General features: G+C 43.0%; 3 protein-coding genes across 10 annotated transcripts; 1 reads left to right on the top strand and 2 right to left on the bottom strand.

The window, feature by feature from the left end:
• Window positions 1-7,281: 7,281 nt before the first annotated feature.
• On the bottom strand, window positions 7,282-110,729 carry ZNF248 (zinc finger protein 248). Of its 8 annotated transcripts, XM_045073832.1 has the most exons (7): window positions 29,362-29,483; window positions 28,555-28,626; window positions 27,745-27,846; window positions 27,603-27,644; window positions 16,644-16,810; window positions 16,239-16,334; window positions 7,282-11,493 (listed from the first exon to the last, which is right to left on the bottom strand). In XM_045073832.1, exons 5-7 carry the CDS (start codon window positions 16,795-16,797, stop codon window positions 9,995-9,997), a joined length of 1,749 nt encoding a protein of 582 aa, XP_044929767.1. In that variant the 5' UTR covers window positions 16,798-16,810; window positions 27,603-27,644; window positions 27,745-27,846; window positions 28,555-28,626; window positions 29,362-29,483; the 3' UTR covers window positions 7,282-9,994. The 8 variants fall into 8 exon arrangements, with proteins under 8 accessions (XP_044929767.1, XP_044929769.1, XP_044929768.1 ...); XM_045073834.1 differs by lacking the exons at window positions 28,555-28,626; window positions 29,362-29,483 and adding an exon at window positions 110,701-110,729; XM_045073833.1 differs by lacking the exon at window positions 28,555-28,626 and having other exon boundaries at window positions 29,362-29,470.
• LOC123390207 (zinc finger protein 25-like) lies at window positions 28,202-51,997 on the top strand. Its single transcript, XM_045073828.1, is given in 5 exon segments — window positions 28,202-28,234; window positions 29,051-29,401; window positions 51,000-51,185; window positions 51,187-51,324; window positions 51,326-51,997. Coding segments are annotated over 5 exon segments (1,122 nt in total). The 3' UTR covers window positions 51,740-51,997.
• Window positions 65,586-112,043, bottom strand: LOC123390206 (zinc finger protein 25-like). The gene is given in 6 exon segments (XM_045073827.1): window positions 65,586-66,922; window positions 66,925-67,230; window positions 67,232-67,364; window positions 69,721-69,817; window positions 111,205-111,709; window positions 111,837-112,043. Coding segments are annotated over 6 exon segments (1,869 nt in total). The 3' UTR covers window positions 65,586-66,301.
• Between the last annotated feature and the right edge of the window lie 14,676 nt (window positions 112,044-126,719).

The raw sequence follows: 126,719 nt of genomic DNA, 5'->3' as shown, positions 1-126,719 counted from the left end.
GGGTGGTCTGCTTTCCCTGCCCACCCAGTCAGCGGCTCATCTCTCCTGGGGACACCGTCACACACACCCAGACCTATCGTTTAACGAGAGGTCGGGCACCTCACAGCCTGCCGAGCTGACACAAGCTGTCACCGCGTCCCAGGTGCCGTGCCTCGCAGGTGCGTGTCCCAGTGACCGTGTTTATTTTCTCCACAGTGAGGTCAATAAGGATGCTCTGGAGAAAAACCTTGCACAGCTGAAATGCCATTTCACGTGGAACTTACCTAAGGAAGATGGTGTCTTAGGCGATCTAGAAGATAGAGTGTGTCACCAGATCGAATCGGTAAACGCTGAGTGCAAAGCTACGATGTACAACTTCTTGGCCTACATAAAACACCTGCGTGGTCACCACGAGGCGGCGCTGGAGAGCCTGCGGCGGGCGGAGGAGCTGATTGGGCGCGAGCACCGGGAGCAAGCGGGCACCGAGAGCAAGCGGACACCCGAAGTCTGGTCACCTGGGGCAACTTCGCCTGGTCTCCTACCGCCTGGGCAGACACGCAGACGCGCAGATGTATGTGGACAAAGTAGGACAAGTGTGCAAGACGTTTCCACATCACAACTGTACCGAGTGCCCACTGGTTTCTTCTGTGACCAGAGCTGCCTGGGGCCTCTGCAGGGCAGGTCCCTGGGAACTATGGTCGTACCGCCTTGTGCGGACTCTGGTAGTTCCTGCTCGTCCTTGTTCCTAGCCATCCGTACATACTTTAGCTTTGCCAGTGTCTGGGTGGAGCAAAACCGAAGGAAGTCCTTTGCCTAGGGACCTGGAAGGCTCAGAAAGCTGGGTGCTCACCTGGCTCTTCCTTTTCCAGAGAGAACCCTTTCTGGCTGGGAGTTCCCTATGGGCACTGAGCAGCACCAGCCAGGGCAGGTGGGATCAGGGGGCAAAATGAAGCTGTCCTCCTCTTTTTGAAAAGTTATTCTCAGGGTTTTTTGGTTTTTGTTTTTTTCCCCCACTGTTGCTGAATTTTGGTAAGTGGACACCTGAGCTTTGCTAGAGCTATTTTTATTCATGAATAAGGTGCCTAACTGTGGATCTCACCTGGGGTAGGTGGGCTCCCCTACTTCACCATCTTGGTCACATCACTCTCCAACAGAATTTTGTGTTTCATTTTCAAATAACTCCTAATCAACTGCAAAACTGTCTGATTCACATCTATTGATTGATAAATGAGCTTACGTATTTTATTTTTAAATCTTACAACCACCCCATAAAGTAGTTAGCGCTGTCATTCACTTTTTAGTGAGGGAGAAACCGAGGATTTCGGTGGTTAAGTCACCTGTGTAGACCCACAAATGTGCTGAGTGGTAGAGTCTGGACCTGTATGCAGGCCAGACTGACCGAAGTCCACGCTCCTTGACAGTGTCTTACCGTCAAGACCCTGCAGCCCCAGCTCCTATTGGACAGCCTTTAACAGCTCTCCTCAGTCACAGTCACGGGCCTCACTCCCTGGCAGATGCAGCTGAAGAAGAGACCTTCTGAGATGGAGGCCCATACCAGGGAGCTCTCCTCAAAGAAAGTGACAGAGGCAATCACAGCTCATCTCCTTCTGGGTGCCAGTCCTCATCCTCTCCCATGCACCTTTCCCTCCACCTTGAAACAGCAGATGCATGGCACAGCCTATCCTCAACAGCCTTTCTCTGAGGGTAAGTCCTGGGCAGGCTCAAAACTACACATACTCATATGCCTAATTGAGAAGCATTTGGAGATTGTGAACATGGCCCACTGCAATCCAATTACAACTCTTTTTCTTTCTTTCTTTCTGACTACCAAATTCCATAGAAGCCAAAAGAACACAAACTTTCTAGTTCTCTGTCCAGAACCAGGTGTCCAAATGATAAAGGCCAGAGCCTCTCAGCTTAGGAGGCTGGAGACAACATGGAACCGCACATGTACAGAGCAAAGAGCTGTGCCTTACCTTCCTGGTGTCATCAGAGGTCCCATTCTTTACAGTTCTAGATTCAGTGCCCATTAGCCTCAATGGTCCCTCCTTCTGAGCTGCCCAAAACAATCTCTTCTCCCTGGAGGTGTTGTTTTTACAATCCCTAAGGACAGGGTTTAAAAGTGGGCTTTAATCATAGCCTGTGTCTGTACTGACATAAAACTACCACAAACAAATGTATATCACAGATACATCATTTATGAACATAGGTAAAACATTTAAGAAAAGCTAAAAACAGAGGCTAACAATTTAAAAATGTCATATCCATGATCATCAAGATTTCTCTTGGGCTGCAAAATACGTTTGCTTGGGAAAATTATATAAACATTAAAAATGGAAAAACTCTAAAAATATAATCCAAAAGAAGGCTACCTCCTCTTGGAATTAACTTTAAGTGCAAACTCTGGCATTTTTATAAAGAGCATGATGTTTTGTGACTATCTCTTTACTGAATAGTACTTAATGAAAATCTTTATTGGTAAATATATTTAACAATCTCTAAAATTTCTCCCATATGTTCACGATGATAATATAGTCCGGAGGTTTATGTGTTCAGAGAAAAAAAAAACCTAGACATAAACAAGAAATGTATAGTCTGTATGAAGGAAACTTTTGAACTTCGGTGAATAATAATTTAAAAGCTTCAAGTAATAAAGAGGAACAAATCATTTTCCTAAATAAAAAGATGAAGTATATTATGACACAATATTCCAAACAAAACCTCCACAGACTTTTGTTTTTTCACATTTTTTTTGTTCTGTTGCTAGGAAAAAAAATGTAAAATTTATGTAGAATAATAAGAGGCAAACATTTTGTGAAAGGCAGACTGAAGCTGAACCAAAGTGTCTTTAATAGCTATAATAATCTAAATATTTTAGTTCTGAGTTGTGAAAAAGAAAACATGTAAAGTCCTAATATCATGTAAGAATTTAGTGTATGATAATGGTACAATCTGCAAAAGGTAGAAAGAAATGGGCCTCCAAGGGTAACTGATGGTGTGTCTAGATGGTTAGTAAGGATAGATGTTTACTTCCTATAATGCAATGAATACATAACTGTGTGTAAGTATTCCTAACTGAAATATAAAATTTGAACTATCAAAGTTCAAAAATCACGAGTTTCAAAATTTTAATGCTGAGATGACAGGACACCAACAGCAGACAAAGCTTATTTAAAAGTCTGAATTTATGAAATCTTGACTTCAAAAAGAACCCTTCCATAGACAAATATGAGGGTGCTTCAAAATAATGAGAAAGGGAATCATATTAATGTGGAATAATACGTTATAAAGTAAAAAAAAAAACATTGTTTAGTTCTCATTGTTGCTATAAACAGAGATAAACTGTATATAGATTCTTATTACCAAGAACACATAAATCAAGAAAATATTGTGTATTTCTATGACCAACTATTATAAAATGAGCACCTCAAATAAAATGAGGCCAAGGAACCAAAGGCACTGCAGTCCTACCACTGCATACACCAGAGCTCTGACACCTGCAACCAGCCTCTCGGGAAGCGGGCGGCGGCAGGCACAGCAAAGGGCCAAGTCATTCTTCCTCTCTTGCTCTCCCTGGGGGGCCTGCCCATGTTGCTAAGAGATCTGGATGAGGCCTTTGCGCTCTGCTCCAGAGGAACCCTGTGCCCTGGTGTCCAAGAGCCCAAGACCATCTGCAGCTTATCTTTTTACAAACCCAGCCTGATGTTAAACAATCAAACTAGACACTTACAAAGTCAATAAATTATAAATAAAAATAAAACGAAGCTGAGGACATGAGCTAACACTAAGCAAGAAACTGAAGATGAGCAGTCAATAGTGTAGAACTGCTCAACATCTCTAGAAAACCAATTCAAGGACTATTAGATAAGGTTGGAAAAGCCTGTAAAAGAATAGGACTCATTATGGAAATATGTTTGGAAAACTTACATTTCCAAACTTTGGATGGATCTGAAATTCACATAGCCTTTCTGGAGTCAATTTCATAAGAAGCGAAAATGAACTTACTTTTTAATCCAGAAATTACAGTTTTAGAAAGAAATACAAAGAAGAAAACTTGAAGGAGTGCAGAAAGGTATATGCTCAAAGGCACTCCTCCACAATGTTAATTTGTAATAATAAAAATACTGGAAGTCACCTGAGTATCAATAGGTTATAGATAAAATGGTTTTGATCCATAAGAGAGAATCCTAGGCAGTCATTAAAAAATGAGCACATAAGGGCAGAAAAACCAACACAGATTAACAGAAAAAATGTTAATCACATATTGTGAAGCAAAAAGTGGGAGTTTACAGTATATAGTTACCCTAATACTGTGTGCACAGGTGTGTATATCCAAAAAGAACACGGAAACAGAAGAAGCCAAACCAAATGCCAGAGACAAAGCTATAAGCCACCTACGGAGAACAACAGGGAGCAGTATTATTATTTCATTAATTTTCCCATAGAAGTAAAATTGAAAAACACATTTCAGAGAATATAAGTCTATGACTCCTGTATAATATTAAAGTCGTTTTATTTATATTTTCTACATTATTATTTTCTCATCCTTACCTACCAAATTAACAGCATGCTGTTTCATAGGTAAAAGCTTTTTACAACCTTCAACAGTATCTACTCCTCTAAAGTTACTAAGGTTCAGGTGTGTTTTTCATCACAACCACTAATATTAGCAGTTTTAAAACTTTGGGACACATTTTATACGAATTTTTCAATGTTTCAAACTATAGTAAGGTAGAATATCTACACAAATCACTAAATCATCTGGAAAGAGAAAACTCCAAGAAGCATTAACAATAATAGTTGTTCATCCATAGGCTATTAAAAATTACATGGTTTATTTCTCTTTAGTAGCAATGACAAATACAGCTTGCAAAGCACTGGGCACAATGGCTTTAAAGTTGTCTAATTCCAGGCAACAACATATTATTTGGAAATGGCATGGATACTTTTGATTGCAATATAGAATTTTAATATTCTTTTTTTTTAGGATTTTATTTATTTATTTGAGAGACAGAGATCACAAGTAGGCAGAGAGGCAGGCAGAGAGAGAGAGAGAGGAGGAAGCAGGCTCCCTGCAGAGCAGAGAGCCCGACGTGGGGCTCAATCCTAGGACCCTGGGATCATGACCTGAGCCGAAGGCAGGGGCCTCAACCCACTGAGCCACCCAGGCGCCCCAGAATTTTAATATTCTGACAGTATTTCTTATTTGCTAAAGTCAAATGCCCTTAAGCATCCGGTCTATTAAAACTTTTCTGTAGGTGAACAAATATGGAAATATGGATTAAAATGCATGGAAAAAGGCCTAGGATACATGCTGAAGTAAAAACCAACAGTTATTTTAGGAGAGGCAACTGAGAGACAGGGGAGAAGACAATTCCTGTTACATTCTGAAGAATATTTATGCCCTCTTCCCCCAACCTTCACAGCTGGTATGGACCAACAGCACAGGAGCACCCAATCCTAGGAAGGCTAAGGAAGTCCCACTAGCTCCTGGGCGCTAGTCACAGTTGCCATGCTTCTCCAAGTTCCTTTTCTAATTTAAAGAATGTGGTTGGACACCCCACAGAGCAGGACTTCACTACTCCCCTGCCTGCTGTCCTCTCAGGATGTGAATGAACTTCTTTGGTGGGGGTGCGGAGGAGGATGGTAGACAAGAATTTTTGGTCTGTGTGTCACAGCAAGAAAGCTAAAACTAAGGCCTGCTCTTTCAGGGGGGGATAACTATTCCCACTTTGTATATAAGGAAAAGGAATCAGGGAGATCAACCATCCCAAACTATGAATTCCAGATACGGTGGAGCAAGCAAGATAGGAAGCATCACTTTTCCAACTCGCTAAGTATCTGACTGGACCTTGCTCTTGAAAAGTGATGTCTAAGAGCAGATATCAGTTCCTCGTTGTCTGAAAGAGAAGCCTGGGGATGTGCAGAGTCTGAAAGGAGGGGCGGGTGGGAAAGAGGAAGGAGATGGAGATTACGTAGTGTCCCATCACTCGGTGGCCCATGAAGGTTCCATGGAAATAACAGGAATCAGAACAGGCTAAGCCACCGACAGAAACACAGAGGTCAAAGTGGTAGGGCAAGGGCAGCTACAACTGCAGTTCCCTACTGGGGACAACAAGTAGGTTGGTTGAGGGCATCCAGGATACCCATGGGTTGAACCTTTCCAGAGGCTATGGCTCTACCTTTCCTTGCAAAGCACAGGCGGGATGTGAAGTGACAGGGCACACCAGGCTAGGCGAGGACACGTTACACACAGAAAATGTGGAAAAGACAGGTTCTAGGGGGTTACCAGGAAACACTATCTAGGCACTGGGAATGTACATCACTTAGTCATTTCAGAAAACTATACCTATGACCCAGCCATTCCTTTTCTGATTTTGCACTTGAGCACTGTTGTTTAAGTTCTGGGAGATGACCCATTCATGGGCTGTGCAATCAGTTTAGTAAATGGTAACAAGCATTTCTTTGAACATAATGTGGTACAATACAAAATAAAATATCAAAGTATTTTACAGGTAATTAGGGTGTTGTTTCAGGAAACAAAATCATAGGTATGTAAAATTGTTGGTTATATATATACATGTATTACACACGCGTGTGCACGTGCGTTCATGCACACTCTCCAGATAACCAAATGGCTCACTCCCTCCACTGTAGCCTTCCCAGTAAGGTCGTTCCATCTCCATGCTATGTAGAAGCAAACTTCTGACAACTTTTCCTATTTTCGTTTTACTTTACAGCACTTATCCCTATCATCTTCTCCCTTGCAGACATATTTTCTTGATAGGACTTCTCACAGCAACAAGGACACAAACTATCTGGTCATGGTGACTTGTGAAAAATATTCTAGGGTAAGTTCTCATTGGCCTATTTTGTAACAAATAGCCATCAATACAAATGCAGGTCCAGGAAGAGATGGTATCATCTGGGATAAATGTCAACTCTTATGTTCACAAGGATGGGCTATATCTTACAGGAAGAATGTAGAAAAGTTGCCTCGAGCAGATGAAAAGCAACAGCCACTACTCATAATATTTAAGTACCTGCTAAAAATGCCCTATCAGGTGGACAAGGAAAAGGGTAAATTAATCAAACGATGCAGGGACAACTGGCTATTTATTTGGAAAAATACAGACCCACTTATCTCACAACACGTGTAACAGGAAACACCAGAGGGATATCTGAATAATGTCACTTAACATAATGTCTGCTTCACGCATGTCAACAAAGACATACCTGGCACAGTGCTCAGTTCCAAAAGGAATTTACTTACGACACAAAAGCACAATGAAGTAGAAATACTTTACTTCCAACTAGTAGAATGTTTATTTCTAATACTGGGACTTTACATAGGAATTTACAAAAATAAAAAAAAAAAAAACACTGTGCTGCTTATTATCCATTGGCTCCACCCAGTCCTCCTCTCCACTTTCTCTGCGCCCACCTGGGTTAACCTGCAGATCGCATCTGGTGGCGTTCTCTAAAGGGAGGCACAAGCAATTCGGCGCCACGATTCTTGTAGGGACAATATCTTCCAGGAGGTGGTCTCTCCTCCATGAGAGCAGCTCTTATTGGGCTCTGGTGACACTAGTTTCCATCTTTGCCCCTTTACGACCTAGAATGCTCACAGTTTCTGGGTGATGCTAGTCTCTAGGTGCTTCAGGATCCCTTGTTTCTGACCCACACCACTGTAATACATCTACCATCACAATCCTCTTGGTTGGGGTAGATTTCTGTTTTTCATTAGAAGTGGGGCTGATACAAATAGCTATTCTTATGTTAACTTGTCAAAAGAAATCATTCTTCCCCGAAATCACTATATAGAACATGAACATTTAGAATGAAGTACTTGTCTGTACCAGCTGGAATGCCTTCAGCTGAAATAACAGACAGCCCTAAGGATAAATAAGCAATCATTATTACCATGGTAATAGAAAGTCCTAGCCGAGTACAGGTCCAGATGGAGTTGTGCAGCTCAACGACAGGTCCCCTCTGAGCCAGGCTTTTTCCATTTTGTCTGGTGGTATCTTCAGACTATTGCCCTTCAGGGCCACAAGCTATAATTTGGTATGATATGCAAACATGAAAAAGTCCAGTGTAAGAGAGACAATCTCTCCTTTTGTCTTCTCATATCACAATAGTTTATCACAGAGATCTCTCCCAGAAGTACCACAGAATATTTTCCAAACATCTCAACAAAATCATTAGAACAGCATCTCCATGATTAACTCAGGTTAATCTGGATTTACTCCTAAATCATGTGGGGTAAGAATGGAAAGAGAAACAAAACAGAGCCCAGCAAATAAGCAGCAGGCTGGTGGGTGGGCAGTGTCTCTTGGAACTGATCAGTGTGTTCCAAGGAGGTGTGGGAAAACAGGACAAAGGAGGCAGGGACAGAGCATGGCACCCTATTATTTTAAATACAAATACATAGTTCCTGGGTCACATACAAGAGATCATGCCTAAATAGATACAGTAATGAAACACCAAGAGTAGGAAAGTGGCATTCGAGTACATATTTTTACTTGTGGAGTGAACTGAGTGTTCCTGTTCATAAATGATGTTAACCTTTGCAAAATTCATGTAAATCCCACTGTTACTAACAGTACTTACAACATCATAGACTGACCCAGAGGCAACTGAAAAACCTCAGAAAAATATTATTTGGCTTCTTTGGGAAGTAATATAGTAGTAGATCAGTAACGATGGCCGTATACTAACTCTTATTTGCCGGCAACGTCAGATGGATGGTTGGTGATGTCGTAAAATAACATATACTGGCCAAACTATAAAGAGACTTAGGTAGTATTTACAATTAAGACTGATGCAGAGGTAGTTTAAAAACCTCACAAAAACAAATTTGGGGTTCTTTACTGAAGAGGCAGTTCAACAATAATGGCCATAGCCATTTATTTATGTCAGGATATGAGAGAGGGTGTACGTGGTCTGTACTTCAAATTGTTCAGATGTATTTTCATATATACACAGTGGTGTGCTGGTAAATATTTGACAACAGGTTCTCTGAGAAAATAAGAACCCCAGTTTGTACAGTTTGCCAATTTCCAGGGTGTAAACACTCCCACTACAGCAAGCTACCCACAGGACGGCACTGAGTGCAGAGGTGGGAAGAGATGGGCAGTAGCACATTAGATGGTATTTTTACCATATGACTCAGTAATAAAAGTGACCTAAAGAACAAAGAACAAAATGTTACAAAATGTAACAAAATTAGGAATTGATGAGTGCTGATAATTTATTACCTTTGTTTTTAATATAATTTAACTTTTAAATAATGACTGTTTAAGTACTGGCTCACAAAATTCCTGAAAATTTAACCATTGGCAGTTTCAAGCCAGTGTGAGCTTACTCTTAACACACCACTACATATGTGTTGAGTATGCGTGTATAAATATATTTACATATACATTATATATACATATATAATTATGGCAACTTATAAAGACACTGGTGGTATTTAGTGTGGAAGATACTAATATAGACTATAATAGTTCTTTAATTAAAAGATATTTTCTCTTCATAAGTATGTTGGACTCCAATATGCAAATCAAGCATACATCTAATTTCTGCTATATTACTATACCCACATCAGGTCTGCAAACATCAGGGACTCTTCCTAATTGTTTAATGTTGCTGTGATTCAACTTTTTTTAAACTTCAAATTCCACTTGAATATGGGTATGAATGAATACCATCCACTATATTTACAATAAAATTTGGTATCACATCTGGAACATGACACAACATAAATTCTAGACAGAGTTCTACCACATTTCTTAAGTGAAGAAATTTCCTCTCAATATAAATTTTCTGATTAAAAGTTTCAGTTTTTCTTCAGAGCTTTCACATATTCAAAATTTCAGTATGGTTTTATGCTAGTATTATTTGAAGTATGATAAGACATTGCTTTCTAGTAATGTGAGGCATTCTTTGGGCTTCATCTCATTTTTTTAAAATGGTATAATAACTTGAAAGAGCAGGTGAAGGCTTCTGGACATCAGGATGTTGAAAGAGCTTTCACTCTTGTGTGAATTCTCTGATGTTTTGTGAGTACTGACCTCTGACTGAAGGTTTTCCCACATCCATCACACTCATAGGGCTTCTCCCCTGTGTGAGTTCTCTGATGTTTAGTGAGAGCTGATTTTTCACAGAAGGTTTTCCCACACTCATTACATTTATAGGGTTTCTCCCCTGTGTGAGTTCTTTGATGTACAATGAGGTTTGATTTCACACAGAAGGACTTCCCACATTCACTACACATGAAGGGTTTCTCTCCTGTGTGTGTTCTCTGATGGACAGTTAGGGCTGACCTGTGGCAGAAGGATTTCCCACATGTATTACATTCATATGGTTTCTCCCCTGTGTGTGTTCTCTGATGTTCTGTGAGGTTTGACTTCACACAGAATGTTTTTCCACATTGCTTACATTCATAGGGTTTTTCTCCTGTATGTGTTCGCTGATGGTTGGTAAGGTGTGGTTTCTGACAAAAGGATTTCCCACACTCGGTACATTCATAGGGCTTCTCTCCTGTGTGTGTTCTTTGATGTTGAGTGAGGTTTGACTTCTCCCAGAATGTCTTCCCACATTCACCACATTCAAAGGTTTTTTCTCCTGAATGACCTCTTCGAAGTTGGGTGAGATGTGATTTCTTGTTGAAGTTATTTCCATTTTCATTGTGCTCATAAGGTTTTTTGCCCATGTGTACTATTTGATGTTTAAAGAGGGTTGACTTTTCCCAGGTTTTAGGACCTACTTTATATTCATGGGGGATCTTTCTTGCATAGGCTCCCTGATGGATAATGAAAGTTGAGTTATCACAGAAGGTTTGCCCATATTCATTGTATTCATAAGGAGCCTGTCCTGTAAGAGTTCTCTGATGTCCCAGTGTTAAATCTGTATAGAAGGACTTCCCACAAATACTGCATTCATATGGCTCCATCTCCAAATGAGTTCTCTGAGATAAACTGAGCTCTAAACTGTGGATGAAGGTTCTTCCACATGCATTATATTTACAGAGTGTCTCTCCTATCTGTATTTTCTTGTTTGTGAAAAAGGCTGCTTCTTCATGGAAGGCTTGTCCATTTTCATTATACTCAGAAGGCTCATCAAAAATTGGCTGACTGAGATTGTGGCTATGATTGAGCACATTCCTTTTTTGATTATATCTGTAAGACTTCCCTCCAGGAGGAGTTTTCTCATGCTTAATATCAAGGAGCAATTTCTCATATACATTAAGCTCATCAGGCTTCTTTCCAGAATAGCTCTTTCTACTAATAATTAAGCCTGAAATATTTTTCAAACTCATTTCACATGAGTCACATATCTTATATGGAAAATTTCTTGAAGGAATAGAATCTGTGCCCAGATTGAAAGCTTTTCTTACTCTATCACAACTATCTATATTTAATGTTTTGTTGGTAGTGAAAGCCAGTTGCCAAAAATGATCATCTTCATTGTCCTGGCTGCTCTCTATCAGGTCATCAACTTTCCAGTCTTCTAGAAATGAGAAAAATAACCACATCTTATGAATCGTAGTACACTTCTAATGGGACTGAACTCCCACAAACACCCTTTCATATAGTCGATTCCTTTGTTTTAGGCTCAGTTTCCTGGCATGAACTAAATCCAAGCATGCATTTCCTTTATCCTGCTAGTCTCCGTGGAAAGTAAATACAAGCTGCTGTGGAAACAGGGAATGGAAACTGGCAAGGGCACTTAACATTTTAAATATAAAACTTTCAAAACTGGACAAAAAAGGGTGAAAATTCAAAGCACAGGTTGCTGGGAGTAGCTGATTCAGGGACTCAGAGAATGGGGTGAGCCAGACAGAGACATTGAACACTGAATAAAGTGATGGTAGAGACTGGTGGAATGGCTTTCAGAAGATGAACTATGTTTGGAGGAGAGAGACAGTTCCATCCTAATCCCCTCATGTACAGATTCCTGGGGTAGGATTCCTGCTGGAGCACATGCTTCTACTCTGAGCAACACCAAACATTCTTGGGTTCAACCATGAAGTTCTATAGCCCAGCATATAGTTTTTCTTTTAACTTATTATATAAGAAATAATTATTTTTTTAAAAAGCTGTAAAAAGAGGGCTAGAGAAAGTGAAATAAAATTAAGACGTAGTAAGCAAGGATTGGGTATTTTCTGAGAGGTATCCGCTTAGGAAGCAGGAAACTCACAGAGTTGGAAAGTTCAACAAGGGTTTTTTTCCAATAAAAAATAAACTACCAATAGACTGAGAAACACAGTAGAGGAAGAATTTAGAGATAGCTCACAGTTCCCATCCTTATCCTCTCACATCTTGACTACTATGGTAGATTCTCACTAGTATGCATGTTGCCAGTCCCTTTTCCCCCTTCATTTGATATATCAGCATTAACAAAAATTTCTCAAAGCACCTACTTCCTCATTTTTTAAGGATCACTGCTTTACCCCAGACTCTCTATTTAGCTGTGATTCACAACAGCACAAATATCAAAAAGGAAATACAAAAATAGATGTGGGGCAGGCTATCTCTGCCAAAGGACAAGGTTCACTTTGTTTTCTCTCAGCTGCTTATGAATCTCACCATCACGTCATATGCTGATTTACTTCAATCTGCTGGCTTACTTCCCCCAGAACCATTTCATGCCTGAGACAATGTTGATCTTTAAGTCTGCTTTTATACTTAAGTTTATCTTTTATATCAAGGTTTTCTGCTTTTCTCTCTAGCCTCATCTGTATCTTTTACCTACTTGTGAGACCTGTAAGGATCATGTTTCTCTATATGATTCTAAGACCTTTGGTAAACTTTATCATACAAATTCTTGGCTGTGTTGCCACACAATGCAATAATGTTAATCACTTGTGAAAAAACTTCTATGGTAGTCCAGAGTCCACTGCTCCAAGGGCCAGAGAGTAATAATTATTACCCCCCCAAAACAAATCAAAATAAAACAAACTTTCCACCAACTGGATTCACAGTAGGTGAATCCTACAGCTGGGCCACTCCCTGAGACACAATACAAGTTGCACTCCAGCCCTTGTTCTTTCTGGAACCTGGATATCTTTCAGGAAATGCTGCTTTCTTTCGCTGACAACAAACCACAAAAATAATAATAAAAGGGGGCGCCTGGGTGGCTCAGTGGGTTAAGCCGCTGCCTTTGGCTCAGGTCATGATCCAAGGGTCCTGGGATCGAGCCCTGCATGGGCTCTCTGCTCAGCAGGGAGCCTGCTTCCTCCTCTCTCTCTGCCTGCCTCTCTGCCTGCCTGCTTGTCATCTCTCTCTGTCAAATAAATAAATAAAAATAAATAATCTTAAAAAAATAATAATAAAAGAATGACTGCCAACATCACTGCAACATCCCTCCCACTTTCAGCCTTCACTCACTATCTTTAAAAGAAGTTTACTGCCTGTAAAATTCACCATAATATAAGATTAAGTTCCTTGCTCAATGCTATACCCTTTGTCAAGACCACGGTCTAGCTTTGGCAGATGTTACTAAAATCCTGCTTCCTCTGACCTCACGAAAGAGACACAACATAAATGATTCATAAACGCAATGTGCGTATGAATTATTTCCAACCTGTACATGATGAGCGGTAATACACAAGGACAAAATGGGAATGCGGATTTTGGAAAAGTACTTCAGAATGCTTTATGAATGGGTGAGAAAAAATGATCTCTTCCAAACTTAGTTGCACAATTCATCAAAAAAGAAATTAGTAAATTATCAGAATTGGGAAAAGGAAGGGCCTTCATTGTGGGAAAACAAAATCTCATTAAAGAAAGAAACCTTAAGCAGGAGTGATATGATTAGTTCTCAGTTTTGAAGATGTAGCCACTAGTGGGTTAGGGTCACAAAATATGGGTTATTTAAGTTACAGGGAAAACAAAGTGAGCTCTAACTTAAAATAGGTGAAATAAGCCATTACTATGTACCATGTAATGTTTAAACACTTTACACATACAATATTAAGTATCTGAAAAGCAAAGTAAACATGAATGAAAGTTGTAGTAGAAGAGAAAGTATTTATATGTGAAATTTAGGATCTAAGACAGTATGGTGTTTAGTGCAAATTCTAGAGAGCAGCTAGAAAGAGACAGGAAGAATAGGAAGACCACATTTTAATAGTCAATGAAAGGAGACTTTAATTTTAATTTCATTTCTTAATAAGTAGCAACTTTGCCAGGCTAGTGAAAGATAAAGCAGATGCTTCAGGTAAGAAAATAAAAATCATTTAGGGATTAGATCCAGCCAGGAATGAGAAAACACAGAGTTCTGCTTCTGAGTGAGATCAGTGAAAAATCAGAAAACAAAGGGATGCAGGGGCTGGTTTTGAAAGGCAAACAACCCCAGGAATATGAGGACACTAGTAATAGGGGATAATGGGTTTAATGCGCTGACCCCGGAGCTGCCATTTAAGGTAGTAATAGGACAGTAGCATGTTCCTTATCGGATTCCCAGGAAACCAGGCTCTCAAGTTTTCCCCCTGGCTCGGACTGTTCCTCCTTAAGCTCCTCTCATGATGAGATTTTATGGATTTTCACACCCTGCAGAAGTGGAATTGTTCCAGAACCACTGCTCTCATGTGCAAAACCACTCTCTAGAAAAGGAGCCTGCAAACAATAACTATTGAGCAAGGGTCCTTAAACCGCGAATGTTTTTTTTTTTTTTACATTTTTAGAGGGAAACGGAAGAAGAGGAAGTAGGGAGGAGTGAGGAGGAAGAAGAAGGAAAAGGAGAACCAGGAAGGGGGGGCAGGGGAGCAGCAACAGCAGCAGCCAGCCAGGCCACATGTGACTCACCAAACCCAAAACATGTCCTGCTGTCTTTACATAAAAGCCCACCAACCTCTGATCTTGAAGTTCTCACCCAGCCTCAGGCCTTTACCACCACCCACGGCTGACGCCTCTCACAGGGCACTTCCAGCTCTGGCCTCTGCCACGTGTACCACATTCACACAGAACCAACATCTTATTCAACACAGAGACTGGGTTCTAGCAGTTCTCTCCCAGTGTCTTGTGTCCATGTTTGGGTATGTCTTAACTCCCCTATAATCTAATTTCCTCCCAATAAATGGCACCCAGTTTTTATCCAGTTGCTTGAGACTGATCAGTTGAGTCATGTTGGACTCCTGTCTCTCTTCCACACTATCAATCCAACAGCAAATCTTGTTGGCTTCATCCTCAAGATATATGTACAAACCTTCCACTCCTCAGGACTTCCAACATCACCTAAGTCATTATCCTCTCTCCTCTGGCATATGTAATAGTCTCAACGGTATTCCTTCCTCACTTGTGCCGAAGCACCACCTAACCACCAGACTGTATTTACCGCATAAATTGCTAAGTCAGATCTGATGATTTAATCTGATTTACATTTACTAAAAAAAAAAAAAAAAAAAAATACAAGTCTTTCTCATATCACTCAAAATAAAATCCATGATCCATGCTACTTCTTATGACATCACCTCCTAACACTCTCCCCAACACATACTCATCTCCAGCCGCGATGCCCCCTCGCCATTCTTCAAACATTCTAAGAACACAGCTGAGAAGTTTGGCACCTGCCTGTAACAGCTCCCAGTTTCACTGTACTAGGGTCTCAACCCTCCTGCGGACTTCATGAAACAGGTTTTCTCTGACTTCCTTACCCATTAGCACACGTCGCCATTCTCCACCCCCTCTCCACTGCTTTAACTCTCTCCATGGTGTTTACCACCACAAATACTGTATGAACACATTCACATGCATACACATCACACACACAAACACGCTTCTTGTCCCTTACTAGAATACATACTCCACGATAAAAGGGATGTTAATCTTTTAATTACCTAAAAACACAACTGGATCCCAGTGAGTGCCCAACACGTATTGAGTAGTATCTCAAGTACAGCACGAAAACAAAAGGTGTCCAAAGAGAATAGAGGGAAAGTTAACAATTCTCAAAAATAAACTAACCTAGAAAAATTACTGAAGATAAAGCCAACTGAGTTTGCTTTACAGGTATTAGTAAATCACTCTAAAATATCAAAGAACAAAGGAAAGCATTTATGAGGGAAAGTGACATGTGGAGGAATGTGATTAAGGTAATGGAGGGATGTGGGCCAACTGTCCTTTGTCACTTCCAAAGGTCTAAAATTTAAAAAAGAAATTTCTGAAGAATATTGTACAAGTGATAAACCCTAAACTGATAGCCTAAGATCTCATTCCCTTGTCTTCCATCTACCTGCGAACTCACTAACTCACCTTGGTGGCAGTGGCTTGGGAATCCTGCCTCTAATATCCAGGGCTCTTCTCCTTGCTCTATCTTGAAGACCACTTCTGGCTTAGTAATGCAATATCCTGTGAAGAAAAAAAAATACAAGATGGTGGCTAAATAGCCTGGCTTCAGGGACTCTGAAAAAATGATGGGGAAGAAAGGTACAGCCTCAGGAGCTGCCCAAGGGAGATGCCCAAATGAAGCAAGCCCTGAGGAGGTTACGGACACAGCATTCTTTATGGAGGCCAGAGAGACTGTTCATCTCAGCGCCCTGAATCTCAAGTGTCAAACAAAATTCTAGAAGCAGTACATATGTTTCAACAACCAGAAATGCATGCTACCGATAGTCACAAGGAAAAAAAAAATCTTACCAAAGGAAAAAAAAATCTTACCAACTGAGACAAAATGGCTGTAATTTTCTAGAATCACATCTCTGTATAGTATCTTCTGAGCAGGATCCAGCAGATACCACTCTTCCTGAGTGAAGTCCACACATACATCTTTGAATGACACTTGTTCCTGTAATAGTATATGCCTTTTCTGCATGAAGCCATCAGAACTATATGACATGGAAGAAATTTAAAAAAGCTAACCTCTTTAAAAGTTTGCTAAAAATTGACACATAGGATGCCTTCTTTTGTGTTATTTACTATGTAGGATAAAAGAAATATCTCATACAAACTGAGTTTCCACTAAACCCCTAGAACTGCCCCCCCGCTGCAAATACTACTGATGAAAACAAACACTGTTCCTGTTCTCAAAGTGATTATGATCTGATGAGATATATACATTAAAATTTATTAAATTATACACTGCAGGAGCTAGCAGCATTCACACAGTAGCCTGGAAACGAAACCAAGCCAAGAAAGTTAGATCTTTAATATTGTCATTTTTATGATAGAAAAAAAAAATGGACAATAAAACAGACAAAGCAGACCAAAAGGGGACCCAAATACTGGAAATAATAAACAAGAACTTCAAAATGGATTATGATTAATATATTCAATAAAACAGAGAAATATATGAACAAAGTAAGTGGGAGAAGTTCAATGGATGTATGGTATGTATACTGGTTAGAAAAGAATTACTAGAGCAGGCCTGAGACTGCCATCCTTTCAAAGGTCTGTTGCTATGAGGGTGTCCCTTGGCTGGCTTCTGGGAACTTCAATTCCCTAATAAGAATGGTTCATTGTGCCTAAACTATTTGTGTAAACAATATGGGTTATGCCTCACACATGCATTCCTTCTAAGTCCAGAAGTTTCTGTTTCAAGCAGAGAGTACCAAGGTGATCATCTCCTAACAAAAACCCTGAGCATTGAGTGTCTAGTGAGCTTCCCTGGCAGACATTTCACATTTGTTGTTAATCTCATCGCTATATTTGGAAGAAGATTCAGGTTTGCTCCTGGCTTCCTCTCAACTATGCTCCATGTACCTTTTCCCTTTGTTGATTCTACTTTATATCCTTGCACTTTAATAAGTCATAGCCATAAGAAGAACCATCTGCTGAGTCACCCTAATAAGTTACTGAGCCTGGGGATGGTCTTGGGGATCTCTGATAAATGTGTATACAGACACATACATATACATGTAAGTACACAGATAAAATGGGGATTCTAGAGCTGAGAAATACAACGCTGAAATTCAGAACTCATTAAATGAGGATGCCTAGGTGGCTCAGTCAGTTAAGAGTCTGCCTTCAGCTTAGGTTATGATCCCAGGGTCCTGGGATGGAGTGCCACATGGAGCTCCCTGTCAGTGGGGAGTCTGCTTCTCCCTTTCCCTCTGCTTGCTGCTCTACCTACTTGTGTACTCTCTCTGTCAAATAAATAAATTTTAAAGATTTTATTTATTTATTTGACAGACAGAGATCACAAGTAGGCAGAGAGGCAGGCAGAGAGAGAGAGAGAGAGGAGGAAGCAGGCTTCCTGCAGAGCAGAGAGCCCAATGTGGGGCTCGATCCCAGGACCCTGGGATCACGACCTGAGCTGAAGGCAGAGGCTTTAACCACTGAGCCACCCAGGAGCCCCTCAAATAATTTTTTTAAAAAAGAACTCATTAAATGGGTTCAAAATCCTGTTTGAGAAAACATATAAATCTAACAAAAGTATCAAAATATGTACGCATCTAACTAAAGAGTACCAAAATACATACCCCCAAACTAAGAGAACTTAAAGAAGAAATACATGAATTTATAATCATAGTTGGGAGACTTCAACATCCCTCTGTCGATACTGAGAGATCAAGAAGGAAGAAAATCAGTAAGTATACAGATGTCCTGAAGCACACTATCCATTAACATGCTCTAATTGACTGTTATAAAATACGCCATCCAAAGCAATAAAACACACATTTTATCATACTATTCTAGCTTATATGTAACATCCACCATGATAAACCATAGTCTTGGCCACAAAACAACACCTTAACAAATTTAAAACAACAGCTATCATACAAAATACATTCTCTGATTACAATGGAATTAAATAGAAATCAATAAACAAGATATAGCTGGAAAATCCCTCAAACACTTGAAAATCAAACAACACACTTATAAATAACCTGTAGTTCAAAATAAAAATACCATTTATCAAAATTTGTGGGATGAATTGAAAGCAGTACATAAAGGGAAATCCATAGCAAGTGTATATATATTAGAAAAGAAAAACTTTTTAAATCATTAACCTATTCCATCTTAGAACACTACAGAAAAAAAGCAAAAAAAGCCAAAAGCAAGCAAATATAAAGGAAATACTAGAATATATCAATGAAATTGAAAACATGGGGGAAAAAATAAATGAAACCGAGATGCCCGGGTGGCTCAGTGGGTTGAGCCTCTGCCTTCGGCTCAGGTCATGATCCCAGCGTCCTGGGATTGAATCCTCATCAGGCTCCCTTCTCCCACTCCCACTACTTGTATTCCCTCTCTTGCTGTGTCTCTCTCGGTGAAATAAATAAATAAAATCTTTTAAAAAATCAGTGAAACCAATAGCTGCTTCTTTGAAAAGATCAATAAATTAATAAAATTCCAGAAAACCTACCCAAGGGAAAAAAAAAAAAAAAACAAATTGTGAATCTCAGAAATGATAGGTCAATACCACTGATCCTAAGGATATTAATAATAAAAGAATACTATGAATAATTCTATTCCTGAAAAATTAACTTAGATGAAATGGACAAATTCCTCAAAAGATACAGCTAATAATTCATACAAGGATAAAGAGATACCTGGAACAGATCTATATCTGTTAAAAAAAAAAAAAACTGAATTACTAATCAAATCACTCCCAAAATAGAAAGTACCAAGCTCAAATGGTGTCACTGGTGAATTCTAGTAAACATTTAAGGAAAAAATACCAACTCTCCACAATCTCCTCTAGTAAATAACACTTACAAACTTGTATTATAAGGACAACATTATTACCCTGATACCAAAACTAGGTAAAGACATGAGAAACTAAAGACCAATATAACCCATTAGCATAGACACAAAAATCCTCAAGTATTGGCAAATCAAATCTGACAACATATAAAATGAATTATAAACAGTAACCAAGTGGAATTTACTCCAGGAATGGAAGGCTGGGTCAATGTTTAAAAAAAAATAAAAAGAATAAATCAATACAATCCAGAACATCAATTAGCCAAAGAAGAAAAATTACATGATCAAATCAATTGATAAAGAAAAAGCATCTGACAAAATCTACTAGCCATTCATGATCAAAGTTCTCAACAAACTAGAAATAGGGTGAACTTTCTCAGCTTGATAAAGACCATCTACAAAAAACTTACAGCTAACATCATATTTAATGTTAAGACACTGGACACATTTCCCCTAAGGGCAGGGGTAGGACAAGGATGTCTTATCTTATTACTCCTATTCAACTCTGTATGAGAAGTCCAAGCTACTGCAGTATGACCAAAACCAATCCAAACCAAACCAACCCAAAACCAGAAATAAAACATACGTGACTGGCTTTTTATCCTGTTTCATTAGTCTTTGTGTCTATTTTTGTGCCAGTACCATACAGTTTGATTCCTATAGCTTTGTAGTGTATCTTGAAATCTGGGATTGTGATCAATTTGTGAAACAAATTGAGCATTATTCTTCTTTCTTAAGATTGCTCTAGCTATTCAAATAGAACAGAACAGAGAGACCAGAAACAAACCCATAATTTGGTCAGCTAATCTTCAACAAAGGAGGCAAGAATATCCAACGGGAAATAGACAGTCTCTTCAACAAATGGCATCTGGAAAACTGGACAGTTACATGGAAAAGAATGAAACTGGACCACTTTCTTACACCATATGCAAAAAATAAAATCAAAATGGATTAAAGACCTAAATCTGAGACCTGAAACCATAAAAATCCTAGAAAAGAACACAGGTAGTAACTACCTTTACATCAGCCATAGCAACGTATTTCTAGATATGTCTCCAAAGACAAGGGAAACAAAAAATCAAACTATAGGGACTAAACCAAAACAAGAAGCTTCTACACAGCAAAGGTAACCATCGAAAACCAAAAAGACAACCTACTAAAGGGAGAAAATATTTCCAAATGATATATAAGTTAAGGATTTGATATCCAAAATATAAAATTTATGCAACTCAACACCAAAAAACAAAAACAAAAACAAAAACAAAAAACAACAACCCAAATAAGCTGATTAAAAACTGGGCAAAGGACCTGAATAAAGATTTTTCCAAATAAGACATACAGATGACAAAGAAACCCATGAAGAGTTGCTCAACATCACTAACATCAGGGAAACTCAAATCAAAACCACAATGAGGTATCACCTCACACCTGTCAGAATGGTTAGAATTAAAAAAAGAAAGAACAAGAGTTGGTGATAATGTGAAGAAAAAGGAACCTTGTGTACTGATGGTGGGGATGAAAACTGTTTCGGCCATTATGGAAAACAATGTGGAGGTTCCTCAAAAAATTAAAAATAGAACTGTCATATGTTCCAGTAATTCCATTACTGGGTATTTACCCAAAGAAAATGAAAACATTTGAAAAGATACGTTTATATTGCAGCACTATTTACAGCAGGCAAGATACGGAAGAGCCCGTCAATAGATGAATGGATAAAAAAGACATGGAATATATATCTATATCTATATATAGATATATAGGTTTATATATCTATATATATCTAAACAGATTTATCTATCTATATATATCTATAGATATAGAGATATAGATTTATTTCTATAGATATATAGATTTATAGTAAATCTATATCTCTATATCTCTAATAGAATAGTATTAGTCCAGAGAAAAGAATGAAATCTTAACATTTGCAACAACGTGGATAAATCTAGAGGATATAATACTAAATGAAATAAGAGAAAGAAAGACAAATATCCTATGATTTCAATCATGTGAAATTTAAGAAACAAAACAAAGCATAAAAGAGACAAAAAAAGAGACTCACAAATATACAGAACAAACTGGTGATTACTAGAGGGAAGGTGGGTGGAAAGAGGGCATGAGACAACGAGGGTGTATCACTGAAAAGGAAAAACAAAACTCGATCTGAAGTCATTATTATTGTCTATGTAAAAATCTCAAGTAACTTATGAAAAGAAAAAAAAAATCTATTGGAAGTAATGAGGAAATACCAAAACATCATAGGATACAAGGTCAATATAAAAAAGTCAACTATTTTCCTATATCTGAATAAAGAATTGAATTCCATATTTTCAAATGAAAAAAATACCATTTACAACACACCCCTAGAAAGGGGTACTCAAGTATAAAATCTAACACAATACATATATACAGGAAGACAAAACTGATGGAAGAAATCAAAGATCTAAATAAATGAAGAGAGAGTTCGTCTTCATCAGTAGCAAGACTCAATATGGCTAAGACGTCAATTCTTTCCAACTTAATCTATAAATTCAATGAAATCCAAATAAAACATCCCAGTTATTCTGCAGATATTGACAAGAAGATTCTGAAGTTTACATAGAAAGGCAAAAGATCTAGAAGAGCCAACACACTGGACACCTGGGTGGCTCGGGTAGTTGAGCATTTGCCTTCAGCTCAGGTCATGATCCCAGAGTCCTGGGAAGAAGTCCCGAGTCAGGCTCCTTGCTCAGAGGGGAGCCTGCTTCTCCCTCTGCTCTCTCTGCCTCTGACATCCCCTGTTTGTGCTCTTTCTCTGACAAATAAATAACATCTTTTAAAAAAGTTTAAAAAAAATAGAACAGCCAACACAATGTGGAAGAAAAATGAGAATTCACATCACCTGGTCTTGAGAATTACTATAAAGCTACTAGTAACCAAGACAGTGTGTTAGTGCTGAGAGAGACACACAGATCAACAGAACAGATTAGAAGGACCAGGAATAGATCTACCAAAATAAAGTCAAACATTTTTTTGACAAAGGCACAAAGGGAATAAAAGGAGAAAAGATAGTCTTTCAACAAATGGTGCTCGAACAACCGAACACTCAAGCAAAAGAAATGAAACTAGACACTGACCTCACACAAGTATTAACTAAAAATGAATCAGAGATCTAAATGTAAAAATGCAAGAATAAAGAATACAGGAGAGGGGCGCCTGGGTGGCTCAGTGGGTTAAGCCACTGCCTTCGGCTCGGATCATGATCCCAGGGTCCTGGGATAGAGCCCCGCATCAGGCTCTCTGCTCAGCAGGGAGTCTGCTTCCTTCTCTCTCTCTCTGCCTGCCTCTCTGCCTGCTTGTGATCTCTCTCTGTCAAATAAATAAATAAAATCTTTAAAAAAAAAAAAGAATACAGGAGAAAAATCTCTATGACACTGGATTTGGTGATGAGTTTTTAGATACAACAGAAAAAGCATACTCCACGGGAAAAAACATGCGTTGGATATTATTAAGAATAAAGTCTTCTGCTCTGGGAAAGACATTTTTAAGAAAATGAAAGGATAAGGCACAGACAGGGAGAAAATATTTGGAACACAGATATCTAATAAAGGCTTTGTGTCCAACATCACAAAAGAAGTCTTAAAGCTTCAATAATAAGCAAACAAACGACCAAATGAAAAATATGCAAAAGATTTGAACAAGGGACAACTGGGTGGCTCAGTGGGTTAAAGCCTCTGCCTTCGGCTCAGGTCACCATCCCAGGGTCCTGGGATTGAGCCCCGCATCAGACTCTCTGCTCAGCAGGGAGCCTGCTTCCTCCTCTCTCTCTCTGCCTGCCTCTATACCTCCTTGTGATTTCTGTCAAATAAATAAATAAAACTTAAAAAAAGAAAAGATTTGAACAAACATTTAACCAAAGATAAAAGGATAGCAAATAAATACACGAACAGATAGATGCTCAACATCACCTCAGTGGGGATATGCAGACAACATGACAGTTATTGGAATGGTTACATCAAAAATAATGACAGTACCAATTTCAGGTCCAGAATCAGAACAACAAGATTCTGATTCATAGTTGGTAGGAACAAAAACTGATACAGCAACTTTGTAAATATAGTTTGGCAATTTCTTGTGAAGCTAAACATACATACATACATACATAACCAACACAGCAATTTCACACCCTATGTTTTTGAAAACTTATGTTTTAAAACCTACATGGGAATACTTCTAGCATCTTAATACAAATGGTCTCAAACTGGGAGAATCAAGCATCCATGGGTTAACAACTCTGAAATCATGTATATAACTCTGAAATCATTTATGCGTATTCTGGAATTGAACTATCAAATAAATGAAATTCAGATATTAGCTGGATTCTCACTGTTAGTGCAGGAGATTACAGACAAGCAAGGAGAGAAGGTTAGAATGTTCCATCTGGTAATGATTACAACAGGAGACAACAGCAGTGTGAATACTTAGCTTACTATAGATACAGATGGTTACATACTTAACTATTTATAGACACGTGTATATACATGAGTGAGTATATACAGATTCCCTGTCAGTTAGCTGAGAGGGTCTTTGAGCAATGACTTCACAGTCACAACAGACACACCTAGTCCCCCAATCTTGGTTTCTCATACTATGCTCCAATGAAAAGAACCAGAACTAATTAGGGGGAAAAATGGCTAATTCTAGGGCAGGAAAGACAGAAGATGAACCTGGAAAATCTACTGCCACAGAGCAAGGAAGAAATATTCAAACAATAACAGGGTATGTCAATAGACACAGGAACCAACAGAAGGTGCTTTTTAAAAAATTTATTGGTTTTTGAGAAAGTAGGAAAAGGAGAGAAAGCATAAGCAGCAGGAAAGAGCACAGGGAGAGAGAGAGAGAGAATTTCTATTTATTTATTTACTTACTTGCTTATTTATTTATTTGACAGACAGAGATCACAAGTAGGCAGAGAGGCAGGCAGAGAGAGAGGGGGAAGCAGGTTCCCTGCTGAGCAGAGAGGCCAATGTGGGGCTCAATCCCAGGACCCTGGGATCACGACCTGAGCCGAAGGCAGAGGTTTTAACCCACTGAGCCACCCAGGCACCCCGAGAGAGAAAATTTCAAGCAGGCCCCACACTCAGCAAAGAGCCCAACGTGGGGCTGGATCCCAGGACCCTGAGATCATGACCTGAGCCGAAATCAAGAGTTGGACACTCAGCCACCCAGGCACCCCTAAAAGATGCTTTTACTAACCAACCTGGAACAACTTGAGCAACAAAAGGAACAAGGTATCATTGTACTAGAACCAAAATATAAAATAACTAGCCATGAATTCATGCTGATATAAATGGATTAGTAAATAGGAGAGAACAGAAAAATCTCCTATGCAGAATTCCTGATAATTTATGTGCATAATTATGTAGATACTCCAACAGGAAGGAGGTATAGTGTAAGTGGTAAGTGTAATTGCCCACTTCCTTCCAAGGAGTCCAGTATGAGGACAGAGAAAACAAAGTAATAAGTCATGTCCAGAACACTAACCCTTGATATGATAAGACCAAATCACATTTTATCTCTGTGGTCTTCCTCCAAGAAACCCATAACCTCAGTCTAATCATGAAAACAACAGCAGACAATTCCCAATTGAGGGACATTCTACAAAACACCTAACTGTACTCCTCAAAACTGCCCAGGTTATCAAAAACAAGGGAAGTCTGAGAAATTGTCACAGCCAAGGGGAGCCTAAAGAAACGACTAAGTGAAATGTGGCATTCTGAAACAGAATACCTGCACGGGGAGAAAACACCAGGGTCAACTATCGAAAGACAAATCACATCCTATAAAATAAGAGTTTGCAACCCATAAAATGGACAAGCACTAGTATCCCTAATATATAAAGAGCTAGAAACTGAAGAAGAAGAAAAACAAAAAAAGCCACAAACCTAAGAGGAAAATGGGCAAAATATATGAACAGAGGGTTCACAGAAACATAAATACCTCTTTCAGATACATGAAAAAATACTTAACCTCACTCATAGTTAAGAAACTTGCAGATATAAACATCATAAAATACCATGTTTATCTTTCCACTGCCAAAATTCCAGAAGTTGAACCACATGATCTATGGGAGAAGCTGTGGACAAAGAAGCATGGTGCGGTGTTGATGGGAGTGACACAAAATGATACCACAATCTCGAATGATTGAGTTATCAATTCTATGCACCCGTTGACCTGGCAGTGCACTTCTAGGAATTTATAGGATAGAAAAAACCTATATGTACAAGGTCATTCATTAGAACATGGTTTGTAATAGCAAAAGGTTTGAAATAGTGCATAACTAACAATAACCAGTTAATGAACTATGGAACATCCATGCTTGAATTACTGTGCAGTTACAACAAAGAAACAATCTAAACAATTTGTTAGATACAGATGTCTGGGACAGGCTTTTAAGAAGTGACAAAAAAGCAAAGGAAGAACAGAAAATCACGTATAGACTCGTTACTCAAAGTGTGGCTCCCTGAGCAGCAGAGTCAGCTTCACCTGGGAGCTTTTTAGAAATGCAAAACCCAGGACCCTCACCAGATCCACTAACTGAACATCTGCATATTAACAGGATGCCAGTGGTGTACAGCTGCATCTAAGTTCGGAAAGCCCTAAAGATGATGGATTCCCTTCTAAATAAAAGTAGGGGGCATACAAGAGTATCTTTTAACTGAAAAAAGCAGCACTGCTAGGACAAACAAGACAGACAGAGATCTACAGCAGGAAGACCATAACTCCAGTTTGTCTGGGACTGTCCCAATATAGCCAGATGTCCCATCCTAACTTTATGGAACCTCTTTCATTCTCAGTGGAAGTGTCTCAGTTGAGATGAAAAATGTCACCCTTTCTAGAGGGAACATCACTTAACCTTTAACCATGTTATTACTAATTCAAAAGTATTTTATTAAAAAAAGAGAGAGAGAGAAGACCAGTCAGAAAAAAACACAGACTGAAAAAAAGCAGTGAGCCAAGGATGGTTGAGCAACAAACCCAAGGAGAGGCAACGTCTGGGGCTAAAGGGAAAGACAACTTTGTGAGGAAGAGTAAGGGGATGTATCAGAGTTAAGGAAAGCTAGCAGGCAGGTGTCAGAGACAACAGAGACTGAGGATTATGCTGCAGGATGGTCAAGTAAGACAAAGCCAAAAACTGGATTTGACTACAATTTGGTAGCCTTTTCCTGAGCTGACTCAGGTGAATGTCAAAGAAGCAAGAATGCATTCATGAAGTTGAAATATGAATGAGAAATGCAGAAACCAAAGCCAGAAAAGCTAGCTATTCAAGCTAGAGATGTGAACAAGCAGACACAAACACTTAGGGAGAGTTATCTGGAGGACGCGTGGTCCCTCCATTCCACCAGATCTTCGAAGTCTTATTCCTGGATCAAGCAGGACCATGAGAGAGCTGTCCACTCAGACCTCATAGTTCGGTCCCCTGAAAAGCATCCGAACACTTCTAGCACAATGCTGTGTCTATCAGAAATGATTACAGGCAATTTCAGTGTTGTTATTAGAAAAATCAAAGGAAATTTTACAACTTGCACAACTCTGTGAAATTAGGAGTCCTGCTTCTCATTCTACCAACTGTTCTTTGAATTTGCTTGATATACTTGATATACTTCCCTTCAAGTAATTCTTGCCTATTTCTATCTTGTCGGTTTTATGTTTAAAATTTCATTTATTCATTTGACAGTCAGAGATCACAAGTAGGCAGAGAGGCAGGCACAGAGAGAGAGGGAAGCAGGCTCCCTGCTGAGCAGAGAGCCCGATGTGGGGCTCGATCCCAGGACCCTGGGATCATGACCTGAGCCAAAGGCAGGGTCATGAGCCACCCACTGACCCACCCAGGAGCCCCTCTATTTTTTTTTGTTTTAAAAATATGAAGCCTTTCAAATTTTAGAAAACTCATTTTCAAACAAAGTGGAAATAAACACACAAAAAGCTCACCTGGGATCTGTTCATTTTCTGCTCTTAGTGGAGGAGAGAGAGCTGAGGAAGAAGGAAGGAAGAAGGAAGTTAGAAGAGACTTGGCCTGCCTTGCAGTTCCTGGATTTACCTGCCTACACAGCGCCACATACAAGATACTTACGTGTCCATGTGTGGCTCCGATATATGTTGAGCTTAGACATGATACTTTTCACTGAGTGAATGTAAACATTTGTTTCTTATTGATTTATTACCAATTTAGGTTCTGTGACACAGAAAAATTAAAAACATGAGAAGATGAGTTTAACATTTAACAGTAACCTAAAGGAGGAAACACTATGGCTTTTTCAGAACTGATGTGGGAAAAATTAAAAATTAAAAATCTCAAGCCACGCTGTTCATCCATTTTCCTGTGAACACTATTAATCCCCTGAGGTCAGAAAATCCAAGAAACCTCTGGAAAAAAGAGATCGGGGTATTTAAGGCAAGATAAAAAATAAATGTTTAATGTTTGTTTCTTACAACTTTCAAAAGGTCTTTTAATGAGAAACTATCTTTGACGTAATTAACAGTGACAAAATGAGCCATGGCCTGGGAATTTGCAGACCTCACTTTTAACCATGGTTCTGCCACCAACAAACTGCATGATCTTGGTCAGTCACCTTCTCAGGCTCAAGTTTTTTTTTTCATTTCTCAAATAAGGCCAAAACAGATAACCTCGTGCCTGCACTACCATCCTGTACGTCTATAAGGCCAGGAGAGCAGGAACCTCTGCATCTTTCTAGATGCCATCAACAGTGGCAAATGGGGAATGGAAAATGAGGGAAGGAGCGGGTATTCAGGGAGGGGTGATGACAGAATTTCCTTCGCTATGGCTGGTGAGCCTTTCATCCCGACCATGCCCTCACAAACTCTCCAAAGGGGTGACATTTCCTGTGTAGCCTGCATGCCCACCCTCTCAGCTCCAGCTCACCTCGCTCTTCTTAAATTTGTCCCAGACCTTCCACTGTCACACAGCCTTCGATGGCTTCAGGATACTGTCATGCTTTTACATAACAAATAACAAATGAATACATAATAAATAATAACTGGGGGCCTGGGGAATGTTAGAGCGGGGAAAGGGCCTTGGTGGCTAGCTAGTACAGCCTCTCCCCTCCTCCATTGCACAAATGAGTTAACCGAGCAATGAAAGCCCTAGAGAATTGTCAAAGCTCCAGCCTCACGTTATTACATACACAACAAATACAAGAGCAGCTAACAAAATGTGAGTGCTCAGAATAATCACGGGGACTATTCGGCCAGAGCAACTCATTCCCATCAGACACCCTGCCTGGTTCTCCTACAACCGCGCCCCTCCTAGAAAGCCCGGCGCACTTAAGACACGCACACACACACACGTCACAACGCCAAGCGTGCACGCAGGTCGCACAAGCACACTCACCCCTACCCACAACCCCACCCCCTCCCAGTGGGCCCAGCGCACTCGTCACGCAAGCGCACTCCCCATCGGGGCCGCACAACCGCGCAGGCAGCTTACCACTGCAGCTGGACACCTGCAGGCCTTGCCAACCCGAGAGCCCACGTTCCCATTCCGGACCCTAGTCCCTCAGGCAGAGACGCCCCCGCTTGCCGTCCCTTCAACTCTGCAGGCGGCACAGACGCCTGGGGTCCCTCCCGTGCCCGCGGGGCTCCGACCCACAACCGGGCACCCCTGCCCTCGCCAGACCCCCCTGGCCGCACAGGGCCCGCTCGGCCCTTGCCCCCATCACCCGGGGCTCACCCTCAGCTCCCTCGCCGCGTGGACCCGGAAGCCAGGGAAGGTTTCCCACGAGGGGCTGGAGGCCAGGGAAGGACGAGCAGGGAGGAGAAGGCGGGGATGCACATGCGCAGAGGGAGGGAGCGGCTTGGTGAGGCGGCAGCGAAGAGCTGGAACTCAGCTCCTGGCAGCTAGTGCTGGGAAAGTGCCACTACCTTAAGAGGGCTATCTCACCCCTAAGTCTTAAAAAGTAACTCATCCTACCAAGCTAGCAGGGGTTTAGTGAAGATTAGAGGCGTTTACCATGTATATCTGGTGCATAATGATGATTCAGTACCTCTCTCAAGATTCTCTTCCCCGTTGTACCCCATGAGCTTTTCTTGAGAAACCAGCTGGAGAGTTTCTGCCCAGTCGGCTGAGCTGAGAGACTGCTGTCGGGAGCCAGGCTTTTGTCCTTGTCCTTCGACCAAATTTTAGACGCAAGCCAAGAGAAGGGATGCTGTGTTTGGATTTCATCTCTGTACCCGCTATCTGTGATCAGTATGTTTATTCTCGAATGAGAAAAGCAGCAAGCTAGCAATTCGGTATTAATACTAAAAACCGTTCATGTGTAAAAAAAACTGTCCGTATACCAAACTTGAAGAAAGCACGCTCTCATCTACTGCAACCTCCCATATACACTTCACGCAACTTCCCCCCAATGTTAACATTTTACAGAGCCATGGTACCGTTATCAAAACTGGGAAGCAACTCGGGCACAATTGTATTAACGAAATTACAGAGTTTGTTCAGATTCCGTCAGTTTTTCCACGAATGCCCTTTTACTGATCCAGGATTCTGTCCAGATACCATGATACATTTAATCATCATGTCTGCTCCAACCTGTAAGTTTTTTGGTCTTTCCTTGTCTTTCATGGCATTCACATGATTGAAGAATAGTGGTCAGGTATTGTGAAAAGTGCCTCTGAATTGACGTTTGTCTAATGTTTTCTCCTTATTGGACTGAGGTATATATTTTTAGGAAGAATACCCTTGGAAGGATGTGCCCTACCTGTGTATCAGGTGACACGTGATATCAACGTGATTCGTCATACTAACCTTTAGTACTTGGTTAAGGTGGTATCAGCAGGGTTTCTGCACTATATATTTAGGATTTTTCCATATCTAGTCTACACTTAAGAGTGGATTGGCTAAGACCAGTGCACACCCAGGAACAGAGGAAATTCGCTTAGCTCCTTTTCCAATTTATGGTCATATTTTAAAACCACCAGGTGTATTAGTAAATTTGAGGAGAAACTCTCTGAGGCTACCCAAGTATCCTGTTTATATTTATAGTTTTGGCCACTAATTTTCACTTTCATTGTTGGGTCTTGCCTGCAACCGCTTTTACTGTGGTGTTCTAAAAGGAGATTTTTCTGTTTTACTTATATGTTTATTGGGATCTTCTGTAAAGGAAAGATTTTCATTTTCCTCATTTATTTCATCATTTGTTTATGTCAGTACGGGCTCATGGATAATCTAATTCATTCCCTGTGGTCATTACTTAACCCTGCCTTTTTCACCCAACCCTTTGATCTGTTTTATGTTTTACAATTTTACCCTTTTCCGAATGTCAATGGCATTATATAATATGTATCTCCTGAGTTTGGCTTATTTCACTTAGCAAAATTCATTTAAGACTCATTTGTGTTAAAAAAAAAAAAAAGACTTGGGGCACCTGGGTGGCTCAGTGGGTTAAAGCCTCTGCCTTGGGCTCAGGTCATGATCCCAGGGTCCTGGGATCAAGCCACACATTGGGCTCTCTGCTCAGTGGGGAGCCTGCTTCCTCCTCTCTCTCTCTGCCTGCTTCTCTGCCTACTTGTGATCTATCTGTCAAATAAATAAATAAAAATCATTTAAAAAAAGACTCATTCATGTTGTTGGTCCTTTTCTCAGATCAGCTCCTTTCTCTCCACTCTTTTCATTTCACCCATGCTATTATTATGTACCCTATGTCACAACACTAGCAGATAAACAATCTGAACGATTGAATCTTAACCGTGTAGTAGCTCTGTTTATGGGATTTATAATTGTATCCAAGTTAGGTTTGTAACAGTTTTCAGCAATCTTGATTTGAATTTATGGAAGGTCTGACCTGAGAGTCTATGGAATAACAAAGACATTGGCACTGTGGGCCTGGGTGACAATTCCAGGTAAAATGAATTTGCCCCGCAGGTATCTTTCTCATCTATGTTAGAAAAGCACATCTTGTGAAGTAAGAAGGAGGAGTCTCTAAGTATATGTTAGTTGGAGAGAACCCTACAACTATTTGAGGTTCTTTCTTTTTTCTTTTCCTTTCTCTTTTCTTTTCTTTCTTTCTTTTTTCTTTTCTTTCTTTCTTTCTTTCTTTTTTTTTTTTTAGTAGGCTCACTGCAGGGCTGAGCTTATGACCCTGAGATCAATACCTGAGCTGAGATCGAGTCGTTTGCTTAACCAACCAAACCACCCAGGCACCTCTGGAGTGACTTTTGAGAAGAGAGTAGTTCCCAGAGAGGAGCAGATCGTAGGTTTTCACAGGCGTGTTCAGAACAAGTGAGATTTGAGAATATTGCCCTATTCAGAAGCTCCCAGGCTGCCTAATGGAGAGAAGCCTGGACCAGGGCAGCTGGGATGGAAGGAGTGAAGGATGGTTAGATGACCTGGGAAATAGAACTGCGCTGGAGGCATTCCAGGGATTTGTGGGAAAGGGCCTTAAAACTAGATGTGAGTCAGTTTTGTCTCACCAATCCCAGTTCAACCCCTACTCTTTGTTTTGTGCTCCCTCTTCCCAGATTCTGAGCTCTGCTCACACAATGAATCTGGCATTTAAAGATGTGCTGTTGAGTTCTTTACAAGACAGAAGTACAAGGAGAGTTACCTATTTTTCTTCTTGAAGGTTGAGAAGAAATGGGTGCTGAGAATGTAAGTGAATTTCCCTGTCTTTGTGTTGGGGCAGAACCCAGAGGAAACGTTGAGTTTTCCTACCCCAGTCCTGTACTGACCACATCGCCACTGGTTTAAAAAAGATAGCCATTTGAGAAACTGCAATGCTTTAGAAAAACAAAAGGTACACTCACTTGAAAGTGCCTCCATCTTTTTTTTCTTAGCTTTGGTTGCCTTCTCTAACTTGAGTAAACAAGGAAATACAGATGTAACAACTTTTGTTGTACAACCTTTGCTGAAGGTTTCCTGTTCCTTCATTTAGAATATTATAATTTGCTTAACAAATTTTTCTCATTTTTAAAATTTCTTTGAAACAGAACAGAGGGGTACAGACATTGTTTAAAAATGTCCTAGACAATAGTGTTTTTAAACCATAGAATGGGGCCTGAGAATTTTCGTTTTGAACAAGGTTGCAGGTGATCTTGAGGTCTGTAGACCAGTAGCATCGGATCAGCAGATCAATAGGGCAAAGTTGGCGTGAGCGCACACACACACATCATATAAAGTTAGATAGTTATCAAACTTGCAAATATTTCGGACTTTTAACCATGACTCCACCCACACGCCCTCCCCACCCCCCACCCCCACCCCCAAAAAACATGCATAGAGCATCCCTATTCCTTCCAGAGCCTAAAGACTTTCTGGCATCAAGAGCTGAATAAAAAACTTCTGTTTCTCTTTATATAAATGATGAACAACCTTCTTGTGGCAAACCACAAACTAAATGCCTATAATTATTCTTCAGTGGGAGCAAAAGACAGATTACCAAGCAGAACCCAGTTAATGAGAGTTTTTGGGAGAAGATATTACTAAAGCCCATGTAGAGAGCTTTCCCTTGGTCTTGGTTTGTTTTTGTTTTCCCTTTACAAAGCCTCGAATTTTTATAGAATAAATTGACTGCACGTCCTTAAAATAACTCCAAAATTGTCAGACCCTGGCAACCACTAATCTACATTCTGTCAGTATGGACTTGGATCTTCTGGATCTTTTGTAGGAGTATAGTCATACAAAATGTATATTTTATTAGTGTGTTTCCTTCACCTAGTGTAATGTTTTTAAACTTCATCATATTGGAGCATGTTACAGACTTCATTGTTTTTATTTTCTGGCTTTATTAAGGTATATTTGACAAAATTATAAGGTATTTAGTGAACATTGTGATGATTTTGATATTCATATACATTGTGAGAGGATTCCTCCCATCTAATCTAACACATCCATCACCTCACATATTTCTTTCTTTCTTTGTTTTGGGGTTTGGTTTTCTTTTTTTTTTTTTTTTTTTTTTTTTTTGGTGAGAGTATTTAAGCTCTGCAGTCAACAGATTTTAATTGTGATATCAGGCTGTAGTCAGTCACCGTGTTATACATGAGATCCTCAGACCTTCGTTTTATAGCTAAGTGTACCTTTTTACCAAGCCTTCATTTCTTTTTATCATTGAAGAATATTCCACTGTGTAGATGGACCCGAGTTCTGTTCATCCACTTACTGGTTAAGGGACATCTGGCTTGTTTCTGCTTTACTGCTGTTGTGAATAATGAGCTCTGAACATTCATGTGCAAATTTTGGTACAATACATGTCTTTGGTTCTTCTGGGTATTTACTGAGAAGTGAAAATGCTGGATCATGCATTAGTTGTAGTTTTAAATTACCGCAGGACCGCCTGTTTTTCACCATGTGCACAATTTTATATTTCCACCAGCAATGCATGAGAGTTCGTTTCCTCTCTTTATTGACAGCACTTGTTGTCTTATTATAGCCATCATAGTGGATATGAAGTAGCATGTCATTGTGGTTTTGATTTGCTTTTCCTTAATGTCTAATGAGTACCTTTTCGTGTGCTTGTTGGATATTTGTATATCTGCTTCGCAGGCATGTCCATTCAAATCCTTGGCCTGTTTTTAATTGGATTTATTGAAGAGTATTTTGGGGAATAGATTTTTATCACATATGTGATTTTCAAATATTTCTTCCTGTTCTGAGTTGTCTCTTCATTCTCTTGAAAGTATATCCTTTGATTCACAAAAGGTTTTAATTTGGTAAAGTCTTTTTTATCTCTTTTCCTTTGTTGTGTTTGCCTTTGAGGTCCTATCTAAGAATCTGTTGTCTTTCTAAGATCATGAAGATTCACTCCTGTATTTTCCTAAGAGTGTTATTGTTTCTAGCTCTCACATTTAGGTCTTTGATCTATTTTGAGTTAATTTTTGTATATGATATGAGGAAGGGGTCCATTTTCATTCATTTGCATGTGGATATTCAGTTCCAATACCATTTGTTGAAGAGACTCTTTTTTTCTCCCATTGAATGATCTCGGCACCCTTGTTGAGGGTCAGTTGACCATAGGTGTATGGATTTGTTTCTGGACTCCAACTTCTGTTCATTTGTGGATATGATAATATCCTTATGTGGATATTATCATGATTTTCCTTGTGTTTGATACTGTAGCTTTATAGCAAGTTTTTTTTTTTAAAGATTTTATTTATTTATTTGACAGAGGGAGAGAGATCACAAGAGGGCAGAGAGGCAGGCATAGAGAGAGGAGGAAGCAGGCTCCCCGCCGAGCAGAGAGCCCGATGTGGGGCTCGATCCCAGGACCCTGGGATCATGACCTGAGCTGAAGGCAGAGGCCTAAACCACTGAGCCACACAGGCGCCCCTTATAGCAAGCATGTAAGTTCTTCAGTTTGTTCTACTGAACAAATTTTCTTGACAAACTTGTCAGGATTGTTTTGGCTGCCTTTTTTTTTTTTTTAAGATTTATTTATTTATTTGAGAAAGAGTGAGAGCGAGAGAGAGCACACACAAACAGGAGGGGTAGGGAAAAGAAGAATTTCTAGCAGATCTCTTGCTGACCCCGACATGGGGCTCGATCTGACGACCCCGAAATCGCGACCTGAGCTGAAATCGAGTGCTGGATGCTTAACCAACTGAGCCACGCAGGTGGCCCTATGTTTAGAATTTAATATTGTGTTTAAGATCTATCCAAATTGGTTACTTCATTCCTTTTAATATTCTGCTATGACAGCATACATTTTAGTTGTCTGTTTCTTATGTCATTTCTGTTTATCATTATTATGAATTATTGTGCAGTGACCATCTTTTACTTTTTCTCTCCCTGTAGAAGAGCAAGCATTTCAAGTATTCTGTAGTGTACACACATGATACATATTGTTGGGTCAGAGAGCCTAAGCATTTCCAGTGTCAATTTATGCTGCCAAATTGGTCTAAGTGACCATACGACTCCCACCAGCTGTTAGGTGACAGGACAGCTTTCTTTGTCTCCTTGTTCACAGTTGATACCATTATTTCAAAATTATGGCCAGTCTGATGAATGATGAAAACCTTATTGTTTTGATTTGTATTTCTCTGATTTTGGATAAGATTGGGCCTTTCACTTTTCTTCTGTGAAATGTTGATTTACATGTTTTGTATAGTTTTACATACTTTTCTGTTAATTTTTTTCTGTATTTCTTACTGATTGATAAATATCCTTTATGAGTGTTGTATAGTAATCTTTGTTCTATTCATTGTAAATATATTCTCCAGAGTTTGTCTTATTTTTTCACTTTGTGGTATTATTGGTAATATGAAAGTTTTACATGTTGATGTGGTCAGATTTGTGAATCTTTTTTCCACAGTTTTGTTTTGTTTTTTGGTGGTTTTTTTGTTTCGTTTTGTTTTGTTTGTTTCAGTTCAGCAGGCCCCCTGCTGAGTAGAGAGCCTGATATGGGGCTCCATCTCGTGACCCCGAGATCATGACCTGAGCTGAAGGCCGAGGCTCAACCCACTGAACCACCTGGCACCCCTAAGTTTTTATTTTAATTCCAGTGAAATCAACATACAATTTCATATTAATTTTAGATATGCAATATAGTGATTCTCATTTTGTTATTTTTAATATAAGAAGGCCCATATGTAGATCTTTGTCATATTGTACTTGATTTTAACTTAAACTTTGTGGGTTTTCTTTTTTTAAAGAGTCTATTTATCTGACAGTCAGTGAGAGAGGGAACACAAGTAGGGAGAGTGCAGGAGGGAGAAGCAGGTTTCCTGCAGAGCGGGGAGGGATGCTTGTATGATCCCAGGACCACGACCCAAGCTGAAGGCAGACACTTAATGACTGAGCCATCTAGGCACCCAGTTCTTTTTTGTTGTTTTTTGTGGGTTTTTTTTTTTGTTGCTGTTTTTGTTTTTTAAGATTTTATTTATTCATTTGAGACAGAGAATACAGGGAGAGAGCCTGAGCCATTGGGGAGGCACAGGGAGAGGGAGAAGCAGGTGTGCTGGCAGCCAGATGCTGACTCTGGCTGGATCCCAGGACCTGAAGGCTGACGCTTAAGCATTTGAGGCACTAAGGTGCCCCTAACTTAAACTTTGCTTTGTCACTTAATAATGTACTATGGAATTCACTCCATAGTGCCACAAAGAGATATTCCTCAGTTCCTTTTCCAGTTGCTTAGCACTTCATGGTGTGAGTATAACATAACACATTCAACGAGTCCATTAGTAATCAATATCGGGGGTGTTTTTAGTCTTTTGCAAATAGAAATAGTGATATAACCTCTTCTTTGATCAGTGTGCCCTTGTGGTTGGTCCCCAGAAGTGGGATTTCTGGGTTAAATGGTAAATTCATGTATAATTTAGCTAACTATTGCCATATTTCACTTAATGGTGGTTAATCTTTTTTGTATTTTGAACAGGATATGAGGATGCTTTTATGCATATAACAAGTATGTGTGGTTATTCTTTTGGATTTCTGCCAGTCCAATAGGAGGGAAATAGTTCAGTATACTTTTTATTTATATTTTTCTTTTTAAAGGGTAAGCTTGATCTTCTAAGTTTAGTACCATTTGCATTTCTCTTCCTGTGAGTTTTCTCTTCACAGTTCTTGCCCATATTTAGAGGGTTATTGTTTTTTTTTTTTTTTAGAAATTCTTTATATAGGGACCCTAACCCTTTCTTTGTCATGTAAGTTGCAGACACTTAATTCTGGGTTGTCATTTTTCTTTTGATTTTGGTTTTTCTTTTATTTTGTAGAGGACTCAGTTGGTTGGTTGTTCATAATTTTATGTGGTCAGGTCTGTCAGTATTTGATTTTATTGCATCTGGATTTTTACAAGTCTGATGCTCTAGTGACTGAACTATGTGAGCTCTGCATCTGAATTTTTAGTCATGGTTAGGAAAGTTTTATTCTTTCTTAAGTTATGGGGGAACTCACCCATGTTTTCTTCTAGTACTTACATAGCTCTTACTTTTTATTATTATTATTTTTTTACATTAAAGCTTGACCAGTCCATTTGCAGTTGTCCTGATGTATAGACGAGAATGAGTTAGGAGTAGGTTAGCTAAGTTTCTTAGGCATTAATGCTGCAATCAAGGTGTTGCTTGGGACTCCTTATCTAAGGCTTGGTTGGGTTCCCATCTGTACATATGTGGCAGAATTTCTTTCTGGACAGCCGTAGGAGTCACAGTAGCTTGTTTCTTCTTTGAGGTCAGAAGAAGGGTCTCTGGTATTTTACGTTCTTTAAAAGACTCACATGAGGGATGCCTGGGTGGCTCAGTTGGTTAAGGGTCTGATTTCGGCTCAGGTCATAATCCCAGGGTCCTGAGATCAAGTCCCATGTTGGGCTCCTTGCACGGCAGGGAGCCTGCTTCCCCCTCTGCCCCTCACATGAGCTTGTGTGCTCATGCGCTCTCACTCTCTCTCTCAAATAAATAAATAAAATATTAAAATAAATAAATAAAAGACTCACATGATTAGGTCAGGCCCACCCAAGTAAATCTTCCCTTTAGGCCAAAGTATACTGATTAAAGGATCTCATTTATACTTGCAAAATCTGTTTTGCCGTAGAATGTATCACAATCACAGGGACTTAAGTCTCTTCCATTTAAGAGGAGTTTATGTCACGTTGTTGGATCCATTGGAGGTCGTCATCTTAGATTCTGCCTACCATAATTAGTGTGAGTTTATCCATCCTGTTTCCAAGGTAGCTTTGGTTATTCTTGGCCATTCAAGTTTCTATGTAAGTCTGAGAGTAAGCTTAATCAGTTTCCACAAAAAGATTATCTGCTAAGATTTTAATTCTGATTGTCTTCAATTTATAGGCCAATTTGTGGAGAAATAAGATATTTTTGTAATATTAAATTGTCCAAGCCATGAATGTAATGTATTCATTTGTTAGGTATTCTTTGTTTTTTTTTTTTCAATAATACCTTATACATTTCTGGAAAAATAGTCTTGTTTTTCCTATTAACCAATTTTTAGTGTATGACATGAACATGGATTAACTGTTTGTTTTGATAACCTGGGAATGATATGTCTCTGTTTCTTCATGCTATATTTTCCACAGTGGTCATTTCATAAATGGGTGGTATAAAACCTATGAACTGTATAAGACAGTCAAATCAGTTATGGGAAGAAAATATTTGAGTATCTCCCTATATTTATTGTAATCCATAAAAAGAAGAATGAAGAAATCCAGTACGTAGTGAAATGGATATACACATTAATGTACTGTAATTATGTAATGTGATAAATACAGCTGCATTGGCATCATTACAGTATATAAGCCTATCAGAGTTATACAATGTTACATGCCAAATATATTCATTTGAAAAAATAAAAGTGACTTAGGAAAAATAACAATAATGGAATTTAATATATAAATTGACATTGTAAGTTTACTGTTTATAAAAAAGGGTTTCCTAAAAAAAAAAATGTGGACACCCACATTTTGGACACGCTGTCCTACAGGAGTTATGTTCAGAATTATTAAATAGCATTTTCCCTGAAGACGACTGTAGCTCTTTATGTGAACATGGTCCCAGCAGTCCTTTCCTGTGTGTTCACTGACTCCTTTAACTACATTTTTTAAAAAGATTTTTATTCCTTTGACAGAGAGAGAGAACACACACACAGGGAGAGAGCGAGAAGCAGACACCCCACCGAGCAGGGTGCCTGACATGGGGCTTGATCCCAGGATCCTGAAATCATGACCAGAGCCAAAGGCAAACATTAATCCAACTGGTGCCCCTTAACTCCATATTTTAGAAGTGTACATGGTTATGCTCTTGGCCCAGGTTCATGTTATGTTATCAGTGAAACCCACCCTAATAGCAGGAATAGAACTTTTCTCCCCTCTGTAATCTCACTCTACTTTGCACCTGTTTTACTGTAGTAGGGTTTTATGCTACATGGTAGTTGGATGCTTCATGCTTGTGTCTGTCAGATTATATGCTCCTTGAGAACAGTGTCATGGTTTTATTGGTTTTCAGATTCTCAAGGTAGCAGAGTTCTTTATGGCATGTAGGCACATGATGGGATGCCGGTAACTTATCACACTGGTGAGGAATGTCTGTCATGCTTTCTCCTCCAACCAAGTACAAAGGTAGGCACGCCAGAACACATTTTCTAATTGTGAATAGTGAACTCCGTAACAGTTCTTCGACAGCTTTTCCATGTCTTCCCATTGTGATTACTTACATTTGAACACAAATGTGCTGTTTCAGGCATCCTTATCATTTGCGGATGTGACTGTGGGCTTTACCCAGGAGGAGTGGCAGCACCTGGACCCTGCTCAGAGGACCCTGTAACAGGGAGGTGATGCTGGAGAACTATAGCCACCTTGTCTCAGTGGGTAAGAATTGTTTCCCGTGTAGACTCCTAGTATGCACTTTCATTCTTGGGCCCAGTTTGGCCTCTGGGCTTGTTCCTGTGAAATGAGTGCAACACTCGGTGTTCCTCAATTTGGAGCTGCAGCAATGCCAGCCCCAGTGAGCTGGCTCTGTGATGACCAAGAGAGCAAGCTGTTGTAGAGGCTACTCCACTGAGGAAGGAAGGCACATCCTGGTTGATCTGTAAACCGAGACCAACACATGTGCAGAACACTTGTTCATAATGCATTACCCCTCTAGCCTAAGGGATGACTCTGTTCCATCTCCCAAGTAAATCTTTTGCAGTGTGGTCTTCCTTGAAAAGCTCACATCCTTTTAGCCCAAGTAATGGAAAAGGAACCAGCACAAATGCATGCAAAACGAGTATAAGAAAAAAGGGGTGAAAAGTATTGGGAAGAAAGCTAGTTGGTGATAGAATTGTCATCTGATCAAAGTGGTCATAAAGTAGGTAAATTATGTGACCAAATATTAAATCGTGAGTTTCCAAAGGGTGAACTAATTGAATTAATTATCTCTGTGATACAAGTATTTAAGAAAGATATTAATAAGGGAATAGCAAACACATGGCAGGGTGTCAAACTGAGAAAAGAGAACAGAAAATAAAATTACAGTAAAGAAAGCAAATCGGGGGCACCTGGGTGGCTCAGTAGGTTAAAGCCTCTGCCTTCGGCTCAGGTCATGATCTCAGCATCCTGGGATAGAGCCCCGCATCGGGCTCTCTGCTCAGCAGGGAGCCTGCTTCCTACTCTCTCTCTCTGCCTGGCTCTCTGCCTACTTGTGATCTCTGTCTGTCAAATAAATGAATAAAATCTTTAAAAAAAAAAAGAAAAAAAGAAAGCAAACTGGAAGAATCTCAAGGATGAATACATACTGTCAAAAATGTGTTCAGGGCCCGCCCGGGTAGCTCAGTCAATAAGAATCTGCCTTCGGCTCAAGTCATGATACCAGGGTCCTGGGATTGAGCCCTGCATTGGGCTCCCTGCTTGGTGGGAGGCCTGCTTCTCCCTCTCGCACTCCCCCTGCTTATGTTCCCTCTCTCACTGTGTGTCTCTCTCTCTCAAATGAATAAAATCTTTAAAAAAAAATTGTTCAGAAAGAAAGGATAGATGTAAGCAAGAAGAAAATGAAATAAAATTAGAAGATTACATTAAAAAGAGAGTTCACATACATACCATACATAGAATTCATTACCCAAAATAGAATAATATTTTGAGAATACATTTTGTGGGGGAAGAGATTTGTGATTGAATCTGTGTAAAAGAGCCAGTCCTTAGCAACATTAGGATATATTCTGATCAAGGGACTAGATTTCAAAAACAGTTATTTTGACAACCAGCCAATATAAGAGAAAGTCCAAATAGCCTCAGACTTTTCCATAGTAAAATCTGTAGCTCAGAGTCAGCAAGAGCAGTTTCTACAAAATCCTCAAGGTGTCACATTGAGAGTATTACACCCAGTTAAGAAGATACTCTTCAACAAAGACAGCAAGTCTTTTCTGAAGGGAAAAGAACTCTAGGATCTTTGTTCCTAGAATCCTCTATTAGAGAATGAGTATCAGGTAACCCAGGAGTGACATAAAGAAGCATGGTAAAAAAGGCTGGTAGTAGACTCTGACTTTAACTGAAGAACTAATTTTATTTTATTTTATTTTATTTTATTTTATTTTATTTTATTTTATTTTATTTTCCAAAGTCTTACTTGTTTGAGAGAGAGAGTGAACATGGTAGGGAGACAGAGAGAGAAACAAGCAGACTCTGTGTTGATCATGGATCCCGATGAGGGACTCTACCCCAACCCCGAGATCATGACCAGAGCTGAATCCAAGAGTCAGACAGTCAGCCAACTGTGCCACCCTGACAACCCCCCACAAAGAACTGATGTTAAAACAGATGTGGGACCTAGGTGACAGATTGTACGAGTTGCAAATCTAGGCAACACAGAAAGGGTATGTATCTATATAGATAAGAGGAGGCTAAAAACAAATGGAGAGGAGAGAAGGTATACAAATATGGTGAGTTCTTTTATAACGTGATGTGTGTTTTCCTAAAAAAGAATCACTGCTCCATATAAAATAGTGTACTGAAAATCACAGGGCTAACGGAAAAATGGGTTTGGGGATAAAATTCCTAAGAGCTTTGTCAGTGACACAGTGAGAAGCAGTGTTGAACTCTGTAGCTATAATTTTGTGTTTACTTCTTTCAGTTCTACTGGTTTTTGTGTTTACCAATTTTAAGAATTAGTAAGTTTATAAATACTAGGATCTTTATGTCCTCTTGAGCCTTTGACCCCCTTTATCATGATGTCTCTATTTCTGGTAGAACCTTTTTGTTCTGAAGCCTACTTTAATATTACTACTGTCAGCCCACAAATCCTAGCTAAGCCACTTACTGGCTTAGAAGAGTCACTTAATCTCTATGAGCCTTTGTTTCCTCATTGTAAATTTGGATAATAAGACCTTTGTCACAATATTTGTGAGCATCAGAAGAGGCAAGATACACATACACAGGGCCTTCCTAAAATAGGCATCTGGGAAGTTTATACTCTTTTTTTTAAAGGTTTTGTTTATTTTATTTATTTGACAGAGATCACAAGTAGGCAGAGAGGCAGGCAGAGAGAGAGGAGGAAGCAGGCTCCCTGCTGAGCAGAGAGAGCTCAATGCGGGTTTGATCCCAGGACCCTGGGATTGGGTTCAATCCCAGGACCCTGGGATTATGACCTGAGCTGAAAGCAGAGGCTTTAACCCACTGAGCCACCCAGGCACCCCTGGGAAATTTTTACTTTTAACCAGCATTTAACTAATGTTCTTCTAAAAGCTCAGGATATACATCAATGAACAAGAAAGTCAAGGACTCTCCCTTTGCTGGGCTTACATTCAGGAGGAAGGTGTAGAGATAAGGACCACAGAGGAAGAAAGGATGCAAATAAATCAATCCTATAATTTCAAGTCATGCTAAATGCTATGAAGGGTTTTAAAGACCAGAAGATGAGACCATAACGATAGAGGGTATTGGGGATAAGTAGACAGTTTCAGCCAAGTGGCCAGGGGTAGTCTCCTCAAGATTGTATCTGGAAAGGACCTAAATTATATGAAAAATCTTGACAACAAAGATCTGTGAGGAGAGCATTGCTGAGAGAGGCAGGAACGTCCTGGGTCAGGAGTACCCTGGACTCATTCAGTCAATCGCAAGATGGCTAGTGTGTTTCTGTCACGACAAGCACAGTGAGCAATGGCATGAAATAAAGCTGGAGACACCAGCATAAACTTGATCTGGAAGTTCTAGGCCATGCTGCAAAATTTGAATGTCCTTAAAAAAAAATGGGGGTCCATTGCAGTTTTTACTGTGAGAGAGACTATAATATAACCAAAGGGGGAAAAAAAAGTTTTTGGCTCTTTCCCCATGGTTACTGGCACATAGCTCCTAAAACCCTTGGAATCTCTGGCATGAAAAGAGTGTCTTTTGTATACTGAAGTACCTGGTGTCTGGGGGCCGCTAGATCACTTCAGGTGTGTTGGGGGGGTGGCCATCACCAGTGGCCAGTGACTTGATCACTCAAACCTAGGTAATGAAACCTCTCTAGGAGCCTCTGAACAACAGAGTTCAGGAAGCTTCGAGTGGTGTGCCCCAGAGACGGTGTGGGAGTTCCACATACCACACACGTCCCCAACCCTTGCCTATATATCTGTTCTCTTTGGCTGCTCCAGATTTGAAACCTTTATAATAAATTGGTCATATAGGGGGCTCCCGGGTGGCTCAGTCGTTAAGCGTCTGCCTTTGGCCCAAGTCATGGTCTAGCTCTGCATCGGGCTCTCTGCTGGGAGGGAAGCCTGCTTCTCTCTCTCCCAATCCCACTGCTTGTTTCCCTCTCTCACTTTGTCTTGCTCTCAGATAAATAAATAAAATCTTTAAAAATAAAATTAAACCAATTAGCAATATATAAGTAAATAATTTGGGGGTTTTTGAGGTGTTCTCGTGAATTACTAGTCTGAGGTGAGATGGCTAGTCATGGGAACCCACGGTTTATAGTCAGAAGCCCTGGAGGTAACAAAAGGAAAAAAAAACATAACTAGTCCCTTCAGCTTTCCTGTAATGTCTGTGTGGTGTATCTTTTTCCATCTTCTTACTTTTAATCTATTTATATTTAGAGTGGGTTTCCTATAGGTAATACATGGCTGGGTCTTTTTTAACTAATGTGAAAATCTCTCATTTTTTAATGGGAATACTTTCACCACTTAAGTGGATGCCCTATGGAATACGATATCTTCAGACTGTCACAGACTGATTTCAAATGACGTCATGCTATTTTATAAGAGGCTTGCAGTGTTATAATAATATGCTTCTGTTCCTCCTCCCGTTCTGTGTGATATTTTACTTCAAACCCCACAAGGCAGCAAGCAGCTCTTTCTGCCTACAGGCCTTCCTTGTACAGGATGTTTTCTGTTGGTATGGAAATCTGGATCGACACTTTTCTGCTCATACTTGATTCACTTCACTGTCTTCTGGGTTACATACTACCTTCTCTGATTTTTAAATCTCTGTTTTTCCATATTTAATATTCTGTTTTCTCTTGTTGCTGTCAAGATTTTCTTTTTATCTTTGGTTTTTAGCTGTTCAACTCTGTTGTTTCCAGATTTACCTTTGTTTTTTTTTAGTGTGTGTGTGTGGGGAGGGTGGGTTTCCTGGTTACTTTTCATGTTGTCTTCTCGGTTTCCTAAATAAGTGGTTTGATGTATTTCATTCTTAATGTTTTCCTGGGACTCCAGTTCCCTATGTGTGGCTGAATTTGATACTGTTCCCTAGTTCTTGGATCTGTCATGTCAGAATTTCCTCAGTGTATGTGCTCCGTTTTCAGCTTTTGGCTGCCCATCCAAGCCTGTGTCACAAAGGGTTTATTTCTTTACTCCTGTTTCTCTTCCACCATCAGCTGGGCTCATGCTGCTTCAATGAGAAATAAAGCCAGCCACCAGTTAACAGTGATAGATACAGATTTTATTCAGTAACTGTTGGAATAGGGGGTGAGAAGTTTCAGTAAAACCGAGCTCAACTCCACATACTGCTAAGACAGCTAGGGACTTACAGTCAACAGGCAGAGTGGGGGAAATCACTGGATAGAAGATTACTAAGAGAAACACCAACAGTAGGGGGGATTCTTGCTGAATGCAGATCGGGCACTATCGCATCAGGGACAGGGTTTAAGGAACTTGATCAGATATCAAGGGTGAAGGGACTGTCACTAGACTGACTTCAAAGGGTTCTTGTGGAAACTGAGCTCAGCCCGGATAGATCTGGAAGACCTAGTCAAGGCTTAGTTGAGAACAGGGCTCAGAGGACACTAACTGAGGTTTAGTCAACAGGAGAGTTCGTCTCAGAGTATCATTAAATTTGCGTTGGTAATGAAATAAATTATAGCAGCTGTACCTTTAATTGTGTAATTTCATTGTAAAATTCTAATGGACATACTACAGGAATAGAATATGAAACCCAAATGCTTGAGAGGAGTGGCAAGTGATAAGTCATGACAAAACACAGAGGTGAATCTGAACAAATGGGTGTGTAAAGCAATTATGATACAAATATGTAGGGCTAAAAAACATACACAAAGCACTAACTGTAAATAAATTAGGTGAGAGGTGATCACATTGAGTTTGATGCTTCTGTTCTTCAGAAAGGGAGATCTAAGATATTGAATTAGTCTAGATTTTAAGTTAAATATTTATGGTATGATGTGATGGATAGCCCCTTAAAGCTGAGAAACAGATGTGTATAACTTCTAAAGTTGTAAGGAAGAAAAAATGGAAAAGATAAGAAATTATTTCAAAAAGGAGGAAGAAAAGTACAATAGAATTCATAGTAAAATTGTGACAGATATAAAGTACCAGGTAAAATGTGAGAGATGACTTGATATATTTCAGGAATCACCATAAATAGCAACAGATTACATTTACCTGTTAAAGTACAAATTGTCGAATTGGATCTTTGAAATAAAATAATAACTTCCTATAGCTAAAATAAGAGGTTTTTTTTCACTTATTCTGCTAACTGCATATTTATATTTTTAAATTTTTTCTAAGATTTTATTTTATTTATTTGACAGAGAGAGATAACAGGTAGGTAGAGAGGCTGGCAGAGAGAGAGAGAGAGAAGCAGGCTCCCTGCCGAGCAGAGAGCCTGATGCGGGACTCGATCCCAGGACCCTGAGATCATGACCTGAGCTGAAGGCAGCGGCTTAACCCACTGAGCCACCCAGGCGCCCCACTATATTTTTAGCATCTTTTGCCCACTTGACATTCAGTGTTATACCTGTGTGTACACAGAAGTTACAGGATATCCTGATCCCTTCAGTGTAGGAAGAAGTAATATCACAGTCAGCATTTACAAATTATAAATTTTCCCCACTTCATTTGTTACCTCCTGTGAATCTTCTCTTGTAACTGTGTCCTTGTGTCATTTTATTTTTCTGTTCTTCCTTTCTTATTAATGTTAGATCACTATTGTTATATTTTTGTAAACTTAAAAAAATTTCTTTTTATATTCTTAGTTTGTGCTGATACCACCCAGAACACTTGGGCAGACTGTTTTCCTCTTTGTTCTGATTCTTAAATGCATTAGATTTTGACCACCGAAGCATCTAATATATCATGTTAATATCTTGAGTTGTATTTTGCCCAATACAGAATACAGCAAATTTATGTTTTTCTCATTTAATGACCCTTAATCTTTTTTACCCATTGAAAAAAAAATTTTATTTATTTAGAGCAAGCACACATGAGTTGGGGGAGGACCAGCAGAAGAGGGAAAGAAAGTCTCTCAAGCAGACTGTGCTGAGGGTTGCCTGGGTGACTCAGTCATTGGGCGTCTGCCTTCAGCTCAGATCATGACCCAGTGTCTTGGGATTGTCTTGCTGAGCAGGGAGCCTCATTTTCCCTCTCCCTCTTCCCCTGCTTGTGTTCCCTCTCTCTTTCTCTGTCAAATAAATACATAAAATCTTATAAACAAAACAAAACAAGACAAAAACTCTGTGCTAAGTGTGGAGCCCTACACAGGGCTCAATCTCACAACCCTGAGATCACAATCTGAGCTGAAATCCAGGAGTCAGACATATAACCACTGGAGCCACCCACGTGCCCCAGTTACCTTTAAATATGGCTGCATTTCCTCTGTATGGCACAGAACTGGTGCTAATCCTTCTTTTTAGGATTACTCACAGATGTGCTTTCCTGCAATATAAGTCTACATTTTATTCCTAACGTACTTGGGGATTTTTGTGAGTTAATACATGAAAAGTACATGGAACAGTGCTTGGATCATGGCAATGGTTAGTTTTCCTGTTAACTTTTCTTGTTGTTAATATCATTATCATTGGTTTTAAGCACATTTTCAAATTTAAGCTCAGCTTTCCACAGCTTTTAAAATGTTTCTTCATTCCTTTAATTTACGTTATCTACTATAGAATCTGATTCCTGGTAGTGTATGCATGTTGAATGAAGAAGCTATTCTCTGAGTTCTAATTTCTTCAAAGAGAGCATATCTTACTTTGTTATATAACATATAGTGGCTATCGGATCATTACTTAATTCATTAACTGTGCTTCTTGATGAGTGAGAGAACCTTTATATTCAGAAAATGCTATAAGGAATTAATTTCTAAATGGACATGTTGGGTTATAAACCTGTAGGTTCTTGTTCAAAATTATAGATTTGTAGAAAACTTGAACTTTATTTTGAAAAAGCACCCCACTTGTTAAGGACCATTACTTTCATAATCACTCAGGTGTATTCAGAGGAAATCAGATATAAATACTTGCCACACATCATAGATTGTAGTTGGAAAAAGAAAAAAAGATTACTGAGTATTTCAAATTTTGGCAGTTAACAGGGTATGTTTATGTTTCAAAGGAGTATTAGCCAACATTCTTATAGAATGAGATGTATAGAATGTGATTAGTTTTTAAAATTGATGCATAAGTAGGACTTGAAATGGTGGAGATGTTTGTGAATACTTATTATGAGACAATGTCATTTTCCTAAAGAGCGAAGTTCTGAGCAAGTCCAAAATGGGAATGTAAGCCAGCTGAGTTGAAAAGTCTTGCTTGAAATTGAATGATTTTTGACAAATTAATAGTCTGGCATTTCTGCAAAGAAGATATTTATTATGGACTAGTGAAGCGATCACTTGAATACCCAATATGTATGTAGTTGAGGACAAGTTCCCCCTCCACCCTAGCATTATAACTGCAATATGTTTCCTTTAATGGTGCTTGGAGACAATGGGATTTGAAGAGGTTTTTAAACAGGGTCATCATTGTTACATTGTATGTACTGAGCAAGAAGGTAATGTGAAGTATAGCTGAGAATTCCTAGGGTGAATAGATCGATCATTGAGTGTTTGGGGTCAGGTCTTCGATGGTTATACATACACATAAAACCAAGAAATGTAGAAATCTGGGTGTAAAAGAAAAAATCTTATTATTAATAATATGTCAGAGCAAGTTTATAGTGGGTAGGATATCTGACCAAATAAGCTTGAATATACCACAACTAAAAACAATGGAAGGATTTGATTGTCTTTCCGTCTTCTTCCTCATCTTTTTAATTTTAATTTTCCTGGTAGACATTTGTATTTCTCTCTCTCTCTCTCTCTCTCTTTTTTTTTTAAAGATTGTATTTATTTATTTGACAGGCAGAGATCACAAGTAGGCAGGGAGGCAGGCAGAGAGAGAGAGGAGGAAGCAGGCTCCCTGCTTAGCAGAGAGCCCAATACAGGGCTCGATCCGAGGACCCTGGGATCATGACCTGAGCCGAAGGCAGAGGCTTTAAACCACTGAGACACCCAGGCGCCCCGACATTTGTATTTTTTATAAGTAACATGAATAGAAGGTAAATTAGAAACTATATTACAGGACTCTCTTCATAGGCACAAAGAAATCAGTGCTTCCAGAAATTTAATGTGGTATTAACAGTATACTAAGATAATGTATATATAACAAAACAGAAGTAGTTTTAAAAGGGGGGAGAATGAAACTGGAAACATGTAAAGTTTAGAGAGAATTTAGGTGCACTAATGTAAGTTTGAGAGGAAAATTATGTAAAGTCTGATCCTTCTAAATGATACCAAATTGTTCCTCTATTTCTTTAGGGCACTCTTATCTACTAAGTGTCATGGCCTCTCTGGTCTCTGCATTTCCCCTTCCTAGATGAGCCTTTTTTTTTTTTAAAGTCTTTTCTTCACCATGCTTTATATTTATTTGTAATGTACATATTAAGTCTTGAAGTAAAGACTTAATTGTAAATTGCCAAATGTAGATGTGTGTGTTTCTAAGTTTTTAATCCCCTTTTCTACCCTTTCAGGTTTTGTTTTTCTAATCCAAATGGATGGGACAATATGACTGTTTCGACCACTCATTTCACAAAGTTAAGTCAGTGCTGTAGAGGGGCATTTGTTTTAAGTGTAATTTCATCATAATTAAGATACATTTCATGGCTTATGGTTTGTTGGTCTTTGTCATCTTTAGAAGTCTGCAAAGTTGATAGCCAAGCAGAAGAGACTCAAGAAACCCAGGACAGATGTTTCTGGCAAGCTCCATTTATCAACAACAAAACACTGACTGTGCACAGAGGTAATGTATTAGGAAAGATTTTTAATTTCAGCATAGACATAGTTCCTTCCATAAAAATACCGTGTTGTGGTGCCTGGGTGGCTCAGTGGGTTAAAGCCTCTCTGCCTTCGGCTCAGGTCATGATCTCAGGGTCCTGAGATCGAGCCCCACATCAGGCTCTCTGCTCAGCAGGGAGCCTGCTTTTTCCTCTCTCTCTCTGCCTACTTGTCATCTCTGTCTGTCAAATAAATAAATAAAATCTTTATTTATTTATTTATTTATTTTTAAAGATTTTATTTATTTATTTGTCAGAGAGAGAGTGAGCGGGAGCGAGCACAGGAAGATAGAGTGGAAGGCAGAGTCAGAAAGAGAAGCAGGCTCCCTGCGGAGCAAGGAGCCCAATGTGGGACTCGATCCCAGGACGCTGGGATCATGACCTGAGCCGAAGGCAGCTGCTTAACCAACTGAGCCACCCAGGCGTCCCAATAAATAAAATCATCAAAAAAAAAAAATACCTTGTAGGTGTGACTCCTGTGGTATGAATTTGAAATGTATTTCAGAATTAATTATTAATAAGATAACCTATTTAAGTAAGAAGGCTATTGGCCTCAATACAATAAGGAACAATTGTTCCTGCAGATTAACCATGAACAAACTCAAATGGGAAAGAAACCTTGTGAATTCATTCAAAATGGAAAACACCTCAGTCATAATGAAGATTTAATCCTGTATCAGAGAACTAAAAATATAGAGCAATGCTTTGTTCAAAGCAATAAGGAATACAAGGAACGTGGGAAAGCTTTCCATGAGACGGCAGTTGTCATCCCATATAACCAAGCTTACATAGGACAGAGTCCTTGTGAACATAATGAATCTGATAAAACATTCTGTAGTAATTCAACCCTCATGGTCAGTAGGATGGCACAAAGAACAGAAAATATGAGTTTAAAGAATATGCTACAACTTTTGAGAAATCATCTCTCTTGGAACAAAGAGTTCATTTAGAGGTGAAAGGTTATGAGTATATTGGAAGAGTGGATAATTTCAATGGGAGATCAGGCTTTCTTGGCACAGGAGAGAGAATATTTGAATATAACAACTTGGGAGAACCCTTTTGGGAGAAGTCAGTTCTTAATATAACTCAGAGAACATACTTAGGAGACAAAGTCTATGAATGTAATGAATGTGGAAAAACATTCTGCAAAGAGTCAAAACTCACCAAACATCAGAAAACACATACAAGAGAGAAACCCTATGAATGTAAGGAATGTGGGAAATGCTTCTCTCGCAAATCTCTCCTCACTATACATCAGTGAGGCCACACAGAAGAGAAACCTTATGAATGTAAGGAGTGTGGGAAATGCTTCTCTAGAAATTCACACCTCATAATTCATCAGAGAACTCACACAGGAGAGAAAACCCTATGAATGTAAGGAATGTAGAAGAAGCTTCTACCATAAGTTATATCTCCAGAGAATTCACACAGGGAAGAAGCCATATGAATGTAATCAATGTGGAAAAACCTTCATAAGTAACTCAGTCCTCACAGTACATCAGAAAACACACACAGGCGAGAAACCCTATGAGTGTAATCAGTGTGGGAAATTCTTCTCTAGAAAACTCCTACCTCAGAGTACATCTGAGAACTCACACAGGGGAGAAGCCCTATGAATGTAAAGAATGTGGGAAGTTCTTCTCTAGGAATTCATACCTGACAGTACACCAGAGAACTCACACAGGAGAGAAACCTTATGTGTGTAAAAAAATGTGGGAAGACCTTTTGCCATAAGTCAGACTTTACAATACATAAATTATCACACAGGGGGGAGAAATCATACCACTGCACTCAGTGTGGGAAAGCCTTCACTTGCAGCTCAGTCCTCAGATCACATCAGAGAACTCACACAGGTGAGAAGCCCGATGTATGTAATCAGTGTGGGAAGTCATTTTCTGAGAAATCAGTTCTCACAGTACATCAGAGAATACACACAGGGGAGAAACCTTGTAAGTGTAGTGCATTTGGGAAGTCCTTCTATCATAAGTCAGATCTCACTACGCATCAGAGAACACATATAAGAGAGAAACCCTGTGAATGTAATCATTGTGGGAAAACCTTCAGTTGCAACTTGAGCCTCAAAGTAAATCAGAGAAGACACAGAGAAACCCTGTATTGAGAGTGAGAAAACCAAGAAATCAGTTATCACAGGACATACAAGGTTACACACAGGGGAAGAAAATTTATAAATACAGCAGTGAGAGAAATCTTTCTCTTGTGATCCATACCTCTAAATACCACAGAAAATTCACAAAGGACGTGACCCCTATGAATGTAAAGAATGGCAAATTTTTACCCTAAGTCATCTTCCAAAGTAAACAAGAGAATACTCATAGTGGGAAATCACAATTAGATGGAGAGGCAGGCAGAGAGAGAGAGAGAGAGGGAAGCATGCTCCTCGCTGAGCAGAGAGCTTGATGCAGGACTCCATCCCAGGACCCTGAGATCATGACCCGAGCCAAAGGCAGCGGCTTAACCCACTGAGCCACCCAGGCGCCCCATATATTTCTTTTTTAATTTAAAGTGAATTTTTTTATAGGATAGTGTTACTCTTGCTTTCTTATCCTTTCTGATAATCGCTAGCTTCTATTTTAATGCTTTTATTTGGAGCAAATTCTTAGGTAAACTACCATCTTGCTATTTTTTTTAAATTGAAATACTTCTTTTTATGAGATGACTACAGATTGCAGTGCACTTTTAAGAAACGAAATATGCAAGTCCTGGGAACAGTTCACCCAGTTTTCACTAATGGTAACATTTTGCAAAACTGTTGTATAAATATCATATCCAGAAAAAATATATAATATCCAGGAGATTGACATTGATAAAATTTTGGGGCCTAAGAAAGATCTCTCCAGTTTTTCTTCTCTTCATTTGTTTGTATACATTTAGTACAGTACAACTTTGTCACTTGTGTAGGTTTTGTGTATCTGCCCCTATAGTCAAAATACTCTATAGTTCCATTATCATAAGGACCTCTACTGTTGGCCCTTTTATAACCACAGCCTCTTCATTCCTGTGTGCTCTGCCACTGTCAGTTCAAATGTTACATAGATTTGTATGTATGTCACTTTGGGATTAGTTTCTTTCCCTAGACATAACACCTTGAATATTCATCTAAGTTATTGTATCAATGGTTCATTCCTTTTAGTAGCCCAGTAGTGTTCCATTTTATTTATTTATTTATTTATTTATTTATTACAGTTTGTTTAATCATTTGTTGATAGATCTTGGGTTTTGCAGTTTGGGGCTATTACAAATAAGCTGCTATGAATGCACTGTTTTGTCTTCCCAATAAAATATAAATTCCTTCCCCAAAATAAATATAAATAATAAAAATCATCTAGTTTCTCTGCATCTTCACCATAATTTGTATTAGGACTATTTTTTTTTTTTTAACAGTTCTGATAGGGGTGGCTTAGCTTGTTGAGGGTCTCTCTTCAGCTCAGGTCATGATCCTGGGGTCCTGGAATTGAGCCCCTGCATCGGGTTTGCTTGTTCAGTGGGGAGCCTGCTTCTCCCTCTCCCTTTGCCTTTCTACCTGCTTCTTGTGTGTGTGCACATGCTCATTCTTGCTCTCTCTCCCCTGTCTGTGTCAAATAAATAAAATCTTGAAAAAACCTCTGATAAGTATGTAGTGATAGTTTGTTGTCATTTTATCTTTTTTTAATTATTTTTTAAAGATTTTTATTGTCAGAGAGCACATTAGGGGGAGTGTCAGGCTCCCCGCTGAACAGAAAGCCCAAGGCAGGACTCCATCCCAGAAACCTGGGATCATGACCTGAGCCGAAGGCAGATGGCTTAACCCACTGAGCCGCCCAGGTGTCCTGCTTGCATTCCCTAATGGTGTTTCAGATGTTTTTATTTGTTTATTTGCTGTCTTGTGTTGCTCTTTGTTGAAATACTTCTTCTTGACTTTTGCCCATTTTCTAACTGGGTTGTGGTTTTGCTGATGAGTTTTTTTTTTTTTTAGATTTTATTTATTTATTTGTCAGAGAGAGAGCGAGCGAGAGAGCGAGCACAGGCAGACAGAGTGGAAGGCAGAGTCAGAGGGAGAAGCAGGCTCCCTGCGGAGCAAGGAGCCCGATGTGGGACTCGATCCCAGGACGCTGGGATCATGACCTGAGCCGAAGGCAGCTGCTTAACCAACTGAGCCACCCAGGCGTCCCATGCTGATGAGTTTTTGAGGAGGTCCTTTGTACATTGTGGATTATAGTTCTTTGTCGGACACACGCATACCTCAGAGATATTGCAGGTTTAGTTCCAGATCATGACAATAAAGTGAATGTCACCGTTAAGCAAGTCAAATGCATTTATTGTTTCCCAGTATTCATCAAAGTTACGTTTATATCATACCATAGTCTACTAAAGTGCTCAGTAGCATTATATCTAAAGAAAAAAATAGTACACACCTTCATTTTAAAATATTTCATTCCCAAAATATGCTACCCACTGTGTCCTTCAGTTCTCAGGGAATCATACTCTTTTTGCTGGTTTGGGTCCTCAGTGTTGTTGGCTGTGGACTGGTCGGGGTGGTGGTTGCCAAAGGCTGGGTGGCCGTGGCTGACTCTAACGGCAACAAGGCACACTTTGCTGTATCAGCTGATGCTTCCTTTCACAAATAGTAGCATGTGGTGCTGCTTGATAGCATTTTACCCACAGAACTTCTTTCAAAACTGGAGTCTGTCCTTTCAAACTCACTGCTGCTTAATCAGCCACATTCTGTGATAGTCTAGGTCTGTTCTTGACATTTCAGCCATCTCCACAGCATCTTCAGAAGTAGATTCCCTTTCATTCATAAGAAGCAACTTCTTGTCTGTTCAGGTTTTATCATGAGATTATAGCAGTTCAGTCACATCCTCAGGCTCCACTTCGAATTCTGGTTCTTGTGCTGTTCCTACCACAGCTGCAGTTACTTCCTTCCCTGCGGTCTTGAACCCCTCAGAGTCCTCCCTGAGGCTTGGAATCCGTTTTTCTCTTCCAAACCCCTGTTACTGTGGATACATTGACCTCTTGGCATGAACCACATGGGAATCTGGAATAGGGAATCCTTTTCAGAAGGCTTTCAATTATTTTTCCCAGGTCTGTCAGGGAAATCACTTATGGCAGTTATAGCCTTTTATTTATTTTTTTTGAAGATTTTATTTATTTATTTGACAGATAGAGATCACAAGTAGGTAGAGAGGCAGGCAGAGAGACGAGGAGGAAGCAGGTTCCCTGATGAGCAGAGAGCCCGATGTGGGGCTTGATCCCAGGACCCTGGGATCATGACCCGAGCTGAAGGCAGAGGCTTTAACCCACTGAGCCACCCAGGTGCCCAGTTATAGCCTTTTAAAATGTATTTCTTTTTTTTTTTTTTTTTGAGAGACAGAAAGAGAGCGCAAGCAGGGGAAGGCACAGCGGGAGGGGGAGAAAGAGAATCTTCAGCAAGCTCATTCCCAGCTGAGAGCTGATGGGGAGCTTGAGATCACGATCTGAGTCAGAATCAAGAGTTGGGTGCTTAACCGACTGAGCCACCCAGACACCCCCAAAATGTATTTCTTAAAGAGTTAGACTTGAAAATCAACATTATTCCTTGATCCTTGGGCTGCAGAATGGATGTTGTGTTAGCGGACATGAAAACAAGATTAATCTCATTGTCCGTCTTCATCAGAGCTCTTGGGTGACTGGATGAATGAGCAGGAATCTTTTTATCTGGGTGATACATGTCAATAATTAATGGACTTAAAATATTCCATATACTGTGATGTCAACAGATGTGCTGTTATGCAGACTTCATTGTCCCATTGATAGGATACAGGCAGAGTAGATTGAGCAGATTTATTAAGGACCCCAAAATTTTTGGAATCATAGAAGAATATTGGTTTCAATTTAAAGTCATCAGCTGCATTAGCCCCTGCTGAGAGTCAGCCCATCTTTAAAAGCTTTGAAGCCAGGCATTGACTTCTCTCCAGCTATGAAAGTCCTAGATGGCATCACCTTCTTGTAGAAGGCTGCTTTGTCTACTTGAAAATCTGTTGGTCAGTGTAGCGCCTTCTTGAATGATCTCAGCTCCATCTCCTGGAGAGCTTGCTGCCGCTTCTCCATCAGCACCTGCCGCCTCACCTGGCACTTTGATACTTCGGAGATGGCTCCTTTTCTTAACTGTCATGAACCAACCTCTCTAAGCTTCTAAATTTTTTTTTTTTTTTTTTTTTTTTTTGCAGCTCACTGACCTTTCTCAACCTTCACAAAATTGAAGAGAGGTAGGACCTTGCTCTGGAGTAGTCTTTGGCTTAAGGGAATGTGGCTGGTTTGACCTTCTATCCAGATCACACAGACTTTCTCTGGATCAGCAATAGGGCTGTTTTGCTTGCTTAACATCTGTGTGTCCACTGAAGTAGTACTTCTGATTTTATTCCAGAACTTTCCTTTTGCATTCATGACTTGGCTGAGTGTCAGAGGAGGCCTAACTTTTGGCCTGTTTTGGTCTCTGATGTGCCCTTTTCACTCAATGAATCATTTCTAGCTTTTGATTTAATTTAAGAGACATGTTGACTTTTTGTTTAATACCTAGAGGACATTGTAGGGTACAAACTGGCCTAATTCCAGCATTGTTGTGTCTCAAGGAATAGAGAGGCTCTTGGAGAGAGAGAGATGGGGGAATGGCTGTTTGGTAGAACAGTCATCGCACAGTTATGGTGCCCCCAAATAATTAAAATGCTAACATCAGGATGACTGATTACATTGCCATAACAAAAATAATAACAGTGAAAAAGCTTGAAATGTTGTGAGACTTACCAAAGGGTGACAAAGAGACACGAAGTGAACAGATGCTTTGGGAAAAAATGGTGCCAACAGATTGGCTGGAACCCAGCATCACCACAAAAAATTTAATCTGTAACGAATGCATTATCTGTGAAGTGCAGTAAAACAAAGCACAATAAAAATATGCATGTATTTGAAAATCTTTCAAATTTGGCAGAAAACATAAATACACAGATTGAAGAAGAAAGGTAAACCACCAGAGGATAAATTAAAACAAGTCCATGCAGAAAACATAAATACACAGATTGAAGAAGAAAGGTAAACCACCAGAGGATAAATTAAAACAAGTCCATGCAGATAAATTAAAACAAGTCCATAATCAGCCTAAAAACTAATAACAGAAAAAAAAACATTGAAAGAAGTGCAAGGAAAATTATTAACTTTTAGGGAGCACCGAAACAAATGGCAAGAGATTTCTCATCTGAAACCTTGGAGGCCAGAAGTATATGGCATAAAATTGTCTAAACCATTAAATAATTGTCTACTGTGTATCTGTATTAAAAATAGCTTTTGGAAATAAAAGTAAAATATTTTCTCAGATAAAGGAATACAGTTTGTTGCTTGGTGACCTATCTTCAAACAGTGGCTAAAGGAGGTTTTTTTTTTTTTTTTTTTTTTTTCTCAAGAAAATGATAACAGAAGGAGTCTGGAAATTCAGAAGAAAAAGAAGGGAATGGGTAAAAATATTGGTAAGTATAAAACTATTTTCATAGGTTTCTTAAATTATTTCATACTGGAAGCAAAACTATAATACCACCTGACATGGTACTCCGTATATAGAGAGAGAAAATACTAAGGAAAATTATATTTTGAAGTAGGACCTGTAAAGAACATGGGTAGTAATTTTCCATATTTCATGGAGTGATAAAACATCAGTACTAGTGGACTGTGAGCAAACAGTAAGAAAATGGTTCCTCCCCCTCAAAAAATACACTGAATGTTAACTTTGCCCCGGTCATCCCTGAACAGAATCTGTACTGAGGTTTGTCCTTTAGTTTCATTCACATTCCACAGTCGCATTAGCCATTGTCCTCTCCAGTAGCACTTTATTACTGTCCCTCCTTAACTGTTCAACTCTGTCCCTCCCCTCTCCGTTTCCCGAGGTGACCTCTAAAATAAACTATCTGTGCCTAATTCTGTCTCTGCTTTGGTGCAAACCCAGTGTAGTTCTAGTGGTGCCCACAGTGTTCCCTTCAATGAGAACTTGACTTGGAATTTAAAGCTCCATCGCTTAGTAGTCACATTTTGCTGAAGGGCACCTCGCTGATAGTCTGAGGCTAGCCCTCGTCGTCCTGCACGGAGGAGGGTGAGGACGGGTACATTTGTCCTGTGTAGTTGTGGTGGCACGTGGAACAGGATGGGACAATGACAGGTTTATGAGTGACGGAGTTCCTGACTTTCTGCCGTAGAGGCCTCGAAGATACAGGTTCAAGTTAGCTGTCAACTCCGGGCACACAGTCAAGGATAGTAGACCTCCATAAAAGCATTCAGAAGACTCTTCTGTCCTGAGAAGTGAGGTTGTGTCCTGTTAAGCCCTGCCCAAGGTTTAACTTCAGGATAGCAGGAGACTGCAGCGGGGCAGGCGTTACAGACTTCTTGTGTGAAATTCAGGCATCTCCTAAAGAACGAGTGGAAAATTGGGATCTCGAATGGGGAAATTTGCAGCTGTTTACCCAAGACTCTTGAGCCCAGAGGTTCTGTTTAACTCTCCAGACTGCCAGAAGCAGCGGTTTCTGTTTAATGGAGAGAGTACCCTGCCACTTGCTGGAGACCGTGCAGATGCCTGCAAGGAGGCCAGAGCCTTTCAAGACCATACTTGGCCTTCTCGAAAACTCCCATCCCTCTCCTCATTTCCTTCCTTCATATTTAATGTAGCTGTTGATGGATTTAGTTCTGTACTTCCATTATTTATGTTTGGTCCCTCTTTTTCTGTTGACTGATCTCTTGCCCTTTTTCTGCTGAATTTGAATATGTTTTGAATCCCACTTTAATTGATCTGTTGGCATTTTAGCAATATCTCTTTGCCTTATATGTGTAGCCGCTGCTAGGGCAACTACTTCAGTATACATCTTCAACTTTTCACCTTCTAGTTGGAGGTAACCAGGTACCATTTCACATAAAATGTCAAAAACCTTGTAGCCATAAAAGTCCATTTCCCTCCTGCCTGGCATGTTCCTTTCATTATAGTTGTTACATGTGCATTATAAATCCAGATGAGGTCGTTTTTCGTTTCCAGTTGTTGTGGACTGAATGTATCCCGCCAGAATTCATTTGTTGAAACCCAGCCTCCCAGTAGGTTGGTGGTAGGAGTTGGGGTCCTTGGGAATGAATTAGTATTAGATGTGTTCTTGGGGTGGGACCCCCTACTTGCTCTACTTTTGATGGTCAGTGTTGCCACTCGCCATCTGTGGTGTCAGAATTCTGTCATCTTTGGCCTGCGAGCAGATCATAGCAGTGTCTCCTACCATTAGCCTTGGCCTACAGAGGACAGTCACTGCTAAGCTCGTTTGTTGTACCTGTGCTCCCCTAACTGGTATGCTCCCTCCCACTTTAGTGGCCTCTGGGCCCTACAGAGTTAGCATGGTCACTTTTCAGAGGACCAGCCCTGTGACCCTGCAATCCCATTCCTCTTTGTTAACTCCTGGAGCTTTGGTTTTAAAATTGTAGGATGACATCTGTTAGTAGGCTGTTCTTTCAGTGGATGTGTTCATAGGTTCATATGCAAGCTAAAATAGAAATAAAATAGTGCATTATAAATAGTGAGGGTATCTTTTCAGCGATTTGTTTAGGATATACTTCAATTGTATTTGTATATACTACAAATATTTTTTGTCTTTCTGCCTTAAATGCTTTTACTGTATATAGTGACATGGCTCATCTGATTATATCCTCAGTGTTTTCTCATGTGTAATGTCCTTTGAGGACTTCCTTGACAACCCACACCCCCATCAGTTCTCCAGCTTTCTTTCTTAGGTTTTCATAACAAGTATCTTACTACCTACCCTGCCTTCCCCAGCTAGAAGTAAACCTCGGTGAACACATGGAGTTTTCTTTTGTTCACTGCTATAAACCCCATGCCAAGAATAGTGCCTGGTACATAATAAGTGTTTAAGCATTGTTGAAGGTATGACCACATTTGAGTTCTTATTGCTCCTGGAGAATACTGCATTGCTTAAAGAGAACTGAAGTTTAAAAGAAAGAAAGAAAGAAAGAAAAAGAAAGAAAGAAAGAAAGAAAGAAAGAAAGAAAGAAAAAAAGGAAAGAAAGAAAGAAAAAACTTACTTAGAGAAACTTATAGAGTTTTTCTTACTTACTTACTGAGAGTAAGTTTCTTAGAGATACTTTGTAACCTTTTATTTATTAACAGGGGGGTAGGTATTATTCTTTTATTATTCTCCATTCTTTTCTGTTTTATAAAGTATTTTATTTTTAAAATGACCAGGCTTCCAGTACCTTGAAAAGGTTATCTGTAGCACAAAACCTTGCACCTCTCCTGGCCCTAGTGCTTCTCTGGGAATTGGACTCGTGACATTGAGGGCACATGTCCTGGAGGTTTCCAGAAATGGCAGTTCTTTAGTTTTATGGTATGAACATTTTGCCGCAAGAAGAGGTAGGGGGATGGTCTGAGATACTGGAATCACCACCCACCACCTCTGCTCTCAGTCTCTTCAGGGGAAGATTTGGTCAATATTAAAGCTCCCTTAAGGGGGATTCTGGGATGAAATGGATTGGCAGGCACCATGGGGAAAGTTGAGGCCAGTCTTGTCACAGACATGTGAGATGGGATGGTCACAGTCTTGCAAGGACTCCCCCCAGGGTATGACAAGAGTTTGAGGGGAAAGACAATTTCAAGCCAAGGGAATGATGAGATGAGATAGTGTGAGATGTTGCTCATGCTGTTGGAGCCTCTGAACGGTTATCTGTAATTAGGGAGTCCATATTCCATCAAAACGCTAATTAAGAGATATCCTTTACACAAATTTACTCATACAATAGAGCAATGCTAAAATGCAGGATTCATTTATGAGGATAAATGGGAAATCATGGCTACAATGAGAACAGTGAATCTTAACTATTCTATTTTTGTAGGTAAACTTAGTATTTTGGCAGCTAACAGAAGCCAGTCTTGGAAGTCTCCCTTTAAGTTAGCCTACCCACGACATCCAAGAATATATCAATTTTTATGGATTCTCTGAAAAAAAATTGAGAGAGTTAAACGGTTAAGTATTACTCAGAGGCTGTCTCTTATAATGTCAGTGTTCTTCTCTTAGCTTCTCCACATTAGTTAGATCTGTATTATTTTCCTCATTAGAATTTCTCAGTTTCCCTCATTTGGTCAAAATGTTTTTGACCATTGAAGCCTTTAGTCCCTTCAGTGCAGAATCACCATTTATTGTTGGCTGACCATACTGGTGGCGTGGCAACAGTTAAGCATCTGGGGATCAGACATGGATAAAGATTCTTTCTGTGCAGTGGTCAACGTAAGTGTTATTTCTAGGTATTACTCCAATGAATGGATGTATTAGCCTGCGGGGCCTTTACAACGTAAGCTGTTTTGTCCATTTGTTCCAAAGGTAGAAATAAATAGATCAAATATTTTGGTAATTTGTATCGGTGGTTTTATTCTTGTAGCATTTATTATTAAGTGTATAAATACAGGAGATGATCGTTTTCAATATGATTTTAAGACTGACATTGATTGGTACCTTTTTTAACATAAACTCGTTAGAGAACATGTAGACGTATTTCTGGTGACTTCACTTTTGGAAATGCAGTTCTTACCTTTCAGGCATACATTTTACATGACATTAGATATTTGATAATCCCAGTTTATGAGGGGAAAATTCAAGTTGTTCCTCAGGTCATTTAGTAACAATTTCATGAGAGTTTATAAGGATTTTAGAAGTATAGATCACATTATCATTATCATGAGGAATAGTCTCTTACCTGAAAATATCATGTATTGTCATGATTTTTCTGTATTTTATGTTGGGCAACTTTAAAAAGCTTGCTGGCCAGGGACAGTCTGCCTCTCTTAGAGATGGCCCAGGGCTGGTCCTGGGGTACATCTTTCAAATGCAAACCAACTAGTCCCAGCCCCAACCTCCTCCTCTTAACTCTCTCAGGGCAGCCCAGTACTTGGCTCTGACCTGTATCAACCAGACAACCCAAAATACCCCTTTGGCCCAGAGCTATAATGCGCCATGAGGGAGGGTCCCAAGCCATGTCTGAACTTCAGAGATAAAGCAAGATCTGGTCACCTGTTGAATTTCTTAAATAAAACCCTTACGGTAAAAAACTATCTGAACAATTTCCCTGTCATTGGAGTTTAGTCTTTTTAATTTCCAGCATACAGTTGTAGTTGAGCTGGGATTGCTTCTCTGTCATGGGGGTAGACTGTTGTATGTGGGTAAATCCTTTTTAGACATCAGATTAAACAGTGGTCATTGTAGTGTTATTAATGTGGCAAAACTTCTCAGGGCTTCACATGCTGCATAGCTTTTTGAGATAGAAGAGATTAGCCAGTATCTACAACAAGCTCGATTTATGGCTCTCTTTCTGTTTCAGCTATCTATTACTGCGTAACAAAAACACCCAAAACTTCCTGGCTTAAAATGATTGTTTCTTGTAGGCAGAGTGAGTGGATTCTCTGCTTCCCTTTGGCATTAGCTAAAAAGTCTTGTTTGGCCAGCTAAATTCAGCCAGTGATGGGTTAGGCCAGAAGATCTAAGGAAACTTTGCTCACGTGTCTGGAATTAAATGGGGCTTTCTCCTCATGGCTTGAGTTTCCTCCCAGCTTTGTAATTTCAGATTAGTTTAACTTTCTGCATGATGATTAGCTTCAAGAAGGAAAGTGGAAACTGCCATACTTCCTAAAGGTCTGGGACTTCTGCCATATGCTACTGAGTCAAAGCAAGTCACGAGGCCAGCGAAGATAGAAGGGGATGAGGAAAAAAAGAAAGAAAGAAAGAAAGAAAGAAAGAAAGAAAGAAAGAAAGAAAGCAATATAGCTTTTTAGAATGGAATAAGAGAAGGAATTGATGATATTGTCTTTCTTTGACCACCATACTAACCGAAGATGGGCTATACTTCTAAATCAGCACAGGAATGTAAGAAGTGATAGAAGACTTGGGAGATGGATTCAGGGATTGGTTGGCTTTCAAAAAAAGGAATGTTGAAGGACTGACTGGCTGGCTTTAAGTTGTAAAAGTTTGGTCACTGAAGTGAGGATGTAGCTGACTTTCTGACTGTACAGAACATAGTCATAGTGAATGCTACTGCCGATTGCCCTTCAGAATTGTGGAGCTTTTGGGCTGGCTGGCCCTCGTAAGCACGTGTGCTGATGAAAAAAAACCATCAGTTGATCTGGTGATCCGTTGTCCCTGATCCACTGACTCTTGTGTTTACTAATTCATGGATTAAAACTGTGGCCAAGAGGCAGGCAGTCTCTCTCCACCCTTCTAGATTTTGAAGGCCAGGAATATTTTATTCTCATCAGAGTATCTTTAAAGTCTTTTCATTAGTACAGATTTTATTTTTTTTAATTATTTTTATTAACATAATGTATTATTTGCCCCAGGGGTACAGGTCAATAAAGACTTTATTCTTAATGACAGGTTTGACAGAGTTATTAGATTTTCCTCAAAAAGCAGTGATTTTTTAATTAACATATAATGTATTATTTGTTTCAGGGCAAAAAGCAGTACTTCTTCATTTTTGATTGAAAAGCCAGGGGAAATTAGGAAACATATTTGCTCTCACAGCAGGTTGAAATAAAGAACTTCTCCAAAGGCATAGCTATAAGCAAGATGGCATGCTCATGTCAGTATTGGGTAGAGTATTGGTAACAGTATTTACTCTACTCTCTTTGAGTATTCAGAAGTTACATAGACGACAAAGCAATTACTGAGTATCACAAGCAGGTGTTCATTAGTGGTCAACAGCAGACAAATCAAGCCATGTTTATAAGTTGAGCTTCAAGAAAGTCCTCATTTGGAAAGGGCAGAAAAGTGGCAGGATTCAGATCAGAGTGGCATTTAGCAATCAGGAAGTTTAGGCAATAAAATAATTCTGCTAGTACTCTAGTAATACTCGTAATGTATGTTACCAGTAATGGAGCTGGTGGAGTTGGGTACTATAAGGTTTTTGTTACTAGATTATGCTAGTTAAGTATGACCAAGATGCTCATGGGATAGTGAGAAAATTATAAAATGATATAGGGAACACTGGCCGTTGACTTGGAAGAAAATAAGGGAGTGTTTTTTAAGTAAGGACCAATTAACAATTTGATTTAATTTAGACAATGTTTATTTTATACATGTACTGCTACATTCCATCAGAAAATGTTTCAATTTTATAAGAGTTCAACAAATAAAACACACTTATTTGAAAAAATTCAAATACTTAGGCGTTTAAAATATAAATACAACATACAAAATAAATACACTGCACAAAACCACCCAGCCACAAATTGCTGTCTGCATCATTTCTGAAATATAACATACAGAAAAGTACATCATATACATTGATTGTGGTGTTTTCAGCTCTAAGTAATAGAAAAACTTAATTTTGTAAAGTGCCAGACAGTAGCTGGGTAGGCTCTGTGAGCCATATGGTCTCTGTCAGAACTACTCAACTCTCTTGTAGTGCTGAAGGCAGCCTCAGGCAAAAGAGACAAATGAGGGGGCACCTGGGTGGCTCAGTGGGTTAAGTCACTGCTTTCGGCTCCGGTCGTGATCTCAGGGTCCTGGGATCGAGTCCTGCATCAGGCTCTCTGCTCAGCAGGGAGCATGCTTCCTCCCCTTTCTCTCGCTCTGCCTGCCTCTCTCTCTCTCTGCCTGCCTCTGTGCCTACTTGTGATCTCTCTCGGTCAAATAAATAAATACAATCTTTAAAAAAAAAAAGAGACAAATGATATTTATTAGTGTTCTAATAGTGTTCTAAAACTTTATTTATGGACACTGAAATTTGAATATAATTTCACATGTCACAAAATATTCTTTATTTGCTTCCACCCACTTAGAAATGCAAAATCACTCTTGGCTTGTAGGCTACAGAAACAGGCTTTGGGTCCCATCTGAATATCTGAGTCACTTGTGGGAAAAGGCACAACTAAGCCAAACCAAGGCACTACAGCAATAATGTGAGTGGTGAATGCTGGTAGCAAACTTTTTTTTTCTCCAAACATTATTGAAGAAATACAAATTATAATGATAATAATATCTAACATGTGCTTTTCTTGTGTCTCAGACACTATTCTAAGTGCTCTAAAAATATTAACTCATTTATACCTCAAAGCAATCCCATTATTATCACTTCTCTTTTATAGAAAAGGAAACAGGCACAGAGAGGTTAAGTGGCATGCCCCATGCTGGAATTTGAGCTGTGGCCAAAAGAGTTTGGAGTTCCCACTCTTAACCACTACAATGTTGCTTCTACTCTGAAGAAAAAGGCAGTGAAGAACATTCTTAAAACATACAAAATTCTAATGCAGATAGCTCTGCACCCCGCTAAAATATCAACAGTAAGATAGATACTACTACTTTACATAGCATTGTTTTTAGCTGTTTTTAAAAATAATTTGTCTTTTCTTATGAATAAATGTGCCCCTAATGTAAAATTCACTGACCTTTCTTAACAATTGGTTCAGTAACGTCTATATTCATTAAAAAATACAAAAAAAGGAGAAAAAGAAACGTTACAATTTTAAAAGAACATTACACTTAAAATACACATTAGAGCAACAGCAGGAGTCACTGCCCAGACATAATGTGAAGTATGTTCACATTCGTGAAAACTACTGAACCAAAGCTACATATTTCCTTATGTACAAATACGGATGGATCCACGTGCACATAAACATCCACAGCCTGTCTTGCAGTGCGCTGACTCACATTAGTTCTACATACTAAAGGATTCTTCACATGTGTGCAAGGATGTCACCTGGTTTTTTCAATGTGTTTGTCCTTTTTAAAAAGCTTAAAATGGGGACGCCTGGGTGGCTCAGTGGGTTAAAGCCTCTGCCTTCAGTTCAGGTCATGGTCCCAGGGTCCTGGGATCGAGCCATACATGGGGCTCTCTGCTCAGTGGGCAACCTGCTTCCTCCTCTCTGTCTGCCTCTCCGCCTACTTGTGATCTCTGTCTGTTAAATAAATAAAATCTTAAAAAAAAAAAAGCTTAAAATGTCTGGACATTGGTAGGTTTCTTAAAAAAAAAAAAAACAAAGAAAACTCAAAAAGCAAAGAAAACCCCTCAGAATCTAATTGCTGCAACATGACTTCTGGCGTATCTGTTAACCCCACTCAGTACAGATTCTCCTTGAATTTTTGTCAAGAAACTTGCACATATCTGGAATGCTTGCAAAGGTTCTAGCCTGGCATCGTGGATCTGCAGTTCACGGAAGCAGCATTTCTCGATACAGGCGGTCTATGCAGTTACACCTCTGAGTGCTCCAAGTGCACCTGGCGTCAGCGATTTTGGAATGCTCAGGAAGGGGACTGATAGGAGCGTCTCAGGTGAGCTTTGGCATCTACCGATGGCTGCCTTGTCAGAAAACTTCCTGATACTCATTTGTTTTTATAGGATTTCTCTCATGTGATTTCTGTGTTGTGCAATCTACTAGGACTTCTGAACGAATGGTCTCCCTCAGATTTTATAATTTGTCGGTTGTCTGGTACTTAGTTAAGTCTGACATGTTGTCAAAACCTCTCCCTTATAGATTTAAAGAATTTCTGTGTCTTTTGTTTTCTGTCAAGGCAGACTGTGACCAAAATTTTCTGAGATAGATGATATTCCTAAGTTTTTTGTCTTGTGTGAATTATCCAATTATTCTAAAGGATGAATTCCAAAAGAAGTTCCCAATACATAGTATTTTTCAGCTGTTTCCTTCTGTGTGTGTCTTCTGATGTGTGGTAAGTTTTGATTTTTGCATAAAAGTTTTCCTACACTCCTGACACTCATAGGGTTTCTCCCCTGTGTGTTTTCTCTCATGTATGATAAAATGTGACTTCTGAGAGAAGGATTTCCCACATTCCTTACATTCATAGGGTTTCTCTCCTGTGTGCATCCTTTGATGTAATCTGAGGACTGAATTCACGGAGAAAGATTTACCACATTCATGACATTCATAGGGCTTCTCCCCTGTGTGTTTTCTCTGATGTTTTGTGAGGTCTGATTTATAGTAACAGCTTTTTCCACATTTATTACATTCAAAGGGTTTCTCCCCTGTGTGAGTTCGCTGATGTACTGAGAGGGCTGACTTCTGGTAGAAGCATTTCCCACATTCCTTACATCCATAGGGTTTCTCTCCTGTGTGAGTTCTCTGATGAGTTTTGAGGTGTGAATTTCTAGAAAAGAATTTCCCACATTCCTTACATTTGTAAGGTTTCTCCCCCGTATGTGTTCTCTGATGTACTGTGAGGTGTGATTTCTGGGAAAAGGATTTCCTACATTCCTTACCTTCATACGGTTTCTCCCCTGTGTGTGTGTTTTCTGATGATGTACCATGAGGTATGCCTTAACATAGAAGAACTTCCCACATTCATTACACTCCAAGGGTTTCTCTCCTGTGTGTGTTTTCTGATGTTCTACAAGGTGTGGCTTCTGGCAGAAGGATTTCTCACACTGATTACATTCGTAGGGTTTCTCCCCTGCATGAGTCCTCAAATGTCTACTAAGAGATGATAGGTGATAGAAAGTTTTTTTACACTCTTTACATTCATAGGTTTCCTCTCTGGTGGGAGTTTTCTGTTGTACTGTGCGGTCTCCATTTCTAGAGCCAGATTCCCCGCATGCCCTGGTTTGTCCTTTTGTCCTTCGAATGAATATGCTGATGTATTACGAGGATAGACTTCTGGCAGAAGGACTTTCCACATTCGTTGCATTTATGGATTTTCTCTCTGGCTTGAGTTTGCTGGTGTTGTGTGAGTTCTCTATTCCTGGGGAGAAATTTCCAAATTCAGTAATGTCTAAGGCACACTCGCTGAGAACCAATTTCTAGAGACTTTTATGTCTATAGATACAGAATCTATAGAGTAGATTCACAGTTTCTCCACTATGAATGTTCTCTGACACCCACTGTGGTTTACCATTTGGTAGAAGGAACCTTCCCTTGCATTGTATGCACAGAGTCTCTCAAATGCCTGAGACCTATCTACAATGCCTCCCTTACTGTGTACCTCAGAAGAATTAAAAGGCAACTTCAAAGCTGGAATATCTTGGTCCTACAGAAGATCTCCATTATGGAAGAGAACTTTCCCATTTGGGCTATATGCTTCGGAATGCACTCCAGTGTTAGTTTTCTCACATTTAGTGTGAACTAGTGTGGTCCCACTTCCAGTACTCGCGTTCTTATTCCAAGGCTTCTAATCTTAAAATCAAAATCTTGGACTTGCCTTGAATTTTCAGCTCGGATTTCCTGGCATTTTGCTCCTCTGTCATGAATTTTCCAGAGATCTTCTATAAGGAAATCCAAAATTTAGTACTATATAAATCTCAATGTTATTAGTATGGTTGTAGCGTTAATTCTTAGGCTTCAGGCCAATCTCCCCAAATAAACTAACTCTCAAATGCAAATTTCTTCTAACCCACTGGTTTAGAAAAAACACATAAACATTAAAAACTATGGTACCAGACCCAGGAAGAAACGTAGTTATAAACCTAAGTACTTCTAGCACTTTACAAAAAATATGACTTTAAAAACTTGGGAGGAAAAAGTTAAGGGGTTGTGGAGAATAGGGAGCAGAGAAGAAAGGATCTTTAGAGTGCTGCTGAAGACGACTTTGGGACTCAGAATGCTGTAAGCCCATGACAGACAAGAAAGAGTAAGTCGGATGAAAAGAAAAATTAGTAGACAGCTATGTCTACTGGAATATCAGGGGAAAGATGAAACTGGATGGAAAGCTAACAGGTCTTTGTCGCTCAAAATTAATTTGCTTTGTTATTTTAGCAGACTGTAAACTTCTGCTTGCTTCCCTCTGTACCCGCACACAACAATCCGGATGCCAACGCCAACGGGATTTTCTGGGCACACCGGTTTCCCCTTGTGTGGAGGAACAGTTTCACACTTAGAGCTCTCGCTCTCAGGCTTGGTCTCCTGTTTTCATAGTTTAGTTCCCACCTCTCTGTTTTATTTACTACATGATCTCTAAAGAATTACTCAACATCATTCTGGAACCCTTACTGACCTTCATATTTATTCATCTTTAAATGCTTGACAGAAACCGAAAGATTATGAGCAGAGGCTTGGGACTGGAATTTCGTAGCATTTGTGGGGAAGACAGAAGATGCTGCTTGATGAGAACCCGGACAAGGCTAACTGGGACACTCAGGAACCAAGATCCTGTGTGTCTCTGGTCTTAGGAAAGGGGGAACCCTTGCAGGAGTTACTGTGAAGGGCACAGAGAAGACAGTGCCTGCCTCTTACTAAAATTCACATTCAGTCTCTCAACAGATACCTAGTGAACAACTACTAGAAACCAGACATTGTTCCTGGTCCTGGCAACAGCTAAGTACACAAGTCAGGAGTATAAAAAAAGCATTTACAGAAGCAGAGTGAGATCATCTTAGTAGTCTTTTGGCTTGTTTTTAGCTTTTTAAATCTTCGTGTTACAATACTCCTGAGTAAGGTGTGGTAGATTTTAGAAGGGATAATAATTAATACTTTGTGTGAAAGACAAACCACATGTAAAAGGAGGCATCAGCTCTGAAATAATGTAGTTGAGGAAAGGCATAAAGGTTTATAATTTGATATTTCAGAGTTTAAAGAGAAAAAAGGAAGTTAATAAAACCGGTGTTGAAAATAACTGAGGCATCTCATTGTTAGCAAAGGGAGGGAAGGACATTTGGAGAAAAATTTATCATCAGATTTGAGATCACAGTGTTCTAGAATTCCAGTAACTGGGAATTCTAGAAGAAAGATAAAAATCTAAGATGGGGTTGGGCAGCAATTCGATTTCATATATAGGAAAGAGAAGTCTATTTTTAAAAGTGTGGCAAAGGAGGAATTTATGTGGAAAACGAAAACTGGAGGTGTGATTTATGGTACTTGCATATGCAGATCCAAGAATCCTTGGGAGAGAGGAGGAAGCAGGCTCACCTCTGAGCAGAGAGCCCCATGCAGGGCTCGATTCCAGGACCCTGGGATCATGACCTGAGCTGAAGGCAGAGGCTTTAACCCACTTAGCCACCCAGGCACCCCACTATAGGGCATTTTAAAAGATGCCTAAAAATATTTCATAATGCAAAAGGCACCAACCATCTCATTAGCAACAGGTGCCACAGGTCCTCACTCACCCGGGTAATTCCGGTATGGAAATTCCACTTCCAATATCCACGGTTTCTTTTCCTTGTTTCAGCTTGAAGACTGCATTCGACTTATTCACATGGTAACCTATTAATGGGAAATTGTGTAATACAGATTACTTGAAATTTAAGGGATTCTGAAGGATGAGGAAATGCAGCTTTAGCAGAACAATTGAAGGTCCCACTTAGGCTTGGCAGATGTTCATCTAGTTCTGAGTAGCAATGTTAACAGAGATAAGCATATACTGAGCAATCCTTTATATTATTATCTCCTTAATAACAGGCAATAATTTTACTTAAGACAATTTTTTTTTTTAAGAGATAGAGCACAAGTGAACGGTGGTGGGGGAGAGGTGGGAAGGGCAGAGGGAGAGGGAGAATATTTTTTTTTGTTTTAAGATTTTATTTATTTACCTGACAGGGAAACAGGTCACAAGCAGGCAGAGAGGCAGGGAGAGAGAGAGGGAAGCGGGTCCCCCGCTGAGCAGAAAGACCAATGTGGGGCTCAATCCCAGGACTCTGAGATCATGACCCGAGCTGAAGACAGAGGCTCAATGCACTGAGCCACCCAGGCACCCCCAGAAAGGGAGAATCTTAAGCAGCCTCCATGCTCAGTGATGACAGGGCTTGATTTCATGACCCTGAGATCAAGACCTGCGCTGAGATTAAAAGTTGGATACTTAACTGACTGAGCCACTCAGAAAGCCCCAGGATATTTTGTTTTAGGTACTGTTTTAAGGGCTTTAAAATCACTAATTCATGTACTCTTTTGTAACAACTTTATAAGGTAGAAATTATTTTTATCCCCATTTTACAGACGAGAATACTGAGGCCTAAACCCAGGCAGTCTGGCTCCATGGTCTCTGCTTTCAGCCACTCTACTATGCTATTATAGAGGGAAGAGGAGTAATCTCCACAGAGGCCAATCATCACCTAGTGCCTTTTTCAACAGAGAAGACAATGCAAACAAAATGAATGGGCAAACAAATAAACAAGCGCACAAATTAAACAAGCACTCACAGTTTTGTGTAAAACTGATCAGACTTCTGGAACTACAACATGCATACAACATGTATGCTAGGACATGAGGTTTACAAATACCTCTGCAAGTTAAAAAAAGCCTCTTAGGGTTGAGAAGCTACAACAGGCACCCTCCCTAGCTCAATCTTTCCTACAAATTTCCCTTCTTACACACTCACCTCTACTGAACAAAAAACTCCCCACCCCCTTCTGCGCTCACTAACATCAGCAGCATTAAACCTCAGGCCACTTCTCCTCAAATTCTGCTCTGGGATAATCCAGTTCTCCGCTCCATTTTCCGTGGATAACACTCCGAGTGTTGCAATATGCTGCACGTTAATTCGTCCCATAACATGATCTAGTCCACGATTTGTCGTTTACAACAGCACATTACAACACCCCATGCTTTCTTCCACCTGGAACCAGAACACAGAAATCTTGAGCAAACGTGCTCCAGGTATTGCCATGGTTACACAGGCGGCGGGGGGTGGTGGTGGTGGTGGTGGTGGTGGTAAGGGGAAGGATTGCAGCGGGGACTCTGTGCAGACATCTGCGAAGTTCTAGATACGAGCTAAAATCGAATTGAATTTTCTGTTTAAGAAGATTTGGGACACTTCTTCGTTCATATTATGAAAGATAATATGTGTTTTTAAGCCTTTTTTTCATAGCAGAATCCTTTTGCATAAGGTTTGAAAGTTGCAAAAATCCCTCCCATCTAGGTAGAAATCTTAATTGGTTTCATAGATCGTCCTTCATCTTCTAGAAAGCTGACTGTCTTACACAGTAAAAGGGTACCTGGAGTTTTCCAAATAAGTACTTCTCAGAGACTGATATTTAATTGTGCAAGGCTGAGGTTCAAATATGCTTGGAGAAGTATGTAGGAAAAATTTCAAGCTTGAAACTCCTTCTTGAATAATAAATATAAAAGTGTTACTGGATTATTAATGTGGATGTCAAAGATAAATTTACTGTTTGATATTTTAGCAATTTGCAAAACTGATCTAAATTCTTTTTTAAACTCACCTAGGGATGCTCCCAAATTGGAACACACAAAGGAGGCTGTCAGATAAGGAAGAAATTACCAAATAGTAATTATTGCCAAGTTTCAATTCAGTAAAGCTCCAAAAGGACAGAATTCATATGAAGAATACAGGTGAGGTTTTTGGCTTTTACTTTCAGTTGCCCCTCCCCCTTTTTTCTGGCCCCATGAAGCTTGATTCTCTCTCCAATGACAGGAAGGATTCCAGAACTATTGCACACTCAGGTTTAAGGAATACATTTCCCCTTCCCCCAAATCCCTCCCTCTCTCCACCCCCGAGCAGCTATCAGGAAATGCCTGAGTGGTAACGCTGTCCTTTTTTTTCTGTGAATGGAAAGCCTTCCTGATCCTTTTTATCAGTAGGAATATCTGACAAGGCAGGGATCAGATAATTCCCATTTCTAAATCGGCTAAAATTAACAAGTCAGGAAATGACAGATGCTGGTGAGGATCTGGAGAAAGGGGAACCCTCCTACACTGTTGGTGGGAATGCAAGCTAGTGCAACCACTCTGGAAAACAGCATGGACGTTCCTCAACAAGTTGAAAATAGAACTACCCTATGACCCAGCAATTGCACTTCTGGGCATATACCCTAAAGATACAAACGTAGTGATCCGAAGGGGTATGTGCACCCAAATGTTTATAGCAGCAATGTCTACAATAGCCAAACTATGGAAAGAACTTAGATGTCCATCACAGATGAATAAATAAAGAAGATGTGGTGGGGCACCTGGGTGGCTCAGTGGGTTAAAGCGTCTGCCTTCGTCATGATCCCAACTTCCTGGAATCGAGCCCCGCATCGGACTCGATGCTCAGTGGGGAGCCTGCTTCCTCCTCTCTCTCTCTGCCTGCCTCTCTGCCTACTTGTGATCTGTCTGTCAAATAAATAAATAAAAATCTTAAAAAAAAAAAAAGAAGATGTGGCATATATGTATACAATGGAATACTATGCAGCCATCAAAAGAAATGAAATCTTGCCATTTGTGATGACGTGGATGGAACTAGAGGGTATCATGCTTAGTGAAATAAGTCATTTGGAGAAAGACAACTATCATATGATCTCCCTGATATGAGGAAGTAGAGATGCAACGTGGGGGGCTGGGGGGGGGTAGGAGAAGAATAAATGAAACGAGATGGGATCGGGAGGGAGACAAACCATAAGTGACTCTTAATCTCACAAAACAAACTGAGGGTTGCTGGGGGAAGGGGGGTTGGGAGAAGGGGGGTGGGGTTATGGACATTGGGGAGGGTATGTGCTATGGTGAGTGCTGTGAAGTGTGTAAACCTGGCGACTCACAGACCTGTAGCCCTGGGGATAAAAATACATTATATGTTTATTAAAAAAAAAAAAAAGATGGAAAAAAAAAGTAAGGGAAAGAGTGCTAGTCAAGACTTCTCTTTCAGAATTTGAAGACCAAGAACAGAGGACTTTTGCTCCTATTCTTTCATTTCTGCCTCAAATATGGACGTGATTCTTGGTGGTGCTGAGCAAGCCCACAACGATGAAGCAACAAGAATGGGATGGAAGCCAATGTGCTAAGAAATAGTACATGTAAAGATGAGGGGCGCCTGGGTAGCTCAGTCGTTAAGTGTCTGCCTTTGGCTCAGGTCATGATCCCAGCATCCTGGGAATGTGCTCTCCATTGGGCTCTCTGCTCAGTGGGAAGCCTGCTTCTCCCTCTCCTACTCCCCCTGCTTGTGTTCCCCTCTCGCTGTGTCTCTGTCAAATAGATAAATATTTTTTAAAAAGTTTAAAGATGAAAAAGGACATTTGCCCCTGATGCCAGCGTTGAGCTGGTCATTAAAAATCCATACCTGCTTTCCTATAGACTTCATATTTGAGACAAGTAATCACTCATTATCTAGCCCATTAACAGGGTATTCTATTACTACAGCTGAATACATTCACTGTGAATATAGCTATAAATCAACATCTCAGACTGGGCTATTTGACTTACAATGTTTGTGTTGGCTACTTAGATGATGCTGAAAACACCCAAGTCCACAAACAAGAAAGCATACCCACATGTGCACCCTTCTCCTACAGATCATTAATGAATAATATGAACAATATGAATAATATGGGGATATTTAAAACATTTTTCCATACGAGTCTATGTTGTAGACTTCACCGAACATTTTAAAATTTCAGTGTAAAAATCTCCCCAAGCTAAGAAGGAGCCGACTAGAGAGAAAAGGAAGCATCATGTGAGGGAGTCACAAAAAAATGGCCCAGTGTGCTGTGGGGAGTAAGGGGGCTTGCAGAGCAGGCAGGATGATTTGAGAGCAGGTGCCAGGGCAGATCATGGTAAATTGCTTACAGTTTATCTTATAGACAATGCAAAACAACAGGTCTTTTACTAGTGGAGAGATAGGCTCAGATTTCAGATAACTCATCATTTCAGTATTTTTCTGTAATGTAAATATAATACATAGCCAAGTGGATGTTTAAACAATACACAAGTATATGAAAATGGAGGATTTCCTTGCTTTCCTACCTATCCTCTCTCAGAAGAGCTCCTAGTACTATTTGGTGTATATTCTTCTGGACTTTTTCTTTTTTGTGCATACTGTACCATCTATTTTATCTATTTATTCCTTTGCTTGCATCTGTCTCTGTCTCCCTGTATCTGTTTGTATATGTGTATATATCTCTCTATATATAAATATAGAGAGATATGGATATAGGTATATAGATAAATATACAAAGATAAATATGGACATTTATCTTTTTAACAAAGATAGAAACACCAAGAAAGATAAAATGACAAACATAGGATATATTAGTAGCATACTATTTTGCCCAAGAGTATATTGTTGATATCCTTCCCTGCCAGCACATGCAGATTTATCTCATCAATTTCTTTTTAAAGATTTTATTTATTTATTTGAGAGAGACAGAGAGAGTGTGAGAGAGAGCATGAGATGGGAGAAGGTCAGAGGGAGAAGGGGAGAAGGTCAGAGGGAGAAGCAGACTCCCCATGGAGCTGTGAGCCTGATGTGGGACTCAATCCCAGGACTCCAGGATCATGACATGAGCCAAAGGAAGTTGCTTAACCAACTGGGCCACCCAGGTGCCCCTATCTTATTATCCTTAATATACATACTGTAATCTATGCCAGGGATTGGCAGCCTTCAGGCCCAGGGGCCAAATCAGCATGTCTCTGTTTTTGCAAATAAAGTGTTTATTTTTTTTTTTTTTTTATTTTATTTTATTTTATTTTTTTGCAAATAAAGTTTTATTGGAACACAGTCATGCTCATTATTTTATGGATCATCTTTTTGGCCACTTTTTTGTTTTTTTCATTAAGATTTGATTTATTTATTTGCTTTAGAGAAAGAGAGAGAGAGAGAGAGAATGCATGAGTCCACACAAGGGAGGGGCAGAGTGAGAGAGAGAATCCTAAGCAGACTCCATGCCAATCACAGACCCCGATGTGGGGCTAGATCCCACCGTCCCAAGATCATGACCTGAGTTGAAACCAAGAGTCAGAGGCTTAGCCAACTGAGCTACCCAAAGGCGCCCATCATTTTGGCTGCTTTCCTGATGTAAGAGCAGAGTCAAGTAATCATGGCAGAGATCATATAGCATGAAACCCCTAAAATATGACTATTTAGCTCTTTACAGAAAAAGTTCGCTGATTTCTGGTATAGTAGGTAGGCATTAGAAAAAATGTCATTTTTTCCATATGATAGACACTTAAGTCACCCAATTGTTTTGTCACAAATAAAATGGGAATAAATGTTTGGATACATACATCCATACCCTTATGTGTGAGGAGAATCTTCTAGAAGTTGATTTGCTGTATGAACAGATTATCGTTAAGGCTTGTTTTGTTTTGGGGAAAGAATCCTGGTAGCAGTGTGTAGGGGAGTCTGAGTAAGGAATCTTAGGACAAATGGATCAATTAGGAGGCTGTTCTTATCATCCAGGCCAGAGATGAGGAAAGGCCGAAGGTAAGAATGGGCAGAAGTGTTAGAACTGAAGCAAGAAATACCAAGAAGGCCACACTGGATAAAGTCAAGGTCGAAGGGGTGTTGTAAGTGCTTCTGGGTTTAAAATGCTCCTGAAATCACAAGGTGCGTAACTCACCCCCCAGAAGAAGAATAAACAACAAGAGAAATGTGAAGTTAAGGCAACATATTTCCCTGAACATCACTTTTATGACACAGCCATGTGAAACTCACACATGCACTTTCATTTTGTGACAAGCAAGATCATGAACTAAGATTTCTAATTCTTTGTATTACCAAAGTCAGCTATTTAAACCCAACAGTTCCTTGTGTGGCCATCTAAAGCCTTCTGTCTTTCCACCTTCCTGCGCATTGTGAGCCTTCCCTCAGGTCCCCTAGGCAGCCATCTTCATTACAATGCTTTCCCTCATGCACGGAAAGGTGGGTAACACACTCCTGAGGCTAACATCCCTGAGTCCCTCAAATTGAGATTACTGAGATGTTTATTCAGGTGCCTTTTTCTGCATCACATTTTAATAGGAAATCACGTGTTTCCTGTGTATATCCTCATACCACAAGTTAAACATATTTTCGTATTTTGTTAAAATTATTTCTTTCACTTGATGGCCATTTTTCACAAAGAATTAAATTTTCTATGCCATAGGCATTACTGATTACACTCAGATCACCAGAGGACTACAAAGTCATATGGATACAGAGAGACACTGGTACTGTCTAGGTTCACCCACGGCCTTTGGAACCATTCGGATCTAGGTGCCACGAACTTTCATTGAATCTGAGAGGAACCACATGTGGCCAAAATAAAAATTACTAAATCCGAAAATGCCATGGGGGTCAGCTGTACCCTCCAAGCATGTTCAACATGTTTTAATACAGAGCTTTTGTGACTATTGATGAGGGAGCAGGAGGCTGGCTGAGGACAAAGTAAAAGCTGGCGCCTTGCACCCCCTCTTCACCTGCTCCCCTCCATATGTGTAGCATTCCTCAGGCACCCCTGATCGCCATAAAACGATAAATAGTTAACTTGCAGGGATTGCAATCCTGCAGAACAGGAATCTCCCTTGCTCTACAAATGTCCTAGAGACCTAAACAGGGAGGTTACCGTATCAATAACACAAATTTCCAGAGGCAAATAACTCTCGGTTCCTGAAGCCCTAATGTCCCCCTCCCACCATAAACTGGAGGAGACTGAGGTAGAAGGGAATGTAAATGATAGCCGGATCATAATACCCCACCACCAAGAATCTCCCAACTATCTTGACGTTAATGCCTGACCTAAAGACGACACTGATCAAGCCATAAGGGCAAGGACTCCCCCCCGGCACCTTGTAGGCCCTCCCTAACATGTGAGGACTCTGTTGAAGCCTCCCATCCCTTCACCACCTCCCCCCAACTGCAGGGTATATAACATGCCCACCCTCACAACCCGGGGCAGCAGCTCTTCCTGCCCACGGGTCCTGTCCCCGTGCTTTAATAAACCACCATTTTGCACCAACGACGTCTTAAGAATTCTTTCTTTAGTCGTCGGCTCCGAACCTCCTCACCCCACCGAACCTGACTTAGGTTCAAGAACTTCATCATCAACTATTAAACCAGAATGCTCTAAAATCCAAAAACCACTTTATTATTTTTTTTAATTTTTTTTAATCAAAAAAACACTTTAAAAATGAGTTGATACTGGGATGCCTAGGTGGCTCAGTCATTTAGCATCTGTCTTTGGCTCAGGTCATGATCCCAGGAACCTGGGATCGAGCCCTGCCTTGGGCTCCCTGCTCGGTGGGGAGCCTGCTTCTCCCTCTACCACTCCCCCTGCTTGTGTTCCCTCTCTCGCTGTGTCTCTCTGTCAAATAAATGAATAAAATCTTAAAAAAAAAATGAGGCGATAGATACCACATTTGTGGTTTGTTTGCTGTTTATCATGGCAATTTTTAAGAGAAAAGGAGGTGCCATAAGAGACAGAATCAGATCAAAAGAAAGCTAAATGTCCAAAAGAATAGGTAAACTGAAAACAAATGATTCTAGACCCTGAGGAGGAAAAAATGATGGAATGACAGAGTGATCTAGAAAGAGAAGAGCTACAGCAGCAAAGCTGACAGCAAAATTTCATGATTCCTCTTGGAACATGGGGTTTATACAACTGTTCTACATACTGAATAGGTCAGCAATCATACAACCAGACTTTCCATTTGAAAGCAAAGATCCTGTGGCTGTCTCTGTCTGGAAGAACCAGAGTTCTTAGCTCTGGCTGACAAAAGAGCGACATAGATGCATTTACTTGAGACTTCTGAGATCAGATCCAAGGGAACTAGGGGCTAGGACAAACAAAGCCCCCCCACCCTTTTTAAAAGATTTTATTTATTTATTTGTCAGAGATCACAAGCAGGCAGAGAGAGAGGAGGAAGCAGGCTCTCCACCGAGCAGAGAGCCCGATGCGGGGCTCGATCCCAAGGACCCGAAGGCAGAGGCTTTAGCCCACTGAGCCACCCAGGTGCCCCAACAAAGCCCTTTCTAATGGCCACCCAAGGGTGCCACATGCAGGTGGTAATGCAGAGTGCCCTTTGCTACCGACTGCCCCAGATCTCCCCCTCTGGAATGATCCAAGTCCTCACCACTCCCCGCCCCCCCCCCCCCCCATAAAATAGCTGAATTGAAGAAGAAATTCAGAACACTGATGTGTAAAATCATGCAGGACACGTTCTTGGGAGAAAAAAAAAAAAATCACTGATGTTCTGGCTGGCCTGGCCCCCATGGAGAAGTCGGGAAAGGCCAGAGTTCTAATGCAGGAAAATGCTCAATCTGGAAAATGTTCTGACCCTAAACAAGCAATTTCCACAAGATCTAAGGATTTCACTAAAGGAAGCATCAGATACAGGAAAAAAACAAGAATTCAATACTACTAACAAAAGCTTAGAACAAACAGTTACCTTCTCTATTTCTCGCTGCATGTTTTTTTTTAATTTTTATTTTATTTATTTTTTCAGATTTTATTTATTTATTTGACAGACAGAGATCACAAGCAGGAAGAGAGGCAGGCGGAGAGAATGAGGAGGAAGCAGACTTCTTGCTGGGCAGAGATCCCGATGCGGGGCTCGATCCCAGGACCCTGAGATCATGACCTGAGCCGAAGGCAGAGGCTTTAATCCACTAAGCCACCCAGTCGCCCCTGTTTTTTTATTTTTAAACCTACATTTAGAATTCATTTCATCCTGCCCTGCAGTGGATTTTCTACATGTATTTTCCAGGCTGAGCTCTCCTTGAAGGCACAAGTCCCACTTTATTCATCCTTGTCTCCTCCTCATGCCCCTCCATCCTTTCCCAACTCCAGTAACCACGAGGCATCGTAACGGTCATATAATTTTACCCCCTTCTGACTGCTGCCAAGTCTTTGTTTCAGTATTTTCCAGAAAAGGCATTCCCTTGAAACAACCTGATGGAAAACAATACTTTGAAAGTGAACACTGATCCTGAGGTATGCTTTATGAGAAAAAAATTTCTGCAGCCAAACAGATTTGAAAGATGGGATATATGCTCTTTTCCTCTCAGTTCCCAATGTACATGAGCAAGTTCAAGGCTCCAAGAAGACCTGTAAGAAGATCAGTTCAGTCCTGCTTAGCCCCGTCTTCCCTGTTTTGCTAAGAGTATGTTTTTTGTTTTAATCATATCTATAGAAATACTCTGGAAATACTGCACTCTAGAACTTTGCTACTTGTGGTGAGTGTGCTAAGTGTGGTCCCCATGTCACCAGCACGGACATCACCACGGAGCCTGTCAGAAACACCCCCAGTGATTCACACACATTAGTGTTTGTAAACACTACGGAACACACCTAAGGAAGCTCTGGTGTCCTGGAAAGGGCGTTAGCCTGGGAACCGGATAGATCCATCTGATTCCATCAATTACAAATCACATGCTCTCCTGCAAAAAAATACACATCTTGTGTGGTCATGGCAAACGTAATGCATAAATCACCTAGCCCATGATAATCAATAAATAATAGGAATTAATAGTATTCCTGCTCAACAAATGTCAAGCAAAACCACAAATAACATTAAGCGTTTACTGTAGCCTAAAGTTGAAGAGGGTAATGTTTGAAACTCCTCTCTTTGCAGTATTGGTAGTCTACATTGACTTATGATGCAGCATTGGTAGTCTACATTGACCTTGGTTATTCATCGTGGGTTTCAGTAACCCTTGGTGAGATCGTTTGCTGTGACACATGTACTTTTTTCCCTCTTGGTTTCTCTGCATTTTATTTTCTCTGTAGGACAACATGACTATTTGGTGATAAGCTCTCAGAATTCCAGTTATTTATACAAGCCTTTTCTTCTTACTTCCTCTCTCCCATTTCTGGCATCGCTTTTTGTTAAGAAAATACTCACTTTATTCAGTTTATTGCATCACTAGTTTGATTCGACCCCTTCCAATTTGACCATATAAATGCATGGATATACTCCCTGCTTGAGGGTCATTCTACCACGTTTCATACGGCCTTATACCAAATAAAGTGGGTGAAAGTCAGAAGCTGGGCTCTTCCCTACAAAGCCACTTTTGGTAAGAAACCTTCAATTTTTATGACCACCTTGACACCCGTGACACCAAGATTAAACTGCTGGTCTTTTATCCTCAAAATGTGTCTTCCGTTTATTCCTGTCAAATGCCAGATTGTCAAAATAAAGTCTGCATAGGCTCCTACTGTCTGTTGCTATAAACAATTAGCATCACAAACATCATAACTAGAAAATAATAAAGCATTAACCGCACCTGACCCTGAACAGGACCTATTGCCATAGGGATGCCGACTTAAACAAACAGCCAGTGAGGCCCAGGGGCCAGTGGCAAAGGGACCTTTGGGTTTCCTGGGAGGCAATGGAGAGCAATGAGGAGGACAGAGATGGATTCCCAGGCTTCGTGAATAGAGAGAGACCTATAAAGAGGTTTGCTGGCTTCCACTGTGAAAGACCAACATCTCTCCAGAGAAGCCAGGACAGAACAGTGGCGACACTAGTACCTTCTAGAACATTCCGAGTGAGGCACCCTGTGTGTGATACAGTACCCTCATCTGTAGAATGAGGGAATAAAATGATCTCCGGGTCTCTTTCATTTCCAGACTGTTATAAGTTTATGTTTCCAGACAGACCTAGGAATTCCCCCCCGCCAACCCCAGAATTTCCCGAGCTGCAGAGCATGGTAAAATGACAGAAAAGGCTTTCTAGGGTCATATAATTTCACACCAGTGGTGGTCAGTCAACTGAATGACCAAATTCCTTCACATGATCGCACTTGTTATCCTACAAAAGGCAATTTTAGGCTCACGGGACAAGACTTTTGAATAGTAACTATGTGGAATATGTCTTTACCTGTTCGGGATTTGTCAAGCCAAGAGATAAATATGAGAAGTGGCTACAGAACAGCCTCTCTTTGCCAAAAATATTCTATTGAGTTAACGAAGCCTAATTTATCAACCTATTATGCTGTCGTCAGACACTTCCAAGCCAGCAAAATTCTCTTCGGTGAAGAAAAACTGCAGGCACACACAGAAAGGACAGGAAAGGACTCTGAGAAGTGGGGTTCCCACAGCAGCTGCACGAAAGCCCTCGGATCCAGAACATATTCCACTGCCCCATCTGTTCCAGACCCAAGTCTCATGTCTGATCCACACCTTGGAGCAGCTGATCTGCTCCGGGGACTCCCAGAGAAAGCATCCACCTTGGGTGGACACTCACTCACTCACGGTCCATCTACCAAACAGCCTCTGTGCTAATTCCCTCCTCTTTCCCTTCTGTTCTCACGGACAGTCTGCTTACAAAGCATAATTCTTCCAAGTCCACATCAATTTCATTATCCTTTTTTGGGTCCAAATCTTCAACATGAAATTCAAGGGACCCTGTCATTAACTTAACATTCTTTTTGTTTGTTTTGGTTTTTGTTCGTTCGTTTTTTTTTCAAGATTTATTGATTTATTATTTGAGAGAGCATGAGCACATGTGGTGTGGGGAGGAGCAAAGGGCGAGGGAGAGAGAGAATCTCAAAGCAGACTCTGTGCTGAGCATGGAGCCGACTGTGGGACTTGATCTCACGACCTGAATTGTGACCTGAGCTGAAATCAAGTCAGATGCTTAACGGACTGAGCCACCTGCGTACTCCAACTTATCATTTCTAAAGAGGAATATAAAACAACCTAACAATAAATAAGTGATTGGAGGTGGCACAGTCACTGAAATCACTGACCCATGCACAATAGGGAAGGAGTTGGCAGCACTGTAAGCTTATAATATTAATGCTCAACTTACCCCCAAGAAGAAAGCTCATGAAAGACAAACGTTTTGGGTTTCTTAGTGTCACAATCTGGAAAATAACTAATACATTTTCTTTTCCCCTGAATACTGAAGGAATTCATGGGAATTCCTAAGAGTACTTTTTCAGGAGGGTCCAATCTCCAGGCCACAGAAAATAATATTTACCATCTTCCATTTCATAGCACATTGGTGCTTTCAAAATATTACACCATATTTATTTGGGATTACTGTTCATTTGACACAGTATTGTACAGATTACTATTTCTGTCTAGACTATGCTGCTTAGCCACCTGACTTAAAATGGGGCTCATGTCTTCAAAATCACTCAATTTTAGGGAGGCTTGGGTGGCTCAGTCAGTTGAGCATCTGATTCTTGATTTCAGCTCAGGTCATGATCTCAGGGTTGTGAGATCGAGCCCCGCATTGGACTCCACACTCAGTAAGGAGTCTGTTTGAGATTCTTTCCCTCTGCCCTACCCCCAACACTCTCTCTTTCAGATAACTAAATAAATCCTTATAAAAAGTTTTTAAAAAACTACTCAATTTTGTCATCTGTACAATGGAAATAATATTTCACAAATTCACTGTGAGGTTTAGATATTATATTTATGATATACTGAAAAGTTAAAAAAGCTATTTGAATGCTAGACACTCTTTTGCATGCCTGGAAGAGGTCAGTGCAGCCCCCACTTAAATGCTAGTCAATGTTCATAATAGTGTGTCATGTTTCTCACTTACTGTCTCCCAACGCTAAGGCTAGTGCTTTGGTTTCAGTTATAGGCAGTGGTTGTTCCTTTTTGTTTGCATGTTTTCTTTGTTACAGGAAGCTAATTTTCTGTACATGCACCTTGTTCTTGCAGAAAAAAATAAAAGAGCAAAAGGGAAAAAGGGAATAAGTTCTCTTCATGGGTTCCATTTGCAACAATTTAATTTTAATAGCTTTCATCTTAAAACCCTTTATTTGCTAATGCTATCAAAAAACAGACCTCAAAAACTGCCACAGGATTTTATAAGGGTTGTACAATTATGACTGTAAAAGGATAATTATCTTTGCCACTTTTACAAAGCATCTTATAACAACAGGAAATTTCATTTTTGACACATTTTCAGCTTGTGATTCACTATAGCTTCTACAATCTTACGTGGTTCCAACCATCTCTATCATGGCAGGTGGCTTAATTTCTTTTCTAAAATTTAATACCTTGTAGTTTCATTTAATTTTACTTACTTTGTGATTGCTCATCCTACTTGCCAAGGACAGAATTAACCCTAATCTTATATTTTGAGATTACGATTCCCTTTGGATTTGGAATCCTCTACAAATTTAATGAATGTGCTTATTATGCCCTCCTTCCTGTCACTGGTGAAATTATGCAGAAAGACTGAGGGGGAGAAAGTTGAGCAAAGGCAAACTATTGGAAAATGTATTTCATTTTCCTGCAATGGTTAGACAGAGGCCCAAATTCTCCCACATTAATTAATGAGGACATATGACAAATGCCTTTATTCATTCATTCCATTGACCTTTATGATGCACCCTGTGCACACTACACATTTTGTGATGTGCAGTGGGGACTTTGAAAAGGGTGTGTCATGGATTCTGCTCTCAAGGGGCTTGCAATTTATTGAGAGATAACTTGTAAGCCTCAAGGAATAATACAAAATAAAACAGAGACATGCCATAATGCTAGGTAAAGTGAAAAGCTGAAAAAACTGGAGATGAAGTCATAAACACTTCTCTTGGGGAGAAAAGAAATCCACAGACTCTCATTTGGGACGTGATGGCTGAACTAGGATTTGAGGAGCTGCAAAGAGAGGGAGAGTTCTGGAGTTCTGTTGGGTGTGACTGCCCACTGCGTGGGCAGAAGGAAACGACCCGAGGTTGGGAGATGGACCCCAAGAAAGGAGTATCAAAGCAATCTTCAGAATACACAGGCTGGAGAGAATTTGTATTTCACCCATCTGGAGTGGAAAGGTCTCCTGACACGTGGGACATCTGGCAAAGCACTCCGAAGGCACCACTGCAGGAGTAAGTCCAGAGTAACTTTAGACCAGAGACTTTCTGGGAGTCTCCTAAAAACGTTAAACAGAAGTATCAAAGAGCTTGAAGTGTTTCCAACTTAAATGCATCCCAGAACAAAGATAATACATTTTAGAGGGATACAAAGTAACAGTAACCCATAGAATAAAATTTACAATGTCTGGCATCAAATCTAAAAGTCCTGAGACATGCAAACAAACAGAAATGTGTGATCTCTAATGAAGAGAGAATCAATAGAAATGAGTCTGGATGTGAAACTGATGGCATCATTAGTAGATAAGGACATTGAAGGAGCTTACACACACACACACACACACACAGTGTTGAGAAAGTAAAGTAGGAGGATGGTAACAGGATCATACAAGACGTAAGAAGAACCAAATCAGAGATGCCTGGGTGGTTCATGGACTTGGATCACGATTCCAAAGTCTTGATATCGAATCCTGCATCGGTTTCCTTGGTCCGCAGGTGGCCTGCTTCTCCCTCTGTCTGCTGCACTTTCTCTCTCTCAAATGGATAAATAAAATCTTAAAAAAAAAAAAAAAGAATCAAGGGGCATCTGGGTGGCTCAGGGGGTTAAAGCCTCTGCCTTTGGCTCAGGTCATGATCCCAGGGTCTGGGGATCAAGCCCCATGTTAGGCTCTCTGCTCAGCAGGGAGCCTGCTTCCTCCTCTCTCTCTCTGCCTGCCTCTGCTTGTGATTTCTGTCAAATAAGTAAGTAAAATCTTAAAAAAAAAAAGTCTATTTTGACAGAATGCCAGAAATCCATCCAATTTTCTCCATTGTTGTCTCTAAGATACTTGAAATAGCTAGACTTGTCTTCACACCACCACCACCAAGGAAACCCTCACCAAGTTGTTAACTCCAATTAATTGTTATCCGACATTTGCCAGAAGGACAGAGGTGACTGGGTATTATTCAAAACTTAACTTCTTAAAAGTACGTATTTTCAGAACACCATTAAGAGAGGTTTCCAAAACTGTGCCAGAAAAAAATGATCTATTTAGATATCAATTGGGCCAAAGGGTAGAATTGTGTTACCTGAAGCAGCATGACGACTGTATTGTCGTGTGTAAATACATGCTGTTACTAGTTTGGTTTTATTCCCCCTCCCATCGTATGACGTTGCAGAACTCATAAAATATCTTCATTTACGTATCATTTCTATTAACTTGATTTATATTGTAACGATGTTACTCACTTCTTTGGCAGAGAGAGAGAAAACGCTCCCAAGTAGGCCGAGCAACAGGCCGAGGCAAGGGAGAAGCAGGTGCCCCTTCCCTGAGCAGGGAGCTTGACTGGGGCTGGATCCCAGGGCCTGGACCTGAGGCGAAGGCAACTTCTTAAGCGACTGAGAAACCCAGGTGCCCCAGGTAGAAGCTGTTGTAAAGAAATCACATTATATTTGCTGCCTGTAAATGCCTACTATCCCCTGGGTTGTTGCCAAGGATTTCCTGACGGTCACTTCCCAAGAGACCAGATGGCAGTGGCCAGGCCCGCAGGGACTTAAGATGGATGTGGCCCCCTGCATGCCAAGCTCCCAGGAGTGCACGCACAAGGGGTGAAACCAGCAGAGAGGTTTTGGGTCCAAACACTCCGTAGTGCACAGACTGACCTCGGCAGCAGGGTCCTACCCAGCTGTCAGCTGCCTCATCCTCTGTGTCCATGCAGGGACACCACATGTGCGTGCCATGTATGCAGGCCCCAGAGGTGCCATCCGGTGCTGGAGATGACCCGCTGTTCACAAAGGGTGACCCTCCCTGCAGACCAGAAATGGAGGATGGGGGGCAGGCAAGAGGGAGGTCCGTGCACTAAGGGCCTATGAAATCGGATGCGCACAGAGAATTCAGGGTTTTCAAAGGTATCTCTCTGTCCCCTGCAGAAAGGGCACCTTGCAATCCACATTAATGCAGCTCACTGAAAAATGACAGACATATGTTTGCATCCTTAGCTCATGGCTCAGGCAGTCCGCCCCACAGACAATACTAGGAACCCTTGGCTCCAAGGGGCTCCTGGAAGGCACACAGGGGCCTTCCTAGGGAGGGGAGCCCTGCAGGAAGCCCTTTACATATTTTCCTATTTTTTAAATTACTTAGCTATTTTCTATCTTTTCGGCGAAACAGTATTCATTGTTTTTGCACCACACCTGGTGCTTCATGCAATACGTGCCCTCCTTAATACCCACACCACCTGGCTCCCCCAACCTCCCACCCCCCGCCCCCCCTCAAAACCCTCAGGTTGTTTTTCAGAGTCCATAGTCTCTCATGGTTCACCTCCCCTTCCAATGTCCCTCAACTCCCTTCTCCTCTCCATCTCCCCATGTCCTCCATGTTACTTGTTATGCTCCACAAAGAAGTGAAACCCTATGGTAATTGACTCTCTCTGCTTGACTTATTTCACTCAGCAGCATAATCTCTTCCAGGACCGTCCATGTTGCTACAGAAGTTGGGTATTCATCCTTTGTGATGGAGGCATCCTACTCCATAGCGTATATGGACCACATCTTCCTTATCCATTCGTCTGTTGAAGGGGGGCATCCTTGTTCTTTCCACAGTTTGGCAACCGTGGCCACTGCTGCTATAAACACTGGGGTAGAGATGGGCCTTCTCTTCACTCCATCTGTATCTCTGGGGTAAATACCCAGTAGTGTAATTGCAGGGTTCTTTATCGACAGAGCAGGCAGGACATGGGGGAGGGGCAGAGGGAGCAGCACTCCCCCTGAGCAGGGAGCCTGATGATAAGATTGATCCCGGACTCCAAGAGCAGGACCTGAGCCGATGGCCAATACTTAAGTCACTGAGCCACCCAAGAACTCTTGGAGAGACTTTGTGAAACAATCTCGTAAAAATAGGAGTTTTCCAGAGTAGCAGATAGGATAATGAACATTTCAGTCTCCTAGGTGCCCTCAGGAGTCTCCTTTTTTTAATGTCCAAAAATGCAGGTAGTTAACATACAGCGCAGTATTGCATTCTGCAGCACAACTCAGGGACTCATCACTTCTCTGCACCACTCAGAGCTGACCACAACGAGTGCCTTAATTGCCCATCATCCATCAACCCCTCCCCCACCCCCTTCCCTCCATGACCCCGCAGTGTGCAGGGATGCCTTCACCCTCAGAGTTCTGTCATGAGCCATCGCCACGGTGACCTGATGACATGCATCGAACGTTCCATTTCAACTGTCACTCTGTGAGCCGAGCCCCTGGTGGTTGGGTGAACAGGACTAAAGGTCCCCACGATATAGAATCTTAACTGCTGTTGTACAGGTATGTGCCTATCGATTTTCTCAATTCTCTTCTCTGGAGCTGGCTGCCTCCCTTTCACAGAGATCAGCTTCTTCTCTTTGGCTTTTCCTCTCCACCCTCTGATTCCCCCTCCTGGTTGGATGCCTGTGTTTGTTCGTTTGTCTGGGTGATTTCATTGGGATTTCATGGGGAAGCTGCCTTCCTTAAAGCGCGCCGACGTTCAGAAAACCATACTCTTTCTGAATGCCCATTTCGGACACAGTCCTACAGGGACAACACACAGGTCACACGCCACACTGCTGTCCCTGCATCAGGAGAATCTTGGTGCGACCCAGGCACCACATTTGAGGGGAACGAATTGCCGGTCTCCTCTTCCCAATGGACATGACAAAATCGGAGAGGAAAGGTCAGAGGTTGAAAAGCAGCTGTTCTTAGAAGGAGAGACACTGGAGGATAGCGGGGTGGTCTCATGGGTTGATGTGCAGGGTTTCCCGGGCCGTCTGCTTGATGCCTGGGAGTGCATGGGAACAGGCTGTGCCACCGGGTGGGTGGACAGAACACACGGCAGCTGCACAGTGGACTGTCTGCTGTTCTCAAAGGTACTGCTGGGCTGGGTTCTCCAGGCCCGGCCTAGGGAGGGAGACAGGAGACTGTCCGCTAAACCTAAAGTCTCCAGAGGGGATCAAGAGACCTGAGAGTAGACAGGGGATGCTTGCGAAGAATGAGAGAGCAGGGAGGGACTCACGCCAGCCAGGGTAGCCTCACTTCCATCCAGCCTCCTCAGAGCAGTCCGCACGGCAAGAGCGGAAAACTCAGCATCATCCGTCACCTTCCTGAAACCAACCACTCCCAGCCCATATGGCCAACGCCATGTCCGTTTGTACCATCGACTGCTCCTCGGGACTGGCGAGCTCAAGGCAAGCAAGATCTCGGCCAGGTCCTATGCGACTGTGGGGAGTTTGAAAAAGCTTGGGAGCCAAGCAGAACCCCAGGAGCCTGGGCTGCAACTGGCCTTCAGGACGGCCTTGGGAAAAGGCTACCAGAGAAATCAGAGGACAATGTATCCTTCTGCTGACCTTGCAGAGAGGTGAGGGAACGTGGCTCATGGTACCCGTTCCTGGTCCTTCACTAGGGCCCCACTGAGCAGAAACCACCACCTAGTTGATGTCAGGGCCCCAAACACAGAGGTGAGTGAGGACTGAGGCTGATCTCGTGGCCCTCGCTCTCCCCTACAGACACAGTGGCACAGAGGGATTGGAGACTGTGAGGGAAACTCTTGGATCAGGGATTCAGGACATTTTAGGAGGGGCTGTGTGATGGTGTGAGGAGCTAAGGGATCTCCGGCCACAGGGAAACGACACCTTTCCTGTCCCAGATCCATCCCTCATCACAGTGGCAAGCTGGATGGTGCCTTCGGCACCCTATATTTCAGGGCCCTCCACTCTCCTCCACTGTGGCTTCACAAACAGCCAGCTGTCTAGCTTTCCCTAGGCTGTCCCTTTCTAAACACCTACCGAGCATCTGGGAAGCATCCAGTCCTCCCCTAGGTCCCAGGCACTCTTTGGACTCAATCACTTGGGACACCGTGGTGACACACTAACGTCTAGAACGGAGGGCAGGGATACAGGGCACAGAGGGTTCTGGGGAACACTCTCGGGTAGGTGTGGCTGCTCAATGGATGTGACCGAGGCTATCACGCGTGCTCACGGCGCACTGTCGCGTTTCTGTCCGATCTCTGCTCCATACAAGCCGTTGCCCACGGAACCTGTGGGTGTGGGAGGGGCGGAATTCAGAGCACAGCACATGGTGACTCCTTCCTAAGTCCCATGGAGGAAGGAATGCCTGCTGGGCAGCTGGCGAGTAGGGGCAGGAGACGGATGGACTAGAAGGAATGGACTTCCAATCCCCCATGGGCTCATGACGACAAGGTACCGACACTGTTTTCTATTTCTGTGCGTCTCCCAGAAATCTGTGGGGAGTGTCTCCTCGAGGATGTGGAGACTCCCCCACCCACGCCGCCCGATCCACGAGGACCCAAGAAGAGAGTCTGGATCTCTTTCCACGATGAGGTATACACCATCAAGGACCATGAGGAAGGTACGTTGGGGATTGACTCATTAGGTTTGGGGGGGATGCATTCTTTCCTTCAGTAATACAGACACAAACCGAAGCTTTTAAAAATGCTGAGACACATTGTCCTCTGATTTCACTGGTAGCCATTTCCCTTTATATCGTCCATCCGTCCCCTTTTAAATCCAGAAGTCACTATGAGATTCTCATTCAAACTGGAACTAAGGGGCACAGGAAAAAAGTGTCTAGTAGCTGAAGGGATGGATCTTAGGTCTTTCTGGAACATTCGGGTCCCTCCAGGTCTCCGCAGGAAACATGGTTCTGTGATGGGTAGGAAGGAAGAGACTATGTTTTCTGCCAGGAACGCTGAACAGAAAAATGTTGGGAGTTTGAATCAGCTTGGGAGCCAAGCAGAACCCCAGGAGCCTGGGCTACAACTGGCCTTCAGGATGGCCTTGGGAAATGGCTACCAGTGAAATCAGAGGACAATGGGTCCTTGTGCTGACCTTGCAGAGAGGTGAGGGAACGTGGCTCATGCTACCCGTTCCTGGTCATTCACTAGGGCCCCACTGGGCAGAAGCCAACACCTAGTTGATGTCAGGGCCCCAAACACAGAGGTGAGTCAGGACTGAGGCTGGTCTCAAGGCCCTCGCTCTCCCCTACAGACACAGTGGCACAGAGGGATTGGAGACTGTGAGGGCAGCTCTTGGTTCAGGGCTTCAGGACCTTTTCTCAGGGGCAATGGGTTGGGGTCAGGGGCTTGGGGATATCCGGCCACAGGGAAACGACACCTTTCCTGTCCAAGATGCATCGTTCATCAGGGTGGTGACTCTGGGTGGTGCCTTCGGGACCTTATATTTCAGGGCCCTCCACTCTCCTCCACTGTGGCTTCACACACAGCCAGCTGTCTAGCTGAGTTCCTAGGCAGTCCCTTCCTCAACAACTGCTGAGCATCTGGGAAGCATCCAGTCCTCCCCTAGCTCCCAGGCACTCCTTGGACTCAATCACTTGGGACACTGTGGTGGCACACTAATGTCTAGGCCGGAGGGCAGGGATACAAGGCACAGAGGCTTCTGGGGAACACGGGTAGGTGTGGCTGCTCAATGGATGTGACCGAGGCTATCACGCGTGCTCACGTTCTGTCCGGTCTCTGCTCCATACAAGCCGTTGCCCACGAAACCTGAGGGTGTGGGAGGGGGCGGAATTCAGAGCACAGCACATGGTGACTCCTTCCTACGTCCCACCAGGAGGGAGGAATGCCTCCTGGGCAGCTGTCGAGTAGGGGCAGGAGACGGATGAACTAGAGGGAATGGACTTCCAAACCCCCTATGGGCTCCTGTCGCCAAGGTGCCGACACTGTTCTCTATTTGTGGGTCTCCCAGAAATCTGTGGGGAGTGTCTCCCCGAGGATGTGGAGACTCCCCCAACCACGCCACCCGATCCAAGAGGACCCAAGAAGAGAGTCCGGATCTCTTTCAACGATGAGGTATACACCATCAAGTACCCTGAGAAAGGTACCTTGGGGATTGACTCAATAGGTTGATTGGAGATTCATTCTTTCCTTCAGTAGTACAGACATAACCGAAGATTTTAAAAATGCTGAGACATATTGTCTTCGGGTTTCACAGGTAGCCATTTCCCTCTATGCCGTCCATCCCTCCCCTTTTAAGTCCACAAGGCACGATGAGAACCTCATTCAAACTGGAACTAAGGGGCACAGGAAAAAAGTGTCTAGTAGCTGAAGGGATGGATCTTAGGTCTTTCTGGAACATTCGGGTCCCTCCAGGTCTCCGCAGGAAACATGGTTCTGTGATGGGTAGGAAGGAAGAGACTATGTTTTCTGCCAGGAACGCTGAACAGAAAAATGTTGGGAGTTTGAATCAGCTTGGGAGCCAAGCAGAACCCCAGGAGCCTGGGCTACAACTGGCCTTCAGGACGGCCTTGGGAAATGGCTACCAGTGAAATCAGAGGACAATGGGTCCTTGTGCTGACCTTGCAGAGAGGTGAGGGATCGTGGCTCATGCTACCCGTTCCTGGTCCTTCACTATGGGCCCACTGGGCAGAAACCAACACCTAGTTGATGTCAGGGCCCCAAACACAGAGGTGAGTGAGGACTGAGGCTGGTCTCGTGGCCTGGCTCTCCCCTACAGACACAGTGGCACAGAGGGATTGGAGACTGTGAGGGCAGCTCTTGGTTCAGGGCTTCAGGACCTTTACTCAGGGGCCATGGGTTGGGGTCAGGAGCTGGGGGATCTCCGGCCAAAGGGAAACGATGCCTTTCCTGTCCCAGATCCATCCTTCATCATGGTGGCAACTTGGACGGTCCCTTCGGCACCCTATAGTTTAGGGCCCTCCACTGTCCTGCACTGTGGCTTCACCCACAGCAAGATGTCTAGCTGAGTTCCTAGGCGTTCCCTTCCTCAACACCTGCCGTGCAGCTGGGAAGCATCCAGTCCTCCCCTAGTCCCAGGCACTCCTTGAACTCAATCACTTGGGACACCGTGGTGGCACACTAACGTCTAGGCCAGAGGGCAGGGAAACAGGGCACAGAGGCTTCTGGTGAACACTCTCAGGTAGGTGTGGCTGCTCAATGGATGTGACCGAGGCTATCACGCGTGCTCACGGCGCTCTGTTGCGTTTCTGTCCTGTCTCTGCTCCATACAAGCCGTTGCCCACGGAACCTGTGGGTATGGGAGGGGGCGGAATTCAGAGCACAGCACATGGTGACTCCTTCCTATGTCCCACCTGGAGGGAGGAATGCCTGCTGGGCAGCTGGCGAGTAGGGGCAGGAGACGGATGAACTAGAGGGAATGGACTTCCAAACCCCCTATGGGCTCCTGACGACAAGGTGCCGACACTGTTCTCTATTTCTGTGCGTCTCCCAGAAATCTGTGGGGAGTGTCTCCTCGAGGATGTGGAGACTCCCCCACCCACGCCGCCCGCTCCACGACCACGACGACGCCACCGCAAGAAGAGAGTCCGGTTCTCCCTCCACAATGAGGTCTACACCATTGAGGACACCGAGGAAGGTACCTTGGGGACTGACTCATTACAGTGATTAGAGATGCATTCTGTCGTTCACTAGCACAGACATAATCGAAGCTTTTAAAACTGCTGAGACACATTGTCTTCTGATTTCACTGGTAGCCATTTCCCTCTATGCCCTCCGTCCGTCCCCTTTTAAGTCCACAAGTCACGATGAGATCCTCATTCAAAGTGGAACCAAGGGGCACAGGAACAAAGTGTCTACTAGCTGAAGGGATGGATCTTAGGTCTTTCTGGAACAAACGGGTCCCTCCTGGTCTCCCCAGAAAACATGGTCCTGAGAAGTTAGGAAGGAAGAGACTATGTTTTCCGCCAGGAATGCTGAACAGAAAAATGTTGGGAGTTTGAGTCAGCTTGGGAGCCAAGCAGAACCCCAGGAGCCTGGGCTACAACTGGCCTTCAGGACGGCCTTGGGAAATGGCTACCAGTGAAATCAGAGGACAATGGTTCCTTGTGCTGACCTTGCAGAGAGGTGAGGGTACGTGGCTCATGCTACCCGTTCCTGGTCCTTCACTATGGGCCCACTGGGCAGAAACCAACACCTAGTTGATGTCAGGGCCCCAAACACAGAGGTGAGTGAGGACTGAGGCTGGACTCGTGGCCTTCGCTCTCCCCTACAGACACAGTGGCACAGAGGGATTGGAGACTGTGAGGGCAGCTCTTGGTTCAAGGCTTCTGGACTTTTTCTCAGGGGCTGTGGGTTGGTGTCAGGAGCTGGGGGATCTCCGGCCACAGGGAAACGACGACGTTCCTGTCCCAGATCCATCCTTCCTCAGGGTGGCAACTCTGGACTGTCCCTTCTGCACCCTACATTTCAGGGCCCTCCACTGTCCTGCACTGTGGCTTCACCCACAGCTAGTCATCTAGCTGAGTCCCTAGGCGGTCCGTTCCTCATCACCTGCCCAGCGGCTGAGAAGCATCCAGTCCTCCCCTAGGTACCAGGCCCTCCTTGGACTCAACCACTTGGAACACTGTGGCGGCACACTAACGTCTGGAGGGGAGGGCAGGAGGACAGGGAAACAGGGGTTCTGGGGACAGAGGGTAGGTGTAGCTGCTCAGTGGATGTGACCGGGGCCATCACACGTGCTCAGGGCACTCTGTTGCATGTCTGTACTGTCTCTGCTCCATATAAGCTGTAGCCCAAGGAACCTCTGGGTGTGGGAGGGCCAGAATTCAGAGCACAGCACACGGTGACCTCTTCCTAAGTCCCACTGGAGGGAGGAATGCCTGCTGGGCAGCAGGCGAGTAGGGGGCAGGAGACGGATGGACTAGAAGGAAAGGACTTCCAATCCCCCATGGGCTCCTGACGACAAGGTACCGACACTGCTCTCTATTTCTGTGCGTCTCCCAGAAATCTGTGGGGAGTGTCTCCTCGAGGATGTGGAGACTCCCCCACCCACGCCGCCCGATCCACGAGGACCCAAGAAGAGAGTCCGGATCTCTCTCCACGATGAGGTATACACCAACAAGGACCCCGAGGAAGGTACCTTGGGGATTGACTCATTACAGTGATTAGAGATGCATTCTTTCCTTCAGTAGTACAGACATAACCGAAGCTTTTAAAAATGCTGAGACACATTGTCCTCTGATTTCACTGGTAGCCATTTCCCTTTATGTCCTCCGTCGGTCCCCTTTTAAGTCCACAAGTCACGATGAGATCCTCATTCAAACTGAACCAAGGGGCACAGGAAAAAAGTGTCTACTAGCTGAAGGGATGGATCTTAGGTCTTTCTGGAACACACGGGTCCCTCCAAGTCTCCCCAGGAAACATGGTTCTGAGATGTTAGGAAGGAAGAGACTATGTTTTCCGCCAGGAACGCTGAACAGAAAAATGTTGGGAGTTTGAATCAGCTTGGGAGCCAAGCAGAACCCCAGGAGCCTGGGCTACAACTGGTCTTCAGGACGGCCTTGGGAAATGACTACCAGTGAAATAAGAGGACAATGGGTCCTTGTGCTGACCTTGCAGAGAGGTGAGGGGTCGTGGCTCATGCTACCCGTTCCTGGTCCTTCACTAGGGCCCCACTGGGCAGAAACCACCACCTAGTTGATGTCAGGGCCCCAAACACAGAGGTGAGTGAGGACTGAGGCTGGACTCGTGGCCTTCGCTCTCCCCTACAGACACAGTGGCACAGAGGGATTGGAGACTGTGAGGGCAGCTCTTGGTTCAAGGCTTCAGGACTTTTTCTCAGGGGCTGTGGGTTGGGTGTCAGGGGCTGGGGGATCTCCGGCCACAGGGAAACGACGACGTTCCTGTCCCAGATCCATCCTTCCTCAGGGTGGCAACTCTGGACGGTCCCTTCGGCACCCTACATTTCAGGGCCCTCCACTGTCCTGCACTGTGGCTTCACCCACAGCTAGCGCTCTAGCTGAGTCCCTAGGCGGTCCCTTCCTCATCACCTGCCCAGCAGCTGAGGAAGCATCCAGTCCTCCCCTAGGTACCAGGCCCTCCTTGGACTCAACCACTTGGAACACTGTGGCGGCACACTAACGTCTGGAGGGCCGGAGGACAGGGAAACAGGGCACAGAGGTTCTGGGGTCTCAGGTAGGTGTGGCTGCTCAGTGGATGTGACCGGGGCCATCACGCGTGCTCAGGGCACTCTGTTGCGTGTCTGTACTGTCTCTGCTCCATACAAGCTGTAGCCCACGGAACCTCTGGGTGTGGGAGGGGGCAGAATTCAGAGCACAGCACACGGTGACCTCTTCCTAAGTCCCACTGGAGGGAGGAATCCCTGCTGGGCAGCAGGCGAGTAGGGGGGGCAGGAGACGGATGGACTAGAAGGAAAGGACTTCCAAACCCCCTATGGGCTCCTGACGACAAGGTGCCGACACTGTTCTCTATTTCTGTGCGTCTCCCAGAAATCTGTGGGGAGTGTCTCCTCGAGGATGTGGAGACTCCCCCACCCACGCCGCCCCGATCCACGACCACGACGACGACCCAAGAAGAGAGTCCGGTTCTCTCTCCACAATGAGGTCTACACCATTGAGGACACCGAGGAAGGTACCTTGGGGATTGACTCATTACAGTGATTAGAGATGCATTCTTTCCTTCAGTAGTACAGACATAACCGAAGCTTTTAAAAATGCTGAGACACACATGTCCTCTGATTTCACTGGTAGCCATTTCCCTCTATGTCCTCCGTCCGTCCGTCCCCTTTTAAGTCCACAAGTCACGATGAGATCCTCATTCAAACTGGAACCAAGGGGCACAGGAAAAAAGTGTCTACTAGCTGAAGGGATGGATCTTAGGTCTTTCTGGAACACACGGGTCCCTCCAGGTCTCCCCAGGAAACATGGTCCTGAGATGTTAGGAAGGAAGAGACTATGTTTTCCGCCAGGAACGCTGAACAGAAAAATGTTGGGAGTTTGAATCAGCTTGGGAGCCAAGCAGAACCCCAGGAGCCTGGGCTACAACTGGCCTTCAGGACGGCCTTGGGAAATGGCTACCAGTGAAATCAGAGGACAATGGGTCCTTGTGCTGACCTTGCAGAGAGGTGAGGGTACGTGGCTCATGCTACCCGTTCCTGGTCCTTCACTATGGGCCCACTGGGCAGAAACCAACACCTAGTTGATGTCAGGGCCCCAAACACAGAGGTGAGTGAGGACTGAGGCTGGTCTCGTGGCCCTCGCTCTCCCCTACAGACACAGTGGCACAGAGGGATTGGAGACTGTGAGGGCAGCTCTTGGTTCAGGGCTTCAGGACCTTTTCTCAGGGGCCATGGGTTGGGGTCAGGGGATGGGGGATTTCCGGCCACAGGGAAACGATGCCTTTCCTGTCCCAGATACATCCTTCATCATGGTGGCAACTCTGGACGGTCCCTTCGGCACCCTATAGTTTAGGGCCCTCCACTGTCCTGCACTGTGGCTTCACCCACAGCAAGATGTCTAGCTGAGTTCCTAGGCGTTCCCTTCCTCAACACCTGCCGAGCAGCTGGGAAGCATCCAGTCCTCCCCTAGGTCCCAGGCACTCCTTGGACTCAACCACTTGGAACACTGTGGCGGCACACTAACTAACGTCTAGGCCGGAGGGCAGGACAGGGAAACAGGGCACAGAGGGTTCTGGGGAACACTCTCAGGTAGGTGTGGCTGCTCAATGGATGTGACCGAGGCTATCACGCGTGCTCACGGCGCTCTGTTGCATTTCTGTCCTGTCTCTGCTCCATACAAGCTGTAGCCCACGGAACCTGTGGGTGTGGGAGGGGGCGGAATTCAGAGCACAGCACACGGTGACCTCCTTCCTAAGTCCCACCTGGAGGGAGGAATGCCTGCTGGGCAGCTGGCGAGTAGGGGGCAGGAGACGGATGAGACTAGAGGGAATGGACTTCCAAACCCCCCCATGGGCTCCTGACGACAAGGTGCCGACACTGTTCTCTATTTCTGTGCGTCTCCCAGAAATCTGTGGGGAGTGTCTCCTCGAGGATGTGGAGACTCCCCCACCCACGCAGCCCGCTCCACGACCACGACGACGATGCCACCCAAGAAGAGAGTCCGGTTCTCCCTCCACAATGAGGTCTACACCATTGAGGACCCCGAGGAAGGTACCTTGGGGATTGACTCATTACAGTGATTGGAGATGCATTTGGTCGTTCACTAGCACAGACATAAGCAAAGCTTTTAAAACTGCTGAGACACATTGTCCTCTGATTTCACTGGTAGCCATTTCCCTCTATGCCATCGGTCCATCCCCTTTAAGTCCACAAGTCACGATGAGATCCTCATTCAAACTGGAACCAAGGAGCACAGGAAAAAAGTGTCTACTAGCTGAAGGGATGGATCTTACGTCTTTCTGGAACACACGGGTCCCTCCAGGTCTCCCCAGGAAACATGGTTCTGAGATGTTAGGAAGGAAGAGACTATGTTTTCCGCCAGGAACGCTGAACAGAAAAATGTAGGGAGTTTGAATCAGCTTGGGAGCCAAGCAGAACCCCAGGAGCCTGGGCTACAACTGGCCTTCAGGACGGCCTTGGAAAATGGCTACCAGTGAAATCAGAGGACAATGGGTCCTTGTGCTGACCTTGCAGAGAGGTGAGGGTACGTGGCTCATGCTACCTGTTCCTGGTCCTTCACTATGGGCCCACTGGGCAGAAACCAACCACCTAGTTGATGTCAGGGCTCCAAACACAGAGGTGAGTGAGGACTGAGGCTGGACTCGTGGCCTTCGCTCTCCCCTACAGACACAGTGGCACAGAGGGATTGGAGACTGTGAGGGCAGCTCTTGGTTCAGGGCTTCAGGACTTTTCCTCAGGGGCTGTGGGTTGGTGTCAGGAGCTGGGGGATCTCCGGCCACAGGGAAACGACGACGTTCCTGTCCCAGATCCATCCTTCCTCAGGGTGGCAACTCTGGACGGTCCCTTCGGCACCCTATAGTTTAGGGCCCTCCACTGTCCTGCACTGTGGCTTCACCCACAGCTAGCAATCTAGCTGAGTCCCTAGGCGGTCCGTTCCTCATCACCTGCCCAGCGGCTGAGAAGCATCCAGTCCTCCCCTAGGTACCAGGCCCTCCTTGGACTCAACCACTTGGAACACTGTGGCGGCACACTAACGTCTGGAGGGCCGGAGGACAGGGAAACAGGGCACAGAGGGTAGGTAGGTGGCTGCTCAGTGGATGTGACCGGGGCCATCACGCGTGCTCAGGGCACTCTGTTGCATGTCTGTACTGTCTCTGCTCCATATAAGCTGTATCCCACGGAACCTCTGGGTGTGGGAGGGGGGCAGAAATTCAGAGCACAGCACACGGTGACCTCTTCCTAAGTCCCACTGGAGGGAGGAATGCCTGCTGGGCAGCAGGCGAGTAGGGGGCAGGAGACGGATGGACTAGAAGGGAAAGGACTTCCAATCCCCCATGGGCTCCTGACGACAAGGTACCGACACTGCTCTCTATTTCTGTGCGTCTCCCAGAAATCTGTGGGGAGTGTCTCCTCGAGGATGTGGAGACTCCCCCACCCACGCCGCCCGATCCACCACGACGACCCAAGAAGAGAGTCCGGATCTCTCTCCTCCACGATGAGGTATACACCAACAAGGACCCCGAGGAAGGTACCTTGGGGATTGACTCATTACAGTGATTAGAGATGCATTCTTTCCTTCAGTAGTACAGACATAACCGAAGCTTTTAAAAATGCTGAGACACATTGTCCTCTGATTTCACTGGTAGCCATTTCCCTTTATGTCCTCCGTCGGTCCCCTTTTAAGTCCACAAGTCACGATGAGATCCTCATTCAAACTGGAACCAAGGGGCACAGGAAAAAAGTGTCTACTAGCTGAAGGGATGGATCTTAGGTCTTTCTGGGACAAACGGGTCCCTCCTGGTCTCCCCAGGAAACATGGTCCTGAGATGTTAGGAAGGAAGAGACTATCTTTTCCGCCAGGAACGCTGAACAGAAAAATGTTGGGAGTTTGAATCAGCTTGGGAGCCAAGCAGAACCCCAGGAGCCTGGGCTACAACTGGCCTTCAGCACGGCCTTGGGAAATGGCTACCAGTGAAATCAGAGGACAATGGGTGTTGTCCTGACCTTGCAGAGAGGTGAGGGTACGTGGCTCAATGCTACCCGTTCCTGGTCCTTCACTATGGGCCCACTGGGCAGAAACCAACACCTAGTTGATGTCAGGGCCCCAAACACAGACGACGTGAGTGAGGATTGAGGCTGGACTCGTGGCCCTCGCTCTCCCCTACAGACACAGTGGCACAGAGGGATTGGAGACTGTGAGGGCAGCTCTTGGTTCAGGGCTTCAGGACCTTTTCTCTCAGGGCCATGGGTTGGGGTCAGGGGCTGGGGGATCTCCGGCCACAGGGAAACGACGCCTTTCCTGTCCCAGATCCATCCTTCCTCAGGGTGGCAACTCTGGACGGTCCCTTCGGCACCCTATAGTTTAGGGCCCTCCACTGTCCTGCACTGTGGCTTCACCCACAGCAAGATGTCTAGCTGAGTTCCTAGGCGTTCCCTTCCTCAATCACCTGCCGAGCAGCTGGGAAGCATCCAGTCCTCCCCTAGGTCCCAGGCCCTCCTTGGACTCAATCACTTGGAACACCGTGGTGGCACACTAACGTCTAGGCCGGAGGGCAGGGAAACAGGGCCCAGAGGGTTCTGGGGAACACTCTCAGGTAGGTTTGGCTGCTCAATGGATGTGACCGAGGCTATCACGCGTGCTCACGGCGCTCTTTTGCGTTTCTGTCCTGTCTCTGCTCCATACAAGCCGTTGCCCACGGAACCTGTGGGTGTGGGAGGGGGCGGAATTCAGAGCACAGCACATGGTGACTCCTTCCTACGTCCCACCTGGAGGGAGGAATGCCCTGCTGGGCAGCTGGCGAGTAGGGGGCAGGAGACGGATGAACTAGAGGGAATGGACTTCCAAACCCCCTATGGGCTCCTGACGACAAGGTGCCGACACTGTTCTCTATTTCTGTGCGTCTCCCAGAAATCTGTGGGGAGTGTCTCCTCGAGGATGTGGAGACTCCCCCACCCACGCCGCCCGCTCCACGACCAAGACGACGCCACCGCAAGAAGAGAGTCCGGTTCTCCCTCCACAATGAGGTCTACACCATTGAGGACACCGAGGAAGGTACCTTGGGGATTGACTCATTACGGTGATTGGAGACGCATTCTGTCGTTCACTAGCACAGACATAACCGAAGCTTTTAAAACTGCTGAGACACACTGTCTTCTGATTTCACTGGTAGCCATTTCCCTCTATGCCGTCCGTCAGTCCCCTTTTAAGTCCACAAGTCACGATGAGATCCTCATTCAAAGTGGAACCAAGGGGCACAGGAAAAAAGCGTCTACTAGCTGAAGGGATGGATCTTAGGTCTTTCTGGAACACACGGGTCCCTCCAGGTCTCCCCAGGAAACATGGTCCTGAGATGTTAGGAAGGAAGAGACTATGTTTTCCGCCACGAACGCTGAACAGAAAAATGTTGGGAGTTTGAATCAGCTTGGGAGCCAAGCAGAACCCCAGGAGCCTGGGCTACAACTGGCCTTCAGGACGGCCTTGGGAAATGGTTACCAGTGAAATCAGAGGACAATGGTTCCTTGTGCTGACCTTGCAGAGAGGTGAGGGTACGTGGCTCATGCTACCCGTTCCTGGTCCTTCACTATGGGCCCACTGAGTAGAAACCACCACGTAGTTGATGTCAGGGCCCCAAACACAGAGGTGAGTGAGGACTGAGGCTGGACTCGTGGCCCTCGCTCTCCCCTACAGACACAGTGGCACAGAGGGATTGGAGACTGTGAGGGCAGCTCTTGGTTCAAGGCTTCAGGACTTTTTCTCAGGGGCTGTGGGTTGGTGTCAGGGGCTGGGGGATCTCCGGCCACAGGGAAACGACGACGTTCCTGTCCCAGATCCATCCTTCCTCAGGGTGGCAACTCTGGACGGTCCCTTCTGCACCCTACATTTCAGGGCCCTCCACTGTCCTGCACTGTGGCTTCACCCACAGCTAGCAATCTAGCTGAGTCCCTAGGCGGTCCGTTCCTCATCACCTGCCCAGCGGCTGAGAAGCATCCAGTCCTCCCCTAGGTACCAGGCCCTCCTTGGACTCAACCACTTGGAACACTGTGGCGGCACACTAACGTCTGGAGGGCCGGAGGACAGGGAAACAGGGCACAGAGGGTAGGTGTGGCTGCTCAGTGGATGTGACCGGGGCCATCACGCGTGCTCAGGGCACTCTGTTGCATGTCTGTACTGTCTCTGCTCCATATAAGCTGTATCCCACGGAACCTCTGGGTGTGGGAGGGCCAGAATTCAGAGCACAGCACACGGTGACCTCTTCCTAAGGCCCACTGGAGGGAGGAATGCCTGCTGGGCAGCAGGCGAGTAGGGGGCAGGAGACGGATGGACTAGAAGCAAAGGACTTCCAATCCCCCATGGGCTCCTGACGACAAGGTACCGACACTGCTCTCTATTTCTGTGCGTCTCCCAGAAATCTGTGGGGAGTGTCTCCTCGAGGATGTGGAGACTCCCCCACCCACGCCGCCCGATCCACGAGGACCCAAGAAGAGAGTCCGGATCTCTCTCCACGATGAGGTATACACCAACAAGGACCCCGAGGAAGGTACCTTGGGGATTGACTCATTACAGTGATTAGAGATGCATTCTTTCCTTCAGTAGTACAGACATAACCGAAGCTTTTAAAAATGCTGAGACACATTGTCCTCTGATTTCACTGGTAGCCATTTCCCTTTATGTCCTCCGTCGGTCCCCTTTTAAGTCCACAAGTCACGATGAGATCCTCATTCAAACTGAACCAAGGGGCACAGGAAAAAAGTGTCTACTAGCTGAAGGGATGGATCTTAGGTCTTTCTGGAACACACGGGTCCCTCCAAGTCTCCCCAGGAAACATGGTTCTGAGATGTTAGGAAGGAAGAGACTATGTTTTCCGCCAGGAACGCTGAACAGAAAAATGTTGGGAGTTTGAGTCAGCTTGGGAGCCAAGCAGAACCCCAGGAGCCTGGGCTACAACTGGTCTTCAGGACGGCCTTGGGAAATGACTACCAGTGAAATAAGAGGACAATGGGTCCTTGTGCTGACCTTGCAGAGAGGTGAGGGGTCGTGGCTCATGCTACCCATTCCTGGTCCTTCACTATGGGCCCACTGAGCAGAAACCACCACCTAGTTGAAGTCAGGGCCCCAAATACAGAGGTGAATGAGGACTGAGGCTGGTCTCGTGGCCCTCGCTCTCCCCTAAGGACACAGTGTCACAGAGGGATTGGAGACTGTGAGGGCAGCTCTTGGTTCAGGGCTTCAGGACCTTTTCTCAGGGGCCATGGGTTGGGGTCAGGGGCTGGGGGATCTCCGGCCACAGGGAAACGATGCCTTTCCTGTCCCAGATCCATCCTTCATCAGGGTGGCAACTCTGGACGGTCCCTTCTGCACCCTATAGTTTAGGGCCCTCCACTGTCCTGCACTGTGGCTTCACCCACAGCAAGATGTCTAGCTGAGTTCCTAGGCGTTCCCTTCCTCAATACCTGCCGAGCAGCTGGGAAGCATCCAGTCCTCCCCTAGGTACCAGGCACTCCTTGGACTCAACCACTTGGAACACCGTGGCGGCACACTAACGTCTGGAGGGCCGGAGGGCAGGGAAACAGGGCCCAGAGGGTTCTGGGGAACACTCTCAGTGTAGGTGTGCTGCTCAATGGATGTGACCGGGGCCATCACGCGTGCTCAGGGCACTCTGTTTTGCGTGTCTGTCCTGTCTCTGCTCCATACAAGCTGTTGCCCACGGAACCTCTGGGTGTGGGAGGGGGCGGAATTCAGAGCACAGCACATGGTGACCTCCTTCCTAAGTCCCACTGGAGGGAGGAATCCCTGCTGGGCAGCTGGCGAGTAGGGGGCAGGAGACGGATGAGCTAGAGGGAATGGACTTCCAAACCCCATATGGGCTCCTGACGACAAGGTGCCGACACTGTTCTCTATTTCTGTGCGTCTCCCAGAAATCTGTGGGGAGTGTCTCCTCGAGGATGTGGAGACTCCCCCACCCACGCAGCCCGCTCCACGACCACGACGAGGCCACCCAAGAAGAGAGTCCGGTTCTCTCTCCACAATGAGGTATACACCATTGAAGGACCCCGAGGAAGGTACCTTGGGGATTGACTCATTACAGTGATTAGAGATGCATTCTTTCCTTCAGTAGTACAGACATAACGAAGCTTTTAAAAAATGCTGAGACACATTGTCCTCTGATTTCACTGGTAGCCATTTCCCTCTATGTCCTCCGTCCGTCCCCTTTTAAGTCCACAAGTCACGATGAGATCCTCATTCAAACTGAACCAAGGGGCACAGGAAAAAAGTGTCTACTAGCTGAAGGGATGGATCTTAGGTCTTTCTGGAACAAACGGGTCCCTCCTGGTCTCCCCAGGAAACATGGTCCTGAGATGTTAGGAAGGAAGAGACTATGTTTTCCGCCAGGAACGCTGAACAGAAAAATGTTGGGAGTTTGAATCAGCTTGGGAGCCAAGCAGAACCCCAGGAGCCTGGGCTACAACTGGCCTTCAGGACGGCCTTGGGAAATGGCTACCAGTGAAATCAGAGGACAATGGGTCCTTGTGCTGACCTTGCAGAGAGGTGAGGGTACGTGGCTCATGCTACCCGTTCCTGGTCCTTCACTATGGGCCCACTGGGCAGAAACCAACACCTAGTTGATGTCAGGGCCCCAAACACAGAGGTGAGTGAGGACTGAGGCTGGTCTCATGGCCCTCGCTCTCCCCTACAGACACAGTGGCACAGAGGGATTGGAGACTGTGAGGGCAGCTCTTGGTTCAGGGCTTCAGGACTTTTTCTCAGGAGCTGTGGGTTGGTGTCAGGGGCTGGGGGATCTCCGGCCACAGGGAAACGACGACGTTCCTGTCCCAGATCCATCCTTCCTCAGGGTGGCAACTCTGGACGGTCCCTTCTGCACCCTACATTTCAGGGTCCTCCACTGTCCTGCACTGTGGCTTCACCCACAGCTAGCCATCTAGCTGAGTCCCTAGGCGGTCCGTTCCTCATCACCTGCCCAGCGGCTGAGAAGCATCCAGTCCTCCCCTAGGTACCAGGCCCTCCTTGGACTCAACCACTTGGAACACTGTGGCGGCACACTAACGTCTGGAGGGCCGGAGGACAGGGAAACAGGGCACAGAGGGTAGGTGTGGCTGCTCAGTGGATGTGACCGGGGCCATCACGCGTGCTCAGGGCACTCTGTTTTGTGTCTGTACTGTCTCTGCTCCATATAAGCTGTAGCCCACGGAATCTCTGGGTGTGGGAGGGCCAGAATTCAGAGTACAGCACACGGTGTCCTCTTCCTAAGTCCCACTGGAGGGAGGAATCCCTGCTGGGCAGCAGGCGAGTAGGGGGCCAGGAGACAGATGGACTAGAAGGAAAGGACTTCCAAACCCCCTATGGGCTCCTGACGACAAGGTGCCGACACTGTTCTCTATTTCTGTGCGTCTCCCAGAAATCTGTGGTGAGTGTCTCCTCGAGGATGTGGAGACTCCCCCACCCACGCCGCCCGCTCCACGACCACGACGACGCCACCGCAAGAAGAGAGTCCGGTTCTCCCTCCACAATGAGGTCTACACCATTGAGGACACCGAGGAAGGTACCTTGGGGATTGACTCATTACGGTGATTGGAGACGCATTCTGTCGTTCACTAGCACAGACATAACCGAAGCTTTTAAAACTGCTGAGACACACTGTCTTCTGATTTCACTGGTAGCCATTTCCCTCTATGCCGTCCGTCCGTCCCCTTTTAAGTCCACAAGTCACGATGAGATCCTCATTCAAAGTGGAACCAAGGGGCACAGGAAAAAAGTGTCTACTAGCTGAAGGGATGGATCTTAGGTCTTTCTGGAACACACGGGTCCCTCCAGGTCCCCCAAGGAAACATGGTTCTGAGATGGGTAGGAAGGAAAAGACTTTGTTTTCTGCCAAGAACGCTTAACAGATAAATGGAACAGAATAGGACAGGAGGTTCCACTATGTCCCTCCTTCACATCTGCCCATTAGCCACATCTTACATGGGTGTGCTACGTATCCTCAAAGGAACAAAACGACCTCACCACATTTGGCAACTCAAGTACCTAGTACATTTCACGTGGTTACCGTTCTACAAATGCGGCCAATGCATTTGGTGACGTCTTCTCATTCTGGAAACAGACAGATATCTGCGTACTAATGTCTCAAACAGCTGGGTTCCCAATAGCCCCAGAGAGTCACTGCCCCCAAATCCATCGCGGGAGGAAAGAACACATTCAGTGGCATCCATACATATCATAGAGTGCAATTTAGGCGTAAGAAGAACCTAAGTTTTCCAATATTTTACAAAACAGATAGAACCTGGAAACTCTACATGCATTTTGAAAGCAAGCACACAAGGAAAGAGGTACATTACACGATCCCAGGCTTTGAGGACACTCCAGTAGGCACATTCGTAGACCCAGAAAGTGGAAGGGACTGTGGAGGGAGGAAATGGGGAGGGCCGGTCATGTCGTCACGGGTACAGAGGTGCCATGAGATAGGATGGCAACATTTTCCCCATAGATGGCAGTGCGGTCTACAAAGTATCATGGATGTCAGCAGTGTCACTGAACGGACACATACTAACAAATACAACCCGTCCCCAGTACTTAGATTCCATCACCGAAAAACCCACTACTCCAAGGCACGATAGAGGAGCCATAGGGTCACATAGCAGAGGTGCAGGGGAGACAGCTGAACAGGCCCCATGACCAGCTGAAGAAGTGGCAAGCTGGCTTGGCTGCACAGTGGGCAGGAGGGCTCAGGGGACTGCGCCCTGAAACCCAGGGTGCCGTGAGTGTTTCCCAGACATACGCTGAGAGTTCCCACTGATAACATCCCCTCCGTTAGAAAGCCAAGACCCCATTTCCCTTTTCCATCCTGCTCCCCTCCTCTGTGTTTCTGTGTATACCACTGCGTTCTGTGTACACCACTGTGTACTGCGTCCACCACTGTGTCCACCACTGTTGGCCCACTGGCAAGTCAGGCCTTGCTTGGTCACCCTTCACGTCCATTCCCTCTGGCCCCGCATCTACATCCAGCAGACTTAACTCCCCAAGTCATTCCTGAGTAGCGCAGCCAATGTCCTGACAGCTCCTCTCTGTTCTCCTAGACCCTGTGGAGAACCAGTCCAAGGACCTTCCTAGGAGCTGGACAAAGGAAGGTCCCCCAACTCTCCCTGAGGTAAGCTTGCCTCTCTGATTTCTCAGAGACACAAATGGTGCTTCCTTGATTTCTTCCATCAGTGGAGTTTGATGAACATCTGGCACTTTACCTCCCAGGGGAAGGGGGCAGCAGTCTCCCCTCGTGGAGGAATGCTGGGTCTGACCTCTTACACACAGTGGACCCAAAAAGGGTGAGGACACAGGACAGCCTCAGTTACAAACTCCACGGGACCAAACACCTTCTTCAGCAGAAAAGGTTTCTCCTTGAAAGAGAACGTTCTGTCTGTTGATCAGAATGGACTTCGGAGATTGAATGATGCTCCAGCATCATTCAAATGGTCCTCTTGAACTCAGGTGGGAGGACATGGACTCAACTATGGGACCTCATCCAATTTACTGCCTGAAGTCCTCCCCAAACCAAAGAGCTGGCCCAACAGAGGACAGGATGCTGGGATCCTCACTGTGTTTCCTTTTCCCCAATCGCAGGTAGACGCTGGGAGCAAGGACAGCTGTATATATTTAAGACCATCGGGCTCTGGGAGGAAATCTAGAGTACACAGAAGCCTGCCCCCTGATTCTGGGTTCCAACAAGGAATGGGGTTTGGGGGATACTGACCGAGACTGTCCGGTGAGGCACGGTCACCACGTCTTACAGGGCCTGGAAGAACTCATACATAGGGAAGGGGTGATCTGTGTGCACGTGGGATGAAGGCCATGTGTGCATGGGTGTGTGCATGGGTGTGTGTGTGTGTGTCCCCATGGGTTATGCTTGTGAACACGACTGTGTGCCTTTCCCAGGAGATATTTCTCACACTTCCATCACAATCACAGTGTCCCCCTTCCAAAACACTCTCATCACCCTGGCACACTTTACATACTCCTTCCCCTACTCCCCACAGCTGTACCTGGAGGACCTTTCCTCTGATTTCCTGGGATGGGCATGGTGCGGAGATGAAGGGTCCAAACCCTTGACCTCCTACTTGGAAAGCCAAGATTGGAGCTCAGGTTCCAATCTGAAAGTTGCTCTGGCCTACCCACATGTGTTAGTCCCTCAGCCAGGGGGACATGCTGTACCATGGGTGCTAGCTAGCAAAGGGCCATCAACATCTGTGCACACAGCCAAATACCTAGATTCTATGATGGTCCCCGAAAGGACCCAACATAACACAGTGGCTTTCATGGACACAGAAGCCAGGGCAAGCTTAGAAGCCCACCTTAAAGATTACAGGCTGGTCCCTGGAGTCAAGTGCACAGAGAAAAGCCACATCCTCATGCTCAAGCCCACATGGCTGGAAAGCGTGTGGACCGTGGAGGACAGAACAGGGCAACATCGGTCATAGCCGGTCTCAGTGTGTACACACGACCGGCCAAAGGCAGAAAAGCATCATGGAGGGAACTGACTGTACTTAGTGATTTCCCTAAGCCTCAGGAAGGTTCAAATTCTCTAAGCACACACTCAAACACCACTGGCCAATAGGAAATCAAGGTGAAGCTTGGGTGGAAGCTTTGGACCCAACACCCCCAGAGCAAATCTCCTGCAAAGCAGGCCTACAGCCTATCAGCACACACTCCAAGACTCCTCTGTGTAAGCAACTTCCCACTGGTCAGAACACCTGGGAGGGTTTGGACAGCCACTGTCTTCAGGGGAAACACGCACAAACGCGCGTGCGCGCGCGCGCGCACACACACACACACACACACACACACACACGGGACAGCTCAAAAATAGTGGAAGGAATCTATCACACTCATCCATGGTGCTGGCTGTTTACGGAAGCTAGAAAGAATACTATCAGGATATTGAAGGCTTGGTTACTATCAAGTAAAGACAATTGAGAGTCTCCTGGTGGAATGTTACATTCCTGCTATCAAGCATCCTTGTTAATGAGATTTAGGTTTAGAAGAAATTTAACTTCATTTACTTTTCCTTCTACCTCCGCCTCCTTCGGTTTTTTATGGAGGGGAGGGTGACATTAGGGCTTGAGGAACTGAGTTCTGTGTCTTTGGAAATTGGGCTATTGATAAGGTAACTTCTTTGTTGTAATCTCAAGGACATTTGCAAACCAAGGGAGACTCCTGTCTTGCAGGATTGTGATCTCAGCAAGTTAACTATTTATCGTTTTATGGCAGTCAGGGGTGCCTGAGGAATGCTACACATATGGAGGGCAGCGGGTGGAGGGGGGATGCAAGGCGCCAGCTTTTGCTTTGTCCTCAGCCAGCCTCCTGCTCCCTCATCATTCCCCCCTGAACAATTTTGACCCTTAAGTCTTTAAGGTGGTTGAAGGTGGAAGGTCTCATTTTCTGTAACTTCTTCATGCTGAATAGGGGCGTAGAGCTGTCCCTACCTGCTCTGGTCAATATTGATCAGGGTAGGAACATCTAAGGGAGTTACGAAAGGTGGAGGCAGCTGAATCCAGCGCTAACAGTGAAGAGGCGTTCTCTTGCGCAACAAGGATCATCTGTCATGGTGAAGTCATTGTAGCAAAGGAGTCTCGGCACCAAGTAGAGAAACATGGAACAAAGCAACATATTAAGGTTAATAAGGTGATAAGAATGAGAAGCCCGAAAAGGAGATTTGGCCATAGTCCTCCTTCAAACAGGAACTTAACCATTCACTGAGAGAGAGAGAAGGATCTTGTAGGGCCTTAATTTGGGTATTCATATCTTTTATTAGTAGGGCCTTAATTTGGGTATTCATATCTTTTATTAGTCCTGTGACATTTTTGTGATAGTCTGGGATGTACACACAACATTCTGTCTTGATAATTGCACCCTGTGCCACCTGGGCTGCTGTCAGGACATCTAAGGCCATCCTATTTTGTAGGACTGCCTTGAGTATCTGTGACACTTCGGTATTAAGCAGGGAGATGCTATTTAGTGAATCATTGAGTGCCTTTGTAGTATATTTATTAATGGCTTCTACATGCCACATGACATCCTCTAGTCCCGCAGATGGAACAAAAATGGATGCTAAGTTATCATACCATTTAAAAACAGATCACGTCCATCTTTGTGTCAAGTTGGGGAGATTAGCTGGAGTGGTGATGGTTTTAGTAATGTGCCCATGAATCCAGGCAAATCCTAAAGTACAGCGACCTATCCACCCTGGAGGAAGCCAGGCCCACAGGTTAGTTCCACATATCCAGTGGGTTCCATTTGGAGCTGGCCATCTGATGCCAGGTCGCCTGGCCCAGTAGGTAGCAAACCAGTCAGTAGCCTGAAGTACTATTATTTGGGAACACATTTCTAGTGATAGCCATCCCAGATATCGTGCGTTCTTTGCCCAAGTATCACTCATATGATTTCTTTGTTGCCAGCATAAAACTGCCTTTTGACTGAGCCTTCCAATCGTGAGTGTAAGCCACAGATATGTATCCCAGATTTGATATATGCCATCTTCAGTATAGCGGTAAGGAGGGTTTTTGTAACTTGGGACCATATTTGATTGGGGAGTAATGGCTTGATAGCAATCCCCTTTCCTTCCAAATAGCTCCATGGGCATGTAGTACCAGGAAAGCATATTTGGAGTCAGTATAAATGTTACTTCTTAGGCTTTGGCAACTGCAAAGTGCTAGTGAGCACTATGGCATACCTAGCTTATCTTAATTTTTTCTATGAAAACTATTGTCATCAGAAAACCAACTGTCATTCGTATTTTTAACAGGGGCATCTTAAATCTGGACAAATAGAGTAAGCAAGATCAATAACCTTTTTTGCTCTATAGAGAAAGAAGTACAGTGGTCAGGTTCAGGCATATAGGTAACTAGGTTTAAAGTTTGACAAGTTTTAAGTATTATTTCTGGCATATATGTTAGTGTAGCCCAGTATTTAATAAGTTGGCCTCCATCATCCATTGGTGGCCTTTGGTTTCTAAGACAAATCTGGACCTTATGTGACATCATTACAGTCAAGGACTGTCCCATAGTGAGCTTTGAGGCTCTTTTATAGGAGGGCTGTTCCATAGTAAGCTTTGAGGCTCCTTTTATTAGGGCTGTTCTATGCTTAGCTAAAGCATCTGTTTGCAATTGCACCTCAACAGAGGTGGCTCTAGGATAAATATGACTTAGGGATGAAACCAAAGTGCTCAGAATAATCACGTCGACTATTCGGCCAGAGCAACTCATTCACATCAGACACCCTGCCTGGTTCTCCTACAACCTCGCCCCTCCTAGGAAGCCCGGCCCACTTAAGAGGCGCGCGCGCACACACACACGTATCACAACGCCAAGCGTGCACGCAGGTCGCAAAAGCGCACTCATCCCTACCCGCAGCCCCACCCCCTCCCCGTGGGTCCGGCGCACACGTCACGCATGCAAACTCCCCACCCGTGGCTGCAGGACGGCACAGCCAGCTTAGCGCTGCAGCCAGACACCTGCGGGCCTTGGGAACCCAAGAGCCAACGTTCCCACTCCGGATCCTGGTCCCTCACGTAGAGACGCCCCCGCTCGCTTTCCTTCAACTCTGCAGGCTGATCAAACGCCTGGGGCCTCTGACCCACAACCCGGCACCCCCGCCCCCGCCGGACCTCCGTTCCGCACGGGGCCCGTTAGGCACTCGCCCCCATCCCCCGGGACTCACCCATAACTCCCTCACCTCGTGAACCCGGAAGCCAGAGAAGGTTTCTCACGAGGGGCTGGAGGCCGGGGAAGAACAAGCCAGGAGACGGTGGGGATGCACAGACGCAGAGGGAGGGAGCGGCGCGGGCGGCGGCTAGGAGCTGGAGGCCGGTAACGGTGGAGCGGGGAGGGGGGGCGGGGGAATGCACATGCGCAGAGGGAGGGAGCGGTGCGGCGGCGGCGAGGAGCTGGAGGCCGGTAACGGTGGAGCGGGGAGAAGGCGGGGATGCACATGCGCAGAGGGAGGGAACGGCGGGGCAGCGGCGAGGAGCGGGAGGCCGGGAAAGGTCTAGCGGGGAGGAGAAGGCGGGGACGCACTTGCCTAGAGGGAGGCAGCGGCGAGGAGCTGGAGGCGGGTGAAGGACCAGCAGGGAGGAGAAGGCGGGGACGCACCTCTGCAGAGGGAGGGAGCGGCGGCGCGGGGCGTCCAGGAGCTGGAGGCGGGGAACGGACGAGCGGGGAGGAGAAGGCGGGGACGCACCTGTGCAGAGGGAGGGAGCGGCGCAAAGGTGGCGAGGAGCTGGAGGACGGTAACGGACCAGCCGGGAGGAGAAGACGGGGACGCACCTCTGCAGAGGGAGGGAGCGGTGCGGCGGTGGCGAAGAGCTGGTGGCCGGTAACGGTGGAGCGGGGAGGAGAAGGCGGGGATGCACATGCGCAGAGGGAGGGAGCGGCGGGGCAGCGGCAAGGAGCTGGAGGCCGGAAAGGTCTAGCGGGGAGAAGGCGGGGACGCACATGCCTAGAGGGAGGCAGCGGCCAGGAGCTAGAGGCGGGTGAAGGACCAGCCGGGAGGAGAAGGCGGGGACGCACCTCTGCAGATGGAGGGAGCGGCGCAGGGCGGCGAGGAGCAGCTGGAGGCCAAGAACGGAGGAGCGAGGAGGAGAAGAAGGCAGGGAAGCACTTGCGCAGTGGGAGGGAGCGGCGCTGAGAGGTGGCGGCGGGGAGCTAGAACTCTGCTCCTGGCTGCTAGTGCTGGGAAAGTGCGTCTACCCTTAAGAGGGCTATCTCACCCCTCTAAGTCTTAAAAAGTAACTCATCCTACCGAGCTAGCAGGGGTTTAGTGAAGATTAGAGGCGTTTACCATGTGTATCTGGTGCATAAATTATTCAGTACCTCTCTCAAGATTCTCTTTCCCGGTGTACCCCTTGCGCTTTTCTTGAGAAACCAGCTGGAGAGTTTCTGCCCAGTCAGCTGAGCTGAGAGACTGCTGTCGGGAGCCAGGCTTTTGTCCTTGTCCTTCAACCAAATTTTAGACGCAAGCCAAGAGAAGGGATGCTGTGTTTGGATTTCATCTCTGTACCCGCTATCTGTGACCGGCATGGTTATTCTCGAATGAGAAAAGCAGCAAGCTAGCAATTCGGTATTAATACTAAAAACCGTTCATGTGTAAAAAAACTGTCCATATACCAAACTTGAAGAAAGCACGTTCTCATCTCCTGCAACCTCCCATATACACTTCACGCAACTTCCCCCAATGTTATTTTACAGAGCCATGGTACTGTTATCAAAACTGAGAAAGCAACTCGGGTGCAATTGTATTAACGAAATTACAGAGTTTGTTCAGATTCCGTCAGTTTTTCCACGAATGCCCTTTTACTGATCCAGGATTCTGTCCAGATACCACGATACATTTAATCATCATGTCTGCTCCAACCTGTAAGTTTTTTGGTCTTTCCTTGTCTTTCATGGCATTCACATGATTGAAGAATAGTGGTCAGGTATTGTGAAAAGTGCCTCTGAATTGACGTTTGTCTAATGTTTTCTCCTTATTGGACTGAGGTATATATTTTTAGGAAGAATACCCTTGGAAGGATGTGCCCTACTTGTGTATCAGGTGACACGTGATATCAACGTGATTCGTCTTACTAACCTTTAGTACTTGGTTAAGGTGGTATCAGCGGGGTTTCTGCACTATATATTTAGGATTTTTCCATATCCAGTCTACACTTAAGAGTGGATTGGCTAAGTCCAGTGCACACCCAGGGACAGAGGAAATTCGCTTAGCCCCTTTTCGAATTTATGGTCATATTTTAAAACCACCAGGTGTATTAGTAAATTTGAGGAAAAACTCTCTGAGGCTACCCAAGTATCCTGTTTATATTTATAGTTTTGGCCACTAATTTTCACTTTCATTGTTGGGTCTTGCCTGCAACCACTTTTACTGTGGTGTTCTAAAAGGAGATTTTTCTGTTTTACTTATATGTTTATTGGGATTCTTCTGTAAAGGAAAGATTTTCATTTTCCTCATTTATTTCATCATTTGTTTATGTCAGTATGGGCTCATGGATAATCTAATTCATTCCCTGTGGTCATTACTCAATCCCGCCTTTTTCACCCAACCCTTTGATCTGTTTTATGTTTTACAATGTCAGCTGAATTTTATAATATGTATCTCCTGAGTTTGGCTTTTTTCACTTAGCAAAATTCATTGAAGACTCATTTGTGTTAAAAAAAAAAAAAAAGATTCATTCATGTTCTTGGTCCTTTTCTCAGATCAGCTCCTTTCTCTCCACTCTTTTCATTTCACCCATGCTATTATTATGTTGCTCAAATTGTCCCAGCTTGGGCATTGAGAGCTATCATAGGTTAGCTTTTAGGTCCTTTTAACAAATCCTTATCATAGTTTCTAAAGGACTTCCTTACTTTTGACACACAAGGTGCTCCAGTCTCCTTGTATTTTCTGTGTCTAAGCCCTGGAATCAGACATCTTTCCAAGGAGCCCTAGTTCCTTCTATTGGAGAAACCAAGATCTGAGCTCTAGGTATGCTGATTGGTACTGGGTGAAACTTTTTAGATGCTGTCTGCCTACATATCTAAGAAATAGATGTATGTGTACCAGTCCATGCTAGTCATCTGCCTCACAGTATCCATATTTCTGTATTGATCTGTATACATATAAATCTGTATACAGATGTGTTACATACACATGACTACATATTTGAAAATGAATGAGCTAACATTGATATCTTTCCCATCCACCCACCCCTTCCTTATTTTTAACTTCATCCATACACTGAAATACCTGGTTATCATTATCTATGACATGTGTATTCTTTTTGACCTTGTGTACATGGAAAGTAGTTTCAGAATTGCTAACCCCTGTGAGAATTTACCAGCCAGAGTGTTTATGTACAGTTCTTTTTGTTTTCAGTCTTAATGTATCCAGTCAAAATGTAGTTCTACGGAATTATTTAGGTCAGCTCATTTCCCCCCATTTTTTAAAGCCTCTGCATTTGGCTTGGTCATGATCCCAGTGTCCTGGGATCAAGCCCCACATTGGGCTTTCTGCTCCACGGGGAGCCTGCTTCCTCCTCCCTCTCTCTGCCTGCCTCCCTCTCTGCTTACTTGTGATCTCTGTCAAATAAATAAATAAAATCTTTAAAAGTAAATATAAATAAAAATTAAAAAAAATATTTTTCCTATGGTAGTGTGAGACATTAATTCATTCCTTTTTTAAAATTACTGAATAGTGGGGCGCCTGGGTGGCTCAGTGGGTTAAGCAGCTGCCTTCAGCTCAGGTCATGATCTCAGGGCCTGGGATCCAGTCCCACATTGGGCTTTCTGCTCAGCAGGGGGCCAGCTTCCCTTCCTCTCTCTCTGCCTGCCTCTCTGCCTGCTGTGATCTCTCTCTGTCAAATAAATAAATAAAATCTTTAAAAATATATAAAAATAAAATAAAATTACTGAATAGTATTCCACTTATAGATGTCCCACAGTTTATTCACCTATTAAAGGATATTTGAATTTTTACCTGTTCTGGTGATTATTAATAGGTACTAAATGTTTGTGTTGGGCGCCAGGGTGGCTCAGTCAGTCAGTTAAGTGTTTACTTTCGGCTCAGGTCATGATCCCAGGGTCCTGGAATGGAGTCCTACGTGGAGCCTGCTCCTCCCTCTAATTTTGCTCGGACTTCTGTTTGCCCGGAGCCCTGTTTGCGCTCGCTCACTCTCTCTCTCTCAAATAAGTAAATAAATCTTTAAAAAAAAGAAAACAAAAAAACAATTTGTGTTAAGGCTTTTGTGTTGACTTAGTTTTCGATTTACTTAGGTAAATACATAGGAGTAGGATCACTAGGTTGCGTGTTAAGTACATGTTTACATTTATAAGAAATTGTAAAACAGGGACGCCTGGGTGGCTCAGTTGGTTAAGCAGCTGCCTTCGGCTCAGGTCATGATCCCAGCGTCCTGGGATCGAGTCCCACATCGGGCTCCTTGCTTGGCAGGGAGCCTGCTTCTCCCTCTGCCTCTGCCTGCCATTCTGTCTGCCTGTGCTTGCTCTCGCTTCTCTCTCTATGACAAATAAATAAAATAAAAAAATCTTTAAAAAAAAAAAAAAAAAAAGAAATTGTAAAACAGTTTTCCAAAATGTTTGTATTATTTTGCATTCACACCAGTAATGAATAAGAAGGGTTTGTTTGTTTAGATTATTTGAGAGCGAGAACGTGTACATCAGCCCGAGTAGTGGGGAGGCAGAGGGAGAAGCAGACTCCCTGCTAACCAGGGAGCCTGACATGGGGTTCGATCCCAGGACTCTGAGATCTCTACCTGAGCCAAAGGCAGGTGTTTGACCAATTGAGCCACCCAGGTGTCCAGATGAACGAGAGTTCTTGTTTCTCCAATCCACAGAGGTATTTTGTATTTCTAGTATGTAAGCGAGCTTTTCTACCTAGATTTTACATTTTTGCCTCCTTTGGTCGCTTGGCGTTCAGAAAGCAAAGTGTCTGTGAGACTATTTCTTTGAGGCACTGAAAAAAACCGGTGCTGCATACAGAAGCAACAACCCCCCTGCCACTGTCTCGGAATTGCTGAAGAGAGAACGTTTCCGAAATTCTCCAGTCCCGGGCAAGGGCAAGCACAGTTACGGGAATGAAGTCCGGAAGTTTGTGAGCCCGCAGCCCGCGGTTATGGGAGTTAGTAGCCTGCGGCTCTTTCTGTGCATGCACAATACCTCGCAGGTGCTTCCCAATGTTCCGGCTTTCTGTGGGAGACAATCCGGAACCTCCAGGCTTCTGGCGGTCTGCTTGCCGTTCTCGGAGCTAGTGCAGCCAGAGCGGGAGGGTGTGGGAGGCGAAAAGGATGGGGAGATCCGAGGGGGTCTCTGCGTGGCGCCAAGACGCTGTTGTGGGCGACGGTGCCCGGCTGTAGGGAAGAGGCCTGCGGACCCCGGCGGGACCCTTGGCTGTTCTTCCGGAGAGCTGGGTACGAGGAGGCCTTGGTCGGATGGAGGGATCACAGACGGGAGACTCTTTACTACGGGAAAGGTCGGCTTGGAAGGCAGGGTGGTGGGGATTGGGTGCCCGCCGGAAGTTGCAGACTCTGCGCGGATCTGCCCGCGTGGTTTGCGCGGCAGCGGGGGGCGTGGAGTGGGGTGAGGAGGGAGGCAGGGGGAGGGTGGTGGGGAGTGACCGGTGCACAGGCGCGGTGGGTGCACTCGGTCGGGTCGTAGAGCCTCGGGAATTGAGCAGACAGATGGCTTTGATTCCTGCGGGGCTGAACTATCAAAGTATCATCTGAGAACGGCAAACCTGCGTGAGACTTCACGTCTGTAATACTGAGGATATTAATAACACCTGTGTGGTGGGGTTGTTCAGAGGATTAAATAACATAGCTCAGTGCCTCGCAGTAACTATTAGCTGCTGTTGTTAATACAATTATTCTTATCACTCGTTGCATTATGCTTTCAACCTCTCACTTAGATAGATAGAGCTCTCTCTGCCATAACATTATAAAACTGAGGTGGAGAGGAATGTTATATATCCTATGTCACAACACTAGCAGATAAACTAGAAGGCAATTTTACTATTTTATTTTTTAAAGATTTTATTTGAGAGAGGAGGAGAAAGGGGGCATGATCAGGGTGAGGGACAGGAAGAAGGAGAATCAGACTCCCTGCTGAGCAGGGAACCCCCCCCCCCCCCCCCCGCAACCAGAGGACTCAATCCCAGGACCCCAAGATCATGATCTGAGCTGAAGGCACTTCTTAGCCAAATGAGCCAGCCATACGCTCCACTAGAAGACGTTTTTTAAAAAAAATTCATTCATGCATTCATTCAAGATTTTATTTGATAGAGTGATACAGCCAGAGAGCCCAAGCTGAGGGAGGAGCAGAAGGAGAAGGAGGCTCTCCACCCAGTGGGGAGCCAAATGCAGGGGCTGGATTCCAGGCCTCTGTGATTAGGACTTGAGCAGAAGCAGATGCATAACCCTCTGAGCCACCCAGCCGCCCCAGAAGACAATTTTAGGTGTTTCTCCAAATGTCATGGTCTTTGCAGCTTCCCTCTTGGTTATAAAAGCCAGCATGTCATCCTGCAGGGCACTTAGCAGAAATAATTAGGCGTGTGAAGAAATGATCTGAACGATTGAATCTTAACCGTGTAGTAGCTCTGTGTATGGGATTTCTAGATGTCTTCAAAGCCTCTAATAGAGATGGTATAATTGTATCCAAGTTAGGTTTGTAACAGTTCTTAGCAGCCTTGATTTAAATTTATGGAAGGTCTGACCTGAGAGTCTATGGAATGACAAATACATTGGCACTGTGAGCCTGGGTGACAATTCCAGTTAAAATGAATTTGCCCCTCAGGTGTCTTTCTCATCTACATTAGAAAAGCACATCTTGTGAAGTAAGAAGGAGGAGTCTCTAAGTATATGTTAGTTGGAGAGAACCCTACAACTATTTGATGTTCTTTCTTTTTTCTTTTCTTTCTCTTTTCTTTTTTTCTTTCTTTCTTTCTTTTTTTTTTTTAAGTAGGCTCACTACAGGGCTGAGCTCATGACCCTGAGATCAATACCTGAGCTGAGATGGAGTCATTTGCTTAACCAACCAAACCACCCAGGCACCTCTTGAGTGAGTTTTGAGCAGAGTGTAGTTCCCAGAGAGGAGCAGATCCTAGGTTTTCACAGGCGTGTTCAGAACAAGTGAGATTTGAGAATATTGCCCTATTCAGAAACTCCCAGGCTGCCTAATGGAGAGAAGCCTGGACCAGGGCAGCTGGGATGGAAGGAGTGAAGGATGGTTAGATGACCTGGGAAATAGAACTGCGCTGGAGGCATTCCAGGGATTTGCGGGAAAGGGCCTTAAAACTAGATATGAGTCAGTTTTGTCTCACCAATCCCAATTCAACCCCTACTCTTTGTTTTGTGCTCCCTCTTCCCAGATTCTGAGCTCTGCTCACACAATGAATCTGGCATTTAAAGATGTGCTGTTGAGTTCTTTACAAGACAGCAGTACAAGGAGAGTTACCTATTTTTCTTCTTGAAGGTTGAGAAGAAATTGGTGCTGAGAATGTAAGTGAATTTCCCTGTCTTTGTGTTGGGGCAGAACCCAGAGGAAACGTTGAGTTTTCCTACCCCAGTCCTGTACTGACCACATCACCACTGGTTTAAAAAAAGATAGCCATTTGAGAAACTACAATGCTTTAGAAAACCAAAAGGTACACTCACTTGAAAGTGCCTCCATCCTTTTTTTCTTAGCTTTGGTTACCTTCTCTAACTTGAGTAAACAAGGAAATACAGATGTAACAACTTTTGTTGTACAACCTTTGCTGAAGGTTTCGTGTTCCTTCATTTAGCGTATTATAATTTGCTTAACTAATTTTTCTCATTTTTAAAATTTCTTTGAAACAGAACAGAGGGGTACAGACATTGTTTAAAAATGTCCTAGACATTTGAATAGAACTCAAGCTCTTCATGGCCAAATCACAGTCATACGTAGTCGTGTGGGTGATTTATCATATGTCCTTTCCTGCCCCTTCTGCGAGGTGAAAAGGATATTCTCCCACAGAGGGGCATTTCACCCAGGTGATGTTTGCAACTTTTTAAGCAGGCCGGTCCGGGAACTGCAAGGCAGTCTGTACCTTTAATGACTTCATTCCTCTTTCTCTATCCCAGCTCTGCCTTCAGAGATTTCTGCATTTTTCCAAGGGAAACCACTTTTTGTGTGAGTTATTGAAGTCATTTTCTGCTTTGTTTTATAATGGAACTTATGAGGATAATGACTCGTGTTTAAAGTAGAAAAGTAGAAATAGATAAAATGAACTGGGGGAACCAGCCTGACACAGTGGTTCTCAGACTTCAGTGTGCATCAGATCAAAACTGGAAAGTGTTTTAAACCATAGAATGGGGCCCGAGAATTTTTGTTTTGAACAAGGTTGCAGGTGATCTTGAGGTCTGTAGACCAGTAGCATCGGATCAGCAGATCAATAGGGCAAAGTTGGCGTGAGCGCACAAACACACATCATATAAAGTTATATAGTTATCAAACTTGCAAATATTTCGGACTTTTAACCATGACTCCCCACACACTCCCTCCACACGCCCCACCCCCACCCCCAAAAAACATGCATAGAGCATCCCTATTCCTTCCAGAGCCTAAAGACTTTCTGGCATGAAGAGCTGAATAAAAAACTTCTGTTTCTCTTTATATAAATGATGAACAACCTTCTTGTGGCAAACCACAAACTAAATGCCTATAATTATTCTTCAGTGGGAGCAAAAGACAGATTACCAAGCAGAACCCAGTTAATGAGAGTTTTTGGGAGAAGATATTACTAAAGCCCATGTAGAGAGCTTTCCCTTGGTCTTGGTTTGTTTTTGTTTTCCCTTTACAAAGCCTCGAATTTTTATAGAATAAATTGACTGCACGTCCTTAAAATAACTCCAAAATTGTCAGACCCTGGCAACCACTAATCTACATTCTGTCAGTATGGACTTGGATCTTCTGGATCTTTTGTAGGAGTATAGTCATACAAAATGTATATTTTATTTGTGTGTTTCCTTCACCTAGTGTAATGTTTTTAAACTTCATCATATTGGAGCATGTTACAGACTTCATTGTTTTTATTTTCTGGCTTTATTAAGGTATATTTGACAAAATTATAAGGTATGTAGTGAACATTGTGATGATTTTGATATTCATATACATTGTGAGAGGATTCCTCCCATCTAATCTAACACATCCATCACCTCACATATTTCTTTCTTTCTTTGTTTTGGGGTTTGGTTTTCTTTCTTTTTTTTTTTTTTTGGTGAGAGTATTTAAGCTCTGCAGTCAACAGATTTTAATTGTGATATCAGCTGTAGTCACCGTGTTATACATGAGATCCTCAGACCTTCGTTTTATAGCTAAGTGTACCTTTTTACCGAGCCTTCATTTCTTTTTATCATTGAAGAATATTCCACTGTGTAGATGGATCCGAGTTCTGTTCATCCACTTACTGGTTAAGGGACATCTGGCTTGTTTCTGCTTTACTGCTGTTGTGAATAATGAGCTCTGAACATTCATGTGCAAATTTTGGTACAATACATGTCTTTGGTTCTTCTGGGTATTTACTGAGAAGTGAAAATGCTGGATCATGCATTAGTTGTAGTTTTAAATTACCGCAGGACCGCCTGTTTTTCACCATGTGCACAATTTTATATTTCCACCAGCAATGCATGAGAGTTCGTTTCCTCTCTTTATTGACAGCACTTGTTGTCTTATTATAGCCATCATAGTGGATATGAAGTAGCATGTCATTGTGGTTTTGATTTGCTTTTCCTTAATGTCTAATGAGTACCTTTTCGTGTGCTTGTTGGATATTTGTATATCTGCTTCACAGGCATGTCCATTCAAATCCTTGGCCTGTTTTTAATTGGATTTATTGAAGAGTATTTTGGGGAATAGATTTTTATCACATATGTGATTTTCAAATATTTCTTCCTGTTCTGTGAGTTGTCTCTTCATTCTCTTGAAAGTATATCCTTTGATTCACAAAAGTTTTTAATTTGGTAAAGTCTTTTTTATCTCTTTTCCTTTGTTGTGTTTGCCTTTGAGGTCCTATCTAAGAATCTGTTGTCATTCTAAGATCATGAAGATTCGCTCCTGTATTTTCCTAAGAGTATTATTGTTTCTAGCTCTCACATTTAGGTCTTTGATCTATTTTGAGTTAATTTTTGTATATGATATGAGGAAGGGGTCCATTTTCATTCATTTGCATGTGGATATTCAGTTCCAATACCATTTGTTGAAGAGACTCTTTTTTTTCTCCCATTGAATGCTTAATGCTCACCCTTGTTGAGCATCAGTTGACCATAGGTGTATGGGTTTGTTTCTGGACTCCCCCTTCTGTTCATTTGTGGATATGATAATATCCTTATGTAGATATTATCATGCTGGTTCCTTCTGTTTGATACTGTAGCTTTATAGAAGGTTGAAATCAGGAATGTAAGTTCTCCAGTTTGTTCTACTGAACAAATTTTCTTGACAAACTTGTCAGGATTGTTTTGGCTGCCTTTTTTTTTTTTTTAAGATTTATTTATTTATTTGAGAAAGAGCGAGAGAGAGCACACACAAGCAGGAGGGGCAGGGAAAAGAAGAATTTCTAGCAGATCTCTTGCTGACCCGACATGGGGCTCGATCTGACGACCCCGAAATCGCGACCTGAGCTGAAATCGAGTGCTGGATGCTTAACCAACTGAGCCACGCAGGTGGCCCTGTGTTTAGAATTTAATACTGTGTTTAAGATCTATCCAAATTGGTTACTTCATTCCTTTTAATATTCTGTTATGACAGCTTACATTTAGTTGTCTGTTTCTTATGTCATTTCTGTTTATCATTATTATGAATTATTGTGCAGTGACCATCTTTTACATTTTCTGTCCCTGTAGAAGAGCAAGCATTTCAAGTATTCTGTAGTGTACACACATGATACATATTGTTGGGTCAGAGGGACTAAGCATTTCCAGTGTCAATTTATGCTACCAAATTGGTCTAAGTGACCATACGACTCCCACCAGTTGTTAGGTGACAGGACAGCTTTCTTTGTCTCCTTGTTCACAGTTGATACCGTTATTTCAAAATTATGGCCAGTCTGATGAATGATGAAAACCTTATTGCTTTGATTTGTATTTCTCTGATTTTGGATAAGATTGGGCCTTTCACTTTTCTTCTGTGAAATGTTGATTTACATGTTTTGTATAGTTTTACATACTTTTCCGTTAATTTTGTTCTGTATTTCTTACTAATTGATAAATATCCTTTATGAGTGTTGTATAGTAATCTTTGTTCTATTCATTGTAAATATGTTCTCCAGAGTTTGCCTTATTTTTTCACTTTGTGGTATCATCGGTAATATGAAAGTTTTTACATGTTGATGTGGTCAGATTTGTGAATCTTTTTTCCACAGTTTTGTTTTGTTTTTTTTGGTGGTTTTTTTGTTTCGTTTTGTTTTGTTTGTTTCAGTTCAGCAGGCCCCCTGCTGAGTAGAGAGCCTGATGTGGGGCTCCATCTCGTGACCCCGAGATCATGACCTGAGCTGAAGGCCGAGGCTCAACCCACTGAACCACCTGGCACCTTTAAGTTTTTATTTTAATTCCAGTGAAATCAACATACAATTTCATATTAATTTTAGATATGCAATATAGTGATTCTCATTTTGTTATTTTTAATATAAGAAGGCCCATATGTAGATCTTTGTCATATTGTACTTGATTTTAACTTAAACTTTGTGGGTTTTCTTTTTTTAAAGAGTCTATTTATCTGACAGACAGTGAGAGAGGGAACACAAGTCGGGAGAGTGCAGGAGGGAGAAGCAGGTTTCCTGCAGAGCGGGGAGGGATGCTGGTATGATCCCAGGACCACGACCCAAGCTGAAGGCAGACACTTAATGACTGAGCCATCTAGGCACCCAGTTCTTTTTTTTATTGTTTTTTTGTGGGTTTTTTTTTTTTTTTGCTGTTTTTGTTTTTTAAGATTTTATTTATTCATTTGAGACAGAGAATACAGAGAGAGAGCCTGAGCGGTTGGGGAGGCACAGGGAGAGGGAGAAGCAGGTGTGCTGGCAGCCAGATGCTGACTCTGGCTGGATCCCAGGACCTGAAGGCCGACGCTTAAGCATTTGAGGCACTAAGGTGCCCCTAACTTAAACTTTGCTTTGTCACTTAATAATGTACTATGGAATTCACTCCGTAGTGCCACAAAGAGATATTCCTCAGTTCCTTTTCCAGTTGCTTAGCACTTCATGGTGTGAGTATAACATAACATATTCAACGAGTTCATTAGTAATCAATATCGGGGGTGTTTTTAGTCTTTTGCAAATATAAATAGTGATATAACCTCTTCTTTCATTGATCAGTGTGCCCTTGTGTTTGGTCCCCAGAAGTGGGATTTCTGGGTTAAATGGTAAATTCATGTATAATTTAGCTAACTATTGCCATATTTCACTTAATGGTGGTTAATCTTTTTTGTATTTTGAACAGGATATGAGGATGCTTTTATGCATATAACAAATTAAGTATGTGTGGTTATTCTTTTGGATTTCTGCCAGTCCAATAGGAGGGAAATAGTTCAGTATACTTTTTATTTATATTTTTCTTTTTAAAGGGTAAGCTTGATCTTCTAAGTTTAGCACCATTTGCATTTCTCTTCCTATGAGTTTTCTCTTCACAGTTCTTGCCCATATTTAGAGGGTTATTGTTTTTTTTTTTTTTTTAGAAATTCTTTATATAGGGACCCTAACCCTTTCTTTGTCATGTAAGTTGCAGACACTTAATTCTGGATTGTCATTTTTCTTTCGATTTTCGTTTTTCTTTTATTTTGTAGAGGACTCAATTGGTTGGTTGTTTATAATTTTATGTGGTCAGGTCTGTCAGTATTTTATTTTATTGCATCTGGATTTTTATAAGTCTGATGCTCTAGTGACTGAACTATGTGAGCTCTGCATCTGAATTTTTAGTCATGGTTAGGAAAGTTTTATTCTTTCTTAAGTTATGGGGGGGAACTCACCCATGTTTTCTTCTAGTACTTACATAGCTCTTACTTTTTATTATTATTATTTTTTTTTACATTAAAGCTTGACCAGTCCATTTGCAGTTGTCCTGATGTATAGACGAGAATGAGTTAGGAGTAGGTTAGCTAAGTTTCTTAGGCATTAATGCTGCAATCAAGGTGTTGCTTGGGACTCCTTATCTAAGGCTTGGTTGGGTTCCCATCTGTACATATGTGGCAGAATTTCTTTCTGGACAGCCGTAGGATTCACAGTAGCTTGTTTCTTCTTTGAGGTCAGAGGAAGGGTCTCTGGTATTTTACGTTCTTTAAAAGACTCACATGAGGGATGCCTGGGTGGCTCAGTTGGTTAAGGGTCTGCCTTCGGCTCAGTTCTAATCCCGGGGTCCTGAGATCAAGTCCCATGTCCCGTAATCCCGGGGTCCTGAGATCAAGTCCCTTGCACAGCAGGGAGCCTGCTTCTCCCTCTGCCCCTCATGTGAGCTTGTGTGCTCATGCGCTCTCACTCTCTCTCTCAAATAAATAAATAAAGTATTAAAGATAAATAAATAAAAGACTCACATGATTAGGTCAGGCCCACCCAAGTAAATCTTCCCTTTAGGCCGAAGTATACTGATTAAAGGATCTCATTTATACTTGCAAAATCTGTTTTGCCGTAGAATGTATCACAATCACAGGGACTTAAGTCTCTTCCATTTAAGAGGAGTTTATGTCACGTTGTTGGATCCATTGGAGGTCGTCATCTTAGATTCTGCCTACCATAATTAGTGTGAGTTTATCCATCCTGTTTCCAAGGTAACTTTGGTTATTCTTGGCCATTCAAGTTTCTATGTAAGTCTGAGAGTAAGCTTAATCAGTTTCCACAAAAAGATTATCTGCTAAGATTTTAATTCTGATTGTCTTCAATTTATAGGCCAATTTGTGGAGAAATAAGATATTTTTGTAATATTAAATTGTCCAAGCCATGAATATAGTGTATTCATTTACTTAGATATTCTTTGTTTTTGTTTTTTGTTTTTTTTTTTTTTTTCTCAATAATACCTTATACATTTCTGGAAAATAGTCTTGTTTTTCCTATTAACCAATTTTTAGTGTTTGACATGAACATTGATTAACTGTTTTGATAACCTGGGAATGATATGTCTCTGTTTCTTCATGCTATATTTTTCGCAGTGGTCATTTCATAAATGGGTGGTATAAAACCTATTAACTGTATAAGACAGTCAATTCAGTCCTGGGAAGAAAATATTTGAGTATCTCCCTATATTTATTGTAATCCATAAAAAAAAGAATGAAGAAATCCAGTATGCAGTGAAATGGATATACACATTAATGTACTGTAATTATGTGATGTGATAAATACAGCTACATTGGCATCATTACAGTATATAAGCCTTTCAGAGTTATACAATGTTACATGCCAAATATATTCATTCGAAAAAATAAAAGTGACTTAGGAAAAATAACAATAATGGAATTTAATAAATATATATATTGACATTGTAAGTTTACTATTTATAAAAAAGGGTTTCCTAAAAATAAAAAAGAAAGAAAGAAAGAAAAAGGTTTTCTACATGGAACAGTAACCAAACATTTTGGACACCCCGTCCTACAGGAGTTATGTTCAGAATTATTAAATAGCATTTTCCCTGAAGACGACTGTAGCTCTTTATGTGAACATAGTCCCAGCAGTCCTTTCCTGTGTGTTCACTGACTCCTTTAACTACATTTTTTAAAAAGATTTTTATTCCTTTGACAGAGAGAGACACACACACACAGGGGGAGAGTGAGAAGCAGACTCCCAACTGAACAGGGTGCCTGACATTGGGCTTGATCCCAGGATCCTGAAATCATGACCGGAGCCAAAGGCAAACATTAATCCAACTGGTGCCCCTTAACTCCATATTTTAGAAGTGTACATGGTTGTGCTTTTGGGCCAGGTTCATGAATGATACTATGTTATCAGTGAAACCCATCCTAATAGCAGGAATAGAACTTTTCTCCCCTCTGTAATCTCACTCTACTTTGCACCTGTTTTACTGTAGTAGGGTTTTATGCTACATGGTGGTTGGATGCTTCATGCTTGTGTCTGTCAGATTAAATGCTCCTTGAGAACAGTGTCATGGTTTTATTGGTTTTCAGATTCTCAAGGTAGGAGAGTTCTTTATGGCATGTACGCACATGATGGGAGGCCAGTAACTTATCACACTGGTGAGGAATGTCTGTCATGCTTTCTCCTTCAACCAAGTACAAAGGTAGGCATGCCAGAACACATTTTCTAATTGTGAATAGTGAATTCCGTAATAGTTTCTTTGACAGCTTTTCCATGTCTTCCCATTGTGATTACTTACATTTGAACACAAATGTGCTGTTTCAGGCATCCTTATCATTTGTGGATATGACTGTGGGCTTTACCCAGGAGGAGTAGCAGCATCTGGACCCTGCTCAGAGGACCCTGTACAGGGAGGTGATGCTGGAGAACTATAGCCACCTTGTCTCAGTGGGTAAGAATTGTTTCCAGTGTAGACTCCTAGTATGCACTTTCATTCTTGGGCCCAGTTTGGCCTCTGGGCTTGTTTCTGTGAAATGAGTGCAACACTCGGTGTTCCTCAATTTGGAGCTGCAGCAATGCCAGCCCCAGTGAGCTGGCTCTGTGATGACCAAGAGAGCAAGCTGTTCTGGAGGCTACTCCAATGAGGAAGGAAGGCACATCCTCTTTGATCTGTAAACCGAGACCAACACATGTGCAGAACACTTGTTCATAATGCATTACCCCTCTAGCCTAAGGGATGACTCTGTTCCATCTCCCAAGTAAACCTTTTGCAGTGTGGTCTTCCTTGAAAAGCTCACATCCTTTTAGCCCAAGTAATGGAAAAGGAATCAGCACAAATGCATGCAAAATGATTATAAGGAAAAAGGGGTAAAAGTATTGGGAAGAAAGCTAGTTGGTGATGGAATTGTCATCTGATCAAAGTGGTCATAAAGTAGGTAAGTTATGTGACCAAATATTAAATCATGAGTTTCCAAAGGGTGAACTAATTGAATTAATTATCTCTGTGATACAAGTATTTAAGAAAGATATTAATAAGGGAATAGCAAACACATGGCAGGGTGTCAAACTGAGAAAAGAGAACAGAAAATAAAATTACAGTAAAGAAAGAAATCGGGGGCACCTGGGTGGCTCAGTGGGTTAAAGCCTCTGCCTTCGCCTCAGGTCATGATCTTAGCGTCCTGGGA

Source organism: Mustela putorius, unplaced genomic scaffold (assembly GCF_011764305.1).
Source record: "Mustela putorius furo isolate JIRA1106 unplaced genomic scaffold, ASM1176430v1.1 tig00537291_pilon_pilon_pilon, whole genome shotgun sequence".
Lineage (NCBI taxonomy): Eukaryota > Metazoa > Chordata > Mammalia > Carnivora > Mustelidae > Mustela > Mustela putorius.
Note: the sequence above shows the minus strand (reverse complement) of the source record. Positions and strands in the feature narration are given on the sequence as shown.

Bases quoted from the DNA above. Each gene is read 5' to 3' on its own strand.
- ZNF248 (XM_045073834.1), bottom strand. From the start codon at position 16,797: ATGCAGAAAAGGCATATACTATTACAGGAACAAGTGTCATTCAAAGAT. The intron at 16,335-16,643 runs GTAAGATTTTTT...TTTTCTTCACAG, and splicing joins CAGCCATTTTGTCTCAGTTG to GATATTGCATTACTAAGCCA. The intron at 11,494-16,238 runs GTGAGTTAGTGA...TCTCATTTCTAG, and splicing joins CCCAAGCCACTGCCACCAAG to AAGACTGGAAAGTTGATGAC.